The 144,179-nt window shown below is 43.5% G+C and overlaps 2 protein-coding genes and 1 pseudogene across 4 annotated transcripts; 2 read left to right on the top strand and 1 right to left on the bottom strand.

The window, feature by feature from the left end:
* Positions 1–17,489: 17,489 nt before the first annotated feature.
* cldn2 (claudin 2) lies at positions 17,490–21,259 on the top strand. Its single transcript, XM_071337426.1, has 2 exons — positions 17,490–17,611; positions 17,751–21,259. Exon 2 carries the CDS (start codon positions 18,669–18,671, stop codon positions 19,503–19,505), a length of 837 nt encoding a protein of 278 aa, XP_071193527.1. The 5' UTR covers positions 17,490–17,611; positions 17,751–18,668; the 3' UTR covers positions 19,506–21,259.
* A 13,194-nt stretch (positions 21,260–34,453) lies between these two features.
* LOC139538005 (RNA-binding protein 41-like) lies at positions 34,454–39,231 on the bottom strand (annotated as a pseudogene).
* Positions 39,232–39,563: 332 nt separating this feature from the next.
* On the top strand, positions 39,564–141,286 carry LOC139536796 (Krueppel-like factor 8). 3 transcript variants are annotated; one of them, XM_071337424.1, is made up of 7 exons: positions 39,564–39,893; positions 94,891–95,091; positions 114,911–115,201; positions 116,892–117,129; positions 128,581–128,692; positions 134,080–134,222; positions 136,856–141,286. In XM_071337424.1, the coding sequence occupies exons 1-7, from the start codon at positions 39,867–39,869 to the stop codon at positions 137,035–137,037; spliced, it is 1,194 nt and encodes a 397-aa protein (XP_071193525.1). In that variant the 5' UTR covers positions 39,564–39,866; the 3' UTR covers positions 137,038–141,286. The 3 variants fall into 3 exon arrangements, with proteins under 3 accessions (XP_071193525.1, XP_071193524.1, XP_071193526.1); XM_071337423.1 differs by having other exon boundaries at positions 39,565–39,893; positions 114,911–115,222; XM_071337425.1 differs by lacking the exon at positions 39,564–39,893 and adding an exon at positions 94,301–94,476 and having other exon boundaries at positions 114,911–115,222.
* Positions 141,287–144,179: the final 2,893 nt, after the last annotated feature.

Here is a 144,179-nt window from a genome sequence, read left to right as displayed (position 1 = left end):
TAGAGAAACCAAGGCTGTCGAGTCTGCCGATGAGGATGTGGTGATTGACAGAGTCAAAAGCCTTGGCCAGGTCAATGAATACGGCTGCACAGTATTGTTTCCTATCGATGGCGGTTAAGATATCGTTTATGACCTTGAGCGTGGCTGAGGTGCACCCATGACCAGCTCTGAAACCAGATTGCATAGCGGAGAAGGTATGGTGGGATTCGAAATGGTCGGTAATCTGTTTGTTGACTTGGCTTTCGAAGACCTTAGAAAGGCAGGGTAGGATAGATATAGGTTTGTAGCTGTTAGGGTCAAGAGTGTCCCCCCCTTTGAAGAGGGGGATAACCGCAGCTGCTTTCCAATCTTTGGGAATCTCAGACGACACGAAAGAGAGGTTGAAGAGGCTAGTAATAGGGGTGGCCACAATTTCAGCAGATAGTTTTAGAAAGAAAGGGTCCAGATTATCTAGCCCGGCTGATTTGTAAGGGTCCAGATTTTGCAGCTCTTTTAGAACATCAGCTGACTGTATTTGGGAGAAAGAGAAATGGGGAAGGCTTGGGCGAGTAGCAGAGGGGAGGGCAGTGCTGTTGTCCGGGGTAGGGGTAGCCAGGTGGAAAGCATGGCCAGCCGTAGAAAAATGCTTATTGAAATTCTCAATTATAGTGGGTTTGTCGGTGGTGACAGTGTTTCCTATCTTCAGAGCGGTTGGAAGCTGGGAGGAGGTGTTCTTATTCTCCATGGACTTTACGGTGTCCCAGAACTTTTTTGAATTTGTGTTGCAGGAAGCAAATTTCTGCTTGAAAAAGCTAGCCTTGGCTGTTCTAACTGCCTGTGTATATTGGTTTCTGGCTTCCCTGAAAAGTTGCATATCACGGGGGCTGTTCGATGCTAATGCAGAACGCCATAGGATGTTTTTCTGTTGGTTAAGGGCAGTCAGGTCAGGAGAGAACCAAGGGCTATATCTGTTCCTGGTTCTAAATTTCTTGAATGGGGCATGCTTATTCAAGATGGTGAGGAAGGCATTTTTAAAAAATGTCCAGGCATCCTCTACTGACGGGATGAGATCAATATCCTTCCAGGATACCCCGGCCAGGTCGATTAGAAAGGCCTGCTCGCTGAAGTGTTTCAGGGAGCGTTTGACAGTGATGAGTGGAGGTCGTTTGACCGCTGACCCATTACGGATGCAGGCAATGAGGCAGTGATCGCTGAGATCTTGGTTGAAAACAGCAGAGGTGTATTTGGAGGGCAAGTTTGTTAGGATGATATCTATGAGGGTACCCGTGTTTACGGAATTGGGGTGGTACCTGGTAGGTTCATTGATGATTTGTGTGAGATTGAGGGCATCAAGCTTAGATTGTAGGGTGGCTGGGGTGTTGAGCATGTTCAAATTTAGGTCGCCTAGCAGCACGAGCTCTGAAGATAGATGGGGGGCAATCAGTTCACATATAGTGTCCAGAGCACAGCTGGGGGCAGAGGGTGGTCTATAGCAGGCGGCAACGGTGAGAGACTTGTTTTTAGAGAGGTGGATTTTTAAAAGTAGAAGTTCAAATTGTTTGGGAACAGACCTGGATAGTAAAACAGAACTCTGCAGGCAATCTTTGCAGTAGATTGCAACACCGCCCCCTTTGGCCGTTCTATCTTGTCTGAAAATCTTGTAATTGGGGATGAAAATGTCAGAATTTTTGGTGGTCTTTCTAAGCCAGGATTCAGACACGGCTAAAACATCCGGGTTGGCAGAGTGTGCTAAAGCAGTGAACAAAACAAACTTAGGGAGGAGGCTTCTAATGTTAACATGCATGAAGCCAAGGCTATTACGGTTACAGAAGTCATCAAAAGAGAGCGCCTGGGGAATAGGAGTGGAGCTAGGTACTGCAGGGCCTGGATTCACCTCTACATCACCAGAGGAACAGAGGAGGAGTAGGATAAGGGTACGGCTAAAAGCTATGAGAATTGGTCGTCTAGAGCTACTAGAGCAGAGAGTAAAAGGAAGTTTCTGGGGGCGATAAAATAGCTTAAAGGAATAATGTACAGACAAAGGTATGGTAGGATGTGAATACAGTGGAGGTAAACCTAGGTATTGAGTGATGATGAGAGAGATCTTGTCTCTAGAAACATCATTGAAACCAGGTGATGTCATCGCATATGTGGGTGGTGGAACTGAGAGGTTGGATATGGTATAGTGAGCAGGGCTCGAGTCTCTACAGTGAAATAAGCCAATAAACACTAACCAGAACAACAATGGACAAGGCATATTTACATTAAGGAGAGGCATGCTTAATCGAGTGATCAATAAGGGTCCAGTGAGTAGAGGTTGGTTGGGGTCACGGCGATCCAGACAGTAGGCCGGGTAGAGGCTATCGGTAGCAAGATAGCATAGGATGGAGGTCTAATTGTAGATACCTCGTGCGTTTCCGTCGGTAGGTTAGTGGGGTTCCGTGTGGTAGAGGGGATCAATCCAAATTGGCAAAATAGATATAGTGGCCCAAGAAAAAAAAAGAAAAAAAAATAATAATAATAATAATTGTCCGATATGATTATTCAGATAGCAGCCGATAAGACAGCTAACGATTAGCGGGCCCCAGATGAGCGTTCAGGTAACGTCGGGACGGGGGTGCCAGTTGGATAACTCCCTCGGGCAGATAACGTCGGCAGTCAGTCGTGAAGGCCCGGTGGGGCTCCGTATCTGCAGCAACAACAAACAAAAAAAACGGGTCCGGATAGGTGACTGTAGCCCAGGAATGGCTGATGGAGCTCCTCAGCTAGCTCCGGAATAAATTACGTTTGCTCCGGGATCGACGTAAGCCAATAGACACACGGTTTGCAGCTAGCTAGCGTGCAAATAAGCTAGCTAGCTAGCTAGCCTGCGGCTGAAATCCGGTGATGAAGTAGAAGGGAAAAAAATCCGGTGATGTGGTAGTGAAAAAGCAGTCCTATATGCTCTGGGTTGATATCGCACTTGCAGACTGGCAGGTATTGGCCCGAGCTGAAGCTGGCTGGTGTCCGAGTTAAGGGTGAAGACCGCAGCAGTGGCTAACTGACTACTAGCTAGTAGCTAGTTATCTGGCTAGCTTCTGATTGGGGTTACGGTTCTAAAGTATAAAAGAAATAGCAGATCCGTACCACATTGGGTGAGGCGGAATGTATATTCAGTTCCTAAATGGAAAGTGAAATTAAAATATATACGAAATGCATACGAAAAAAAAAACGAGGACTATTTACACGGGACAAGACAAACACACGTCCGACTGCTACGCCATCTTGGAACATTAATGAGGAGGAAGGGATGTCCTGTTGGGGAACAATCAGATGAGATGATTAGTCGATTATCTGGCAAAGCAAGAGACATGGTAAAGATACATTTACGCAATGAGACAACTGTTGATCCTACAGAGAAGCCAGAGATTGTATTTGACATTCTGAAACAGAATTTCAGCGAATTGGCCTATTCATGCATGCCTTTGGCTGATTTTTACAATACTAAACCTGTACCCGGAGAGGCTGTTATGGAGTATTGGGTTCGATTGAACAAGGCCGTAGAGGTCGCTGACGAGGGCCTTAAGAGACAAGGTAAGAAGATTGACAACTCCAACTCAGATGTCGTCAGGATGTTTGTAACATACTGCCCTGACCCCAAATTGGCAGCAGTATTCCAATACAAGTCTGCTGAGAAATGGACTGCTAGTGAAGTACAGGAGAGAATCAATGAACATGAACGCCGCAGGAAGGCCACCATGTGTCAATCTACCGCTGTATCCTCAAAGCAAGTAACAGTACATCCCCAGACAACTCCGTTTGAAGGCGGGGTTAATGCTGGTGCGTGCAGTGACACTTCTCTCACATTAAGCGCCACACAAGATGGGCAGAGTGCAAGTATCGAGAGACTCATTCACCTGCTTGAACGTACCTTAGAGAAGAGCATACCACCCGTGATGGTTTCACAGACACAGGCCAAGGCACCATCTTTCCCCGCCCAACCCTTCAGGCGTAGGGAATGCAGGGTTTGTGGCTCAACAGATCACTCCACTGTGATGCACTGTAGACATGAGAACCTGTGCCTCTGGTGCTTTTCCCCAGATCATTGGAAGTCAAATTGTCCAAAACAGGCGGAACGCTATGCCAATCCCGGTGGTGAGAGACGCCCACCACAGCAGCAGAGAAACTCACCACAGCAGCAACCGTTAAACTGACACACCTACAGGTGAAGGGGGGGAATGTGGGTGTTCAACTGTCTGCCCTCCAGAAAGAATTTGATGATCTCGAGAAAACATATGAGATTTTGTGCTCTGATGCGAAAGAAGGAAAGAAAATTGTTATGTTAGGTTCACAAGAGGTTGAGGCTTTTTCAGATTTGTTTTACACCTCTGTGTCTGTACATGGGAAAGTGCAGCTTAAGGGCATGCTTGACACTGGGTCTATGGCCTGTACATTGAGTGAACATGTGGAGCAGATGCTTTTGGAAGCAGGTGCCCTTCCTCAGCATTATCAGCCTCCTACAGAGTTAGTGTTAGTGGGGCGTGGGGGGAAGAAGACCTCAGTGTTTCTATGACTTGGAGATGCAAATCAATGGGATTGATGTTAAAGTTCCCACCCTAGTTGTTCCTGGACAGCGTGATGATCTCATTACTGGGTTCGAATGTCATTAAGCATCTATTGCATAAGATGAAGGGCACTGACGAATACTGGAAGCTCGTCAACAACATGGATGGCCCTGCTCACCAGAGGGTGAGTCACAAGATGGAAGGGACAGCAAGTTGATGGCAAGATTGGGACAGTGAGGCTCACACAATCTGTGACTCTTTCGCCCAAGACTGAACACTTAGTTTGGGGTAAACTTCCTAAAAATGTGGCATTGTCTCCAGGCAGCATCCAGGATGCAACAATCTTTCAGGGCCTTCATGAAGTGAGGAAAACCCCAATGGAACAGAAGCAGGATGACAATGGCTGCCACAACCTGAAACAAAGACTGTCTGATCTAGAATTAGGAGACATTGATGGATGCCAGGTGACTGACCAGTGGAAGGAGAAGCTTGTGAATACCATCACAAAAGACATCTTCTCAAGACATAATCTGGACTGCGGAGAAGCCAGGGGTTATTTATGTTCACCGTATCCACCTAGTTGAATACAGACCCTTCCGGCTACCATACAGAAGAGTTACACCTGCTCATTACCAGAAGCTGAGGAAGGTATTGACAGATATGGAGGAAGTAGGTCCTATATGCAAGTCGGTTAGTGAGTATGCCTCCCCTTTAGTCATGGTATGGAAGAAAGATGGGAGTCTGAGGTTATGCACTGACTTCAGGTGGATGAATGCACGAACGGTGAAGAACGCTCATTCCCTTCCTCATCAAACAGATTGCCTCGCAGCCCTTGGTTGCAGTGCATTTTTCAGCACCATGGACTTGACCTCAGGATTTTATAACATTCCAGTTCATGAAGAGGACAAGAAGTACACAGCCTTTACCACACCGAGGGGACTTTATGAGTACAATCGCATGCCACAAGGTCTGTGTAACAGCCCGGCCTCTTTCATGAGAATGATAAGTATATCTGGGGACCTAAATTTCAAAAATCTCCTTTGTTACCTAGATGAGTTGTTGGTCTTTGCACCCACCGAGGAACAGGCTCTACAGCGACTTGAAGTTGTGTTTAGCCGTCTAAGAGCCAACAATCTTAAAATAGCACCCAAGAAATGCCACTTCCTACGAAGACCAGTGAAATTCCTCAGACATATCATTAAAGAGGACGGTGTGTCAGTGGATCCTGAGAAGGTGGAGGCCATTGCCAAGATGAGCCAAGCTCAGCTGATGGAGGCAGACAGATGCACTTCCTCTGATTGGAGGCTGAAATCCTTCTCGGGTATGGTATTATATTACCAGAACTTCATTCCTGACTGTTTCGCCATAGCCAGACCTTTGTTTGGACTCACTGGGGGTCAAAAGAGAATAGGAAGAGATGGGAAGAAGATCAACAGTGGGATTTTCCGGAAGCTGACACTATCGGATTAGACTGAGTGTGTCGTTGCATTCCAGATGCTGAAGGATGCTCTTTTGAATTGTGTTGTGCTAGCTCACCCTGATTTTGAGAGGCTGTTCATTCTCTTCACTGATGCTTCTTTGGATGGTCTCGGGGCTGTGCTTTGTCGAGTGCCTGAAGGTGAAGATAAAGCAAGGCCCATAGCATTCGTGAGCAAGACCCTGAGTAAGTTGCAGAGAAGGTATCCGGCACACAGACTTGAATTTGTAGCACTGAAATGAGCGTGTGTGAGAAATTCTGTCACTGGCTTAAGGGGCACGAGTTCACTGTCTGGACAGATAGTAACCCGTTAACGTACATCATGACAAAACCCAAGCTGGACGCTTGCGAACAAAGATGGGTTGCCAAGCTGGCACTGTACAACTTTGATTTGATGCGTATCCCAGGCAGCAAGAATACAGTAGCAGATACACTGAGCCGCGACCCCTTCGCAGTGACTGTCGCGCAGAGACTGATGAGGGAGTCCTACCTAGCGCTTCTGTCTGAGGCTGTTGGGACGTTGAATGATGATGTCCAAGATGCCTTCCGTTGGGCTTCTTATCCCCAGGAGATAACTTCCTTGACCACTGCTGAAGTGAAGGCCATATGTCAGCTCCATATCGACTGGGAATGTTCGACGGAGATGCAAGCCATCCAGCTTGGTTCCAACACCCAACAGCTGCTTTCACCTGGTATTGACACTTTGCCTGAACTCTCGCACGAGGAACTTCAAGATCTCCAGCTGCAAGACTCTGTGACTTCTTCCAAGGTCATCCCTTTCGTCTTCGATAAGAAACGGCCCATCAGACGAGATCGATACAATGTTTCTTCTAAAGTGTTGTTGCTGATGAAACAGTGGGACCGCTTGATCCTAAGAGAGGGAGTTCTGTATCGTGTCATTGAGAGTCACACAAACCGGAGAAAGTCTTGCCAGAAAAATGTCTTGCCAGAGGTGTTGAGACTCAAAGCGATGACCTTGCAGGACCAAGGCCAAGCTAGAACTCTAGCCCTGGCCAGACAGAGGTTTTTCTGGCCTGCAATGGAGAGAGACATCAAGGAGTATGTGCGCTGCTGCCAGAGATGCGTTCTAGTAAAGACTCCAGAGCCAGCGGCTAGAGCCCCGTTAGAGAGCATCAAAACTTGCTCTCCCATGGAGTTGGTGTGTTTGGATTTTTGAACAGTGGAAGACAGTAAGAAGAACTCAGTTGATGTTCTGGTGGTGGCTGACCACTTCACTAAACTTGCCCATGCATGGCCATGCAGAAACCAGACAGGCAAGCAAGTAGCTCGTACACTGTGGGATCATGTCTTCTGTGTCTACGGATTTGCTTCAAGGATCCATACTGATCAGGGCGCGAATTTCGAGAGTGAGCTAATAGCAGAACTGCTTAGGCTCTCCGGTGTCCAAAAGTTCAAGAACCACGGCATATCACCCAATGGGGAATGGAGAAACTGAACACTTCAACAGAACTTTAGAACATGCTCAGGAGTCTGCCCTTGAAATCCAAAGAACATTGGCCTGAACAAATCCAGTCATTGACATTTGCCTACAATGCCTCTGTTCTCGAGACTACGGGCTATTCTTTCTCATGTTTGGTAGGGTCCCTCGGCTACCAGTGGATGTGATGTTCCGCAATGTTTTGGACAACTCCAGTGTTGTGGACTGCAACAAGTATGTCGAGACTCTGATCACTGGGCTGAAGGAAGCTATGAGTGTTGCCCAAAGGCACACTGACAAGCAACAGAGACGACAAGGTCGGGAGTATGACAAGCAGGTTAAAGGCATCAGTTTCTCCATGGGTGATCGTGTCCTCATTGCCAACAAGGGTGAAACGGGCCACCGCAAGTTGGCTGACAAGTGGAACCCCGAGATTTTCACAGTGACTTCAGGCAATCCACAAACTCACACGTACATAATCCAAGACCGTTACGGCAGAGAGAAAGTGGTTCACAGGAATCTACTGCTGCAGGTGAATATCCTGCCATTTGAAATTGATGATTCAGTGCACTTCAATGACAGTGATGCTGCAGGACCTTCAATCAATGTAGATGCAGGAGAGGCCACCCACTCCGGCGATGGACTGGACAGGGAAGACATGGAGAACTCTGGGGAGGAAAGTGCATCTTGGGTGACGGAGGATTCAAGCGATTACTCTGGACATCAGATGGCAAGTCAGAACCAGAAGAACCTCGCCTGCCTGAGGAAAATGACCTGGGAAGCACCTCTGAGATCCTGGAGCTGATTCCTTCAAACACTCCTCTGACCAATGATCCAAGGCCAGAGCCACTGTTAGTCACCATGGCCCCTAGCCCAGTGGCAGGTCGCACAAGGGCGGGGAGGGTAGTTAAACCAGTCAAGAGACTAATTGAGTTAATCCACCAGAAGGTGCAAGTTTAACATAGTACAGATATAATTTTGTACAGAATGACAGTTTTTTTTTATGCTAAGGTAGGTATAGTGTAAGAGGCACTATGCATCTAGGGGCAGTTGAAGGCCTGACCAACTTTCACTTGCCCTGAACCCTATGATTAGCTTTGAGCTGAATCCAGAATTATGCCTTGAGCTTGGTAGGTTATTTTGTTTAGTTTTACATGGTTGGTGAAATTCAGGAGGGGTGAATGCAACAGTTGTCAAAGTACTTTGTGAATTTCACCAGGTTCATATATTAATATGCCATGTTGATTTGTTATTATGCATGCCTGCATCCTGGGAGTAGGGGAGTGTGTACTTACGTTTTGCCCTGCGTGCTCGTGCTCAAATCATTTTGATGCACTATGAGAGGTAGGCCCGCGTTTTCTGTCGTCTTCAGAAAAGTTTGATTCTTTTAGGCACAAACTCATGCACACAGTGTTTTGTTCATGAATAATGTTGTATATTTAGAGGTTACTCATAAGTGGATGGTATTGTTAAGATGCACTTGTAATTGTACTTTTTAGGATGATATCAACATTGTGAATTCAACATGTGGTTAATAGCTAGCTAAGGTATTAGCAGGCTATTGTATGTGTGAACGATGGCTAGCTCCTCGAATGATCCCAGTCCCTTGTATTGTGCATCTGTTGTAGAAAGAGGCGACGATTCGCAGAACATATGTGCTCTACAAATGTTTTATTTTCTTTTGGATGCAGGTATGTGGTTTTATCTATGTAAATATGTTATGTGTTGATGCATAATAAGGAGAGGCTGTACTCGCTTTTGTTCTCTAAAAATCCTTTTGAAGCACCATGAGAGAAAGATGCAACGATTCGCAGAACATATGTGCTCTACAAATGTTTTATTTTCTTTTGGATGCAGATGCAGAGTGAATTCTGATTCATTAAAACAACCTGATCTCCAAAGTCCACGTCTATAGTCTCAGTTAACCACACACAACGCAGAGTTACAGCGGTGCAGTACAGCACCGGTTACACTTGCTCTGAAAGAAAGCTCAGCCGTTTTGGCAATGCAAGAAAACGAGACGTGAGCCAATCCTGTGAAAGGGAATGACAAGGCACGCAAAGCCATGACTGGGCTAAGCTGGTCAGTGTTTTTCCGTCTTCATGAATATATTGTGCAATTGATCAAGTCACCACACAAGGACTTCAAAGTGTCAACTCGTGACCAACTTTTCCTCTGCCTGTTGAAGCTACGCCAGAATCCACCCTTAACCCTGCTGTGCCAAATCTTAAACTTGGGACACACTAACGTTACTATACGGGACATGTTTTTGAGATGGCTTATCTTGATGTATGCTAAAATAAACTTCCTGATTCACTGGCCTGACAGGGAATACATTTCATGTACTGTACCACCAAAGATGAAAGCAACATTTCCTCATCTTACATCCTTTGTTGACTATTTTGAAATTCACATTGAACAAAAAAAAAGCTAATGAACTTTCCATGTCCCAAATACATTTTCTATAGGGCAAAATCATATTCAAACTACAGGAAATGGACAACAGTAAGGTAATTCATAGCTTGTAGTCCTGCTGGCATTCCTGACAAAAGGTCCCCAAATAGAAATAAAGAGAGTTCAAGTAACAGACACATCTCAACATCAACTGTTCAGAGGAGACTGCTTGAATCAGGCCTCATGGTCCAATTGTTGCAAAGAAACCAATACTAAAGGAAACCAATAAGAAGAGACTTGCTTGGGCCAAGAAACATGAGCAATGGACATTAGACCGGTGGAAATATGTCCTGTGGTCTGATGAGTACAAATTTGAGATTTTTGCTTCCAAAAAAACGTCTGAGACACAGAGTAGCTGAACGGCTGATCTCCGCATGTGTGGTTCCCACCGTGAAGCATGGAGGAGGAGGTGTTATGGTGTGGGGGTGCTTTGCTGGTGACACTGTCTATGATTTATTTAGAATTCAAGGCACACTTAACCAGCATGGCTACCACAGCATTCTGCAGCGATACTCCATTCCATCTGGTTTGCGCTTAGTGGGACTATCATTTGTTTTTCAACAGGACAATGACACAAACCACACATTCAGGCTGTGTAAGGGCTATTTGACCAAGAAGGAGTGATGTAGTGCTGCATCAGATGACCTGGCCTCCGCAATCACCCGAACTCAACCCAATTGAGATGGTTTGGGATGAGTTGGACCACAGAGCGAAGGAAAAGCAGCCAACAAGTGCTGAGCATATGCTCAGCAAATCTCAAATATAAAATATATTTTGATTTGTTTAACACTTTTTTGGTTACTACATGATTCCATATGTGTTATTTCATAGTTTTGATCTCTTCACTATTATTCTACAATGTAGATAATAGTAAAAAAAATAAGAAAAACCTGAGAATAAGTAGGTGTCCAAACTTTTGACTGGTACTGTATATATTTAAATATAGCACCAGGAATGGCCATTTACTACCTGGAGATTCTATCAAGAAGGAGTAGATGTCCAGATGATAAATCTCTGGCCACTGTGTAGGGTCATTGCTCCAGTTTGAAGGAGGGAGACTGAAGGGGCATGAGGGAAGACGGATCAATCTTAACTTTTCTGTGTAACGCAAACGCTCGAGGGTGGGCAGCGTTGCAAAGTAGATGCTCGACATGTCTGTTGCACATCCAATATTAGATTTATATGTTTGACCTAATAAAATCCTGCAATCTTGCATTTCTTTTCCTTCCAAAAGGAGCGGGATCGTTAGGTATAACAAAGTACCCGTATGTACCGGTCATGAGAATGCATTCATTTGATCTATTAATCCATCAATGATTTGGTCATTTATTAGATATAGTAAAACCAACTGTTATAAATGCAGTGTTAATCTTATGTCTTATTCAAACTCATTTTGCAAGCTTATGATATTTGCCCTTACTCATATTACTTGTCTTATCCCAAAATAGATTTACTCCAATATCTACATTGTATTTAAAATGACACGTAGACAAACAAATTGACACATCTTGATTTTCGTACGCGGTTTTACAGAAATGTTAGCGGAAATGACCATTTCTGAAATCAGCAGATTTTTCACTTATTTAAGTTAACTTCAACCCTGTTACTTTATTTGCCAGCTAGGCACTTACTATAGTCATTTATTTATTTCACTTAAAATAGCCTTGCAGTCCATTTTTGGGGTATTTTTTAAAACCAGTTTCCATCTCTGTACAAAAGGCATGGTCTTCAAACTATGGAAGATGGCAAAACACCAGGATAGTGAAAAGCCCTTGGGATGGGGGTAACCCTGTGGTAAAGTCTACGGACAGGTGAGACCAGGGGCGGCTGGGGATGGGCAGAGGTTAGAGCAACCCAGCCGGTCGCTGTTGCTTTGGGCACGGATGGAGCAGGTCATAACGAAGGATCTCATATCCACCAGAATATCCGCATCAGGAAGTCCAGTGTCTGATTAACTCCTGGATGCCCAGTTAATTTAGAGGAGATTCTTGGATCCCGGGCCTTGTGTGAAGTTAAACCTGTTAAAAAAACAGAGCCCACCTAGCCTGGCGAGCATTCAACCTCTTGGCTTCTTGAATGGAGACCAAGTTCTTATGGTCCGTTCAGATCACAAAAGGATGAGGTGCCCCCTCCAACCAGCGTCTCCACCCGTCAAGGGCCCACTTAAATGCCAAAAGCTCCCGGGTTGCCTACATTGTAGTTGCGTTCCGGTGGCGAGATTTTCCTGTGGGCTCAGACGTGTGCGTCATAGCTGCCTGGGCTCCTCAATGCTGTGCTCGGGAGGCTTGGGTTGCTCCGGAAACTGGGATACGGGGGTGGTGTCAAAAAGGCGCTGTCTCACATGTTCTTGGATGCAGTTGTTAATCCTGGTGGCCAGCGTTATCAGGGACTCGAGGTCCTCTCCCAGTTCCTGAGTGGCCAGTTCATCCTTGATGGAGTTAGACAGACCCTGGTGGAAAGCGGTGACAAGTGCCTCAGTAATCCACTCACGGCGGCGAGGGTGCGGAACTCAATGGCGAAGTCAGCCACTGGTCTGGCCCCTTGGCGGAGATTGAACAGTCGGCTTGCCGCTTCTCGTCCGCCAACTGGGTGGTTGAAGACTCGTCGCAGATCGGCAGTGAAATCTAATATGGAGCTGCAGGATGGTGGCTGCTGTTCCCACACCGTCGTTGCCCACGCCAGGGCCTTGCCCGAGAGTAGAGGAGATGATGTAGGCGATCATGGCCCGATCGGTGTGGAACGAGGAGGACTGTAGCTCGAACACCAGAGAGCACTGAGTGAGGAACCCCTTGCATTCTCCTGGGTGGCCGTCATACCGCTTGGGGGCTGGGATCTTGGGTTCCCGGTGCAGGTTCCCTGGAGGAACTATGGCGACATCTTTAGCACTGGGCGATGAAACTTGGGCATTGGCTCCTCCTGGGTTAGGGTTGGGCCGTGGTTGGAGGGAATCGGTAAGTGCCCAGAGGGTCTCTGATATTTGGGAGAGTTGTTCTTGCTGCCGCCCCAGCAGTGCTCCCTGTTGGGTTAAAGCATTCTGGATCTGGGTGATCTCTGCTGGGTCCATGTTGAGGTAGAACCTTGCTGTGATGTGGTGAGGTTGGACCCAGGTGCAAAGAAGAGACCAGATGAGGAATAAGTGGTTAAGGATAAACACAATACTTTACTGAGAACCGGTAGCCGCAGGATGACAGTACACTTGGAAAACAACAAACACTAAGTCTCAAAAACTCACTCAGGAAACAAACGCACCTCTTTTAACAGGGAAATCATAATGAGTAAATAGGACACACCTGAGGGTCGTTAATGTCTCTAGGACAGTCTCTGTCGCCCTCTGGTGACAGGTGGAACCATGACAGATGTTTTATGTTATTACTGAAGGCTTTCTTGTCTAAGGATGTCCAATGCACTTACTTTTTACCTCAAGCCTTTTAATCTTCAGATGTCATTTGAATGTGACTGTTTTGTTATGTTACTGAAGTCTGTCTTGTATAAAGATGTCCAATGCACTTTCTTTAAAGGGCTTGTGTCTCCTAATGCACATGAGGCGAGTCTGTCAGGATGGGGTATTTGAAATTCAAAAACTGGAACAAACCACATGTTCCACTGAATATTGTTAAATATTGTATGTATGTTAAATATTGTAATATTGTGAGTAGTTTTCTTATAAGCACATGAACTGAGCAGGGCTTTTGTTTACACTTTGTATATTTCCATGTTGAAAAAAACATTCACAATTTATTTGAATAGTTCCATTTGATTTATACAAAGATGGTCAAACTATCTGTTGATATGCAACTGCTTGCTAGATTTACGGTAAGGGTTAAGTTTAGGATATGGGCAGGGTTGCACATTTTGGGGAATATTCAGAGGTGGAAACTTTCCGTGGGAATTAACGGGAATATATGGGAATTAACAGAAATATATGCAAATTAATATTAACACCATTTAAATGTAGATGTTTTTTGCATTGGATATATTTACCATATCATATGGAGACAGAAACATAAACATTTGACCTTATCATAAGTAATTGCACATTTTTAAATCTTTCCAATAGAAAAACAACAATTTAGTTACGAATTGAACGTTAATTAAATGAGTTGACTCTTCACATAGGATTATTTCACTGAACAACAAAATAAAGGGAATATTGAATGATCCCTAATGATCCATCGTATCTCCCAAAAACCTTTCCAACATACATCTGTAAAATGATAGTCTAGAAACTAAACTATTTGCCAGGATTGCCAACAATTTTTCACCCCTTATATTGGTCAGCCTGTTGTGTGCTTTGGTGTGTGTGTTCCCAAACAAGGACCAGTTGCGCTCTGAGGTGGCTGATGTTGGTGGGATTTGGAGGATGATGGAGGCAACAGGGGAAAGAGCCTCAGATCCACAAAGTCCCTTCCACCAGGTGGCTGATGAGATATGTTGGCACAACTGCCATATTGCATCTCCATCCCAAAGCCCTTGCTTGGAAGTGTACTTCGCCAGACTGCCAAGAACCTTGCCTAGTGGTTAGAGCGTTGGACTAGTAACCGAAAGGTTGCAAGATCGAATCCCCGAGCTGACAAGGTACAAATCTGTCGTTCTGCCCCTGAACAAGGCAGTTAACCCACTGTTCCTAGGCCGTCATTGAAAATAAGAATTTGTTCTTAACTGACTTTCCTAGTTAAATAAAGGTAATAAATAAATGAATCCAGGCCAAGGTGGCAAGACATGGTAGTGATGACACAATAGGCCTTGTTGATCTCTGCACCAGACAGGATGCTCTTGCCAGCATACTTGGGGTTCAAAATGTACGCTGCGGCGTGTATGGGATTCAGGCAGAAGTCTTCATGCTTTTTGATGTATTTCAGAACTGCAGTTTCCTCTGCTTGGAGCAACAGTGAAGTGGGCAGGACAGTACGGATCTGCAAGCAGAGTCTGAACATCAGACAGGATGGCATTGTCTCCCTCAATCTGTGCAATGGCTACTGCTATAGGTTTCAGGAGTTTCAGGCTGCTTACCACTCTCTCCCAAAATACATAATCCAGGAGGATCCTCTTGATGGGACTGTCCATATTGGCAGACTGTGATATGGCCATTTCTTGGAGAGACTCCCTCCCCTCCAGGAGACTGTCAAACATGATGACAACACCACCCCAATGTGTGTTGCTGGGCAGCTTCAATGTAGATTGCTGCTATAACTTGATGACCCTTCACATACCTAACCATTTCCTTGGCTCTCTTATAGAGTGTATCTATTGTTTTCAGTGCCATGATGTCATTGAGGAGCAGATTCAATGCATGAGCAGCACAGCCAATGGGTGTAATGTGAGGGTAGGACTCCTCCACTTTAGACCAAGCAGCCTTCATGTTCACAGCATTGTCTGTCACCAGTGCAAATACCTTCTGTGGTCCAAGGTCATTGATCACTGCCTTCAGCTCATCTGCAATGTAGAGACCGGTGTTTCTGTTGTCCCTTGTGTCTGTGCTCTTGTAGAATACTGGTTGAGGGGTGGAGATGATGTAGTTAATTATTCCTTGCCCTCGAACATTCAACCACCCATCAGAGATGATTGCAATACAGTCTGCTTTCTCTATGATTTACTTGACCTTCACTTGAACTCTGTTGAACTCTGCATCCAGCAAAAGAGTAGATAAAGCATGTCTGGTTGGAGGGGTGTATGCTGGGTGAGGAACATTCAGAAATCACACACTGCCTGTGAGCATCAGAGGTGAACCAGTTGCATACACAGCTCAAGCAAGACATTCATCAGCATTTCTCTGACTACGTTCCTCCATTGAGTCAAAAAAACTTCTGATTCCAGGAGAACCATGAGCTGTTGCTATCGATAAGGTGTCTGATTCATAATTTTCACCTCGAATAGAAGTAGAGGGACTTTTGTCAGAGGTTGCTTGTTGTGAGCGCTGAGGAAACTTTATGCACTTTGTCAGATGATTCTGCATATTTGTTGCATTCTTCACATATGATTTGGCACAGTATTAGCAAATGTACACAGCTTTTCCTTCTACATTAGCCGCAGTGAAATGCCTCCACAAATCAGATAGTGCCCGTGGCATTTGCCTGTAAAGATTAGAATTTATTTTGTAAAGAAATAACAAATACAATTTCATGTAAATAAAAAATATATATAAAATATATTCACCCCACCCAGTATTGTAATCAAAACTTACCAGAAAGCATGTAGTCCTTGGCTCAGACCGTGTAGTAGTGTGGGCTCAATAGCATTTCATTAGTGTGCAAGATCTTGAGAATCAGCTGTACATGTGATGGAATAGTGTACTGCACATGTGATGGAAGAATGCACTGTGCATGCAGAGGGTTGCAATTCCATTGAATTGGGGATAGTTTAACCAAAATATGCCACAATACCTAGAATTGCCTTATGTGTATTCCACAAAAAAGGCTCACTGTTATAAACAAACTTTTTTGATGAATTTAAGCAAAATTCCCAAAATTCCCGGGCATTTTCCCATGCAAAATTTCCGGAATAATTATGGAAATTTACCGGAAAGTTTCCGACCCTTTGCAACCCTAGATATGGGTTAAGTTTAGGGTAAGCGTTAAATTTAGAGTTAGGATAAGGGTTGGGGTTAGGGTTAATGGATGGTTAGTTGAAATGTTGACAGTTATTGAACATCTACAAACCATCTTCTTGGGAGACTATTCAAATGAAGTGATACCAAAGAAATGTTAGTTGTCCAAAATGCATTATGTTTGTTACAGGATATTTTGTATAATATCCAGTGCACTTTATTTTACCTGTAGAAGACTACAACACATTTTTTGTTAATTTTTTTTACCTTCAATTTCACTCAAGGCAGCCGGCTGTAATGAAGCCTCACTGACGCAATCCAAAATCGTCCCCTAAACCCAATCCACTTCTGGAGATCTTCTGGAGAGAGAATTTGATTGGTATACACAATATGGTGTAAATTCTACCTAGTGGGGCAAGGTCAAGCTATACCAGTTGATGCACCTGTCAATTCCTCTCAGATCTCCACAAGTGCATAGGACATAGGGTTTAGGGGATGATTTTTGATTGGGCCACTTATCTTGGATGTAAAAAACATTTAGACAAAATCTTTCACAGTTAAACAATTATTTAATAGTACAGCTGCTTGGAATTGTTGAATGGATAGCATGTGCTATAATCCTTTTCTACCCTTATTGTAATGTTGTATACTAAATGCTTTGCTTTGAAATTTCTGTCTGCAGACTTTTGAATGGTAGACCTAGTGTAAAAATCACACTCTGTGTTACATACACTATATATACAAAAGTATGTGGACACCCCTTCAAATTAGTGGATTCGGCTATTTCAGCCACACCCGATGCTGACAGATGTATAAAATCAAAGCACACATCCATGCAATCTCCATAGACAAACATTGGCAGTAGAATGGCCAGAAGGCCCATTCATTCTAATTCTATGGTTGGTACAGTATGCCCATATAGACTGCTCTTAATAATCATGTAGTGTTTCTGGTGCATTTGGACCTTGGACCTCTCCCTCCCTCCACTGAAAGAGTGGCTGGATTACAAGCTAATCCCATTATGCTGTTGGTGACATGTGAGCACAGATGAATACAGATTAGGAGCAAAGCGTCAGGTTTCATACACATCGAGGCCTAGTATGAACACACACTTGTCTGTCTCCATTAAGGAATAGCATTACCATCTCTCAGCCAGACGCAGGGGTTTTGTGACGGTACGTGTGTGTGTGTGTGATGTTGTTTCATTTAATAATGTAACATTACAGCTATGGGATTTGGTTTAGGGTTTTAGTTTTCAATATTGCTCAATTTGATCTCCCTTTCTTAAAATGTGTTTCCCTCGTTTACCCTCAGTTCCATAGAAGTGTTTGGCGACGATACAGGAGAGATGCTGCTCTCTTTAGCCTGGCCTGTCCATCAGCTGGCCTTGTTGTAGCCTGAACCGTGTGCCAAAGGTCTGTTTTGGGAAAGAGATGACTGATTGCTGAATGAATGTTTAACCCACCGTGCCAATGGGGATGCCAGTGTCTGTGTACATGGAGAGGTGAAGGACCTGATAGGTTAGTGTGATGGTGGGTTCACAAACACAACGAGAGAGGCGCAATATGCTGAGCAGTAGAGAGTGGAGGAAAGAGAGAGGGGAAAAAAGTCAGGATTGAGACTGTAGAGTAGAACAAGAATTGAGAGAGAACGTCATTGAGAGAGAGAGAACATCATTGAGAGAGAGAGAACATCATTGAGAGAGAGAGAACATCATTGAGAGAGAGAGAACATCATTGAGAGAGAGAGAACATCATTGAGAGAGTGAACATCATTCGTCAGCTGTTGTGTTGTTCTTTCCTGACAAAGTGGCCAGAATTCTTATCACAGTCGTAGCAAGCTAGTGTAACACTCCATCTGGAGAGTTTGAAGAGTGGCTACCGAGTGTTATGGTGAGGAACATGGATTCAATCAAGTTACCAGTCAGTCGGTAGGGTCAGTCTTTGCTAACCAGTGTGTCAGAGAGAGAGAGACTGGGTGTGCGTAAGGAGTTCCCACAGGATTTGAACTGGTTCTATGGCAAGTTACAGTCAAAGAGAGAGCAGCGAGCTTAGAGGATTGTAACAGGCAACAGTACCGTAATAGCAATCGTGTTTGTAGCAGAAGTGAGTGTAGTGTTTGTGTTAGTGTGGGGAAGGAGGACCAGTGAGAGTGTATGAGTTAAAAGGATGGAGAGCTGGAGTTAACTGAAACAGCAGCAAGAGGGTCTATCATTATCATCATCAGTCCACCATGGCGTCAGCTGCTCTAGAACTGATGGGCTTCTTCATGGGTCTGCTAGGCATGCTGGGTACCCTGGTGTCCACAGTGCTTCCCTACTGGCGGACATCTCCCCACATCGGGCCCAACATCGTCACTGCCGTGACCAATATGAAGGGCCTCTGGATGGAGTGTGTCTACCAGAGCACCGGAACCTTTCAGTGTGAGACCTACAACTCCATGCTGGCCTTACCCTCAGACCTCCAGGCCTCCCGGGCCCTGATGGTGGTCTCCGTGGTCTTGTCCGTCCTGGCCATCGCCATCTCCACCGTGGGCATGCAGTGTACCATCTGCATGGAGGGCTCCGCGGCTAAAGGCCGAGTGGCCGGTACTGGGGGAGGCCTCTTCCTCACCGCGGGGTTCCTGGCTCTGATCCCAGTGTCGTGGACCACCCACGAGGTTGTCCAGACCTTCTACCAAGCCAACCTGCACAGCAGCCTGAAGTACGAGCTGGGGGAATGTCTGTACGTGGGGCTGGCCGCCGCCCTGCTCTCCATGCTGGGCGGGGGGCTGCTGTGTGTCTCCTGCTGTGAGAAGGCGGATGGGGGGCGCCGTGGAGGGAGGAGGCACGGCGGAGGGTACCCCTACCCAGCCCCGGGCATGGGGGTAGCCACTGGGAGGGCCAGGACCAGCTCACAGACCTATAGGAACCCAACGCTACAGATGGGGGTGAACGCTGCCACCAAGGCAGCGACCCTGGCAAGGAGTCACACCAGCACTACTACCCAGTCCAGCACCCCCGCCCAGGGGGCCAAGAAAGACCAACGCCGCAACCCTGCGGTGGGCTACGATGTCACCGGGTACGTCTGATCGTGTCCAGGCCAATGTTAACATTCACACACACATCACGCTGTCTCTTCTATACAGTATGTGGTGCAGAGAATGACCACCCTGACAACGTGCTAAGGTAACTGAATGTGTTATCTTTCACAATTAACTGATCAGGGGACTTTTAGTGCCACACTACTGTATAGGAAGACTTTTGCTCCTCACAATGGAAATCAGAGAGACTTGTAGTGCCTGACCATGCATACAGCACTGTAGTGACCGAACGGAGTATATTTTATAGATCTTTTGGTAGATTTACTATTGAAAATGGATTTATTGCAGTAACATCTGTCTTGACGTGATTACTCGGAAGTGTTCGCCACATCTGGCGATAAGGGCTCTTGGAAGTCAACAGACACTCAGTAATCACACACAGCTAATGTATATGTGGAACCAGGTTGTAGTTACATTTCTCATCTTGGAAATGAATGGGTTTTGACATGAATTCGCCGTTGTTTCCAAGAAGCCACTGTCTCTGTTTTAGTTTAAATATATTTTTTTCAATTGCAATGCTGTGCCAGCCTCTTCAGTAAAGTCCACTGGGTCACCAACAACGATACTGTATCACTCAACCAAATAGTTTTTTTAGGACACACTTTCTTTTATGCCTTTTCACCCTAGAGTCGATGTCCGCGGCCACGCGGGAAATCGAAAATGGGCATAATAAAAAAAATCCCCGTCAAAATCCGTCTGTTTAAGCTAGAGGTATCTGCGTGGACTGCGTGTCAAACAAGCGCATCCCGCCGATGTCGACCGTCTACATCTGCAGCGGAAGGTGGCCTGAACTACAGCGGTGGTTGTCCAGACCATGAGACATCCCGAAAATCAGTGTTCTAACGAAAACATATCTAGTGACTCTCACAAACACGATGGTGTTCTCCGGTTTAGCTCTTACAACCCCCACAAGCGCCTTGGGACTTGTCTGAAGTCGGTACCACCAATCTGCCGACGTCTGTTTGTAACGTCCCAACAGTTTGGGCTGCACACTAATATGACCCCTCTATTTTTTTTGCTCTACGACACCCACAAGCCTCGTCTGAAGGTAGCCCGGTACCAGTTTAAAAAATGTATGGAAGTATGTAATGGTAGCTTAGTGCCCCAGAAAATTTGTTAAATATTGCAAAAAAATATACGTATGTACAATCATTTCCTGATCTATCTTATATCTCTCAGATACAGGACAGACACTATAAAACAAACGTCCTTTTGATATTTTTTTTCTGTTTTTCCATGTATGAATCTGTTATTCAATGCGTTTCTATGGGCTAATAGCAGCAAAGCCAAATTCAATGTTTCATAAAAAAATATATAAAATAAATATGTTATTATACCTAGAATTCAAAATCAAATAGCTAAATGATCCATGGTATGACCATCTTAAAGCAATTCCGTATGTTAGCTTAGTAGAACCCCCCCCCCTAGACTCTTGTGAATTAAAATCATTGACAAATGTTCATTATCAATTACTATGTTAGCTAATCTCCTCTACATGTTCCTTTTGATTGATAATCATTCATGTGAAAGTTGAAATGCTTTCTTCTGTTTTGCAGAATGTTTCATGTGATTTAACACTACTGATTGTTTTGTTGTTTCATAGTTTTTTCATATTAAGACCTGTTTACAAATAATTGCAACACTTTCTCAACAGAACTTCTATTTTCCAAAGATATTTTGCAGTCAAAATAGTAAAGAAAAAAGCAAGTGATTTAACTAAATAAAATATATTTTGATCTTCATTAGAACCGTCAGTCATTTTCTGTTTATTACAGATGAAGCCCACGGACGGCTTATTACCCTGAATGTTATCTACTGCATCTCTGTTGTAGAGGGAACCTTATGTCCCATCCCATTCCAAAACAGATGAGCCATGAACGATGATGAAAGACAAACAAGAAGGAAAGATGGGCGCAAATAAACCCAAAACAAGCAACAAAGACAAACTCCCCTCTCATCGATCGGGAGGTTGTGATTTGACAGAAGATTTGAAAACAGGTCACTTTGGCTGTTGTCCACAGGAATACAGTAGACAGACAAGACTGCTGTTTCCTTGTATTGGTGGGGAAGCAACGTGACCGTCTGTGGGGTTTAATGACCCCTAAAACGACCTCTAAAAAGACTGCTGTAAACTGCCAACCCTGGACTTTAACCTTGATTGAGCAGTATTGTGCACGGTTTAACACACACTTCTGCTGGTGGGAAAAACAAACACAACCTAACACACATTCTCTCCATACATACAGTATGTATTTCAGTTTATTCCCGCTCCATTCAAACTGTGTCCCTGGGACTGGTAGTTGATCATCCCACTTGATCATTTTGTGTACAAACTTCACTTAAATCCCGGGGTGGAACACCAAGCTTATCTTTTCACTGAGTTTTAAAAATGGCCTACCAGTCAGGACTACTAGTCATATATGTACCTTATAATTTCAACATGAGAATAAAACAGTTCCTTGCTCTGTGGAGAGAAGAATACCATGGAAAGATCGCCTCTACAACTCTCTCAAGTGGCTACTCTGCCCTCTGCAGTTCCAAAACAGGTTCCAAAGGCAGATTATGGCAAACAGGAAAGTGAGTGCAAGCCAAAACCACTCATAATGAGCAATGAGGTACAGGGACATCTAGTGACCCACCAGAGGAATGACACTCACTCAGAATGAGCAGTGGGGTATAGGAACATCTGGTGACCCACCAGAGGAATGACACTCACTCAGAATGAGCAGTGGGGTATAGGAACATCTGGTGACCCACCAGAGGAATGACACCCACTCAGAATGAAACCCGACCAATAGTGAAAGAGAACTCATGTTGGGTTCATATAACTCCCATTTCAAACACAGCCAAAGCGATCACACATAAAAACCACAAACATCCAGGACAAAAATACAAATAAATCCACATTTGTTTTTATTGATCTTCATACAACAAATTGCACAATGGCCAGAAATGTCAAACCTCAGTCATTGAGCTGCGGAGTACCTAACACTCTCCTCCTTTGACAACATCAGTTGTCTGTCTCTTATTAACGACTCAGCCCTTGTTGAGGCTGTAGAGTCTGGGGTCAGTCTAGTACTGGGGTCAGAGATCACTACATCCTCTTTTTCTCCTCCTCCCTTTTCGGTTGATGCTCAGTCGCCGCTCTTGGCCAAACTCAATCACCAGAGATGTCCCTAGCAACCAGTACCCATTCACTATCTCCAGGACTCTCTGGGATGTTTCAATATTTTATACCCCATAGAGAACCTATTAAATGACTATTTAGTTAATTATTATTACTATTAAATAAGCATTCTAATTCCTAATTCTATGGTTATACCACTATAAGATATGACATAACATGGCTAATGTTAGCTGGGTTAGGGTTAAGTTTAGGAGTTAGGTTAAAGGGTTAAGGCTAAGCAGTTGCAAAGTAGCAAAAAAAATTGTAAGTAGTTGAAAAACGGCTAATTAGCTAATATGCTAAAGCTGTCCGTGATGAGATTCGAACTCGCAACCTTTGGGTTGCCAGACGTTCATGGTATACGCCCACCCTGACCAACCACCCTCCTTTCGTTTTTGCTTTAAGTAACCATCTGTCTTATGTAACCATACCAAACGTAACATATCACACTCATTTGAGTGTCCTGGGTTTACATTTACTATGTTACGTCTAGTCTATGAGACCAGGCTGATATATCAGACATGTAAAATCCATTTGGGTTCCTGGATCCTTACACAGTATTATAAGGCTTTGTTGAGACAATGACTTATCAATGACCCAAGCCCAGCTCATTTAATCCCTACCATTGTGACGCTGAGTTATCATAATGCTTTAGCAAATGTACATTATACCCGGGGCGTAGACACAATGTAAGTAACCTAATTTATGTCCCTCTAACTGCCCTGAATGCCCCTGCTGATCCTACAGCTATTGTAGGATCCAGGCTGTATCACATCCGGCCGTGATTGGGAGTCCCATAGGGCGGCGCACAATTGGCCGAGCATCATCCGTGTTTGACTGGGGTAGGCCGTCATTGTAAATAAGAATTTGTTCTTAACTGACTTGCCTAGTTAAATAAAAAAATATTGTATGCAGTAATCATGTGCCTATGAACCAGATTTACTATACTGTTAGCATTGAGGCGGTGTGCCCTAGCAGGAAGTCCACTGTGTGCAGCTCACCCTGCATAAACATAAACATAAATAACATGAGAATATCGACCTCTGCTACGCTTCCCAGTAAAGCAATGAAAACAATCAAGCATCCCAGAATAGAAGTAGCCTACGTTAACATATGTAGCTTAAGAAACAAGGTTCATCAAATGAATAATTTGCTAGTAACAGATGGCATTCATAATCTGTCTATCTCTGAAACTCACCTAGATAATATCTTTGATGATACAGTGGTAGTAATACAATGTTATAACATTTACAGATAAGACAGAAATGTCAATGGTGGAGGTGTGGCTGTTTATATTCAGAACCACATTCCTGTAAAGCTTAGAGAAGTGCTCATGTTAAATACTGTTGAAGTAATGTGGCTACAGGTTCATCTGCCTCAACTAAAGCCCATTCTGGTGGGAAGCTGCTATAGACCACCAAGTGATAACAGTCAGTATCAGGATAATGTTAAATACTGTTGAAGTAATATGGCCACAGGTTCATCTGCCTCACCTAAAGCCCATTCTGGTGGGAAGCTGCTACAGACCACCAAGTGATAACAGTCAGTATCAGGATAATGTTAAATACTGTTGAAGTAATATGGCCACAGGTTCATCTGCCTCACCTAAAGCCCATTCTGGTGGGAAGCTGCTACAGACCACCAAGTGATAACAGTCAGTATCAGGATAATGTTAAATACTGTTGAAGTAATATGGCCACAGGTTCATCTGCCTCACCTAAAGCCCATTCTGGTGGGAAGCTGCTACAGACCACCAAATGATAACAGTCAGTATCTGGATAATATGTGTGAAATGCTTGATAATGTATGTGATAGCAACAGAGAGGTATATTTTCTGGGTGATTTAAATATTGACTGGCTCTCATCAAGCTGCCCACTCAAGAAAAAGTTTCAAACTGTAACCAGTGCCTGCAACCTGGTTCAGGTTATCAGTCAACCTACCAAGGTAGTTACAAACAGCACAGGAATGAAATCATCAACATGTATTGATCACATCTTTACTAATGCTGCAGAAATGCGCTTTAAAGCAGTATCCAAATCCATCGGATGTAGTGATCACAATATAGTAGCCATATCTAGGAAAACCAAAGTTCCAAAGGCTGGGCCTAATATAGTGTATAAGAGGTCATACAATAAGTTTTGTAGTGATTCCTATGTTCTTGATGTAAATAATATTTGTTGGTCCGTGGTGTGTAATGAGGAGCAACCAGACGCTTCACTTGACACATTTATGAAATGACTTATCTCAGTTACTAATAAGCATGCACCCATTAATAAAATGACTGTAAAAACTGTTACATCCCTGTGGATTTTTATGGAAAGTGGGAGACCTAGTCAGTTGTACAACTGAATGTCTTCAACTGAAATGTGTCTTCCACATTCAACCCAACCCCTCTGAATCAGAGAGGTGCGGGGGGAGGCTTCCTTAAATCGACATCCACGTCTTCGGTGCTCGGGGAACAGTGGATTAACTGCCTTGCTCAGGGACAGAAAGACAGATTTTTACCTTGTCAGCTTGGAGATTCGATCCAGCAACCTTTCGGTTACTGGCCAAATGCTCTGACCACTAAGCTGGTTGAGACGGATGAGGCAGAAGGATGAAACAAAGATAAATGACAAAGAATGATAGTAAAAAAGCTTTGGAGCACCTTCAATGACATTTTGGGGAAATTCATTGAATCAGATGGCTCATTCATCACAAAACCCACAGATATTGCCAACTACTTTAATTATATTTTCATTGGCAAGATTAGCAAATTTAGGCATGACATGCCAGCAACAAACACTGACAAGTATATCTGACCAAATTATGAAAGAATTCCGTAAAGTGAGTGTGGAAGAGGTGAAAAAATGATTGTTGTCTATCAACAATAACAATGCCACCGGGCTCAGACAACTTGTATGGAAAAATACTGAGGATAATAGCAGACAATATTGCCACTCCTATTTGCCATATTTCCAATTTAAGCCTACTACTTGAAAGTGTGTGCCCCCAAGCCCGGAGGGAAACAAAAGTAATTCCGCTATCTAAGAGTAGTAAAGCCCCCTACACTGGCTCAGCCTGTTACCAACCCTTAGTAAACTTTTGGAAAAAATTGTGTTTGACCAGAAACAACGCTATTTTACTGAGTAAAGCCAGTGTGTCTATGTATGTGGACGACTCAACACTAGGAGTCATCCACAACACTAGGAGATGATTATGGACTACAGGAAAATGAGGACCGAGCACGCCCCCATTCTCATCAACGGGGCTGCAGTGGAGCAGGTTGAGAGCTTCAAGTTCCTTGGTGTCCACATTACCAACAAACTACCATGGTCCAAGCACACCAAGACAGTCATGAAGAGAGCACAACAAAACCTATTCCCCTCGGGAGACTGAAAAGATTTGGCATGGGTCCTCAGATCCTCAAAAGGTTCTACAGCTGCACCATCGAGAGCATCCTGACTGGTTGCATCACTGTCTGGTACGGCAACTGCTCGGCCTCTGACCGCAAGGCACTACAGAGGGTAGTGCGTACGGCCCAGTACATCACTGGGGCTAAGCTGCCTGCCATCCAGGACCTCTACACCAGGCGGTGTCAGAGGAAGGCCCTAAAAATGGTCAAGGAAGCCAGTCATAGATTGTTCTCTCTGCTACCGCACGACAAGCGGTACCGGAGCGCCAAGTCTAGGCCCAAGAGGCATCTAAACAGCTTCTACCCCCAAGCCATAAGACTCCTGAACATCTAATCAAATGGCTACACAGACTATTTGCATTTCCCCCCTCTTTTACACCGCTGCTACTCTCTGTTGTTATCATCTATGCATAGTCACTTTAATAACTCTACCTACATGTACATATTACCTCAACTAACCGGTGCTCCCGCAAATAGACTCTGTACCGGTACACCCCTGTATATAGTCTCGCTATTGTTATTTTACTGCTGCTCTTTAATTACTTGTTACTTTTATTTCTTATTCTTATCCGTATTTTCTTAATCTGCATTGTTGGTTAGGGGCTCGTAAGTAAGCATTTCACTAAGGTCTACATCTGTTTTATTCGGCGCAAATTTGATATGATTTATACACGTCAGCTACTACAGCGACTGAAAAGACTGCAACACTTAACAAAGAGTTGAAGTTAGTTTCAGAGTGGGTGGCAAGTTGGGTCTAAATATTTCTAAAACTAAAAGCATTGTATATGGGACAAATCATTCACTAAACCCTAAACCTAAACTAAATCTTGTAATAAATAATGTGGAAATTGAGCAATTTGAGGTGACTAAACTGCTTGGAGTAACCCTGGATTGTAAACTTTAATGATCAAAACATATTGATACAACAGTAGCTAAGGTGGGGAGAAGTCTGTCCATAATAAAGCGCTGCTCTACCTTCTTAACAGCAATATCAACAAGGCAGGTCCTGCAGGCCCTAGTTTTGTCGCACCTGGACTACTGTTTAGTGGTGTGGTCAGGTGCCACAAAAAGGGACCCAGGAAAATTGAACAGGACAGCACGCTGGCCTTGGATGTACACAGACAGCTCACATCAGTAATATGCATGTCAATCTCTCCTGGCTTAAAGTGGAGGAGAGATTGACTTCATCACTACTTGTATTTGTGAGAGGTATTGACATTATGAATGCACCGAGCTGTCTGTTTGAACTACTGGCGCACAGCTCGGACACCCATGCATACCCCACAAGACATGCCACAAAAGGTCAGACTATGGGAGGCGCACAGTACTACATAGAGCCATGACTACATGGAACTCTATTCCACATCAAGTAAGTGATGCAAGCAGTAAAATTTGATTTAAAACAAATAAAAATACACCTTATGGAAGAGCGAGAACTGTGAAGCAACACAAACATAGGGACAGACACATGCATACACACACAAGCTAACATACGCACTATACAGACGTACACATCGATTTTGTGTTGTAGATATGTGAAAGTGATGGAGTATGGGCCTGAGGGCACACAGTGTGTTGTGAAATCTGTGAATGTGTTGTAATGTTTTTAAAATTGTATAAACTGCCTTAAATGTTGCTGGACCCCAGGAAGAGTAGTGGGGATCTATAAAATTTTTAAATACAAATCCTCTACCTATCTCCGTATCCTGCCTTCGCCGCACCACACAGGCTACCGATTTACTGACTCACGTTGATCCTCTTTGGAGCTGCCAATCGCTTGAGTCCCGCTCTGTCCTGAGCCTGTGATTGTGGCTGATTGGTCAGAGTACTTGATCCGGCCTCTCAATCCTGCTATGCCCTCCTACGAATCATTAAACAGGCAAAGCATTAATACAGGACTAAGATCAAATCCTACTACACCGGCTGTGACACTCATCGGATGTGGCAGGGCTTGCAAATTATCACGGAATACAAAGGTAAACCCGGCCATGAGCTCCACAGTGACACGGGCGTACCTGACAAGCTAAATGCCTTCTACGCTCGCTTCGAGCAACACTGAACCATGTGTGAGAGCACCAGCTGTCCCGGACGACTGTATGATCATGCTCTCCGTAGCTGATATGAGTAAGACCTTTAAAAACGGGTTAACATTCACAAGGCCGCAGGGCCAGACGGATTACCAGGACGTGTATTCAGAGCATTCGCTGACCAGCTGGCAAGTGTCTTCACTGACATTTTCAACCTTCCCCTAACCCAGTTTGTAATGACTATATGTTTTAAGCAGACCATCATAGTTACTTTGCCCAAGAACGCCAAGGTAACCGGTCTAAATGACTATCGCCACGTAGCACTCACATCTGTAGCCATGAAATGCATTGAAAGGCTGGTCATGGCTCACATCAACACCATCATCCCAGACAACCTGGACCTCTACATTGCCCTTTCACACCTGGACAAAAGGAACACCTACGTGAGAATGCTGTTCATTGACTACAGCTCAGCGTTCAACACCACAGTTCCCTCAAAGCTCAACACTAAGCTAAGGTCCCTGGGACTAAACACCTCCCTCTGCAACTGGCTCCTGGACTTCCTGACGCGCCGCCCTCAGGTGATAAGGGTAGGTAACAACATATTCGCCACGCTGACCCTCAACACAGGTGCCCCTCAGGGGTGCGTGCTTAGTCCCCTCCTATATTCCCTGTTCACCCACGACTGCGTGGCGGCGCACAACTCCAACACCATTATTAAGTTTGCCAGGACAACAACCTCTCCCTCAACGTCAGTAAGACAAAGGAGCTGATTGTGGACTACAGGTAACGAAGGTTCGAGCACGTCCCCATTCACATTGACGGGGCTGTAGTGGAGCCGGGTCAAAAGCTTCAAGTTCCTCGTTCCACAACACTAAGGATATATCATGGTCCAAACACACCAACAGTTGTGAAGAGGGCACGACAACGCCTTTTCCCCAAAGAAAAAAATTGGCATGGGCCCTCAGATCCTCATAAAGTTATACAGCTGCTTTATCGAGAGCATTTTGACTGGTTGCATCACCGCATGGTATGGCAACTGCTTGACATCTGACCGCAAGGTCCTCAGGACCTCTATAACAGGCAGTGTCAGAGGAAGGCCCAAAAAACTGTCCTCTCTGCTACCGCACGGCAAGTGGTACCGATGCACCAAGTCTGAACCTACATGACCCTGACCTGCTTCTACCACCAAGCCATAAGACCGCTAAATAGCTACCCAGACTACCTGCATTGACACTTTTTTGCACCAACTCTCTTGCATTGACTATACACACACTCACTGGACTCTACTCACAGTCACACATACTTACACTGACACCCAAACTACATACGCCCACACACACACACAACATGCACACACATGCATACTGACACCACAAACACTTTCACACTCACCACATACGCTGCTGCTGTTTATCTATCCTGTTGCCTAGTCACTTTACCCCTACCTATATGTACAGCACATACAGTTGAAGTCGGAAGTTTCCCTGATACTTCAATAAGGAAATATGTCGATGTCCACTCTTGCTAGAACACCCTACATTCATCGTCTACTTTCCTTTTCTTTGAAATCTTTGAAGAACACATTTTTTAGCGATTTATATATATATATATATATACAGTGGGGAGAACAAGTATTTGATACACTGCCGATTTTGCAGGTTTTCCTACTTACAAAGCATGTAGAGGTCTGTAATTTTTATCATAGGTACACTTCAACTGTGAGAGACGGAATTTAAAACAAAAATCCAGAAAATCACATTGTATGATTTTTAAGTAATTAATTCGCATTTTATTGCATGACATAAGTATTTGATCACCTACCAACCAGTAAGAATTCCGGCTCTCACAGACCTGTTAGTTTTTCTTTAAGAAGCCCTCCTGTTCTCCACTCATTACCTGTATTAACTGCACCTGTTTGAACTCGTTACCTGTATAAAAGACACCTGTCCACCCACTCAATCAAACAGACTCCAACCTCTCCACAATGGCCAAGACCAGAGAGCTGTGTAAGGACATCAGGGATAAAATTGTAGACCTGCACAAGGCTGGGATGGGCTACAGGACAATAGGTAAGCAGCTTGGTGAGAAGGCAACAACTGTTGGCGCAATTATTAGAAAATGGAAGAAGTTCAAGATGACGGTCAATCACCCTCGGTCTGGGGCTCCATGCAAGATCTCACCTCGTGGGGCATCAATGATCATGAGGAAGGTGAGGGATCAGCCCAGAACTACACGTCAGGACCTGGTCAATGACCTGAAGAGAGCTGGGACCACAGTCTCAAAGAAAACCATTAGTAACACACTACGCCGTCATGGATTAAAATCCTGCAGCGCACGCAAGGTCCCCCTGCTCAAGCCAGCGCATGTCCAGGCCCGTCTGAAGTTTGCCAATGACCATCTGGATGATCCAGAGGAGGAATTGGAGAAGGTCATGTGGTCTGATGAGACAAAAATAGAGCTTTTTGGTCTAAACTCCACTCGCCGTGTTTGGAGGAAGAAGAAGCATTAGTACAACCCCAAGAACACCATCCTAACCGTGAAGCTTGGAGGTGGAAACATCATTCTTTGGGGATGCTTTTCTGCAAAGGGGACAGGACGACTGCACCGTATTGAGGGGAGGATGGATGGGGCCATGCATCGCGAGATCTTGGCCAACAACCTCCTTCCCTCAGTAAGAGCATTGAAGATAGGTCGTGGCTGGGTCTTCCAGCATGACAACGACCCGAAACACACAGCCAGGGCAACTAAGGAGTGGCTCCGTAAGAAGCATCTCAAGGTCCTGGAGTGGCCTAGCCAGTCTCCAGACCTGAACCCAATAGAAAATCTTTGGAGGGAGCTGAAAGTCCGTATTGCCCAGCGACAGCCCCGAAACCTGAAGGATCTGGAGAAGGTCTGTATGGAGGAGTGGGCCAAAATCCCTGCTGCAGTGTGTGCAAACCTGGTCAAGAACTACAGGAAACGTATGATCTCTGTAATTGCAAACAAAGGTTTCTGTACCAAATATTAAGTTCTGCTTTTCTGATGTATCAAATACTTATGTCATGCAATAAAATGCAAATGAATTACTTAAAAATCATACAATCAGATTTTCTGGATTTTTGTTTTAGATTCCGTCTCTCACAGTTGAAGTGTACCTGTGATAAAAATTACAGACCTCTACATGCTTTGTAAGTAGGAAAACCTGCAAAATCGGCAGTGTATCAAATACTTGTTCTCCCCACTGTATATATATATATATATATATATACAGTTGAAGTCAGACGTTTACATACACTTAGGTTGGAGTCATTAAACTTGTTTTTCAACCACTCCACAAATTTAATAACAAACTATAGTTTTGGCAAGTCGGTTAGGACATCTAATTTGTGCATGACACAAGTCATTTTTCCAACAATTGTTTACAGACAGATTATTTCACTTATAATTCACTGTATCACAATTCCAGTGGGTCAGAAGTTTACATACAAAGTTGACTGTGCCTTTAAACAGCTTGGAAAATTCCAGAAAATGATGTCATGGCTTTAGAAGCTTCTGATAGGCTAATTGACATCATTTGAGTCAATTGGAGGTGTACCTGTGATGTATTTCAAGGCCTACCTTCAAACGCAGTGCCTCTTTGCTTGACATCATGGGGAAATCAAAAGAAATCAGCCAAGACCTCCAAAAAAAATGGTAGACCTCCACAAGTCTGGTTCATCCTTGGGAGCAATTTACAAACGCCTGAAGGTACCACGTTCATCTGTACAAACAATAGTACGCAAGTATAAACACCATGGGACCACACAGTCATCATACCGCACAGGAAGGAGACGCGTTCTGTCTCCTAGAGATGCACGTACTTTGGTGCGAAAAGTGAAAATCAATCCCAGAACAACAGCAGAGGACCTTGTGAAGATGCTGGAGGAAACAGGTACAAAAGTATCTATATCCACAGTAAAACGAGTGCTATATCGACATAACCTCAAAGGCCGCTCAGCAAGGAAGAAGACACTGCTCCAAAACCGCCATAAAAAACCCAGACTACGTTTTTGCAACTGCACATGGGGACAAAGATTGTACTTTCTGGAGAAATGTCCTCTGGTCTGATGAAACAAAAATAGAACTATTTGTCCATAATGACCATCGGTATGTTTGGAGGAAAAAGGGGGAGGCTTGCAAGCCGAAGAACACCATCCCAACCGTGAAGCACGGGTGTGGCAGCATCATGTTGTGGGGGTGCTTTGCTGCAGGAGGGACTGGTGCACTTCACAAAATAGATGGCATCATGAGGGAGAATTATGTGGATATATTGAAACAACATCTCAAGACATCAGTCAGGAATTTAAAGCTTGGTCGCAAATGGGTCTTCCAAATAGGCAATGACCCAAAGCATACTTCCAAAGTTGTGGCAAAATGGCTTAAGGACAACAAAGTCATGGTATTGGAGTGGCCATAACAAAGCCCTGACCTCAACCTATAGAAAATGTGTGGGCAGAACTGAAAAAGCGTGTGCGAGCAAGGAGGCCTACAAACTTGACTCAGTTACACCAGCTCTGTCAGGAGGAATGGGACAAAATTCACCCAATTTATTGTGGGAAGCTTGTGGAAAGCTACCCGAAAGGTTTGACCCAAATTAAACAATTTAAAGGCAATGCTACCAAACACTAAATGAGTGTATGTAAACTTCTGACCCACTGGGAATGTGATGAAAGAATTAAAAGCTGAAATAAATCATTCTCTCTATTATTATTCTGACATTTCACATTCTTAAAATAAAGTAGTGATCCTAACTGACCTAAGACAGGGAATTTTTACTTGGATTAAATGTCAGGAATTGTGAAAAACTGAGTTTAAATGTATTTGGCTCAGGTGTATGTAAATTTCCGACTTCAACTGTAGCTACCTCAATTACCTCGTACCCCTGCACATCAACTCAGTACCGGTACTCCCTGTATATAGCCACTGTCTATTTATTCCTCGTATCACTATTTTTTTTATTTTAAATCTTATATTTAACTCTGCATTGTTGGAAATTGACCCGTAAATAAGCATTTCACTTTTAGTCTACACGTGTTGTCAGCGAAGCATGTGACAAATAAAAATGTGATTTGATTTGATCAATGACAGATTTACAGTCAGGCTGGACTTATGATTGGTCAGTGCTTTTCCATGAGCTATGTGATTGGTCAAACTCAGTTTAAGGTCTGGGCTGAGGTAGAGATGAGTCACCTGTGGTTTTCAGTTCAGAATTCTCTGATACAGTCCGTTTTCTCTCATCACTAGGGCCATCTCTGTATAGCATTGGTATCCAGGTCGGTCACGGTCGACCGCAAACTTCTTTCTAGTAGACCACATAAAAGTTTTCAAAATGTATGCACTAAAAATATAGATTTTGGCAATTCACAGCGTTACCATCGAGTCTGCTTAAAAATTAATGAGGTCCACAGTTCTGAAGCACAGTATGCTTTGCTTACAGGTTAGCTTCTTTCTCAAATATTATTGCAATATTTAAAAACTGCTTGATTGACATAAAATTGGACCAACCCCCGGCACTACAGTGGCTACATTTGTTTTCCAAACTGTCGCTACCATAGCAACCGTCTGCAGTTAGTACATTTACATTTCCATGCTTGCCAGACCTGAAACACAATATTTTTTGTTGTTCCAATGGTAGTTGTTTTTTTACTACTTTTCTCCTATGAAGTTGCAGTTACATTTTTAATATGAGTGCTGGACCAAGCAGCGAGAAACCAAAAACCACTTTCACAGTGAGATAATTTTTTCACCACAACATATTCAAAATGTGTGTGACTGATTTCCCATTCAAACGTAGCTTTTGATAAGAAGGGAAATGTCGAGAGGCATTTCAAAACTGTTCACAAGAAATATGAAAGTGACTTTCCAGCTAAAAGTGAACTACGTAAGAGAAAAGTAAGAGTTGAAGTCTCAACTAGCTGTCCAACAATCGATCTTTACAAGGCCCAGCTCAAAATCAAAGGCAGCCACGATTTCATAATCCCGGGTGAGTTGCATACTAGCAAAGCACACGAAACCGTTCCAGGATGGAGAAATAGTAAAAGAGGCCTTTTTAGAGGTGTTCAAAAATAAATCAGAAATCATTTCCACTATTAAGGATGTTCACCTATCCAGAAATACTGTGAAATGATGGGTGAGGATTTGAGGGAGCATCTTAAAAAAGACATAAATGAGTATAAATGTTCTTTTCACTTCAATTTGACGAGTCGACAGACGTGATCAACACATCTCAGTTGTGCATTTTCATCAGAATGGTGTTTGAAGATATGACTGCCAAAAAGGAACTGCTCACAATCATATCACTGAAAGGAAAAACTCGAGGGGAGGACATTTTTGTGGCATTCAAGGACTTTTTTAATAGCAATCAGTTACCCATTTACAAACTACAGATGGAGCATCAGCCATGACTGGCTGCATCAATGGGTTTATTGCCCTTTGCAAAAGTGATGACTTTCCAGACTTCCTAAATTATCACTTCATAATCCATCAACAAGCCTTGTGTTGTAAAATGCTGAATATGAAAGATGTCATGGATATCGCGCTCAAAATCGTGAATTTGATTCAGGCCAGAAGTCTGCAGATCTCTTCAGGTCTCAACTGGAAGAAAGTGAAGCTGAACACAGACCTCTTGCAACACACGGATGTAAGGTGGCTTAGTAGAGGTACATTCCTGCAGAGATTTAGGGATCTGTTATTTGAAATCAAGGAGTTTCTGGCCTCATAAGATGCCGAATATGAGCAGTTGGAAGACAAAGTGTGGCTGTTAGATTTATCTTTTTTGACCGATGTAACTTTTCGGCTGAATGAACTCAATTTAAAGGTGCAAGGAAAATACAAAAATATTGTTGAAATGATTAGCTATGTGACAGCTTTTAAGCAAACATTCAAATTGCTGTCCTCACACTTGCAGCGACATGAACTGAGGAATTTCAAAAATATGTCAATATGTCAACTCGAGTCAGGGAAAGGCATCTGCACTTTGTGACTGGTCGAGACTTTGACCGACGCTTTCAAGACTTTGCGATCCTGGAACCTGTGGCAACATTTATGTGCTTTCTGTTTGGTGTGGAAGTTGATGTTGATGAAATTGCAACACAAATTGCATCGTTGTTTCACATGGAGACATCAGCTGTCAAGAGTGAAATTTTGACTCTGCAAAGCGACCTCTATATCAAATCGAGGGCATTGGGGGAACACTTTTGGAACCTTATCGTGGAGGAAAAATATCCAAAGATGAGAAAAGTTGCCATGTACTTGACAGCATTTAAAAAAAATAGATATATCTACCTTTGCGAGTCAGCATTTTAAGACATGAAGATCATCAAGTCAAAATAGCGGTCCACTCTAACAGATGATCACCTGGACACCTGCTTGAGGCTAGCAATCAGTAGCTACAACCCAGACCATGCTAAGCTAGCTGATAGCATTCAGTGCAAACCATCCAATCAATAAGGTAGACCGCGTTAGGAAGCAGGGTGGAAAAAGTAGATCCTATGTAACTAAAGTCTGGGCACCCCTGCTGTACAGAGTCCAGGAGGTCTGAGGAGGATGCCCCCTGCTGGTCAGCCAGGGTATCTTCCTCTAAGGGAAAATACAAAAAACGTGAGCAGGTAAGTGTTAGTACTCCATGACAGTTTGTAGCCTACTTACTAGGTAGTTACAGGGTAATTTAAAAACTAAAAATATTGCAACAATAATAACAATATTACACATCAATACAGGGTAATTGCTTACTGTCAGATTTCAATATGGCAAATGACTAACAGGATGATGGACAGCTGAATTCCTTTATTTCTTTTAAACATTTGACTTTATATTTTCAATACATGACAGCCACCAACAACACAAAACATTCAACATATACACAAAATACACACACAAAAAACACAGTGATGCCAAGGTCATTAAAAATAAAACATATTAGATAAGAAAATATTGTCATTATATTTTCCGGCTCAAGCCCAGCACCCAACTCCTATTGTGTCTTTTCAAGGAATTTCAAAGACACTTCCAACACACATAGGACTTGTTCAAACGCCTCCAAAACTAATTTTCGTTCTAACTCCTTTGTAACCTTTGTAACCTCTTGGTCTATGGGAGTTGCAGTGTGAATGGCCAGACACTTAGCATATATAACATCATCCCACCTTGGTGATAGAGTGCAGTGAGGAAGCCCTGGTGGTCATTACCATGGAACAGGGCTTTCTCGACCTCCATCTCTCTGCGGGACAGGGCTCGGCTGGCTGAGAAGCAATGTGGATTGACATGAGCTCTGCCCGAGCCGCCATCTTGTCCTGGATCACCTGCAGACGCTGCTGCCGCACCCCGGGGGCACACACACCCATCCCATGACCCTGTAGGGCAGAACACACAACGTGGCTGCCTGAAGCACACACCCCACAGCCCTGAAGCACACACACAACACAGCTGCCTACTTGACCATGTTGTTCAATGAGTCCAACCGGTAATACAGGTGGAATAATAATAGCATCCTTTTATCAGTGAGTATTGAAGTAAATAGAGTTGAGGAAAGTTACACCCTGATCTCTTCCAGTTTGGATGGATGCCTGAGTCAAATAATCAATATCAGGCTACACCACCAGGATGTTTTTCATGTCTGACAACACACCCATAGTTGATCAGTCAATATCACTAACATTTTGACAATGTTTGGTTTAAATACAGGCTCTGTATTCCTTCTCAGGAGGTGTAATTGATAACCACAACCACACACATTGTCTCTATACATTAAACATCTCGTCGTTACATCCAGCAGCTGGCAAAAACAGTGGGCAAAACTGGTTAAAAGGACATTATTACAACCTGGTTGTAGACATCATTTCAACCAGTTTGCCCACTGTCTGGGAAGCAACAATCACCTTCTCTTCACAATTTTTTACCTATTCTTCCTTCTATGCGGCTGTCCAAATGTACTGTCCCCTGGTAGTAAATGGCATAAATTATATAAATAAATAACATTCACCTTCTCAGTGTTTTAAGGCTGGTCTCTGGGGAACCACAGTTCTATCTCCAGGTCTGAGAGCCCCAACTCCCTAAGACTGGCCAGCTCCCTCCCCCCGCTCTGGTGAGCCTGGAACTGGGATATACTCCTCACCCAGGTAGCCTGCTCCCCAAAGGCTTGTACAGCGCCACAGGTGCAAAACACTTCCTCTTGGCAACACATCTGGGACAACACACGAGAGGTCTAAAACTCTAGTCTCTCTGAATGTGGTCTGAAAGTACATAATGACATTTAGCAGTAATACTTAATAATTTAGTTATTATGCCTAGATCATTTCAGGTAAAACTCAAGAGTCAATCAGGTAAAACACGAGAGTTTAGGAATTCTTATCTTATTCTCTGACTTTCAGACATTGCTTAATTAACGGGTTAAGTTAAATTGACGAGTTCATGTGTCTAGACGTTGACAAATCATTGGCTGGCTGGCTGTCCTTAGGTGAACCTGTACTGGAATGCACAGCGGAATGTAGACCCTCCCCTGAGGTCAGTTCAGACATATACGAATATGTAAATAGTGTGGCTGTTGCAACTTGCTATTGTAATGCTGTAGAAGAAAATAAACAGTTGGATGAGGTGAGATTCTCCCTTACTATGTAAAGCACTTTGAGCTTTAAGTTGGTTAAAAAAAAGCGCTATAGAAATCCAAATCAAATTATTATTATTTAGTAGGAGTGTAGGCTATTGTATGTAAACTGTGTGGTTGATGCTATTGTAATGTTGTGTGTGTGTGTGTGTGTGTGTAGGCTCACCTGTCTATGTTGAAGTCCGTGTCTAGCTGCTGTAGGAGGAGACTGTGGAGCGGTCTCTGTCCCGTTCCTCACACAAGGTCTTACTGTAACTAACTAACTAACTAACACACACACACACACACACACACACACACACACACACACACACACACACACACACACACACACACACACACACACACACACACACACACACAGAGTATATGCGTTGGTGTCATACACATTACTCTATACATTTTCATTAAATATACAACTGTTTTTAGCAAACGATTTTAACGGTGCAGCTATCACTGGAGTAGCTGACGTTGGCTAGCTAACGTTAGTGCATCGCATTCCAGCTACACAATGTTAGTAATGCAGGTGACAGACAGCTTTTGGCAACACGATTATATAAACACTTCATATATGCATGCATATTATACAGCAAAATGAGGCCAATAAAACCGTAGTAAATCAATGTAATGTGAGCTTGTTAGCAGAGAATGTTGTTTACCGTCGCATGTTTCCGTTTTGTTCTCCTGTAGGAGGAGTTTGGGACGCAGCGCGGAATTTTGGGAAATGTAGTGAAATTGTGCTAGCTCAATTTCACAGACTCCCAGAGGGAATGATTGTTTAATCTATAATAATAGCCTTTTAAGGGAGTTAATGGAAGAGCATTTGAGGACAGAAGCCATTCCCACATAGCTGTGCCTTAGGTTTAGTGTAGAAAGTCTACAAAGGTAGGTTAAGCCAGATCCTGAAATGTTTCAATTTGTTGCACTAAAAGGAAAAACCTTGGATCAGTTATGTATTGTCAGCATTGATAGTAATATAATTGTAATAGCATTTAGCTGTTTAGCTGAAACCATAGACTATGTGGTTGAAACATCTCTGTTGGATCAACACTCAGATCAAATCAAATTGTACTGGTCACATACGCAAATTTAGCAGATTTATTGGGGATGTAGTGAAATGCTCGTTGATAGTTGTGAAGTGATAATTCACCTTAATGTCAAATTTTCCTTATTCATCTTATGGATACCTATAAAGTAGAAGATGAATAGGCTATACAATATTGGAGGACACCTTTTTAAAACATTTTCTAGAGTTGTGAAAGAGCTCCCAGAATTTATATATTTTTTAGGAAAAGATGTCAATTTTTCACATTTGTTTTCATACTCGTCAATATCTTCTACTATAGATAATATTGGCACTGTACTGATCATAAATGTACAGTAGTAATTTGGGCACCTACGCTATCCCTTCCCAAAAATATTTTTTAGGAACCACACCCTTCCGACGTCATGACAGAGACCACACCCTTGCTACGTCATGACAGAGGGTGTGGTCGAAAGCCATCCTACCCTCCCCTTACACCAGCATAAACAGAATATTCCGAATGTAATAACACATTAATGTCTTTTGGGACCGGTCTTTCTTGAATTGCATTGAATACATGTTCCAAGTTAGTTGCAATATTCAGCTGTGACATATCAATTTGCCTCATAGACATCCACTACAACTTACTTTACATCATTAGGTTGACATGGATGTGTGTGTGCCTTTACAGGATCTATGACGGCGAAATGCATGCACATTTAGTGTGTGGTTTTCGGGGATAGTTTGGCGTTGCTGCAAGCTCGGGTAGGTCTGGTCTGTGGCTGGCTGCTCAGTTTCTGATTGACAGGGTTGAGGGGTGGAGACGCAGGGTGGGGTCACAAGCAGGGAGAGGCGGAGGAGAAACGAAGAGAGAGCGCCCAACCCTGTACACGGCAACAACACACCGAGAGAGAGAGAGACTTTACTGGTGAAGAAAGAGGAATAGTCGACGCCGTGGATATGATCTAAAAGAATATCCGAAGAGGCAAACAATATAACTTTCTCCCAAATAGCAAATTGATTCAAAAGGTGGAAAACTGCCAAAAAGATTACTATTATTCAAATTCACCCCACCCGATCAACCCCCCCCCCCCCACTGCACCCTAGCTACCGAGATGCACACGGAGACTCGAAGCAAGAAAGTAAGTCTGTCTTGACCATTATTGACTTTGCCCTGTCCAGCAAACTGCTATCGGCCGATATTTAAATGAGTTTACATTGTCAGTTTAACATGTGCCAATTTAAAGACAATTGGAGAGTGTCTGACAAAGGGGAAGGCATATGTAAGAAGCTTGACTGTTACATTCAGTTAGCTAGCTAGTTGACCAACTACTAGGCAACGGTACTGATAATAATAGCATGTTAGCTAGCTAGGTGACTGACGCAGGCTACTGAGAACTAGAGGTGGAGAGTCGAATCGATTCATCGACTCCCAGTTGTGTGTCAAGCTTCGATTTAGCTAGGAATCGACTCATAAGATTCAGTATTTTTGCAACGGAGGAGACTGTTGCCGTAGGCTACTTCCGAGAACACAAACTCTCGCATCTTCCACAGCAAAGAAAGAGGTTCGATAGCTCCGACAATCGACCGCAGACAGTGCTGTTGCCTCTCCCTCACTGTCTCTTAAACACTGTTCTCTCCTCTGTAAACGTTAACAATTTAACGTGCATGCAAATGGAAGGAACTGGAACGTGTTAACTATATATTCCTTCTCGGGTAACTGTCTCTCTCATCCCCTCTCTCTGTGCGAGCTTTGGGGTACAGTTTTTTTTAAAAAGTGCGCTGTGATCTATGTGAGCTAGTGAGGCAGGAAGGAAACACAGGAACTGCAGCTAGTACATAGAGATGGATAGAGATCTCTAGATGGATATAACCTCTTTTAGCATGGGCATTGCCATTGAGGGTTTCCATCATGAACTGGGTGGGGATTCCTATGGGTTGGGAGAGATCAGCAAATGATCATAGCATTGTCTTCTTCAAATTGGGTTGACTATGGCTTTAAGCTATATCACTGTCATCTAGTGGTCACAATAGATGAATGACACAAGATTTGGTTGAGGACTCCAGCACTGCAGGTGGTGGTAAATGACCAATATTAGCTTTATGCTTTTTTCAAACACAAAATAAGAAAATTGACTTATTTTAAAATGGAGATGGCCTCAATGGTGCTGCCCATGCCACCACAGCTGCCATAATGGCACAGATACAAAGATTAGAACTCTATCTATCTCTATAAGCTAGTAGGACACAGTCTGAGTTCCTTAAAGGGACAGTAGCACTCACTCATCTCCCAACCCTGGGAACGAGCCAGGTGTAGGCCTACTGCCTCGAGCGACACTGTACACGCATCCGGCCTGCCGCATCTCGTGCACAGAACTTTACATGATTTGGAAGCCTGCTGTACATATTTTGGTACAGCCGTCAGGTACAGTAGCAAAGGGTCAGAGTGCAAGACAAGTATTCAGGCTCAACCAGGGACAGGAAAGAACCCATCCTTCAAGCTTGTCTGGGGTGTAAAGACTTTTCATCATTCACAAGATCGTTATCCTTCAACCGCAATATCAATGAAGGTTTCATTATGCATCATACATTAAACAGATGGCCTACTGATCTATCATCATGTTGACACAAATGATGCATTATGTCTGAGATACCTCCACGCTACTTTTGGCCTCAGTTATTGTTTTTCTCTGAGTGTGACACAAATCCATTTCTTATCATGTCTGTAGTCTGTGTAGTTGCCTCATTATGATGATTGACAGTTTCATGCTGTAATGAAACATGAATCGGATGTCGTCACTCGTCACTGCTACACAAGAGACACAGAGCACACTCCTTTTCCTGTATGTGTGTGTGCAAGTGTGCGTCTTTGTGTGTGCGTGTGTGTCTTTGTGTGTGTGCTCGTCTGCGGGTATTCTCTCTGTGTGCGAGTTTGGCTTGTATACGCCTCTGTCTCTGTGTGCATGGCATGGATTAGGCCAGCTCTGAAGGTGTAATCTATACGCAGGGCCTATAACACATTCCTATGCAGGACAGCAGCAGCCTCAGCAGGCCTAATGGTGGTGACCACTGAGTTTTGTGGAGGGAGAGGCCCAGTCATTTGGAGGCCAGTAGTGTCTGTAGCCGACCAATCAGCCTGTTACCAACCCTTAGTAAACTTCTGTAAAAAATTGTGTTTGACCAGATACAATGCTATTTCACAGTAAACAAATTGACAACAGAATTTCAGCATGCTTATAGGGAAGGACACTCAACAAGCACAGCACTTACTTGATTGGCTGAGAGAAATTTATGATAAAATGGTTGTGGGGGCTGTTTTGTTAGACTTCAGTGAGGCTTTTGGCATTATCGATCATAGTCTGCTGCTGGAAAAACGTACAGTTGAAGTCGGAAGTTTACATATACTTAGGTTGGAGTCATTAACTTGTTTTTCAACCAATCCACACATTTCTTGTTAACAAACTATAGTTTTGGCAAGTCGGTTAGGACATCTACTTTGTGCATAACGCAAGTAATTCTTCCAACAATTGTTTACAGACAGATTATTTCACTTATAATTCACTGTATCACAATTCCAGTGGGTCAGAAGTTTACATAGACTAAGTTGACTGTGCCTTTAAACAGCTTGAAAATTCCAGAAAATGGTGTAATGGCTTTAGAAGCTTCTGATAAGCTAATTGACATCATTTGAGTCAATTGGAGGTATACCTGTGGATGTATTTCAAGGCCTACCTTCAAACTCAGTGCCTCTTTGCTTGACATCATGGGAAAACCAAAAGAAAGTTGTAGACCTCCACAAGTCTGGTTCATCCTTCGGAGCAATATCCAAATGCCAGAAGGTACCACGTTCATCTGTACAAACAATAGTATGCAAGTATAAACACCACGGACCATGCAGCCGTCATACCGCTCAGGAAGGAGACGCGTTCTGTCTCCTAGAGATGAACGTACTTTGGTGCGAAAAGTGCAAATCAATCCCAGTACAACAGCAAAGGACCTTGTGAAGATGCTGGAGGAAACAGATACAAAAGTATCTATATCCACAGTAAAACGAGTCCTATATTGACATAACCTGAAAGGCCACTCAGCAAGGAAAAAGCCACTGCTCCAAAACCGCCATAAAAAACCCAGACTATGGTTTGCAACTGCACATGGGTACAAAGATTGTACTTTTTGGAGACATGTCCTCTGGTCTGATGAAATAAAAATAGAACTGTTTGGCCATCGTTATGTTTGGAGGAAAAAGGGGGAGGCTTGCAAGCCGAAGAACACCATCCCAACCGTGAAGCAAGAGGGCGGCAGCATCATGTTGTGGGGGTGCTTTGCTGCAGGAGGGACTGGTGCACTTCACAAAATTGATGGCATCATGAGGGATCATCAGTCAGGAAGTTAAAGCAAATGTGTCTTCCAAATGGACAATGACCCCAAGCAAAGTTGTGGGAAAATGGCTTAAGGACAACAAAGTCAAGATCTTGGAGTGGCCATCACAAAGCCCTGACCTCAATCCCATAGAAAATGTGTGGGCAGAACTGAAAAAGCGTGTGTAAGCAAGGAGACCTACAAACCTGACTCAGTTACTGCAGCTCTGTCAGGAGGAATGGGCCAAAATTCACCCAACTTATTGTGGGAAGCTTGTGGAAAGCTACCTGAAACATTTGTTAAACGATTGTTAAACCAAGTTAAACAATTTAAAGGCAATGCTACCAAATACTAATTGAGTGTATGTAAACTTCTGAACCACTGGGAATGTGATGAAAGAAATAAAAGCTGAAATAAATCATTCTCTACTGTTTTTCTGACATTTCACATTCTTAAAATAAAGTGATGATCCTAACTGACCTAAGAAAGGGAATTTTTACTAGGATTAAATGTCGGGAATTGTGAAAATGGAGTTTAAATGTATTTGGCTCAGGTGTATGTAAACTTCCGACTTCAACTGTATGTGTTATGGTTTTACACCCCCTACAATAATGTGGATAAAGAGTTACTTGTCTAACAGGACACAGAGGGTGTTCTTTAATGGAATCCTCTAAAATATAATCCAGTTAGCATCAGGAATTCCCCAGGGTAGCTGTTTAGGCCCTTTGCTTTTTTCAATTTTTACTAACGACATGCCACTGGCTTAGTTGCATGTAAAGCCAGAGTGTCTATGTATGTGGATGACTCAACACTATACATGTCAGCTACTACAGCGACTGAAATGACTGCAACACTCAAAGAGCTGCAGTTAGTTTCAGAGTGGGTGGCAAGGAATAAGTTAGCACTAAATATTTCTAAAACTAAAAGCATTGTATTTGGAACAAAACACTCACTAAACCCTAAACCTCAACTAAATCTTGTAATAAATAATGTGGAAGTTGAGCAAGTTGAACTAAACTGCTTGGAGTAACCCTGGATTGTAAACTGTCATGGTCGAAACATATTGATACAACAGTAGCTAAGGTGGGGAGAAGTCTATCCATAATAAAGCGATGCTCTGCCTTCTTAACAACATTATCGACAAGGCAGGTCTGACAGGCCCTAGTTTTGTTGCACCATGACTACTGTTTAGTCATGTGGTTAGGTGCCACAAAAAAGAACTTAGGAAAATTGCAGTTGGCTCAGAACAGGGCAGCACGGCTGGCCCTTGGATGTACACAGAGAGCTAATATTAATAATATGCATGTCAATCTTTCCTGGCTAAAAGTGGAGGAGAGATTGACTTCATCACTATTTTTATTTATGAGAGGTATTGACATGTTGAATGCACCGAGTTGTCTGTCTAAACTACTGGCACACAGCTCGGACACCCATGCATACCCCACAAGACATGCCTCGAGGTCTCTTCACAGTTCCCAAGTCCAGAACAGACTATGGGAGGCACACAGTGCTACATAGAGCCATGGCTACATGGAACTCTATTCCACATCAAGTAACTGAAGCAAGCATTAAAATTTGATTAAAAAAACACCTTATGGAATAGTGGGGACTGTGATGCAACACAAACATTGGCACAGACACATGCATACACACATACGATAACATACATAATAACATACGCACTATACATACACACGGTGTAGTACTGTAGATATGCGGTAGTGGTGGAGTAGGGGCTTGAGGACACACAGTGTGTTGTGAAATCTGTGAATGTATTGTAATGTTTTTATAATTGTATAAACTGCCTTAATTTTGCTGGACCCCAGGAAGAATAGCTGCTGCTTTGGAAGCAGCTAATGGTGCTCCATAATAAATACAAATACAAACCTAGGCCTGAACCTGACCGTTTTGCATTCAAGCATGCCAAATTGTCACATTTCTAAATAAAACGTTGACAAGTTGACTAAGGCAGAAACAGACTGGCACCCAGGCTAGGAGCATTGGCCCCTTTCTGGGTTCAGCTTGTTTGAGACAGAAGTGGCCCTGTACTATTACAGGGTTGTAGCATGTGGTGCATGATATTTGAGGGAGAGGGGATTCATTGGTGAGAGTGTCACAACAGGGGGTAAAGAGAGGTGAGGTGACCCTGATTTGGCAGACTGGGGGCATTAGCTGACTTTGTGGGGCAGCCAGTCACGGGGGTATGAGCTGGGTGGGGAGACAGGGTGGATGGTGTCACAGTCACAGGGGTATTAGTTTGGAAGGAAGGGAAGGACAGTTGAGTGGGGTTGGGGTGGATAGGTTAACCTCTTATGGCTGATATCGGCTAAGATCACGTTAACGGGATCAATATGACAACAGCCAGTGAAAGTGCAGGGCGCCGAATTCAAAACAACAAATCTCATAATTAAAATTCCTCAACCATACAAGTATTTTACACCATTTTAAAGATAAACTTGTTGTTAATCCCACCACAGTGTCCGATTTCAAAAAGGCTTTACGACGAAAGCACACCAAACGATTATGTTAGGTCTGCACCTACTCACAGAAAAACACAGCCATTTTTCCAGCCAAAGAGAGGAGTCACAAAAAGCAGAAATAGAGATAAAATTAATCCCTAACCTTTGATGATCTTCATCAGATGACAATCATAGGACTTCATGTTACACAATATATGTATGTTCGATAAAGTGCATATTTATATCTAAACATCTCAGTTTACATTGGCGTATTACGTTCAGTAATGTTTTGCTTCCAAAACATCCGGTGATTTTGCAGAGAGCCACATCAATTTACAGAAATAGTCATCATAAATGTTGATGAAAATGGAATTAAAGATTTACTTCTCCTTAATGCAACCGCTGTGTCAGATTTCAAAAAAACTTTACAGAAAAAGCAAACCATGCAATAATCTGAGTACAGCGCTCAGACACAAAACCAAGCCATACAGATATCCGCCATGTTGTGGAGTCAACAGAAGCCAGAAATAGCATTATAAATATTCACTTACCTTTGATGATCTTCATCAGAATGCACTCCCAGGAATCCCAGTTCCACGATAAATGTTTGATTTGTTCGATAAAGTACGTCATTTATGTCCAAATACTTCCTTTTTGTTCGCACGTTTAGCCCAGTAATCCAAATTCATGAGGCGCGAGCAGACAAAGTCCAAAAGTTCCGTTACAGTCCGTAGAAACATGTCAAACGATGTATAGAATCAATCTTTAGGATGTTTTTATCATAAATCTTCAATAATGTTTCAACCGAAGAATTCCTTTGTCTTCAGAAATGCAATGGAACGCAAGCTAACTCTCACGTGAACGAGCGTGCTTAGCTCATGGCACTCTGCCAGACCCCTGACTCAAAGAGCCCTCATTCCCCCCTCCTTCACAGTAGAAGCATCAAACAAGGTTCTAAAGACTGTTGACATCTAGTGGAAGCCTTAGTAAGTGCAATATGACCAATATCCCACTGTATATTCGATAGGCGATGAGTTGAAAAACTACAAACCTCAGATTTCCCACTTCCTGGTTGGATTCTTTCTCAGGTTTTTGCCTGCCATATGAGTTCTGTTATACTCACAGACATCATTCAAACAGTTTTAGAAACTTCAGAGTGTTTTCTATCCAAATATACTAGTAATATGCATACCATAGCTTCTGGGACTGAGTAGCAGGCAGTTTACTCTGGGCACCTTATTCATCCAAGCTACTCAATACTGCCCCCAGCCATAAGGGAATTCGTTTGGAAGGACAGGAGTGGTAGGGTTGAGGTGGTGTCATAAGGGTATTAGTTTGGAAGGACAGCAGTGGTAGGGTTGGGGTGGTGTCATAAGGGTATTAGTTTTGGAGGACAGGAGAGGTGGGGCGATGGTAAGGGGGGTGTCAAGCGTGTCACTAGGGCAGGCACAATTACAGTATAGGCCTAACTGTGTAATGGACAGTTATGGCTGAAGACCTTTATGAACATAAAATAATCGTCATAACTGTAATTTTCCACATTTTGTTTTACGTTACAGCCTTAATCTGAAATTGATTAAATACATTTTTCCCCTCATCAATCTAAACACAATACCTGATAATGACAAAGTGAAAACAGGTTTTTCGAAAGTTTAGCAAAAAACAAAAACAGAAATACCTTATTTACATAAGTATTCAGACCCTTTGCTATGAGCTCAGATGCATCCTGTTTCCATTGATCATCCATGATGATTCTACAACTTGATTGGAGTCCACTTGTGGTAAATGCAATTGATTGGACATTATTTGTTGTTTCTCATGGTCTGAGAGTCTTTAGGTGCCTTTTGGCAAACTCCAAGCGGCTGTCATTTGCCTAACTACATTTAAACTTTTAGTGGCCTTTTAAGCATTCTAGTACAGTTAAATAGTTAAAACACACACATGCACGCAGCGGTCTAAGACACTGCATCTCAGTGCAAGAGGTGTCACTACAGTCCCTGGTTCAAATCCAGGCTGTATTACATCCGGCCGTGATGGGAGTCCCATAGGGCGGCGCGCAATTGGCCCAGCATCGTCTGGGTTTGGCCGGGTTAGGCCATCATTGTAAATAAGAATTTGTTCATAACTGACTTGCCTAGGTTTATAAAGGTTACACACACACACACACCACACTGACTAAATTTTGTTGGCATTTACGTATGTCCCCATTACCAGTAAAACAATCAAAACCTATTTCTTTCACTTACTTTCTGTGCTGTTTCGTTGTTCAATCGTTTCATTCTCAACCAGAATTTCATCATACATGTCAAGCAGTGAAGTTTCAGCTCTGTCTGTCAGTGGCCTCTTCCTCGGTGCGCACTGTCACTGTGTCCGTTTCCATCTTGTCCAGCTGTGTATGTAACATTTCACGTAAACCCTGTTTCTTGTCTGCATCGAAGTAGCGGTCCTTGTACATAGCATCGAGCATTGTTCACAGCCTGTGTCGCCAGTTTTGTTGAGCAGGTGTTTCAATGCCATGACAGAGGGTTTCACGTCTGCTGCAGGCGCAGTTGATGAGCTTATTTCTCGAGTCAGTTGTTCGAATTGAGCTTGCTAGTGTGTTCATGTTTCAAACATGTTTTCAAATGCCATTGAAATGGCAGCAGCGGTATGACAACCAGCATATTCATGAGCATGCAATACGACTTTCCTCAGTACGAAATTCTTGACGACCCACTGTGCTGTCAGACTCAGCATGCTCATGGGGCTGATATTGCTGTTCCAAATGTCAGTCGTGAAGCTAATAGCAGTGACGCTATTACTGTGTAACTCCGGTAGGGCAACATGTGAAAAATAGCGCACTTGGTAACGTGTACCGGTGCTCGACCAGTTGCCGAAAGCCAACGTCTCCCATGACAGAGAACGGTTGATTGTCAAGGGAAATTAATTCCATTATCTTGGCGTTAATGGATTTCACCTTTGAGTTGTCTCGCTGAAATGTTCTTACTCTTTTCAAATGACTGCTCGACTTGTTGACTATATATCGTGCATCCCTAGCTGTAACGTAACAAAATGTGGAAAAGGTCAAGGGGTCTGAATACTTCCGAATGCGCACGGTATATTGGGAATGGTTTATTCAAGTTAATTAATTCTAAACTATTTGATTATTTTAACAATATTGAATGTATATGTATTGTTTTGTTATTTTGGCTATAGGCTTTTATTAGGTAAGAAGGCTAATTAGAAGGCTCTTTTTCTCAAAGCAATTTGAGTGACTCAACGCATTGTGAAAATAAAATTATTTTTCTTAATTCGTAGCATAGTTTCCTTTTATCCAAATATCGAATAGACATACAGACAAATTAATTAATGCAGGGAAGGGGAATAGTAATAATAGCCTAATTATAATGCTAATAAAGTTATTTTTATATGGCGGGTTACGGATTGGCTCTCGGAACAATTCTATGTGGTATATCAGCTTAGCACCCATCCCCCACCCCAACGTCTTACATGCTGGCCAGACCGGACACGTCGCGTGCGCGAGCGTCGCAAAATAAATTTAGAAATCCAGTTATTCAATTATTGCACCCACACTGCTCGCGCGCGCCAATGAGCGTCTGCGATGCCAAGGGCTAAAATAGAGCTCCTTTCTATTTCTGACACAGTCCTGCCTCTCCCATCTCCTCATTGGTTTATAGAAGCAGGTACCCACGTGCCATCTCCTCATTGGTTATACCCACGTGGGTGATTGAAAGACGAACTGTTTTGCCGGTCGTCGTGGTAATACTATGAAAGTTTAGATGCCAATCACCATATATCTGCCAAAATAAAGGAAACCCCAACATCAATTATCTTAAAAGGGTGTTGGGCCACCACCAGCTTCCAGAACAGCTTGAATGCGCCTTGGCATAGATTTTACATGTGGACCTAAACCATGCCAGGAAAATGCACCCTGCACCATAACATTTACTTTGTATACAGTGGCAAGAAAAAGTATGTGAATCCTTTGGAATTTTTTTTGGACCGCAGTTGTTTCTTCCGTGGTGTCCTCCAATGAACACCATTCTTGTTCAGTGTTTTACGTATCGCAGACTCGTCAACAGAGATGTTAGCATGTTCCAGAGATTTCTGTAAGTCTTTAGCTGACACTCTAGGATTCTTCTTAATCTCATTGAGCGTTCTATGCTGTGCTCTTGCAGTCATCTTTGCAGGACGGCCACTCCTAGGGAGAGTAGCAACAGTGCTGAACTTTCTCCATTTATAGACAATTTTCTTACAGTGGGCTGATGAACATCAAGGCTTTTAGAGATACTTTTTTTAACCCTTTCCAGCTTTATGCAAGTCAGCAATTCTTAATCTTAGGTCTTCTGAGATCTCTTTTCGAGGTTCACATCAGGCAATCCTTCTTGCGAATAGCAAACTCAAATTTAAGTTAAAAAAAAAAGCTATAATATTTTTTGGGGGGCAAGGCAGCTCTAACCAACAGTCTCGTCTCATTGATTGGACTCCAGTTAGCTTTTGGAGAATTCAGGTCATTAGGTCATTAGCCTAGGGGTTCACATACTTTTTCCAACCTACACCTTCAATGTTTAAATGATGTATTCAATATAGACAAGAAAAATACAATAATGTGTGTGTTATTAGTTGAAGCACACTATGTTTGTCTATTGTTGTGACTTAGATGAAGATCAGATTAAATGTGGTGATCAATTTATGCACACTGTGCATAAACACTGTATGTGTTTATTTATTTTGGCAGTTACCGGTATGCCTACAGTCAGGAAGGCTGCAGTTTGGGCAGCATGCGGATCAAATATACAGCTTTTTGCATTGTGGCCATTAATATATAGTCCGTAGAAGGGTATTGGAACCTCTTACCCTGTCAATTTGATTGTTGAACTCATGGGTACACTAGCAATGGATGCCAGTCCTGTCTTGAATGTGAAGTGCCATCTATAGGTTATATTTCTATGGTTGGTTGCAAGTGTCATTTTGCAAGTTTCAAAATACAATTGTGGGAAAAACGTACAGTTTGGAAATCAATTGAAACAATGTTTTCAAAATGTTTCGCAAACAGCAGCACTGTTTTTCAAAGTAGCGCATCTGCCGTCACCATGAGTAGCTTACATCCTCATCAAAAGGTGAGTCAGAATAAAAAAAAAACAAAGGTAAAAACTGGGCCTATGATTTCTTAATCGGGAGCCCCCCCCCCCACATTTTGGACTAGAATGAGGCTCTCTATTGTTCCTGCAGTGAGGATTCAACATCTTCATCAAATGTTTTCCTCATTTATCTGCAGATAATCACCAAAAAGCAGGAGTAGCCTGCCAGTATGCAAATTAGGTAGCCAAATGAACAGCTCTTTCACCAATGCAATTCGGTTCCTGATCCGTTCAAAAAGGAGCCGTTCGTTCCCGAACAACTCATCACTGATTGAGTCACTTTAGCGTTCACTGGCAAGTCTCGGCATAAGAAAATGCAAACGACGAGATCTTGGTTTACTTGTCCCCGTGCGAAACCATGGGCGTACTGTATAACTACGTTGTATGATTTCTGAATGGCAAAGGGATGTAGGAGATTGACTTTATCCAGTCAGTTCAACAGCTTTTATAAACTATTCAACACTTGCTGTTCGGTCGTCCAGTCAAGGCACAGTGAATAGCCTATGCCGCCCGACTCTGTGGCAGGCAATATGAAAGTTGAAACGCATAAAATAAAATGTATGAGTGTGCCACAAAACAATTAAGCCAAATAAACTCATCGTCACCACTTACATGGTCAAATCAAAAGTTTATTTGAGGTAGTATGTACATGAATGTATAGTTAAAGTGACTATGCATATATGATAAACAGAGAGTAGCAGCAGCGTAAAAAGAGGGGTTGGGGGGGCACACAATGCAAATAGTCCGGGTAGCCATTTGATTACCTGTTCAGGAGCCTTATGGCTTGGGGGTAAAAACTGTTGAGAAGCCTTTTTGTTCTAGACTTGGCACTCCGGTACCGCTTGCCATGCTGTAGTAGAGAGAACAGTCTATGACTGGGGTGCCTGGGGTCTTTGACAATTTTTAGGGCCTTCCTCTGACACCGCCTGCTATAAAGGTCCTGGATGGCAGGAAGCTTGGCCCCAGTGATGTACTGGGCCATACGCACTACCCTCTAGTGCCTTGCGGTCAGAGGCCGAGCAATTGCCGTACCAGGCAGTGATGCAACCAGTCTGGATGCTCTCGATGTTGCAGCTGTAGAACCTTTTGAGGATCTGAGGACCCATGCCAATTTTTTTTTGTTTCCTGGGGCGGAATAGGCTTTGTCGTGCCCTCTTCACGACTGTCTTGGTGTGTTTGGACCATTCTAGTTTGTTGTTGATGTGGACACCGAGGAACTTGAAGCTCTCAACCTGCTCCACTACAGCGCCGTCGATGAGAATGGGGGCGTGGTCGGTCCTCGTTTTCCTGTAGTCCACAATCATCTCCTTATTCTTGGCTATATTGAGGGATAGGTTGTTATTCAGGCACCACACGGCCAGGTCTATGAACCTCCTCCCTATAGACTGTCTCGTCGGTACGTGTACATTCACTTACAGGATACGATGAAGAAGCATCATGCTCTCTCCCTCTTTCGTGAAAATAAATTTGACTGCAACCAACCACACTGCACAAAATAACACCGGTACCGAGAGGCGGGACAGACTGTAGACTGACAAACCAGCAGTGTTTCCATGTCATAGCTGGCTTTGTGACTGACAGGCGCCTGTCCTATCAATAGATCACTAGAAGATGCATATCGTTCATTCGAGCGGGAGAAGGCTATACAGACTTTTCTGACTAGCGAATTGAAACTTTTAAATGGGGGGGGGGGGAGCCTGAATTGGGGAAAGTAGCCGGCCGACAATGACTCTTATCGGCTGTTTAGGCACCTAGGAAAAACACTGATGGGGGCAGGGTTATAGGGACGAGGCTGACTGTGAGGAGAAGCAGTCAAGCAGAGGTGCTGTCAGAGACAACAGGCACACTACCCTTCTCGCTCTTATTTCTGCCCCTCCCTCAACCAGCCTCCCCCTGCCCAACATGGAGAGGAGTTCTGGCTGGAGAATAACTCCCCAACACTCTCGCCTGCTATAACAAGGATCAGCTAGCTGCTATACCCTAACCCTGCAGCCACCATGCTAGGAATGCATACTCCAGTACTCTGTCTCATTGGCTACATCCCAAATGGCACCCTTTTCCCTCTATGGTGCACAACTTTTGACCTGGGCCCTGGTCGAAAGTAGTGCACCACAAATCAAATTGTATTTGTCACATGGGGAATAGGTTACCATTTGGAATGCATCCTCTGTCTCTCTGTGAAGGCGTGAAGACGAGACACGGGTATTCTCTCACTTCTACCTTTTCTTCCAGGAGTGCCAGGACTCAGTTCATATGCGTGTCAACCTGCTGACTGACGCTGGTTTCAGCTGAAGCAGCTCCTCTCAGAGAAGGTTCATTCTGGACTCTATGCAGTGTGAGGTGGCGGGAGCCGCAGAATAAAGGACGGAAAAGAGAGGGGGACAGAGGAAGGGCGGGAAAGAGAGAGGGAACAGGGAATGTAATGGTGTCATTTCTGTCAGGGGTACACACGCTAGCATGCACACACACAGACTGATGTGTGTGTGAAGAGTGGGGTTGGTGGATTCTCATGTCTGATAAGGATAGAGAGAGTGAGCTACACCTGTCTTTTTATGGTGGACTAACACTCAGTGATAAAACACTAAAGGGTTCTACGACCAGGGTATGCGTCCCAAATTTCCCCCTATTACCTTTAATGCACTACTTTTGACCTGCTCCCTATACTATACTATGACCGGTACTACAAAAGTGGCTCGCCAATCCTTCAGAACTAACGTGCTCCGGGTAGGCTAACTCCACTATCCTGCATTGAGAACTAACCTGCTCCAGGGCAGGCTAACTCCACTATCCTGCATTCAGAACTAACCTGCTCCAGGGCAGACTAACTCTACTATCCTGCATTCAGAATTAACCTGCTCCAGGGCAGGCTAACTCGGATAATTCCACTATCCTGCATTCAGAACTAACCTGCTCCAGGGCAGGCTAACTCAGGGATAACTCCACTATCCTGCAGTCAGAACTAACCTGCTCCAGGGCAGGCTAACTCCACTCAGGAGTTATCCCCTTCATTTGAGGAAGATGACTGATTTGATATTTAATTAATCAAATGTTTATTTGTGTGTAAAAAAAAAAAAGAGCCATGTTAAAATACCTATCACGTTCCACATTTAGTAATGACAGAATGCATTTGTTAGGAGTGGGGGAAAAGGTGCTTGTACACACCAAAGCACACCCTAGTAGGGTGCCATTTGGAGTGCATGCATCCCTCATCCATCCTCCCTCACCTCATCCTACTCATCATCTACAGTGCATTCGGAAACTGTTCAGACCCCTTGACTTTGTCCACATTTTGTTATGTTACAGCCTTATTCTAAAATGTATTATAGTTTTTTCCCCCCCTCATCAATCTACACACAATACCCCAAAGACAGGTTCATATCATATTTACATAAGTATTCAGACCCTTTACTCAGTACTTTGTTGAAGCACCTTTGGAAGCGATTACAGCCTCGAGTCTGCTTGGGTATGACGCTACAAGCTTGGCACACCTGTATTTGGGGAGTTTCTCCCATTCTTTTCTGCAGATCCTCTCAAGCTCTGTCAGGTTGGATGGCGAGCGTCGCTGCACAGCTATTTTCAGGTCTCTTCAGAGATGTTAGATCGGGTTCAAGTCCGGGTTCTGGCTGGGCAAATCAAAGACATTCAAAGACTGCGTTGTCTTGGCTGTGTGCTTAGGGGCGTTGTCCTGTTGGAAGGTGAACTTTCGCCCCAGTCTAAGATCCTGAGCGCTCTGGAGCAAGTTTTCATCAAGGATCTCTCTGTACTTTGCTCAGTTCATCTTTCCTTCGATCCTGACTAGTCTCCCAGTCCCTGCTGCTGAAAAGCATCCCTACAGCATGATGCTGCCACCACCATGCTTCACCATAGAAATGGTGCCACGTTTCCTCCAGAAGTGACACTTGGCATTCAGGCCAAAGAGTTCAGTCTTGGTTTCATCAGACCTGAAAATCTTGTTTTTCATGGTCTGAGAGTCCTTTAGCTGCCTTTTGGCAAACTCCAAGCGGGCTGTCATGTGCCTTTTAGTGGCTTCCATCTGGCCACTATACCATAAATGCCAGATTGGAGGAGTGCTGCAGAAATGGTTGTCCTTCTCCACAAAGAGCTCTGTCAGAGTGACCATCGAGTTCTTGGTCACCTCCCTGACCAAGGCCCTTCTCTCCCGATTTCTCAGTTTGGCCGGGCGGCCAGCTCAAGGAAGAGTCTTGGTGGTTCCACACTTCTTCCATTTAAGAATGGTGGAGGCCACTGTGTTCTTGGGGACTTTCAATGCTTCCCCAGATCTGTGCCTACGGACAATTCCTTCGACCTCATGGCTTGGTTTTTGCTCTGACAGGCACGGTCAACTGTGGGACCTTATATAGACAGGTGTGCGCCTTTCCAAATCATGTCAAATCAATTGAATTTACAACAGGTGGACTCGAATCAAGTTGTAGAACCGTCTCAAGGATGATCAATGGAAACAGGATGCACCTGAGCTCAATTTAGATTCTTATAGCAAAGAGTCTGAGTTTACATACACTTAGGTTGTAGTCATTAAAACTTGTTTTTCAACCACTCCACAAATTTCTTGTTAACAAACTATAGTTTTGGCAAGTCAGTTAGGACATCTACTTTGTGCATGACACAAGTCTTTTTCCAACTATTGTTTACAGACAGATTATTTCACTGTATCACAATTCCAGTGGGTCAGAAGTTTACATACACTAAGTTGACTGTGCCTTTAAACAGCTTGGAAAATTCCAGAAAATTATGTCATGGCTTTAGAAGCTTCTGATAGGCTAATTGACATCATTTGAGTCAATTGGAGGTGTACTTGTGGATGTATTTCAAGGCCTACCTTCAAACGCAGTGCCTCTGCTTGACATCATGGGCTGCTTGACATCATGGGAAAATCAAAAGAAATCAGCCAAGACCTCAGAAAAGAAAGTTGTAGACCTCCACAAGTCTGGTTCATCCTTCGGAGCAATTTCCAAATGCCAGAAGGTACCACGTTCATCTGTACAAACAATAGTATGCAAGTATAAACACCACGGACCATGCAGCCGTCATACCGCTCAGGAAGGAGACGCGTTCTGTCTCCTAGAGATGAACGTACTTTGGTGCGAAAAGTGCAAATCAATCCCAGTACAACAGCAAAGGACCTTGTGAAGATGCTGGAGGAAACAGATACAAAAGTATCTATATCCACAGTAAAACGAGTCCTATATTGACATAACCTGAAAGGCCACTCAGCAAGGAAAAAGCCACTGCTCCAAAACCGCCATAAAAAACCCAGACTATGGTTTGCAACTGCACATGGGGACAAAGATCGTACTTTTTGGAGAAATGTCCTCTGGTCTGATGAAATAAAAATAGAACTGTTTGGCCATCGTTATGTTTGGAGGAAAAAGGGGGAGGCTTGCAAGTCGAAGAACACCATCCCAACCGTGAAGCATGGGGGTGGCAGCATCATGTTGTGGGGGTGCTTTGCTGCAGGAGGGACTGGTGCACTTCACAAAATAGATGGCATCGTGAGGGTGGAAAATTATGTGGATATTTTGAAGCAACATCTCAAGACATCAGTCAGGAAGTTAAAGCTTGGTCGCAAATCGGTCTTCCAAATGGACAATGACCCCAAGCATACCCTCAATGTTGTGGGAAAATGGCTTAAGGACAACAAAGTCAAGGTATTGGAGTGGCCATCACAAAGCCCTGACCTCAACCCTATAGAAAATTTGTGGGCAGAACTGAAAAAGCGTGTGCGAGCAAGGAGGCCTACAAACCTGACTCAGTTACACCAGCTCTGTCAGGAGGAATGGGCCAAAATTCACCCAACTTCTTGTGGGAAGCTTGTGGAAGGCTACTCGAAAGGTTTGACCCAAGTTAAACAATTTAAAAAGGCAATGCTACCAAATACTAATTGAGTGTATGTAAACTTCTGACCCACTGGGAATGTGATGAAAGAAATAAAAGCTGAAATAAATAATTCTCTCACTATTATTCTGACATTCACATGAAGGGGTGTGAATACTTTCCAAATGCACTGTCGATGTTACCTCAGAACCAAAAGCAGAAGCATTCGCATAATATTTTGGTTATCGATTGCATAGATAAGGACAATGGATGTGTAGCTAGAATACACGGTGTATGTCATTTTACAGGAAGCCTGTTTGAAGGTGGTAAGGTGAGGTTATAGCAAGAACACATCTCATTGTGGCTTAATGAGGGTCTCCCTCTTGTTCACTCATTTTCTCTCTAATTCACTCATTCTCTAAATTTCAATTCAAAGGGCTTTATTGGCATGGGAAACACATGTTACGTTTCCAACGCAAGTGAAGTGGATAATAAACAAAATTGAAAAAAAAGGGAAAAAAAGAACCGTAAACATTAAACTCACAAAATTTCATAGAAACATTTGGAATAGAAAGGAATATAAACTTTTGAAATGTCATATGGCTCTCGCTCTCTCTCCTCCTTTGCCCTGAGTGCTCTCCTGAAACTCTCCTATTCCTCTAGCGCTTTTTGTGACTCCAGTAAGATTAGAGCCCAGTTTGGCTCCATCTGGGCCTGTCTGGCACATAGAACCACTGTTCCACGATTCAGGTGTATTGAAACAGAATGTTTCCTACGTCTTAGAACTAGGGCTGCTTCAAAGAGAAGGGTGGCAGCAGAGACACACTCACACTGCAGATGTTATCAGCCGGGGGAAGGTTTACTTAGTGGGAGCCGCTAGTTGGAGGATTCTGAGGAACGTGTGTGTGTGTGTTATGGGTCTTTGTGTGTGTCTTGGGGAAAGGAGGAGCAATCGGCTGGGTGAGAGGATGAAGGCAGACTGCAGGCGGAGGGGAGCTGGGAACTGCGAGGGAGGGAGTCAGTCTGGGGTGGGTTTAGTAGGATAGGAGGGGGCTGCCTGGCTAGCTGGCTGTGTGGTTTAGCTTGGAGAAAAGGAACTGCGTTTTTTTTTTTTCTGTTGGAGAGGGTGGGGATGAAGGCTGTTTTGGAGAGACGAGAAGGGGAGAACAGCTCTTGTATCTGAGTGCCTCTGGTAGGTGTGTGTGTGGGGGGGGGGGCGGGATATTGTCCATGTCTTTCCAGATTAGGGCTGATGTGACGGAGTGACCCCCTACCATCGCACCACAATCATTAACCAGCAAAATAATTCTGTCCCCATAGCAACCCCTGCAGCTCTGCCAAGCTGAAAAGCGAGAGGAGGAGGAGGTGGGGTGGGAAGGGTGTGTCAATGTGTATGAGAGAGAGAATTTACTAAAAAAAATCTGCGCAAACTAGAATGCTATTTGGCCCTAAACAGAGAGTACACAGTGGCAGAATACCTGACCAACATGACTGACTCAAAATTTAAGGAAATCTTTGACTATGTACAGACTCAGTGAGTTTAGCCTAGCTATTGAGAAAGGCCGCCGTTGGCAGACCTGACTCTCAAGAGAAGACCGGCTATGTGCACACTGCCCACAAAATGGAGTGGAAACTGAGCTGCACGTCCTAACCTCCTGCCAAATGTATGACCATATTAGAGAGACACATTTCCCTCACATTACACAGGCCCACAATAAACTCCCATGTCTATTGGGTGGAATAACTGTGTGCAATCACAGCAGCAAGATTTGTGACCTGTTGCCACAAGAAAAGGGCGACCAGTGAAGCACAAACACCATTGTAAATACAACCTATATTTATGTTTGTTTATTTTCCCTTTTGTACTCTTAACTATTTACACATCGTTACAACGCATGACATTTGAAACATCTTTATTCTTTTGGAACTTTTATGAGTCATTTTTACTGTGAATTTGTATTGTTTATTTCACTTTTGTTTATCTATTTAACTTGCTTTGGCAATGGAGGGAGAGAGAGAGTGAGAGAGCACCAACATGTAAAGTTCATAGGAGAATGTCAAATTGGGTGTCAAATGAAAGATGAGCATCTATATTTTTGAGAAATGAAGGCATGTGTCATTTTTTTCAATTATTTTCCGTCCCAAAAATGTTGAATAAGTACAGGCTTTGATACCTTGTCAAACAAATGGAAAAGGGGTCTTATGAAACATCTACCAGAAAAAGTCTTAACAGGAATTAGACATGCTTTAAAACACAATACTGCTGTAGTTAAGACCCTGCCAACCAATACCAACACTTTTACTTCGTTTTGGAGAAATGACTCTGCCTTCTGTATGTTTAAGAAACATTGCTTTATGCCTTGATATTATGTTACCAAAAACCCACATATCTTGAAGATATTCCTCATGAGGGAGGATAATGAAAGTGCACAGCATTAACTGTAAACTGAATTTAAGTAAAGATACACCTATCAATTAGTTAGTGTTTTATCGATATCCATTTTGTTTATGAATTATTAAGTGATTCAAATTCTGTTATCAAATTGTACAGTACATAACAGTAGAGTCCAGTACAGTAGAGTATAATAGAGAATCTAGAATCAAGTTTGGACAGCACAGTTTTTTGTGTAGTACAGATCAGGGACACATGATGAAATTCCGTTACCGCAATTCCGTTACCTGGTGTAAATCCACTTCATTTACTCTAGTTCAATAACCAAAAGAGATTTTTTTTCAAAGTCAATGTGTCATGCCATAGCTGACACCCCATTCTGTCTGCATATATCGTTGAATCTTAATTCGGATCAGATATTGAAGAGATTTTAGAAAACGTGCACAGTTTTTCCAGTAAATGTGTTTTTGTAAAAATGTTCAGTGTAAATTGTTAAAAGTTGTCATTGTGCGAAGAGTTGTCTGGTTTGTTAAACTTTGAAATAAATAGTTTTTGTTTGGCATACATTTTAAGTGAAAAATCTGTTACTGTGGAATTCCTCAGAGCTGAGGTGTTAGGAACATTTGACACGTGTGTCTGTGACTGTATAGTGAACATGTTGTTCTCCTTCTAAGAGGGTCTTCACACTTACTAGACTTTTCGCAAAAAAAACCTTGGCTACGTATACTGCAATACAAACTTGTGAACTTGTCACGTCTCGACAGCTACCTCCGGAGATAGCGTATAACACTTGCCCGACAGTTGCCGCCCTCTAAGCAGGGCAGTGTAAAGAGAATTGTCTCGTTGAGCCAACACTTTTACAGTAACAATTGCAACAGCAATGCTTTTGAAACAGCTGAAATGTACAGACATTTTCCTTATGGTTTTAGACTTGTTTTATTGATTTTTGTACCAGAAATTATAGTAACAACAGCCATTACATTCTGAAATTGTCGCCATAACTTTTAGTCTCAAGTGTTGATTTTTTTGTTGTTGCTTGACTGCACTAAGGGAGGTCCAAGGCAAGAAGCATCTCCCCTGGGAATGATCAAAGTTTTCAGTTGTAATTTGCTTTTACCTCATATATAACGACTTCCATGATATTGATAAAATGAAGCCTGGTTAGTTCCAAGCTAATTTTAATATGGTAGCTAGTGTAAGCCTAAGCGCTCCTATCTAGCTATGGTTCAGCTAAACGTCAGCATTCAGCTACAGCCAGTACGTTTATGTGAGGACTCAAACTGGTTTTGTTTAGCCATCTAGCTAACGTTACCTAGCTGTGTAGCTTATATTATAATATGATTAACGTTCATTTTTTTTATATGCTAACGTTACTTGATCACGAAGCATGTTGTTGTTAGTTAGCTAGCAGGAGTTAGCTGTGTATTGTCAGCTTATTCATTATAATATGTTTTAGAAAAGAAATGAAACCTGCCACAGAGCACTCAGGACCTCAGATTGGAGCGAAGGTCCACCTTCCAAAAGGACAACGACACTAAGCACACAGCCAAGACAACACAGGAGTGGCTTCGGGACAAGTCTCAATGTCCCTGAGTGGCCCAGCCAGAGCCCGGACTTTAACCCGATTGAACATCTCTGGAGAGACCTGAAAATACATGTGCAGTGACGCTCCCCATTCAACCTGACAGAGCTTGAGAGGAGAAGAATGGGAGAAACTCCCCATATACAGGTGTGCCAAGCTTGTAGCGTCATACCCAGGAAGACTCAAGGTTGTAATTGCTGCCAAAGGAGTAAAGGGTCTGAATACTTATGTACGGTGGCTTGCGAAATTATTCGCCCCCCTTGGCATTTTTCCTATTTTGTTGCCTTAGAACCTGGAATTAAAATTGATTTTGGGGGGGGGGGGGTTGTATCATTGGATTTACACAACATGCCTACCACTTTGAAGATGCAAAATATTTTTTGTGTGAAACAAAAAAGAAATAAGACAAAAAAAACAGAACTTGAGCATGCATAACTATTCACCCCCCCAAAGTCAATACTTTGTAGAGCCACCTTTTGCAGCAATTACAGCCGCAAGTCTCTTGGCGTATGTCTCTATAAACTTGGCACATCTAGCCACTGGGATTTTGCCCATTCTTCAAGGCAAAACTGCTCGAGCTCCTTCAAGTTGGATGGGTTCCGCTGGTGTACAGCAATCTTTAAGTCATACCACAGATTCTCAATTGGATTGAGGTCTGGGCTTTGACTAGGCCGTTCCAAGCCATTTAAATATTTCCCCTTAAACCACTCAAATGTTTTTTTAGCAGTATGCTTAGGGCCATTGTCCTGCTGGAGGTGAATCTCCGTCCCAGTCTCAAATCTCTGGAAGACACAAACAGGTTTCCCTCAAGAATTTCCCTGTATTTAGCGCCATCCTTCATTTCTTCAATTCTAACCAGTTTCCCAGTCCCTGCCGATGGAAAAACATCCCCACAGCATGATGCTGCCACCACCATGCTTCACTGTGGGGAGGGTGTTCTCGGGGTGATGAGAGGTGTTGGGTTTGTGCCAGACATAACGTTTTCCTTAATGGCCAAAAAGCTACATTTTAGTCTCATCTGAGCAGAGTACCTTCTTCCATATGTTTGGGGAGTTTCCCACATGCCTTTTGGCGAACACAAAACGTGTTTGCTTATTATTTTCTTTAAGCAATGGCTTTTTTCTGACCACTCTTCCTTAAAGCCCAGCTCTGTGGAGTGTACGGCTTAAAGTGGTCCCATGGACAGATACGCCAATCTCCGCTGTGGAGCTTTGCAGCTCCTTCAGTTTTATCTTTGGTCTCTTTGTTGCCTCTTATTAATTCCCTCCTTGCCTTTGTCTATGAGTTTTGGTGTGCGGCCCTCTCTTGGCAGGTTTGTTGTGGTGCCATATTCTTTCCATTTTTTTAATAATGGATTTAATGGTGCTCCGTGGGATGTTAAAAGTTTCGGATATTTTTTTATAACCCAACCCTGATCTGTACTTCTCCACAACTTTATCCCTGACCTGTTTAGGAGAGCTCCTTGGTCTTCATGGTGCCACTTGCTTGGTGGTGCCCCTTGCTTAGTGGTGTTGCAGACTCTGGGGCCTGTCAGAACAGGTGTGTGTATATATACTGAGATCATGTGACACTTAGATTGCACACATGTGGACTTTATTTAACTTATTATGTGACTCCTGAAGGTAATTGATTGCACCATCTTATTTAGGGGCTTCATAGCAAAGGGGGTGAATACATATGCCCCTTTTCTTTTTTCACTTCACCAATTTTGACTTGTGTATGTCCATTACATGAAATCCAAATAAAAATCTATTTAAATTACAGGTTGTAATGCAACAAAATAGGAAAAATGACAATGGGGATGAATACTTTTGCAAGGAAATGTAAATGTGGTATTTCCATTTTTTTTTTTTATGTACATTTGTAAAAATGTCTACAAACCTGTTTTTGCATTTTCACTATGATGTATTGTGTGTAGATTGATGAGAATTTAAAAAAGAAGATTAAGGATCAAGGCTGTAACGTAACAAAATGTGTAAAAAGTGAATGGGTCTGAATACTTTCTGAATGCGCTGTATATCACTGTAGATCAAAAAGAAGGGCCTAATAAATATGTTTTCAAGCATTGATAAATCCTATAATAATAGAATAGATACATGTTGAATAGTGACCCTGGCCTGCCTTCTTCAGTGTGCAGTACAGATGAGCTGTCTTTTGGAGAAGTAGCAGTCATTAGGCCAAACTCCTTCCTTCCTGTGTCTAATATGGTGTCAATCAGCCATCAAGTGCATCCCAAAGGGTACTCTATTCCCTATATAGTTCACTACTTTCAACCAGGACTCTATGGGCACTACATAGGGAATAGGATGCCATTTTCAGATACAGCTGTGTGACTGTCTTCTGGTTGTTGAGAGAGAACCCCCCCCCCCCCCCTCCTAGATAAACATTGCTACCAGGGAACAAGCTATTTTATAGTTCTGAGAACTGTTTGCCATTTCTTTCTCTCACTCTGCCTCTCTCGGTCTCTCCTCTCTTTCTTTTTCACACTCTCTCTCTCTCTCTTTAAGTGTGCGGGTGAGTCAGTTAGGAAGAGTTTGGGAGGCAGGCAGGTAGATTGGAATTCAAACTCCAATTCTTGAATTGAATGTCCTCTTCAAATGGATCCCAATCCCAGTTAGTGTTTATGTGGGGTGGGCAATGTGTGTGTTTCTGTCTGTGTGGACAAGAGAGTATTGTGCACAGTGTGCAGTGCCTCTTTAGGGCGTGTCGGAAGCGGTGGCCAGCCTTGCGTCAGCAGGGTGTGGTAAGATAAGACCCAGCCTCTCCTCCCTTCTCCTCTCCTGCTGTGAGCTGCATTGCCAACCAGGGAGGGAGACACTCCCGTGTGTGTGTGTGTGTGTGTGTGTGTGTGTGTGTGTGTGTGTGTGTGTGTGTGTGTGTGTGTGTGTGTGTGTGTGTGTGTGTGTGTGTGTGTGTGTGTGTGTGTGTGTGTGTGTGTGTGTGTGTGTGTGTGTGTGTGTGTGTGTGTGTGTGTGTGTGTGTGTGTGTGTGTGTGTGTGTGTGTGTGTGTGCACATAGACTCCTTCATTTTTTGACCAAGCCTGCTAAAGCCTTAAAACAATTAAATAGTAGTGTTTGTGTCTTTCATTTGGTATCTGTGTGACACAGTCAATAAATGCCTTTTTGAGGGTACAGAGGAAGACCACACTTTGACTTTTCGTCTCTTACCCACTTTCCTTTATCTCTCCATCCCTATTCTCTCCTTCTTCCTGATAGACAAAATCACAATAACAAGTCAGTGTGACAACATGTTGCATAACCCACAGCAGTTCACCTTTGATCCCAGCCTGTCAGTGAACACCACTCCTTTGTTGTTCTGCTCCTGCTCCTGCTCCTCCTCATCCTGGGAGAGAGGTGGACAGTAACCCAGTCTTAGGCTCTGGCTTGAGTAAGGGGTTATCTCAGTACCCAGCTTCATTCTCAGTTTCAGACCCTATCCTATACCCCAGCTCCAGCACCAAATTTCAGGGGGATGAAGGGGAGCTATGTAAGGGGCACCCAGGCTTGGGTAGAGCTTTCAGGGACTCCCTGTACCCTTTTTAAAGGGAAACCACACCCGCTGATTTGTCCTAGTTTTTTGTCTTCCTCCTCAAGAAAAGTTGCCGGCCATGACAGAAGCCAAATGTTAGATGGCTTGGGGGGTGTGGCATGATGTGGGGGTGTGTCCTTGTCACCACCAAGACACAGCCATCTGTCAGAACCTTGCTGCAGCTGTTTCCCCCCACTCAATCGCAACAAACAAACCTCCTGCAGGTTGAGTTCAATATCTACAGTGCCTTCAGAAAGTATTCACCCTTGACTTTTTCCACATTTTGTTGTGTTACAGCCTGAATTTAAAATGGATTAGATATATATGTTTTGTCACTGACCTACACACAATACCCCATAATGTAGTGGTCTTGTGTTTTTTGACATTTTCACAAATTAATAAAAAAATGAAAAGCTGAAATGTCTTGAGTCGATAAGTATTCAACCCCTTTGTTATGGCAAGCCTAAATAAGTTCAGGGGTAAAACTTTGGTTAACAAGTCACATAATACGTTTCATAGACTCATTGTATGTGCAATTATAGTGTTTACCATTGATATTTTGAATGACTACCTGATCTCTGTACCCCACACATAAAAGGATCTGTAAGGTCCCTCAGTCAAGCAGTGAATTTCAAACACTGATTCAACCACAAAGACCAGGGATGTTTTTTAATGCCTCGCAAAGAAGGGTACCTTTTTGGTAGATAAAAAACAAAACAGACATTGAATATCCCTTTTGAGCATGGTGAAGTTATTAATTACATTTTGGAAGGTGTATCAATACACCCAGTCACCACAAATATACAACATTGTAATTACTCCACAATACTAACCTAATTGACAGAGTGAAAAGAAGGAAGCCTCTACAGATTAAACATATTCAAAAACGTGCATGCTGTTTGCAACAAGGCACTAAAGTAATATTGCAAAAAAAATGTGACAATGCAATTAACTTTTTGCCCTGAATACAAAGTGTTATGTCTGGGGCAAATCCAATACAACACATTTACTGACTACCATTCTCCATATTTTCAAGCATAGTGGTGGCTGCATCATGTTATGGGTATGCTTGTAATCGTTCAAGACTGAAGAAAAGGAATGGAGCTAAGCATAGGCAAAAATCTGGTTCAAAATCTGGTTAACCTGGTTCAGTCTGCTTTCCACAAGACACTAAAACACAAGGCCAAATCTACACTGAAGTTGCTTACTAAGAAGATAGTAAATGTTCCTGAGTGGCTGAGTTAAAGTTTTGATTTAAATCTACTTGAAAATCTATGGCAAGACATGGAAATGGTTGTATAGCAATGGTAAACGACCAATTTGACTGCTTGAAGAATTCTGAAAAGAATAATGGGCAAATGTTGTACAGTCCAGTTGTGGAAAGCTCTTCGAGATCTACCCAGAAATATTGTACTTGCAGCCAAAGGTGATTCTACAAAGTATTGACTCAAGGGTGTGAATAGTTATTTAAATTAGATATTTCTAAAAACATTTTTTTCACTTTGTCATTATCGGGTATTGTGTTCAGATAGGTGAGAAGAAACATCTATTTAATCAAATCAAATTTATTTATATAGCCCTTCGTACATCAGCTGATATATCAAAGTGCTGTACAGAAACCCAGCCTAAAACTCCAAACAGCAAGCAATGCAGGTGTAGAAGCATGGTGGCTAGCAAAAACTCCCATGACAGTCCAGAACCTAGGAAGAAACCTAGAGAGGAACCAGGTTATGAGGGGTGGCCAGTCCTCTTCTGGCTGTGCCGGGTGGAGATTATAACAGAACGTGGCCAAGATGTTCAAATGTTCATAAATGACCAGCATGGTCAAATAATAATAATCACAGTAGTTGTCAAGGGTGCAGCACCTCAGGAGTAAATGTCAGTTGGCTTTTCATAGCCGATCATTAAGAATGTCTCTACCGCTCCTGCGGTCTCTAGAGAGTTGAAAACAGCAGGTCTGGGACAGGTAGCACGTCCGGTGCTAATCCATTTTTTAAAATCCATTTTGAATTCTGGCTGTAATGCAACAATGTAGAATACGTACTTTCTGAAGGCAATGTATGGTGAGATGCCAGAGGAAGCTTTTATTTATTCATGGGAAACCCATTGAGACCAGGGTCTCGTTTAAAAGGGTGCCATGATCACAGCAACACAATATGAAACAAAACAGCAATCAAATAACAGCAAATTACCTTTGAGGCTTTATATAAGGGGCACCGGTTAGTCGAGGTAATTGAGGTAATATATATATATAGGTAGGATGGTCAGTTTTTTTGGCAGCATGAGTGAAGGATGCTTTGTTGTGAATTAGGACGCCAATTCTAGATTTAACTTTGGATTGGAGATGTTTGATGTGAGTCTGGAAGGAGAGTTTACAGTCTAACCAGAAACCTAGGTATTTGTAGTTGTCCACAAATTCTAAGTCAGAACCGTCCAGAGTAGTGATGCTGGACAGGCGGGCAGGTGCAGGCAGCGATCGGTTGAAGAGCATGCATTTAGTTTTACTTGTATTTAAGAGCAGTTGGAGGCCACAGAAGGAGAGTTGTATGGCATTGAAGCTCGTCTAGGGGGGTTGTTAACACAGTGTCCATAGAAGGGCCAGAAGTATACAGAATGGTGTCGTCTGCATAGAGGTGGATCAGAGACTCACCAGCAGCAAGCGCGACATCATTGATGTATACAGAGAAGAGAGTCGGCTCAAGAATTGAACCCTGTGGCACCACCATAGACTGCCAGAGGCCCGGACAACAGGCCCTCCGATTTGACACACTGAATTCTGTCAGAGAAGTAGAAGGAGTTAATGATGGTGTTGAAGTCATACTTGGCCGTGCAGTCATGAGTGAAGAGGGTGTACAGGAGGGGACTGAGCACGCACCTATGAGGGGCCCCCCCGTGTTGAGGATCAGCGTAGCGAATATGTTGTTACCTACCCTTATCACCTGGCGGCGGCCCGTCAGGAAGTCCAGGATCCAGTTGCAGAGGGAGGTGTTTAGTCCCAGGGACCTTAGCTTATTGATGAGCTTTGAGGGCACTGTGGTGTTGAACGCTGAGCTGTAGTCAATGAATATCATTCTCACAGGTGTTCCTTTTGCCAGGGGTGAAAGGGCAGTGTAATAGAGTGCAATAGAGATTGCATCATCTGTGGATCTGTTGGGGTGGTATGCAAATTGGAGTGGGTCTAGGGTTTCCGGGATAATGGTGTTGATGTGAGGCATGACCAGCGTTTCAAAGCACTTCATGGCTACAGACGTGAGTGCTTCGGGTCGGTAGTCATTTGGGCAGGTTACCTTCGTGTTCGTGGGCACAGGGTGGTATGCTTGAAACATGTTGGTATTAGACTCGGACAGGGAGAGGTTGAAAATGTCAGTGAAGGCACTTTCCAGTTGGTCAGCGCATGCTCGGAGTACATGTCCTGGTAATTCATCTGGCCCTGCGGCCTTGTGAACGTTGACCTGTTTAAAGGTCTTACTCACATCGGCTGCGGAGAGCGTGATCACACAGTTGTCCTGAACAGCTGATGCCCTCATGCATGTTCCAGTGTTACTTGCCTCGAAGCGAGCATTGAAGGCATTTAGCTCATCTGGTAGGCTTGTGTCGGCTGTGCTTCCCTTTGGAATAATAGTTTGCAAACCCTGCCACATCCGACGACCGTCGGAACCGGTTTAATACGTTTTGATCTTAGTCCAGTATTGACGCTTTGCCTGTTTGATGGTTCATCAGAGGACATAGCGGGATTTCTTATGTATGGTAGGTATGGTTATGTTATGGTGTTCTCCTCAATGCCATCGGAAGAATCCCGGAACATATTCCAGCCTGTGCTTGCAAAATTGTCCTGTAGCTTAGCATCTGCTTCATCTGACCACTTTTTTTATTGACCGAGTCACTGGTGCTTCCTGCTTAAATTTTTGCTTGTAAGCAGGAATCAGGAGGATAGAATTATGGTCAGATTTTCCAAATGGAGGGCGAGGGAGAGCTTTGTATGCGTCTCTGTGTGTGGAGTAAAGGTGGTCTAGAGATTTTTCCCCCCCTCTGGTTGCACATTTAACATGCTGGTAGAAATGAGGTAAAACGGTTTTGAGTTTCCCGGCATTAAAGTCCCCGGGCTACTGGGAGCGCTGCCTCTGGATGAGAGTTTTCCTGTTTGCTTATGGCTGTATACAGCTCATTGAGTGCGGTCCTAGTGCCAGCATCGGTCTGTGGTGGTATGTAGACAGCTACGAAAAATACAGATAGTGTGGTGTACAGCTTATCATGAGATACTCTACCTCAGGTGAGCAAAACTTTGAGACTTCCTTAGATATCTGTGCACCAGCTGTTGTTTACAAATATACCTAGACTGCCACCTCTTGTCTTACCAGAGACTCCTGTTCTATCCTGCCGACACAGTGTATAACCCACCAGCTGTATGTTATTCATGTCGTCGTTCAACCACGACTCGGTGAAACATAAGATATTACTTAGAGTTTTTAATGTCCCGTTGGTAGGATATACAGTTGAAGTCAGAAGTTTACATACACCTTAGCCAAATACATTTAAACTCAGTTTTTCACAATTCCTGACATTTAATTCTAGTAAAATTCCCTGTCTTAGGTCAGTTAGGATCACCACTTTATTTTAAGAATGTGAAATGTCAGAATAAAAGTAGAGAGAATTATTTATTTCAGCTTTTATTTCTTTCATCACATTCCCAGTGGGTCAGAAGTTTACATACACTCAATAAGTATTTGTTAGCATTGCCTTTAAATTGTTTAACTTGGGTCAAACTTTTCGGGTAGCCTTCCACAAGCTTCCCACAATAAGTTGGGGGAATTTTGGCCCATTCCTCCTGACAGAGCTGGTGTAACTGAGTCAGGTTTGTAGGCCTCCTTGCTCGCACACGCTTTTTCAGTTCTGCCCACAAATGTTCTATAGTATTGAGGTCTGGGCTTTGATGGCCACTCCAATACCATGACTTTGTTGTCCTTAAGCCTTTTTGCCACAACTTTGAAAGTATGCTTGGGGTCATTGTCCATTTGGAAGACCCATTTGCGACCAAGCTTTAACTTCCTGACCGATGTCTTGAGATGTTGCTTCAATATACCCACATAATTTTCCTACCTCATGATGCCATCTATTTTGTGAAGTGCACCAGTCCCTCCTGCAGCAAAGCACCCCCACAACATGATGCTGCCACCTCCATGCTTCATTGTTGGGATGGTGGTCTTCTGCTTGCAAGCCTCCCCCTTTTTCCTCCAAACATAACGATGGTCATTATGGCCAAACAGTTCTATTTTTGTATCATCAGACCAGAGGACATTTCTCCAAAAAGTACGATCTTTGTCCCCATGTGTAGTTGCAAACCGTAGTCTGGCTTTTTTATGGCGGTTTTGGAGCAGTGGCTTCTTCCTTGCTGAGTGGCCTTTCAGGTTATGTCGATATAGGACTCGTTTTACTGTGGATTTAGATACTTTTGTACCTGTTTCCTACAGCATCTTCACAAGGTCCTTTAATGTTGTTCTGGGATTGATTTGCACTTTTCGTACCAAAGTACGTTCATCTCTAGGAGACAGAACGCGTCTCCTTCCTGAGCGGTATGATGACTGCGTGGTCCCATGGTGTTTACACTTGCGTACTATTGTTTGGTATCTGTCCATTCAGAGACATCAGTATCAAGTCTGTCTGTCAGAGTCCCAGGTCTCTCTCCATTCAGGGACATCAGTGTCAAGCCCGTCTGTCAGTCTGGACTTCATCATCATCTTGCAAGTCTCCATGTGCTGGCTGCATATATGTTTATGTGAACACACAGTCACTGTTTTATTACCAATGGCAGTTAGGACAGGTGATATCTGACACACAGTCACTGTTCTGATACCAATGGCAGTTAGGACAGGAGATATCTGACACACAGTCACTGTTCTATTCCCAATGGCAGTTAGGACATCTGACACACAGTCACGTTTCTATTCCCAATGGAAGTTAGGACAGGAGATATTTGACACACAGTCACTGTTCTATTCCCAATGGAAGTTAGGATAGTACCTGTTTGTGTGTCAGATATCACCTATGTCAAAGTTTAAAAAATAAAGTCAGACTAAACCTTCCTAATTCCGATCTCCCCATCGACGACCGTTGGTGAGCAGGCAAGAGGTGAGCCTGGAGGTGAGTTCTTTGCCAGAGCCCTGTTGATGGGCATAGCAGCGTAGATCAACTCCTGGCACCTCAAAAAAGATACTGGTCTGTCACTCACACAAACGCCACTGATTACATTAACAATGGTGGTTATGATTAGCCTTCAGATATTATAAAATATGAAGTGAAATAGAATGGTGAACCCAGGGATCAGGCTGGTTCCACCAGGCTAGGTTATGCCCTGGACATTATATGGTGAACCCAGGGATCAGGCTGGTTCCACCAGGCTAGGTTATGCCCTGGACATTATATGGTGAAGGGAAGTGAAAACTCATCAATCTCTCGCTGTAATTTCAATGAGAGCTTGGTTGAAAATCTGCCACCTCAGAAAAAATTCAAACAGGAAGTGGAACTTCTCAGGTTTTTGCCTGCCATATGAGTTCTGTTATACTCACAGACATAATTCAAACAGTTTTAGAAACGTCAGAGTGTTTTCTATCCATATGCATATATTAGCAACTGGGACTGAGGAGCAGGCAGTTTACTATGGGCACCTCTGGGCACCTTTCATCCAAGCTACTCAATACTGCCGCTGCAGCCATAAGAAGTTAAAAGTAATTTCCTCACCATCTTAAATATGCCCCTTTCAAAAAATGTAGAACCAGGAACAGATATAGCCCTTAGTTCAATCCAGACCTGACTGCCCCCTACCTTGGCTCCTTGCTGCACTCGCATAACAGGTGGTCAGCCTGCCACGCAGTCTCCTCGTGGAGTGCAATGTAATCGGCCATAATCGGCATACAAAAAGGCCAATTACCGATTTTGTTATGAAAACTTGAAATCGGCCCTAATTAATCGGCCATTTTTATTAATCGGTCAACCTCTAATCACAAGGGTACTTGTGTCGCATGACACACTTGTATTCTGAGGTCTTGCCTGACAAGCTGTGAAAACTGCAAGTGAACAGTGAATGAAATTATTTTTGGAAGTCCCTATTCCATTGCAATCACATTGCTGGACAGGTTATGATAGCCACCTTTGCTCCTTCTGGTAGGTCCCGGCATCCATTCATGACAAGGAATCAGTCTGGCACCCAACTGTGCACTTTAATCTCGTTTGGAAGCTAATTCTATGCTTTACAGATGTAGACTGACTGACTCCAGAATGGATTAGATTCAGGCCAGTGACACCATTACAGTATGCAACCAACTGTGACATGTTTTGCTATGGCCCTGGGTTGGTTTTGAGTTCGTTGTTGCTAGTTAGTACATTGTTGTAGTCAGACATGAGTTAGCTAGTACCACCATAGCTGCATCTAATATTTACTTGTGCCCTAGACATGGGTTGAACCTCAGACTATTGTGACTGTTTAGTCTAAATTACACCAATTTAGAGTGGCATGAATATACGATGACATTGGTAAAGTAGGCAAATAATTAGAAGGAAACAAATTTGCCATATTATGATGTTGTAAAATTACCTTAAGAGAGATGGCAATGTTGCAATTACTGTTACTAGTCAAATAGCTAGCAATGCTAATGTTAGCAAGGTAAAATACAGTGGTCCCCTCAGTCTTAGTTAGCTGGCTAAAGTTATACTGCATCTAAAGTCAGTCTGGCGACATCACAATCATGCCGAAATGTTTTATTACTAAGGTTTTATTACTAATTATTTGCTTTCTTTTGACTTGTTATCGTGTTTCCAAGCCAAATCCGAGTTGTATTGAGGTAGGCTAACGTTAACCAGCGAGCTAGTTAGGTAGCTAGCTAGCTAACGCCAGTTATGCTAGGAATGATAGTGATAATGATTATCAAAATATACATAACCAGCAGTCTATGGTTTGGCTGCTGGTATACTCACCACCACTGGGGACCAATGAAATCCAACCACCGATTCCACAAGATCGGGACCTTCGGCAGGGCATGCAAACCATAGTTGGTCAATCCGTATAGCTAGGACTATTCAGTCTCCAACAACCGTGACCTTTTGAACTCGCTGGGGGGGCAATAAAACAACGGAACCCCATTTAATGAAGGGAAGTGGAGTGGGTGGAGGGGCGATTTGCACGTGGAGCTTGGCAAAAGGGGGCATGATTTGTTGACATAATTGTATAATCTAAACCCAACCTTAATTTACTCATTGTGACGCACTGAGGTTCCATACTCCGTTTTGGACGAGACTGACTTCATGACCAACATGATCCAAAATCACACTTTGTAGGCAATGTTTACACCAGAATAAATGTTTCTGTATCATATCGATGCCACATAGGCCGTTTTTAAAAGGGATTCGTTGGTTTTAGGGGCAGTCGCTCTTTAAGAACCACTGCCAAAGCCAGGCAGAGAGCGATAGACAGGGGGAAAGAGTGAGAGAGGGAGGGACAGGGTGGAACCCGGGAGAGGGTGGGACAGGGTGGGTCCGGGAGAGGGAGTGACTGAGGGAGGCAGAGAGGAGGATACACATGTAAGGGCACATCTGTGTGGGGTTGGCTTGGGGGGTGGGGGATGGGGGAGCAGCAGAGAGGAAAAAAAGAGAGAGAGAGAGACAAATGTATGACCATATTAGAGAGAGAGCGAGGTTAGTGACACACAGCGGAGGAGGCAGTCAGTGACGCAGTGGTGCTCTCTTTCTATCCTGTCCCATTGCTCTCTCCTTCTTGCTGCACACCCTCTCTCGCTCTCTCTCTCTCTCTCTCTCTCTCTCTCTCTCTCTCTCTCTCTCTCCCTTCTGTCGCTCTGTGTGTTAGTGCAGTTGGCCATATGCAGGACAGAGGGGCAGGGAGGGAACAAGGGAGGGATGGCGTTGGCTGGTACAGAACACTGTGTGCCCCAGGGCTGCCCTTACAACACACACACTGCCCTGACATACAAAATTAAAATGTAGATAGTGCCTTCAGAAAGTATTCATACCCCTTGACTTAATTCCACATTTTGTTGTTTTTTATTTATTTATTTTACCTTTATTTAACTAGGCAAGTCAGTTAATAACAAATTCCTATTTTCAATGACAGCCTAGGAACAGCCTAGGAACATTCTGCCCCTTATTTAGGGGCAGAATGACAGATTTTTACCTTGTCAGCTCGGGGATTCGATCTAGTAACCTTTCGGTTACTGGCCCAACGCTCTAACCACTAGGCTACCTGCCGCCTCGTATATACAGTGCCTCCAGAAAGTATTCATACACCTTGACTTATTCTACATTGTGTTGTGTTACAGCCTGAATTCAAAATGGATTTACACACTAACCCATAATGAAAACATTTTTGTCAATACATGTTAGAATCCATTTTGGCAGCGATTACAGCTCTGAGTCTCTCTGAGTAAGTCTCTAAGAGCTTTGCACACCTGGAATGTACAATATTTGCACATTATTATAAAAATAATTCTTCAAGCTCTGTCAGGTTGGTCATTGCTCATTGCTGGAAAGCCATTTTCAAGTCTTGCCATTGATTTTCGAGACAATTTAAGTCAAAACTCAAACTAGGCCACTCAGGAACATTCATTGCCGTCTTTGTAAGCAACTCCAGTGTATATTTGGCCTTGTGTTTTAGGTTAGTTTCCGTCTGGAAGGTGAATTTGTCTCCCAGTGTCTGGATGTTGCCTGTACTTAGCTCCATTCATTTTCTTTTTATCAACATGAAAACCCTAGACCTTGCCAATGACAAGCACACCCATAACATGATGCAGACACCACCATGCTTGAAGAGTGGTACTCGGTGGTGTGTTGAATTTGCCCCGAACATAACGCTTTGTATTCAGGACATCAATTGAATTTCTTTGCCACATTTTTGGCAGTTTTACTTTAGTGCCTTGTTGCACACATGATGCATGTTTTGGAATATTTTATTCTGTACATGCTTCCTTCTTTTCACTCTGTCATTTAGGTTAGTGTTGTGGAGTAACTACAATGTTGTTGATCCATCCTCGGTTTTCTCCTATCACAGCCATTAAACAATATAACTATTTTAAAGTCACCATTGGCCTCATGTTGAAATCCCTTAGCAGTTTCCTTCCTCTCCGGCAACTGGGTTAGGAAGGATGCCTCTATCTTTATAGTGACTGGGTGTCTTGATACACCTTCCAACGTGTAATTAATAACTTCACCATGCTCGAAGGGATATTCAATGTCTGCTTTTTTTAGTTGATCTACCAATAGGTGTCCTTCTTTGCGAGGCATTAGAAAACTTGCCTGGTCTTTGTGGTGGAATCTGTGTTTTGAAATTCACTGCTTGACTGAGGGACATTACAGATAATTGTATGTGTGGGGTACAGAGATGAGGCAGTCATTCCAACATTATGTTAAACGCTATTATTGCACACAGAGTGAGTCCATGCATTTTATTATGTGACTTGTCAAGCACATTTTTACTCCTGAACTTAGTTAGGCTTGCCATAACAAAGAGGTTGAATACTTATTAAAAACATAATTCTACTTTGACATTATGGGGTGTTGTGTGTAGGCCAGTCACTTTGACATTATAGGGTATATTGTGTGTAGGCCAGTCACTTTGACATTATGGGGTATTGTGTCTAGGCCAGTCACTTTGACATTATGGGGTGTTGTGTGTAGGACAGTCACTTTGACATTATGGGGTGTTGTGTATAGGCCAGTCACTTTGACATTCTGGGGTGTTGTGTGTAGGCCAGTCATTTTGACATTATGGGGTGTTGTGTGTAGGACAGTCACTTTGACATTATGGGGTGTTGTGTGTAGGCCAGTCACTTTGACATTCTGGGGTGTTGTGTGTAGGCCAGTCACTTTGACATTCTGGGGTGTTGTGTGTAGGCCAGTCACTTTGACATTTTGGGGTGTTGTGTGTAGGCCAGTCACTTTGACATTCTGGGGTGTTGTGTGTAGGCCAGTCATTTTGACATTTTGGGGTGTTGTGTGTAGGCCAGTCACTTTGACATTATGGGGTGTTGTGTGTAGGCCAGTCACTTTGACATTATGGGGTGTTGTGTGTAGGCCTGTGGCGCTAAATCTAAATTTAATACATTTTTAAATTCAGGATGTAACACAACAACATTTGGAAAATGTCAAGGGTTGTGAATACTTTCTGAAGGCACTGTATTTAAAACGACACACACACACACACACACACACACACACACACACACACACACACACACAGGCACACGTTCATACACACACATATAGGCACATGGGCATGCAGACCCACACAGACACACTCATTGTAAACACTACATGTGCACACAGATACAGAGACACACAATGCACCTCCTCCGTAAACAGATGATGGTTAAACACGCTCAAACACACACTTCTATACTGAACAAAAATAGAAACGCAACATAGAAAAGAGATTTGAAAAAAATTAAGTAGACCTTATTCTATGGATTTCACATGACTGGGAATACAGATATGCATCTGTTAGTAACAGATACCTTTGGATCAGAAACGTGGATCAGAAAACGTGGATCAGAAAACCAGTCAGTATCTGGTGTGACCGCCTCATGCAGCGCGACACATCTCCTTTGCATAGAGTTGATTGTGGCCTGTGGAATGTTGTCCCCCTCCTCTTCAAAGGCTGTGTGAAGTTACTGGGTATTGGTGGGAACTGGAACATGCTGTCATACATGTTGATCCAGAGCATCCCAAACATGCTCAATGGGTGACATGTCTGGTGAGTATTCAGGCCATGGAAGGACTGGGACATTTTCAGCTTCCAGGAATTGTGTACTGATCCTTGCGACTTGGGGCTGTGCATTATCATGCTGAAACATGAGGTGATGGCAGCGGATAAATGGCAGGACAATGGGCCTCAGGATCTCGTCATGGTATCTCTGTGCATTCACATTGCCGTCGATAAAATGCAATTGTGTTCGTTGTCCGTAGCTTATGTCTGCCCATACCATAACCCCACCGCCACCATGGGGCACTCTGTTCACAATGTTGACATCAGCATACCGCTCGCCCACACGACACCATACACTTGGTCTGGGATCTGAGGCCGTTTGAACGTACTGACAAATTTTCTAAAGCGACTGCGTATGATAGAGAAATTAACATTCAATTCTCTGCCAACAGCTCTGGTGGACATTCCTGCAGTCAGCATGCCGACTCCGTGCTCCCTCAACTTGAGACATCCGTGTCATTGTGCTGCGTGACAAAACTGCACATTTTAGAGTGCCCCGCACAAGGTGCACCTATGTAGTGATCATGCTGTTTAATCCGCTTCTGGATAAGCCACACCTGTCAGCTGGATGGATTGTCTTGGCAAAGGAGAACTGCTCACGAACAGGCATGTAAACACATTTGTGCGTATGGAAAATATCTGGCCTCTTTCTATTTCAGCTCATGAAAGATGGGACCAACACTTGATATGTTGCATTTCTATTTGTGTTCGGTGTCTATGTTGAGGGACTGTATGTAGTGAGAAGTAGCCACCTGGTACTTACTGCTGGGTCTCAGCTAGTTTTCCTGGATATAATGTGTATCATGTACTGTGTGTTCTACTACTATGCTAAACTGAGCCATGGCTGGGACATGTTGGGGCTAGGGCAGGGGCTGGCAGGGCTGGGGCAATTGGTAATTGGCTGGGGCTGGTGGAGTTGACACATATATTGTACAGACTGGTGGATAGAGGGGGATCTGAGGAGGTTGGAGGTCCATGATATCCGTAGGAAGAGAGGGAGGGCTCAGACATGAAGAATTGTGTGAAAAACTATCAGCAGTCAGACGTTACAGCGTGTGGTCTGAAGGGGTCACGCCTGCGTGCTTGCGCGTGTACTGTCCTCTCTCCAGTCACATCCCTCCCCCCTGGACACAGTTATAGAGAGGGAGCTTTATTGCCCCGCCCCGCCCCACCCCTTCTCCCCCCCCCCCCATGTCAAGCCTCCTGTTACTGAGGCTGCACACCTCGCCCCCCTTCTGACCCCACTCCTACTCCACCTTGCGAGAGAGGGAGAGAGCCTGACTTTTTCTGCCCAAAAAATGTGATAAATTTTTTTTTGCAAAGACCTTCACTCCAAATCAAAATTACAAACCTAGAACCTTAATTTTTGACAGAATTTCCTGGAAGGATTCTTACTACCAAGGACTATCCTGAAAAAAATGTCTAGCAAACCAAAATGTATTCATTTTTTTCTTTTTTTTTACCTTTATTTAACTAGGCAAGTCAGTTAAGAACAAATTCTTATTTACAATGACGGCCTACAAACCAAAACCTGCAGAACAAGCACAGCAGAGACTTGGAAATACCATTCAACCCAAAACTGAGAGAGTAATGTTCAGTCTAAAGCTACTTCTGAAGCCAAAAAGTAAAATACATTACAATTACATTACAGAGACAGGAATATATATATACAGTGGGGAGAACAAGTATTTGATACACTGCCGATTTTGCAGGTTTTCCTACTTACAAAGCATGTAGAGGTCTGTCATTTTTTATCATAGGTACACTTCAACTGTGAGAGACGGAATCTAAAACAAAAATCCAGAAAATCACATTGTATGATTTTTAAGTAATTTGCATTTTATTGCATGACATAAGTATTTGATACATCAGAAAAGCAGAACTTAATATTTGGTACAGAAACCTTTGTTTGCAATTACAGAGATCATACGTTTCCTGTAGTTCTTGACCAGGTTTGCACACACTGCAGCAGGGATTTTGGCCCACTCCTCCATACAGACCTTCTCCAGATCCTTCAGGTTTCGGGGCTGTCGCTGGGCAATACGGACTTTCAGCTCCCTCCAAAGATTTTCTATTGGGTTCAGGTCTGGAGACTGGCTAGGCCACTCCAGGACCTTGAGATGCTTCTTATGGAGCCACTCCTTAGTTGCCCTGGCTGTGTGTTTCGGGTCGTTGTCATGCTGGAAGACCCAGCCATGACCCATCTTCAATGCTCTTACTGAGGGAAGGAGGTTGTTGGCCAAGATCACGCGATACATGGCCCCATCCATCCTCCCCTCAATACGGTGCAGTCGTACCTGTCCCCTTTGCAGAAAAGCATCCCCAAAGAATGATGTTTCCACCTCCATGCTTCACGGTTGGGATGGTGTTCTTGGGGTTGTACTCATCCTTCTTCTTCCTCCAAATACGGCGAGTGGAGTTTAGACCAAAAAGCTCTATTTTTGTCTCATCAGACCACATGACCTTCTCCCATTCCTCCTCTGGATCATCCAGATGGTCATTGGCAAACTTCAGGCGGGCCTGGACATGCGCTGGCTTGAGCAGGGGGACCTTGCGTGCGCTGCAGGATTTTAATCCATGACGGCGTAGTGTGTTACTAATGGTTTTCTTTGAGACTGTGGTCCCAGCTCTCTTCAGGTCATTGACCAGGTCCTGCCGTGTAGTTCTGGGCTGATCCCTCACCTTCCTCATGATCATTGATGCCCCACGAGGTGAGATCTTGCATGGAGCTCCAGACCGAGGGTGATTGACCGTCATCTTGAACTTCTTCCATTTTCTAATAATTGCGCCAACAGTTGTTGCCTTCTCACCAAGCTGCCTGCCTATTGTCCTGTAGCCCATCCCAGCCTTGTGCAGGTCTACAATTTTATCCCTGATGTACTTACACAGCTCTCTGGTCTTGGCCATTGTGGAGAGGTTGGAGTCTGTTTGATTGAGTGTGTGGACAGGTGTCTTTTATACTGGTAACGAGTTCAAACAGGTGCAGTTAATACAGGTAATGAGTGGAGAACAGGAGGGCTTCTTAAAGAAAAACAGATCTGTGAGAGCTGGAATTCTTACTGGTTGGTAGGTGATCAAATACTTATGTCATGCAATACATTGCAAATTAATTACTTAAAAATCATACAATGTGATTTTCTGGATTTTTGGCGGAGGCGGAGGTAGCGGTCCTGCTGCTGGGTTGTTGCCCTCCTACGGCCTCCTCCACGTCTCCTGATGTACTGGCCTGTCTCCTGGTAGCGCCTCCATGCTCTGGACACTACGCTGACAGACACAGGAAACCTTCTTGCCACAGCTCGCATTGATGTGCCATCCTGGATGAGCTGCACTACCTGAGCCACTTGTGTGGGTTGTAGACTCCGTCTCATGCTACCACTAGAGTGAAAGCACCGCCATTATTCAAAAGTGACCAAAACATCAGCCAGGAAGCATAGGAACTGAGAAGTGGTCTGTGGTCACCACCTGCAGAACCACTCCTTTATTGGGGGTGTCTTGCTAATTGCCTATAATTTCCACCTTTTGTCTATTCCATTTGCACAACAGCATGTGAAATGTATTGTCAATCAGTGTTGCTTCCTAAGTGGACAGTTTGATTTCACAGAAGTGTGATTGACTTGGAGTTATATTGTGTTGTTTAAGTGTTCCCTTTATTTTTTGGAGCAGTGTATATATATGTATGTATATATATATATGTGTGTGTGTGTATATATATGTGTGTGTATGTGTATATATATATATATATTCCTGTCTCTGGCATTGCTCATTTCTGATATTTCTTAATTTTATATGTGTATATATACACACACACATACACACACACACACACACTACAGGACAAAATACAAACCCTCCAAACCAAAAAGGTCTGTGTTGTTGATGTTATCCTAAGTGAAATTATAAAATATACAGACCACAAATTCTAATTGAATCTTTAACATCATCCTCAGCCCCAGCCCCATGCCCTAGCCATGTAGAGGGAGGCAAGAGGGGTGGGTGGTGAGTGTACTCCAGCCTTACAGTTACAGTGATTGTGTAACGGATCTCTGTGAACCTCACAGCCTCCTCTCTCTCCTACTAGCTCTCTGTTCCCTCTCCTCTCTCTCCTACTACCCCTCTAGCTCTCTGTTCCCTCTCCTCTCTCTCCTACTACCCCTCTAGCTCTCTGTTCCCTGTTCCCTCTCCTCTCTCTCCTACTACCCCTCTAGCTCTCTGTTCCCTCTCCACTCTCTCCTACTACCCTTCTAGCTCTCTGTTCCCTCTCCTCTCTCTCCTACTACCCCTCTAGCTCTCTGTTCTCCTCTCCTCTCTCATACCTGTACAATATCTTATTTTTCTCATCATCTCCTGTGGCCACTCCACTCTCCTCTTTCCTCGCCCTTCTCTCATCTCATCCTTCCTCCCCTCCCTTTTCTCCTCTCCACCCCCTCTTCTCCTCTCACCCAGTGCTCCTAGGTGTCATACGGAGGAAAAGCAAACAGTGGTAGAGCTTTTGAGCCTAGTAGAACATAAGACTAGAGCCTAGAAACCTCCCTCCCTCCCTCATCCGCCTGCAGAACCTAAGACTAGAGCCTAGAAAACTCCCTCCCTCATCCGCCTGCAAAACCTAAGACTAGAGCCTAGAAACCTCCCTCCCTCATCCGCCTGCAGAACCTAAGACTAGTGCCTAGAAACCTCCCTCCCTCATCCGCCTGCAGAACCTAAGACTAGAGCCTAGAAACCTCCCTCCCTCATCCACCTGCAGAACCTAAGACTAGAGCCTAGAAACCTCCCTCCCTCATCCGCCTGCAGAATCTAAGACTAGGGCCTAGAAACCTCCCTCCCTCATCCGCCTGCAGAACATAAGACTAGAGCCTAGAAACCTCCCTCCCTCATCCGCCTGCAGAACATAAGACTAGAGCCTAGAAACCTCCCTCCCTCATCCGCCTGCAGAACCTAAGACTAGAGCCTAGAAACCTCCCTCCCTCATCCGCCTGCATGGTAAACAGGACGTTTTCTCTCTTACGTGGAAGTGTGTTGATCAGCTACTCTCCACCAGAGGAAGACTGTGTGTGTGTGTGTGTGTGTGTGTGTGTGTGTGTGTGTGTGTGTGTGTGTGTGTGTGTGTGTGTGTGTGTGTGTGTGTGTGTGTGTGTGTGTGTGTGTGTGTGTGTGTGTGTGTGTGTGTGTGTGTGTGTGTGTGTGTGTGTGTGTGTGTGTGTGTGTGTGTGTGTGTGTGTGTGTGTGTGTGTGTGTGTGTGTGTCCAGAGTGCCCACTACAATTATGCTCCTTATTCATTATGACTGTTAAGCAGAAGACACCGAGGTCAGAGTGGCAGACTTCATAGCAGCCACTGAGAGGCAGCACTGAAACTGGAGGAGAGGGGGCAAGGCCAGGTCACTGTGTTTGCTGTATATGCGGTGTAATTTGTGTGTGTGCGTGCGTGCGAGACAGAGCGTTTTATTATGTGTCTGTCTGTGTTCTCTTCCCCTCAGTCGCCTCTTGGCTGTGGTCTTCTATTTGTGTCAGCCGTGTCATCTGTGAGCCATAAACTGTCTTACTTCATACTGAACCAACATGAAGTCCGCGGTACAGTTACAGTAGACAGAACGTACTGTCACTTCCTTCAGTCTGGATCTATCCCATTTTCCTCACCTCATAGTCAATGGCAATTTTTTATATTTTGTTTTTTTATTCCACCTTTATTTAACCAAGTAGGCCAGTTGAGAACAAGTTCTCATTTACAAGTGCGACCTGGCCAAGATAAAGCAAAGCAGTGCGACAAAAACAACAACACAGAGTTACACATGGGATAAACAGACGTACAGTCAATAACACAATAGAAAAATATATGTACAGTGTGTGCAAATGTAGTAAGATTAGGAGGCAATAAATAGGCCATAGTGGCGAAATAATTACAATTTAGCAAATAAACACTGGAGTGATAGATGTGCAGATGATGATGTGCAAGTAGAGATAATGGGGTGCAAATGAGCAAGAAGATAAATAGCAATATGGGGAGGAGGTAGTTGAGTGGGCTATTTACAGATGGACTGTGCAGGTACAGTGATCTGTGAGCTGCTCTGACAGCTGGTGCTTAAGTTAGAGAGGGAGATATAAGACTCCAGCTTCAGTGATTTTTGCAATTCGTTCCAGTCATTGGCAGCAGAGAACTGGAAGGAAAGGCGGCCAAAGGAAGTGTTGGCTTTGGGGATGACCAGTGAGATATACCTGCTGGAGCGCTTCCTACGGGTGGGTGTTGCTATGGTGACCAGTGAGCTGAGATAAGGCAGGGCTTTACCTAGCAAAGACTTATAGATGACCTGGAGCCAGTGGGTTTGGTGACAAATATGTAGCGAGAGCATACAAGTCGCAGTGAGAGCATACAGGTCGCAGTGGTGGGTAGTATACGGGGCTTTGGTGACAAAACAGATGGCACTGTGATGGGCCTTTTGTCACTGTGTGCTGTTAAAGCCACAATGGTCCCAGAGACTCCTGTGTCCAATTTTGTGTCTGTGGGATACAGGCGTGTGTGTTCCAGACGACAGGCCACACTGTGCCCATGTGTGGTACCCACAGGGAGGGACACAGCCAGGCAGCCACGAGGTGTGGTGACAGGGGAGGAGAGGAGGGAAGAGCACTGACCCAAATAGTCACTCTGTTCCCCCCTCTCGCTCTCTGTCACACACGGTCTTCCCCTCTCTCACTCGTCACGCTCTCTCTTTTTCTTCATGTTTTTGTCTGCCCCTCATTCCCTCCCTCTATCCCACCCTTGCTGTCCCTCTCACTCCCGATCCTGTTTCTGTTCCCCTTCCCTCTATCCCACCCTCTTTCTCTCCCCATGCTCTCTTCACCCTTCTGCCTTCTACTTTCTCTTCCCACTCCCTCTCTCTTCCCTCCCTCCCCCCTTCTCTCCCTCCCTTCCCCTCTCTCTCTGTAATTTCCTGTAGTGGGAAAAACAGGGCTGGGGTCACACCCCCCCTCCCTCTCTCTGTAACTTCCTGTAGTGGGACAAGCAGGGCTGGGGTCCCACCCACCCGGGGTTCCACCCACCCCACCCTCTCTTCCCTCCTCCTCTCTCTAACTTCCTGTAGTGGGAAAAACAGGGCTGGGGTCCCACCCTGGGGTCCCACCCACCCCACCCTCTCCTCCCTCCCCCCCTCTCTCTGTAACTTCCTGTAGTGGGATAAACAGGGCTGGGGTCACACCCACCACACCCTCTCCTCCCTCCCCCTCTCTCTCTGTAACTTCCTGTAGTGGGACAAGCAGGGCTGGGGTCCCACCCACCCCACCCTCTCCTCCCTCCCCCTCTCTCTCTGTAACTTCCTGTAGTGGGATAAACAGGGCTGGGGTCACACCCACCCCACCCTCTCCTCCCTCCCCCCCTCTCTCTGTAACTTCCTGTAGTGGGACAAGCAGGGCTGGGGTCCCACTGGGGTCCCACCCACCCCACCCTCTCCTCCCTCCCCCCCTCTCTCTGTAACTTCCTGTAGTGGGACAAGCAGGGCTGGGGTCCCACCCACCCCACCCTCTCCTCCCTCCCCCTCTCTCTCTGTAACTTCCTGTAGTGGGACAAGCAGGGCTGGGGTCCCACCCACCCCACCCTCTTTATTCCTGGAACTCCCCACAGTGTGAGGTCCCAGGTGAGGGGAGACACAAGCATACCCCACATACTCTTAGCCCCTATGTCTCTCTCTTTCTCTCTGACACATGCATACAAACAGTCCCCCAAGCCCCTTGCCCCCTCAGCTGGCATCTCAGCTCTCTCTTTTCAAAGCGCTGGGTGAACACAGGAAGTAGCCTAGTACAGATAGAGAGAAAGGGGGAGAATCTCAATTGCATACTCATTGCGTCCTCTTCCTCGCCTCTTTCTCAAAACCCATTGGAGGAGAAGGTCAGAAGGGAGGGACCGCTGGCTTTCTCATCCAATGAGTTTTGAGAAGGAGGCAAGGAGAGAGGAGTATGCCATTGAGATTCTCCCAGTGGAAGAGAAGGGAGGAAGAGAGGAAGCTAGCCTAGTTAGCCATCCTGAGCCTGTAGCCTTCCTGACTGACTCTTTGTGGATCTACTTCTCTCTGTCTGTCGTGGTTAGCTAGCTAGTCAGAGGTGTCGCATCACATTGAGCTCACTGCTTACTTTTGTGGCTATAGAGGGGTCTCTGTTCTTCTACAATGGGCATTGGGAGAGGACAGCATGTGGGGAGGGGTGTGTGTGGTGGGGGGATGGGGTGTGTGTGTGTGTGTGGTGTGTGTGTGTGAGAGTGGAGCCACACCTAGGCTGATTGGGGGACCACACCTCTGTGAGGAATCTGCTGCAGCTGGGTCACATGTCTGCCCCTCCTCCCTCCTTCCCCACCCCCACACCTAAACAGTTCCATATTGCAGCCAATTCTTTCTTTCTCTCTCAATTCAATTCAATGGGCTTTATTGGCATTGGAAACATGTTGACATTAGGTTGTATTTACAATGGTGTTTGTTCTTCACTGGTTGCCCTTTTCTTGTGGCAACAGGTCACACATCTTGCTGCTGTGATGGCACACTGTGGTATTTCACCGAATTGATATGGGAGTTTATCAAGATTGGATTTGTTTTCAAATTCAGGTCTGTGTAATCTGAGGGAAATATGCTACAGAGCCGTCAAAGTATTCACACCCCTGGACTTTATCCCCATTTGTTGTGACTAAATGGGATTAAAAGGTGTCATTTCTTGCTAGTGATCGGCACAAAATACTCTTGATGTCAAAGTGGGGGGAAAAACACTCATATACAGTATCATGATTAGATAAGTATTCAACCCCCTGAGTCAATACACGTTAGAATCACATTTGGCAGCGATTACAGCTGTGAGTCTTTCTGGGTAAGTCTCTAAGAGTGTTCCACACCTGGATTGGGCGACATATGCCCATTTTATTATTTTCAAAATTCTTCTTCAAGCACTGTCAAATTGTTTGTTGATCATTGCTAGATTCTTCTAAGCTAACATATGGGATTGTATTGAGATGGTCACATATTTAACCCCTTATTTTTGTGAGAATCATCTACCTCCATACTTCCATTCATTTGTATGGGTTAGCTTCCGATGAGTCCCATGACACTTGTGGGGGTCGTAGAGCAAAACGGAGAACACCATCTGTTTGTGAGAGTCTCCCCTTTACACAGTGGGGTCATGTTGGTTTGTAGCCCAAACGGTTTGGACGCTACAGAAGTTTGTACATCAGCGTTACCAAATTCAGACCAGTCTCGTGGGGCTTGTGGGGGTCGTAGAGCAAAACGGAGACCACCATCGTGTTTATGAGAGTCTCCCCTTTACACGGCGGGGTCATATATTTTCCCGGGCGTCTCGTGGTCTGGCGAACACCGCTACGGCTCGGCCACCTTCCACCGCAGATGCGGAAGGCCGACGTAGGCGGATGCAGCCGAAACAAAAAAAATATGTATCTCTAATTTAAACTGACATTTTGATGGGGATTGTTTTATTATGTTTCTCAGATAAACGCACGGGTGTGTCAATAGACTCTTAAGACTCTTAACTGTAGGCTATACGATTTTAAAGCCACAGCCTTTTTTTCGTTTAAGAAGTGTGGACTGTGTGGCCGAATCATGCTTTCTGATGTAGTACCCTATTTTGCATCATTTTATTTACATATGTAAATGAGCTATTTAGGCTATATAATTTTAGCAGTTTAATTCAATGTACTTTAGGGAAAGCTTCCCCTAGCCGGGCGGAAGTGCCACCTATGTATTGTAACATCTCATGGGGATTCGGTAAGAATGATGCACGCCGTTGCATGGTCTGTTAATTCATCTTAGCAGAAACTAAAAGTGATTTCTGGCATTCTGAGTACCGTGGGTGGACGCCCTAATCAGGTTACACACCCAATGCATATGAATCCAGTACATTTCTTAAATGTCCGGTTAAATGAAAATGGTGCCGGACACACATATCCGTCCCCACAGTTTCCTAAGGAAACCCTGATGTGTGTGCATGTTATGTGTGTGTGTGTGTGTTGGAGTGTCAGTGAGTGTGTAGAGTCCTGTAGGTGTGCATAGAGACGAGGCAAAACATTTTTTAAATACATGCGTCAACTCAGTCCACGTAGCCATTCTGTTAGCTATTTAAATAGTCTCATGACTTGGGGATAGAGGCTGTTCAGGAGCCTATTGGTGTCAGACTTCATGCACTGGTACCGCTTGCCGTGCGGAAGCAAAGAGAACAGTCTCCTTTCACACCGCCTGATATAGAGGTCCTGGATGGCAGGGAGCTCGGCCCTAGTGACGTATTGGGGTGTCCGCACCACCCTCTGTAGCGCCATGCGATCGAGGGTGGTGCTGTTGACATACCAAGCATAGAGTGAGTCCAGGTAATTATTTTGTGACTTTTTTTTTTTTTTTTTTTACTCTTGAACTTATTTAGGCTTGCCATAACAAAGGTGTTGACGTTTCAGCCTTTCATTTTTGCTTCATTTGTACACATTTCTAAAAACATAATTCCACTTTGACATTATGGGGTATTGTGTGTAGGCCAGTGACAAAAATCTCAATTTAATCAATTTTAGGTTGTAACTCAACAAAATGTGGAAAAAGTCAAGGGGTGTGAATACTTTCTGAAGGCCCTGTATGTGTCTCTAATATGGTCATACATTTGGCAGGAGGTTAGGAAGTGCACCTCAGTCTTCTATCGAGAACCAGGTCTGCCTACGGCAGCCTCTCTCAATAGCAAGGCTATGCTCACTGAGTCTGTACATAGTCAAAGCGTTCCTTCATTTTGGTGAAGGACAGAGGGGGGCGTGACTTAAAAAATGGCAGAGTAATAACAAAAATAGAAAATCATGAGCAGTCAAATGAATGCTTTAGTGAATCTAGTGTTAACAGAGAGTACACAGTGGCAGAATACCACTGTGACTGACCATTTGCTAAATAAGTCTATATTACATACTGCTGTTAGAATTGTAATATCATAAACAGAACTGGAGTTACAACCAGTTTTAAGAGGGCATGTCATTTTTTAAAAAGGTTTTCCCCCATTGCCCCTCCTCCTCCCGACAGTGGAAGGTGCCCGTGCCCAGTTGATAATCACCCTGATAATTGCCTCAACTGAACATAAACTATACCCAAACTAATTTCACACACATAACAGATGAAATAAATGGAGTCGAGTATGATTGGGGAGAATGGGTGAGTTGATGAGCGAGGGGAAGCGAACGATGCATAATTATGTAATCACCAGTTGTGAATGAAGAACAGGGCTGCCCATTAAATTTTATTGATACTGTATGTTCTAATTGTAATCTCAAAATGGTATGTACCCTATATCAATCCACGCGCCACTGTAGCAGTCGACTCAGTCGACTCCTACGCAGTGAGAGTGTCAAAAAATGTACAATGGCAAAAAGACCGAGACGAATGGATGCTACAACATCCGACTGAAAACAACTCAGGTGGTGGGGAAGAAATGAATCATGACATCTCTGATGATTATCCTTCTGATTCCGGGCCTCCGTCTGAGCCTATACATGGCGAGGCCTAAGCGTTAAACAGCCAGAGCGGTGCTCACTGAGCAGTTGCCCGCGCCACCACCAAAGGAAACGTTGAGCATTAGAAAGGGATGGCACCGTTTGGGTAGAATAAGCCGGTGACGATGCTACGGGCCGATTTATCAGCACTAAATGTCATCACTGAGCGAGCAGGCGCTATACATCTCCGGCTAAAATCAATATCGGCAACACACTCGTTGTTTACGTGGCATGGACGCACAGCCCACTTTACTGTGGCGGAGGTGCACAGGGAGCAAGGAGACACTGCCTGTTGATGACCTGGAAGCTGCCTGTTGATGACCTGGAAGCGTTCATTTCATTCCTGTATGTGCGTGGAGCATTCGGCGGAACGCGCGTGTGTACGGAGAGCTTCTGCTCAGACGTGTGTGTGTGTGTGTGTGTGTGTGTGTGTGTGTGTGGGATACCATTCTTTGGAAAAACCATGTCACGGAATCGTTCCAGAGAGATCATGCCTTACCTCCATTTTGATGACAGAGAAACGAGAACATGACGCCTGGAAACATACACATTTGCCATGGAATCCGACGTTTGGAACAAGTGCAGACAATATTTGACTGCTGTCATATCGACACTTTTTTACATTCATTACAATGCCATTATTGGTTTTGTGCAGATCTTCACTATTTCTCAAGCATACTTGTCACTACTGACAAGTTTTCTTATTGCTCACCGTGCGTCTGTGGAATGGGGAATTTTATTTAGTCGTTATAAATAGAAGCTTTTTCCGTGTTTTAACACACATGCTTTCTGTTTCATAGTTGTAACAAAGGCATCCCACAAAAAGAATGTATTGAACACTTGAATTTTGGTGTTTTTTGTTTTTGACATATATCCGACAGTAACATAAACTAATGAACATGCTATTGTATATTTTGTATATTTGAAATCAATTGTATATATTGTATATTTGAAATCAAATTAAAATCGTATTCTAATGTTAATCGTATTCTAACCTTCATAAACAACCAAATTATAATTTTTTTGCGATAGCATATATGATATATATATATATTAATAACACTGTTAAAATGTTGCTGTCTAAATGACTGCTTGTTAGATTGAAGGGGGGTTCCTTGTGGCCCAGCAGTTCTTGTGTTAAGGGACAAATAGCATTCCAGTTTGCTTAGTTTTTTCAAATGGGTCAAGTAATTATCTTTTTGTTTTCTCATGATTTGGTTAGGTGTAATTGTGTTACTGTCCTGGGGCTCTGTGGGGTGTGTTTGTGTTTGTTAACCTGATGAGGACAGGGGGTGCTGTTTTCACTTTGGGGGAAAATCGTACCCAATTTAAACGGCCTCGTACTCAATTCTTGCTCGTACAATATGCATATTATTATTACTATTTGATAGAAAACACTCTCTAGTTTCTAAAACCGTTTGAATTTTATCTGTGGGTAAAACAGAACTCATTTGGCAGCACACTTTGTGACCAGGAAGTGGAAAGTCTGAAATCTATGTTCTGTTCAATGATATGGCATGATACGTATGACTATACGTGCACGTCATACACCTTCCACTAGATGTCAAGAGGAAGTGAGAGGAGAAATGAGTTGATTATCTTGTTCTGAGGTGGAATACATCCTCTTGGAACAACGTGTCCCCCATTTTCTGTTTTCTGCAAGGCGCGTGCAGGGACCTGTTATTGCCTTCTGAAAAGCTGTCGTTATGGGCGAATACTATCTCCTGCGTTGATTTTATTTGAAACATGTCACAATATCATCGTAAAGTATGTTTTTTCAATATAGTTTTATTAGATATTTGAAATTTTTCCGGGACGTTAGACGTGTTGCTTTGTCTGCATACAGTGGGGAGAACAAGTATTTGATACACTGCCGATTTTGCAGGTTTTCCTACTTACAAAGCATGTAGAGGTCTGTAATTTTTATCATAGGTACACTTCAACTATGAGAGACGGAATCTAAAACAAAAATCCAGAAAATCACATTGTATGATTTTTAAGTAATTAATTTGCATTTTATTGCATGACATAAGTATTTGATACATCAGAAAAGCAGAACTTAATATTTGGTACAGAAACCTTTGTTTGCAATTACAGAGATCATACGTTTCCTGTAGTTCTTGACTAGGTTTGCACACACTGCAGCAGGGATTTTGGCCCACTCCTCCCTACAGATCTTCTCCAGATCCTTCAGGTTTCGGGGCTGTCGCTGGGCAATACGGACTTTCAGCTCCCTCCAAAGATTTTCTATTGGGTTCAGGTCTGGAGACTGGCTAGGCCACTCCAGGACCTTGAGATGCTTCTTACGGAGCCACTCCTTAGTTGCCATGGCTGTGTGCTTCGTGTCGTTGTCATGCTGGAAGACCCAGCCACGACCCATCTTCAATGCTCTTACTGAGGGAAGGAGGTTGTTGGCCAAGATCTCGCGATACATGGCCCCATCCATCCTCCCCTCAATACGTGCAGTCGTCCTGTCCCCTTTGCAGAAAAGCATCCCCAAAGAATGATGTTTCCACCTCCATGCTTCACGGTTGGGATGGTGTTCTTGGGGTTGTACTCATCCTTCTTCTTCCTCCAAACACGGCGAGTGGAGTTAGACCAAAAAGCTCTATTTTTGTCTCATCAGACCACATGACCTTCTCCCATTCCTCCTCTGGATCATCCAGATGGTCATTGGCAAACTTCAGACAGGCCTGGACATGCACTGGCTTAAGCAGGGGGACCTTGCGTCCGCTGCAGGATTTTAATCCATGACGGCGTAGTGTGTTACTAATGGTTTTCTTTGAGACTGTGGTCCCAGCTCTCTTCAGGTCATTGACCAGGTCCTGCCGTGTAGTTCTGGGCTGATCCCTCACCTTCCTCATGATCATTGATGCCCCACGAGGTGAAATCTTGCATGGAGCCCCAGACCGAGGGTGATTGACCGTCATCTTGAACTTCTTCCATTTTCTAATAATTGCGCCAACAGTTGTTTCCTTCTCACCAAGCTGCTTGCCTATTGTCCTGTAGCCCATCCCAGCCTTGTGCAGGTCTACAATTTTATCCCTGATGTCCTTACACAGCTCTCTGGTCTTGGCCATTGTGGAGAGGTTGGAATCTGTTTGATTGAGTGTGTGGACAGGTGTCTTTTATACAGGTAACGAGTTCAAACAGGTGCAGTTAATACAGGTAATGAGTGGAGAACAGGAGGGCTTCTTAAAGAAAAACTAACAGGTCTGTGAGAGACGGAATTCTTACTGGTTGGTAGGTGATCAAATACTTATGTCATGCAATAAAATGCAAATTAATTATTTAAAAATCATACAATGTGATTTTCTGGATTTTTGTTTTAGATTCCGTCTCTCACAGTTGAAGTGTACCTATGATAAAAATTACAGACCTCTACATGCTTTGTAAGTAGGAAAACCTGCAAAATCGGCAGTGTATCAAATACTTGTTCTCCCCACTGTATGTTCAGGAAGGATAGCTTCGCGCCACTTGGCCAGTGTGCTTGCTAATTCAAGAGGGAAAAACGAAGTTCTGATACCAAACAAAGACGGTTCTGGACAAAGGACCCCTTGTACAACATTCTGATGGAAAATCACCAAAGGTAGAACCCATTTTGGGATGCAATTTCATATATCTGTCGAACTGTACTATTATTTTTGCGTTCAGGTTTTGGGCTTTCACTTACCATAACTAAGCCTTATGTCGTAATGAAGATATTTTTAGAATTCTAACACTGCGATTGCATTAAGAACTAATGAATCTATCGTTTCCTATACAACATGTATTTTTTTGTAATGTTTATGAATAGCTATTTGGTCAGAATAGGTGAGAGTCTAATAGAAATATCTGCACATTCTGGGAAAAATATGCTACGTTAGCATATTGTGTAACCACTGATTTCAGCTCTAAATATGCACATTTTCGAACAAAACATAAGTGTATGTATAACCTGATGTTATAGGACTGTCATCTGAGGAAGGTTTATGAAGGTTAGTGAAATTTAATATCTTTTGCTGGTTTATTCGCTAACGCTAACGTGCCTATTGCTATCGCTAACGTGCCTTGATAAATGAATGCGGTAGTGTGGTAGGCTATTGTAGTAAGCTAATATAATGCTATATTGTATTTTCGCTGTAAAACACTTAAAAAATCGGAAATATTGGCTGGATTCACAAGATGTTTGTCTTTAATTTGCTTTACACCATCGATTTTTCAGAAATGTTTTATGATGAGTATATAGCTATTTCACGTTGGTCTCTATAATTACTCTGGCTGCTTCGGTGCTATTTTTGACGGTAGCTGTGATGTTAGCTGCATTGTAAAACTGATTTATACCTCAAATATGCACATTTTTCGAACAAAACATAGATTTATTGTGTAACATGTTATAGGACTGTCATCTGATGAAGTTGTTTCTTGGTTAGTTTGGTTGGTTCTAGGTTAGTTAGGTTGGCTTTGTGCATGCTACCTGTGCTGTGAAAAATGTCTGTCCTTTTTTGTATTTGGTGGTGAGCTAACATAAATATACGTGGTGTTTTCGCTGTAAAACATTTTAAAAATCGGACATGTTGGCTGGATTCACAAGATGTGTATCTTTCATTTGCTGTATTGGACTTGTTAATGTGTGAAAGTTAAATATTTCGGAAAAATATTTTTTGAATTTCGCGCTCTGGCTTTTCAGTGGAATGTGGGAGGAGTTCCGCTAGCGGAACACCAGAGTCAGACAGGTTAACAGAGCCCCAGGACCAGCTGGCTGAGGGGACTCTTCTCTAGGTTCATCTCTCTGTAGGTGATGGCTTTGTTATGGAAGGTTTGGGAATCGCTTGCTTTTAGGTGGTTGTAGAATTTAATGTCTCTTTCCTGGATTTTGATCATTAGCGGGTATGGTCTTTAATTCTGCTCTGCATGCATTATTTGGTGTTTTACGTTGTACACAGACGATGCTTTTGCAGAGTTCTGCATGCAGAGTCTCAATTCAGTGTTTGTCCCCAATACTTAAATCAGTTATAGAACCCACTGCTCTAGATGTCAGGTCTCGGGTCCACTCACCAACCAAGAATTCACAAAATGGGCCAAACACCCAAATGAGACTATGCATTTAAAAAAATATATAGATATTTCACCTTTATTTAACCAGGTAGGCCAGTTGAGAACAAGTTCTCATTTACAACTGCGACCTGGCCAAGATAAAGCAAAGCAGTGCGACAAAAACAACAACACAGAGTTACACATAAACAAACGTACAGTCAATAACACAATAGAAAAAATATGTGTACAGTGTGTGCAAATGTAGTAAGATTAGGGAGGTTAGGCAATAAATAGACCATAGTGGCGAAATAATTACAATTTAGCATTAACATTGGAGTGATAGATGTGCAGATGATGATGTGCAAGTAGAAATACTGGGGTGCAAACGAGCAAGAAGATAAATAACAATATGGGGATGAGGTAGTTGGATGGGCTATTTACAGATGGGCTGTGTACAGGTACAGTGATCGGTAAGCTGCTCTGACAAGTGATGCTTAAAGTTAGTGAAGGAGATATAAGTCTCCAGCTTGCAGCTTTGCAGTTCGTTCCAGTCATTGGCAGCAGAGAACTGGAAGGAAAGGCGGCCAAAGGAGGTGTTGGCTTTGGGGATGACCAGTGAAATATACCTGCTGGAGCGCTTGCTACAAGTGGGTGTTGCTATGGTGACCAGTGAGCTGAGATAAGGCGGAGCTTTACCTAGCAAAGACTTACTGGAGCCAGATGACCTGGAGCCAGTGGGTTTGGCGACGAGTATGAAGCGAGGGCCAGCCGACGAGAGCATACAGGTCGCAGTGGTGGGTAGTATATGAGGCTTTGGTGACAAAACGGATGGCACTGTGATCGACTGCATCCAATTTGCTGAGTAGAGTGTTGGAGGCTATTTTCTAAATGACATCGCATGCAGAATTCTTCAAAAACAACCTTCATGTACAAAGCATAACCCCATGCAGTACATGCGGAACAGAATTAGGACTATGCCCGCTAATGATCAAAATCTAGAAAAGAGCTGTTTTTAAGTGCTACAACCACCTGAAAGGAAGCGATGCCCACACATTTCACCACAAATCCCTCACCTACAGAGAGATGAACCTAGAGAAGAGCCCCCTCAGCAAGCTGTTTCTGGTGCTCTGTTCACAAACAGACCCCGCAGAGCCCCGGGACAGCAACACAACCAAATCACGAGAAAGCAAAGAGATAACTATTTGACACACTGGAAAGAATCAACCAAAAAAACGGAGCAAATTGGAATGTTATCTGTCCCTAAACAGAGAGTACACAGTTTCAGAATAGCTGACCACTGTGACGGACCCGAAATGAAGGAAATCCTTGACTATGTACAGATTCCGTGACCATGGTCTTGCTGTTTGAGAGAGATCGCCATAGAGAGAAGACGGGCTATGTGCCCTCTGCCCGCAAAATGAGGTGGAATCTGAGCTGCAATTCCCGACATCCTGCCAAATGTATGACCATATTAGAGAGACATATTTCCCACAGATCATACCCACAAAGAATTAGAAAACAAATCAGACATTGATAAACTCCCGTATCTGTCAGGCGAAATACAGCAATGTGCCGTCACAGCAGCAGGATTTGTGACCCGCTGCTATGGAAACAGGGCAACCGGTGGAGCACGAACATTGTAAATACAACCCATATTTATCTGTTTACTGATCTTCCTCTACTATTTCCTATTACAATTATTTGCACATTGTTAAAAACACTGCACAGTTGATAATAGTTTTCTGGTTTCTCCTCACTTTTCTTTATTGTTTATTTCACTTGCTTTGGCAGTGTAATCCAACGTTTCCCGTGTCAGTAAAGCCCCTTTGAATTGAATTGAAAGAGTGTGTGCGTCTAGATTGTGTGCGTGTCTTTCTCTCTCTCTCCACTCCCCTCTGCTTCCAGAGAAGGGTGTGACTGCCTACCAGCGAGAGAGGAGGGGACACAATACTTCAGTTGAGCAGCTTCTCTGTTTCTCTTTCGCTCTCATTCCCTCACTGGCAGGGCTAGGATTAGGCTTTCTCTCTCTCTCTCTCGCTCTCTCTACGTCTATGTCTCTTCTCTTTTCCTCTCGCATAGGCCTACCCTTTATTGTATCTCTATGATTTTGTCTTTCTGCGTAGCACAGTTTCAGAGTAGTGGGCCTACCGTTTGAGAAGAGGGTAATGCTGGTTGCATTTCTGTGTCATTTCCTATTTTCTTACCTGTCTCTACTCCTCCTACCCCTCCCCCCGTTCTCACCTCTCCTCTCTTATGGCTCTGTTATCTTTCTCTTTGCCTCTCTCGACCTCTATCTCACCTCTCCACTCCACTTCTCCCTCTCTCTCACCCAACTCCTCCTCCTCTCATCTCTCTGCATTGTATGTCAGGGTATGTAACAGTTGGCTAGCGTGTCCTTTCTCCCTGTGTAGCTGCAGTCTTACCCGTCCCCCTGTACAGATGACTGTGCCCCTCTCTTTCTCTCTCTCGCCGTTCTCTATATGTGTCTAACATGTCATCTCTTCCAGTGTAACTGTTTCTCTTCTCCGTATGTGCTGCTGCTGGCTAACACTCCTCTCTCTCCCTCTCCTCTGCAGTGCCAGTCGAGTCCTAAGAAGGCCAGCAGTGGTGCCAGCTCCCAGTCCCAACCACATCCCAAGGAGCCCCGAACCAAGAAGGAGCCCCAACCCAAGGTTCCCAAGAAGGAACCCAAGACAGAGCCCCAGACCCAGGTGGAAGAAGAAGAAGACATGCCCTCGGTACACATCAAACCAGAACCAGAAGAGGTGGAGTGCACGGTGAGAGAAGGATAGGAATGGGTGAATGAGTTTGGGTAGAGGGACAGTGAGAGGGGGTTAGAGGGGTTGGGTGGTGGAGACTAGAGAGACACAGAGAAACAGGTCTGAATGGTTGTAGGTGGGTAGGTGTAGAGAGAGGCTGAAAAGAAATGGAGACCGGGTCTGTCTCTGGACTGTTAGAGAGGGTGGAGGAAAAGGTGGGGTGGTGATGACTGGCTGGAGAGGAAAGAGTGAGAGAGAGAGAGAGAGAAGGGTGGAGAGGGTGTGGACCGTTAGATAAGAAGAGTGAGGGCGGGGGAGGTTGGTGAAGTGAGGGAGCGAGATGGAGGAGGGGACCTGCAGAGTGGGTGGGGTTCGTTGGGTTAGGACTGTGCAAACTAAGTTACAGAAAATTCGGGAATAAAATGTTTGGTGTAGGACAGATTATTTGGAATAGGGAATCGTGGCAGCTTTAAATCAAATCAAATCAAAGTTTATTTGTCGCGTGCACTGAATACAACAGGTGTAGACCTTACAGTGAAATGCTTACTTATAGGCCCTAACCAACAGTGCAATTTTTAAGTAAAAAATAGGTATTAGGTGAACAATAGATAAGTAAGGAAATAAAAACAACAGTAAAAAGACTGTGAAAAGTAACAGTAGCGAGGCTACATACAGACACCGGTTAGTCGGGCTGATTGAGGTAGTATGTACATGAATGTATAGTTAAAGTGACTAAGCATATATGGTAAACAGAGAGTAGCAACAGTGTACTTTATAGGAGAGTGGGTGGGGTTATAGGCCTAAGTTACGTTTGTATGTGCAACGCCTTGAATGTAGAGAGAGAGGGGGAGTTGGGTAAGCAATACAAAGTTACAGAGCATCTCGAGAGAAATGTGTTGCGTAGAATAGATGCTCTGTCGTGTGAAATAGGTAATCATGTTGGCTCTATAGGCCTGTGTTACATTTCTATGTGGTACGTTGGGAATGGAGAAAGGGAGGGAGAGTTGGAGGGAGGGGGATGGGTGGATGGGCTGATGGGGCGGGGGCTGGGTGGGCCACCATTACATAAGTGCTCTTTAGAGAGGGGTGTGGTTGGGTTGTCGTGTGTGTGTGTGTGTTTGTGCCCGCACCCTTGTTTGTGTTTGCCCACGCATACATGTTTGCCCATGCCTGTGAGTGTGTGCACGTCTGTGTGTGTTGACCACCACTCGTGAGCCGCCCAGTAAAGATTACTACAAGCTTCATGCCGTTGATCTATGGGTGGGTGGAGGGGCATTTCTGGAGCAGCGGACACTTTTTGGTAACATGATACCCTCGCCGGTCCCACTCCCATTCACAAGGGGGCGATAGCAAAGTTTTTTATGTTTTGTGTTGTATTGGTTTTGCCCCAAACATGACACTTTGTATTCAGGACAGAACGTTAATTGCTTTGCCACAGTTTTTGCAGTATTACTTTATTGCCTTGTTGCAAACAGGATGCATGTTTTGGAATATTTTTATTCTGTACAAGCTTCCTTCTTTTCACTCCTTTTCTGTACAGGTTTCCTTCCTCTCCGGCAACTGAGTTAGAAAGTAGTGACTGGGTGTATTGATACACCATCCAAGTGTAATTAATAACTTCACCATGCTCAAAGGGATATTCAATGTGTTTTTTTTTACCCATTTACCAATAGGCATTGGAAAACCTCCCTGGTCTTTGCGGTTGAATCTGTGTTTGAAATTCACTGCCTGACTGAGGGACCTTACAGATAATTGTATGTGTGGGGGTACAGAGATGAGGCAGTCATTCAAAAATCATGTCAAACACTATTATTGCATACAGAGTGAGTCCATGCAACTTATTATATGACTTGGGCTTGTCATGACAAAGGGGTAGAATACTTGTTGACTCACAACATTTCAGCTTTTCATTTTAAATTAATTTGTCAAAGGACATTTTTGGGCGATTTTTGTTAGACACGTTCTGATTCAATTCAAAATTGGTTTTTTCCCCATTTCGTGCCTACTGAACACAACCCTGGACCCTGCCAGACTGTCTCACTAGTAACAGCCAGAGCCAGAGGTAATACTAGACTGAACAAGTAAGTAAGTGGGAGATGGATAGAGACTAAGAGGAGAGAGAGGGGGAAAGGAAGTAAGGGATGGACAGAGTGAGAGGGAGAGAGAGAACTAGAGGATTTGTGTCCCCCCCCAGCATTAGATTCACTCTCAAGGGAGCCTGGTGTAAGTCTCTGATTTGTCTCGCTCTTTCATCTCACACACACTCACTCGCTCAATGTTGGGTCAGTCGCGGTGGTCAGGTATTCTGCCACTGTGTACTCTCTGTTTAGGGACAAATAGCATTCCAGTTTGCTCTGTTGTTTGGTTAATTATTTTCAATGTGTCAAGTAATTTGATGATTTGGGTGTGTCTAATTGTGTTGCTGTCCTGGGGCTCAACGGGGTCTCTTTGTGTTTGTGAACAGAGCCCCAGGACCAGCTTGCAGAGGGGACTCGTCTCTAGGTTAATCTCTCCGTAGGTGATGGCTTTGATATGGGAAGTTTGGGAATCATTTCCTTTTAGGTGGTTGTAGAATTTAACGGCTCTTTCCTGGATTTTGATCATTAGCGGGTATGGTCCTTATTCTGCTCTGCATGCATTATTTGGTGTTTTACGCTGATACACGGCGGATGTTTTTGCAGAATTCTGCATGCATAGTCTCAATTTGGTGTTTGTCCTATTTTGTGAATTCTTTGTTGGTGAGCGGACCCCAGACCTCACAACCACGAAGGGCAAGTTGTTGAATTTTACGGAATGTTCCTTTTTGTAGCATCGAAGGCCCTTCTTGCTTTGTCTCTCAGATCGTTCACAGCTTTGTGGAAGTTGCCTGTGGTTCTGTTTAGGCTGAGGTAGGTATAATTTGTTGTGTGCTCTAGGGCTATGGTGTCTAGATGGAATTTGTGTTTCTGGCAACTGGACCTTTTTTGGAACACCATTCTTTTTTTGTATTACTGAGATTCACTGTCAGGGCCCAGGTCTGACAGATCTGTGCAGAAGATCTAGGTTCTGCTGTAGGCCCTCCTTGGTTGGGGCCAGAAGCACCAGATCATCAGTAGACATTTGACTTCAGATTCTAGTAAGCTGAGTATGGGTGCTACAGACTCTTCTAGTGGCCTCGCCAATGTACAGTTCAATATGTTTGCATCGCATTTTCAACTCTACTGTCACAAACTGTAAATGTGTCTACTCTGGTATTGGCACGTGCACCTTTGCCAACAGCTCACAGATGCAGTGCAGGTAGGCTGTGTGGGTAGCCTATTCTACACGATGGGATTAGTATGGATAAGGCTGAAAATATGTGTATTGGTCAAAAGGTAGCGATCATCATGTCAGCAGAATAAGACCCTTGATGTTTATTGAAAGGAGCATCCAGCTCATCACCGTGCACTTTCACCACCCTGTGAAGTCCATCATAGTTTATTTCATCTGTAGCCTCATAAACTGCGTGCTTTCCCGAGTCGCCACACACCATATCTTCGCCGAATCCATGTTGACTTCAATATGATGGTTATTATATCAAGATCTGTGCATAAAGGCATTTCCACCGCCATTTTGCACATAATACATTTTACCGGCACTGTTTCCATCACAGCTGTCGTTTTTTTTGTACGGTTTGACTTTACTCGCAGAAAAAGTGTGGATGAAAATGTGGTTAGTGTCATGGAAAGAGCAGGTGTCCTTAATGTTTTGTACAGTCAGTGTATATGTTGAAGAGGGTGGGGCTCAAGCTGCATCTCTCTCTCTCTCTCTCGCCTAGGCCCCTAATATCGAGGGAGGCTTCCGTTCTCTGGTAGCCATGGCAACGGGGCTCTGGCGGGAGTTGGAAAGACTGTGTGATGTAGTCTGCTTGCCCACACCCCTCCCTACCCCCTCCTACACCTCTTCACTGCTACCCCACCCCCTCCCTTGCAACCCTCCGCACAACACACCACTACAGCCAAAGGCGCACGCAAACACAAATACACACAGTTAAACTGACACACACACAAAAATAAATACCTGCTAGCAATACATTTGGATACTCTCTCTCTCTCTCGCAATCTCTGGCTCTCTCTCACACACACACACACACACACACACACACACACACACACACACACACACGGTTTTCCGTTAAAATAATAAGAACATTTAACATAAAATTCCATGTCAAATCCTATTGCATGGTATGACCGTTAAGGTGCAATGAAGTTCTACCACAGTCATACAATAGGTGGCAGCATCTGGAATCCGCTTCGGGCAGGTGAAATGTTGTACCGAAGACTACCGTTAACTCACAACAAAAAAGATACCTAGCCAAGTGATTTCAGTTCTTCTCCCGACATTCTCTCGGTTTCGCTCCAAGCGCTCCCTCTATACACAGGCATGCTGTTCACCCAAGCTCCCATTAGGCCTACGGAAATGACTGAAAATCTAACTGATGGGATACACACAAAAAACTGTTGACAAGCTACATTCCTCTGCCAAATCACGCCGACTTTATCACAAATTCAAAATGGACAGGTCGATTAAAGTAGGGAAGTATGTGTTTCAACCACGAGTTGTAGTTTTGGAATAATAACTGTGTCTCGTCTCTTTTAGGGTTTTTTGCTAACTGCAATTTTTTAAATATTTTTTTATTTAACTTTTATAAGCAAGTCAGTTAAGAACAAATTTTTATTTACAATGACGGCCTACTCCAGCCAAACCCTAACCCGGACGATGCTGGGCCAATTGTGCTCCCAATCACGGCCTGTTGTGATACAGCCTGGAATCCAACCAGGGTCTGTAGTGACCCCTCTAGCACGGAGATGCAGTGCCTTAGACCGCTGCGCCACTTGGGAGTGGCATTTAGAATAGGTTAAGAATAGGTTAAAACCCCCATAAACCTAGGTAGGTTCCAGACTGAAATATGCAACAAAGACATCGTTTTTATGAAGGCAAATTGCGTATTCGTATGAATTAATCTCGGTGCCTACTTTGTTTCATTATTAACAAAAGCCTGCCCACCAATTTCCTTTTATGAAAAATATAATCCCTTTATGATGATGATCGGGACTTAGTGGTAGTTTTGTGATAACTGCATTGTGATTTTCCTTTAGTTTTAACATTAAGGATTTAATTTTGTTTAAACGTTTGTCTAACACACACACAGATTACTGTAGTATCGCTAGGATGCCGCTAGCTCTATTTTCTGTCCCTGTTCACCCACAGTCAGTCATGGTGTTGTTGTCCAGGGCGAGTTAGTTCTCCTGACTCAGAGACAACAGTAACTCCACTTTGGGGTGTGTGTGCTTGTGTCAAGTTGTGTTGTGTTATTGTTTGTAATAACCAGTCGTCATCAAGACTTTATATTGATGTGTTTGTTGTTCGGGTTTGACTGACGGCTCTTTATTGTGTGTGTTCGTGTCATGCACTTAGATTCTGTGTATTCAACTGTTGTAACCACAATCAACTGTGGGCTCCACCCTGCTTTAAAGCACAGGTTTGTGTGTGTGTGTGTGTGTGTGTGTGTGTGTGTGTGTGTGTGTGTGTGTGTGTGTGTGTGTGTGTGTGTGTGTGTGTGTGTGTGTGTGTGTGTGTGTGTGTGTGTGTGTGTGTGTGTGTGTGTGTGTGTGTGTGTGTGTGTGTGTGTGTGTGTGTGTGTGTGTGTGTTAAAGCCCTGCACGGGAATGCATTTTAAGGCCTACCCATGTCCGAGACGTTCAGGCCCTACCCGATTTGCTTCTGCCAAATTTAAGGCGAACCCAAAATAACTTCCTCCTGTAGTATCCATTAGCTGCTTGTCTGGCTTTCGCTCCCTGCGCTGCATGCGCTCTATGCATGGCTCTGCTTGTGTGAATATCCATAGCAACGCCTCTGCTTTCTTCACTCTAAAGTCTGACAAAACTCAAGGAACATTATTATTTTGGGGAAAAGAATCTCTGCTGTGGACTCTGATAATATTCAGGTCATGTTTTTGACGAGGTTGAAGCACTTCTGATACCATGATATATACTACGCAGCAGATCACAAGCAAATGTCTTTGCTTCAAAATGTTAATGATCAATTTAGTGATAGCCGAGTCCTACCCATACCCTAGTTATTGATGAAAAAATAGGCCTAGGCCGTTTGTGCTCGGGCCAGGTAGCAGAGGTTGTGTGTGTGAACTGGTTGCACAAGTGTAGTGTTTGTAACGCAAGATGGAGGAGAGACTGTCTCTTGTCAGAGATCGCATTCATTTTAGGAGATTGCAAAATATTACCTTTTTATTCAAGACAGGAGAAACATATTGTTTCAGGTGATTAAAAAAAAACATATTTTGTTTAGTTTCCTCTTTCCTAGCAAGTCAAGCTAGCTTTCACATAGCAGCCAAAGTTAGCTAGCTAACTCATAGCATCCAACGTTAGCTAGCTTACTCATAGCAGCCAACGTTAGCTAGCTTACACATAGCAGCCAACGTTAGCTAGCTTACACATAGCAGCCAACGTTAGCTAGCTTAAACATAGCAGCCAACGTTAGCTAGCTTACCCATAGCAGCCAAAGTTAGCTAGCTTACCCATAGCAGCCAAAGTTAGCTAGCTTACCCATAGCAGCCAAAGTTAGCTAGCTAGCTAACTAAAAGCTAGGTAGAAGATACTATAGCAACACAAACGTCATTATCATCAACTATTCGTAGGCTACAGTCATATAATATAACTGGCTTGACATCCAATGTTTTATTATTTAACATTATTGTGAAAATAGTACTCATTTATACAGGGTATGTACAGTCATGAAAATTGTGGAAAAGTCATGGATATTTAAGCGTTTTGGAAAATTATCAAATCCGAAAAGTTTTAGAAAAGTAATGGAAATTAAATAAATGATTTATGTTAATGTAATTTATTTAGACACAATTTAAAAATATTTGATAAATTTAACAAAAATCAACATATCAGCCAGGATGGTAATGACACTAGCACATCTGTGTTTGTATGCATCACCTGCATAGCGCGAGACGAGTGAGCCGTAACTCAAGGAGAGGGAGAGACAGTTGGACATTGCAGCAGCAGGTAGGCATAGCCTATAAAATATGATAGAGAACAAATGAACTAGGTAGCCAATTAAAAACATATCTTGTACCCTCTAGTTAACTGTTAAGCTATTATTAGCTTGTATTAATGTTTTCGTCATGTCCCGAAATATCTTCCACCGACACTCGCAAATGACTTTTTTCAACGATTCATATGACTAATTTAAACTATTATTTTTGACAAAACAAAAGATTCACTTCTCCATTGTATTAGTTGGAATCGGTTCAATCGCGGTGAATCGAATCATATGAATCAAAATAATAATTTGTAAATCATGAACATTCATTTTAGATGTAGCCTTCCTTTTGGATAGTGTGGCTTCAAAACGTGTTTTGTAGATAGTACTTCCAGTTGATTTGGCCATTCAATGTATAAGACATTGCAACTCAATACATACTAGTCAGCCTGCATACTAGTCAATACATCTAAGGTAGCTAAGATAAACATGACTAAACTAGAAAAGGTACATTTCCTGAAAATGTGTGGGCTTGCTTCAGCTGAATAAAATGACTTGTAGCCTACCATAGCCATTTGATCTTTGAGATATTGAATGAGCTAATTATTTCAAAAGGCATAAAACGTATTTGGTTGTGATGTCGCAATGTTTTACATCAAGCGTGGAGGCTTTTATTCCAGTCCCCCTCTAAAAAAATACATTTTAGAAATGAGCTGCTCAAGTGGACCTTGATAAAACTCTGTCTGTTGTGTTTGAGCAGGGCTTGATGAAAAGCCTGCACACCCAGTATTTCTCCAGACTGAGGGTTGACCATGTGTTTTATACAGTTGCCTAACAGGTGTTCAATACTGATCAAAAATATAAATGCAACATGTGAAGTGTTGGTCCCATGTTTCATGAGCTGACATAAAAGATCCTAGAAAAAACTTATTTTTCTAAAATGTTTTGCACAAACTTGTTTGCATCTCTGTTAGTTTTGCACAAACTTGTTTGCAACACACCTGACAGGTGTGGCATATCAAGATGCTGATTAAACAGCATGATCATTACACAGGTGCACCTTGTGCTGAGAACAATTAAAGGCCACTATAAAATGTGCAGTTTTGTCACAGATGTCTCAAGTTTTGAGGGAGCTTGCAATTGGCATGCTGACTGCAGGAATATCCACCAGAGCTGTTGCCAGAGATTTGAATGTTAATTTCCCTTCCATAAGCTGCCTCCAACATCGTTTTAGACAATTTGGCAGTACGTCCACACAACCGCAGACCATGTGTATGGTGTCGTGCCCCATGGAGTGCCCCATGGCGGCGGTGCGGTTATGGTATGGGCAGGCATAAACTACGGACAGTGAATACAATTGCATTTTATCAATGGCAATTTGAATGCACAGAGATACTGTAACGAGATCCTGAGGCCCATTGTAGTGCCATTCATCCACCGCCATCACCTCATGTTTCAGCATGATAATGCACGGCCCCTTTGTCGCAAGGATCTGTACACAATTCCCAAAGCTGAAAATGTCCAGCCATTGACGAGGAGTGGGACAACATTCCACAGGCCACAATCAACAGCCTGATCAACTCTATGCGAAGGAGATGTTGTGCTGCTTGAGGCAAATGGTGGTCACACCAGATACTGACTGGTTTTCTGATCCACCTCTACCTTTTTTTTAAGGTAAAGTATCTGTGACCAACAGATGCATATTTGTGTTCCCAGTCATGCATATCATTGCACACCATGTGTTTGAGTAAAATCAACTATATATGTAGGCTACTGAGCTTGTTTGACGCTTTAAGCACACTGTGATAAAATTATTAAGATACACAAATTACAGGGCCTCCCGGGTGGCGCAGTGGTGTAGGGCACTGCATCGCAGCGCTAGCTGTGCCACCAGAGATTCTGGGTTCGCGCCCAGGCTCTGTCGCAGCCGGGCGCGACCGGGAGGTCCGTGGGGCGACGCACAATTGGCCTAGCGTCGTCCGGGTTAGGGAGGGTTTGGCCGGTAGGGATATCCTTGTCCCATTGTGCACCAGCGACTCCTGTGGCGGGCCGGGCGCAGTACGCGCTAACCAAGGTTGCCAGGTGCTGGCTTCCGGGTTGGATGTGCGCTGTGTTAAGAAGCAGTGCGGCTTGGTTGGATTGTGTTTCGGAGGACGCATGGCTTTCGACCTTCGTCTCTCCCGAGCCCGTACGGGAGTTGTAGCGATGAGACAAGATAGTAATTACTAACAATTGGATACCACAAAATTGGGGAGAAAAAGGGGGTAAAATAAAAAATAAGATACACAAATTACTCGAAGGAGCCTAACGAGAAGAAAAAAACCTGTTGCCGAACCAAGGCTGCTGGCCTTCATAAATTCTGTCATTACGCTCCCGATTTTGGCAGTAATAGGCTACACCAGGGTCGGCAATCTTTTCCATTTGGAGTGCCAATTTATCTTACCATTTCTACAGATCTGCGTGCCAGTTATGCTTTTCATATGCACATTTTTGTGGAGCAGTTTCATTTCTTTTATAATAGTCTTTGCATCTCAAACTCGTTGTCGTGATTAATAAAAAGTATATCTAAATGAAAATGAGTCAAATTTCTATTGTCATAGCCAACCATGTAAAAATAGCCTACATAAAGGCAACAAATAAAAACATTGCAGCCTGCAGGTAGAAAATATCCTGATCAAAATAAATCACATTTGCTATGCATGGACTGTCTGCTATCTGTCTGCCAACTATCAGCTTGGTCCAGCCTGAAGTTGGTGCTGACAAACTTTGTATCAAATATTTTGGACCCTCAGAGTTTCAGAGTGAGCTCCGGACAGACAGGTGTAGGCTATTTGCACAAGGGAAAATAAGTAATCAGGTAGTCCTATTTTCCGCCAGATCAGAGCATGACCATTTTTCCCTTTCTATGGAAAGGAAGAGAGCTGGACATATTTTTCAAATAGGCTACATTGAGGAACGATTGTCATTCTCAATGTATGTAAAAACAGACTTTGTTTACTTGCATTTTGAGGTGAAGAAAACATTTCTTTGCGAAGCTCGACATTTGTGGTGGTGAGTTAAGACAGTCAGAAGTACTATCAGATTCCCAAATGGGCACATTTATATGCTTACATTTGCACGCAGGCTAGGTAGCCCATAGGCCTACAGTTGAAGTCGGAAGTTTACATACACCTTAGCCAAATACATTAAAAGTACATTATCAGTTTTTCACAATTCCTGACATTTAATCCTAGTAAAGATTCCCTGTCTTAGGTCAGTTAGGATCACCACTTTTATTTTAAGAATGTGAAATGTCAGAATAAAAGTAGAGAGAGTAATTTATTTCAGCATTTATTTCTTTCATCACATTCCCAGTGGGTCAGAAGTTTACATACACTCAATTAGTATTTGGTAGCATTGCCTTTAAATTGTTTAACTTGGGTCAAATGTTTTGGGTAGCCTTCCACAAGCTTTCCACAATAAGTTGGGTGAATTTTGGCCCATGTAACTGAGCCAGGTTGGTAGGCCTCCTTGCTCGCACACACTTTTTCAGTTCTGCCCACAAACTTTCTATAGGATTGAGGTCAGGGCTTTGTGATGGTCACTCCAATACCTTTACTTTGTTGTCCTTAAGCCATTTTGCCACAACTTTGGAAGTATGCTTGGGGTCATTGTCCATTTGGAAGATCCATTTGTAACCAAGCTTTAACTTCCTGACTGATGTCTTGAGATGTTGCTTCAATATATCCACATAATTTTCCTCCCTCATGATGCCATCTATTTTGTGAAGTGCACCAGTCCCTCTTGCAGCAAAGCACCCCCACAACATGATGCTGCCACCCCCGTGCTTCATGTTTGAGATGGTGTTCTTCGGCTTGCAATCCTCCCCCTTTTTCCTCCAAACATAACGATGGCCAAACAGTTCTATTTCTGTTTCATCAGCCCAGAGGACATTTCTCCAAAAAGTACGATCTTTGTCCCCATGTGCAGTTGCAAACCGTATTCTGGCTTTTTTCATGGCGGTTTTGGAGCAGTGGCTTCTTCCTTGCTGAGCTGCCTTTCAGGTTATGTCAATATAGGACTCGTTTTACTGTGGATATAGATACTTTTGTACCTGTTTCCTCCAGCATCTTCACAAGGTCCTTTGCTGTTCTGGGAATGATTTGCTCATTTCGCACCAAAGTATGTTCATCTCTAGGAGACAAAACGTGTCTTCTTCCTAAGCGGTATGACGGCTGCGTGTTCCCCGTGTTTATACTTCCGTACTATTGTTTGTACAGATGAACGTGGTACCTTCAGGCATTTGGAAATTGCTCCCAAGGATGAACCAGACTTGTGGAGGTCTACAATTTTTGTGGAGGTCTTGGCTGATTCTTCTAATGGTGTCAAGCAAGGAGGCACTGAGTTTGAAGGTAGGCCTTGAAATACATCCACAGGTACACCTCCAATTGACTCAAATTATGTCAATTAGCCTTTCAGAAGCTTCTAAAGCCATGACATCATTTTCTGGAATTTTCCAAGCTGTTTAAAGGCACAGTCAACTTAGTGTATGTAAACTTCTGTCCCACTGGAATTGTGATACAGTGAAGTATAAGTGAAATAATCTGTCTGTAAACAATTGTTGGAAAAATTACTTGTGTCATGCACAAAGTAGATGTCCTAACCGACTTGCCAAAACTATAGTTTGTTAACAAGAAATTTGTGGAGTGGTTGAAAAACTAGTTTTAATGACTCCATCCTTGTGTATGTAAACTTCCGACTTCGACTGTGTATACTTCTATGCATAGTCAGGTGCTCGTCCTTGTCAGAGTTGTCCACTCTGACAATGAGAACTGTAAAATACTGTAATAATAATAATATATTGAATGCATTAACAGAAATTACGGTAACAATACAAAACAATGAAGGTTAGAAATTCTGTGAATTAACGGTGAATGTAATACTGGTGATACTGGTGTGTGTCCGCAATGTATTAGTCCACTGAGAAATGCATCAATCAAAATGTGCCATAACCATTTAGTTTTTTGCAACTGCAAAAAAAAAAGATCAGTTGACCAACAGCCTATCGATCAAACAATTGACCAGTTGACTTAATGTGGTCAGCCCTAACATACAGTACCAGTTAAAAGTTTGGACACACCTACTCATTCCAGGGTTTTTCTTTATTTTAACTATTTTCTACATTGTAGAATAATAGTGAAGACATCAAAACTATGAAATAGCACATATGGAATCATGTAGTAACCAACAAAGTATTAAACATATCAAAGTATATTTTATATTTGAGATTGTTCAAAGTAGCCACCCTTTGCCTTGATGATAGCTTTGCACACTCTTGGCAGTCTGTCATCCAGCTTCATGAGGTAGTCACCTGGAATGCATTTCAATTAACAGATGAGCCTTGCTAAAAGTTAATTTGTGGAATTTCTTTCCTTTATGCATTTGAGCCAATCAGCTGTGTTGTGACAAGGTAGGGTTGTTATACAGAAGATAGCTCTATCTGGTAAAAGACCAAGTCCATATTATGGCAAGAACAGCTCAAATAAGCAAAGAGAAACGACAGTCCATCATTACTTTAAGACATGAAGGTCAGCCAATCCGGAAGGAGTATTTGAAAGTTTCTTCAAGTACAGTCGCAAAAACCATCAAGCGCTATGATGAAATTGGCTCTCATGAGGACCGCCACAGGAAAGGAAGACCCAGAATTACCTCTGCTGCAGAGGATACTTTAATTAGAGTTACCAGCCTCAGAAATTGAAGCCCAAATAAATGCTTCAGAGTTCAGGTAATAGACACATCTCAACATCAACTGTTCAGAGGAGACTGCGTGAATCAGGCCTTCATGGCCGAATTGCTGCAAAGAAACCGCTACTAAAGGACACCAATAATAAGAGGAGACTTGCTTGAGCCAAGAAACACGAGCAATGGACATTAGACCAGTGGAAATCTGTCTTGGTCTGATGAGTCCAAATTTGAGATTTTTGGTTCCAACTGCCGTGTCTTTGTAAGACGCAGAGTAGGTGACTGGATGATCTCCGCATGTGTGGTTCCCACCGCGAAGCATGGAGGAGGTGGTGTGATGTTGTGGTGGTGCTTTGCTGGTGACACTGTCTGTGATTTATTTAGAATTCACGGCACACTTAACCAGCATGGCTACCACAGCATTCTGCAGCGATACGCCATCCCATCCCATTTTCAACAGGACAATGACCCAACACACCTTCAGGCTGTGTAAGGGCTATTTGACCAAGAAGGAGAGTGATGGAGTGCTGCATCAGATGACCTGGCTTCCATAATCACCCGACCTCAACCCAATTGAGATGGTTTGGGATGAGTTGGACCGCAGAGTGAAGAAAAAACAGCCAACAAGTGCTCAGCATATGTGGGAACTCCTTCAAGACTGTTGGAAAAGCATTCCAGGTGAAGCTGGTTGAGAGAATGCCAAGAGTGTGCAAAGCTGTCATACTTGAGTAAAAGTAAAGATGCCTTTATAGAAAATACCTCAAGTAAATTCACCCAGTTAGAAACTACTTTAGTGAATGTCTAAAATTATCTGGTTTAAAATGTACTTAATTACAGTGTTGGAAAAAGTTAAACATTTTCTTACATAAGTAAAAATTAAATGCTATACATCAAATTCCTTATATTAAGCAAACCGTCTGGCTCATATTTCTTGTACTTTTAATTTACGGACAGACAAGGCCATTCTCCAACACTCAGACAATTTTACAAACACAGTATTTGTGTTTAGTGAGTACGCCAGATCGGAGACAGTAAAGCTGATAACGCATTATATTGATAGGTGCGTGAATTGGCTCATATTGCTATCCTGCCTGAGCTTTCCAAATGTAACTAATTTTGGGTTTCAGAGAAAAAGGAATGTAGTAGAGTAAAAGTTGTCCAAAATAGTAAAGTGAAGTACAGATTCTCCAAAAACGACTTAAGTAGTATTTCAAAGTAGTTTTACTCTCTCTCTCACACCACTGCTATCTAGTTGTCTAGGTAGTACTATAGCTGGAACACAACATTGTTGACTCCATCATCATATGGACCTTAACCAGGGCGTATGACCGTACTCTAGTATCTATTTCTCTCTCTCCTCTCTTCTCTCTATCTGGCTGTGAGTAGAAATCCATTAACCCTTTGAACTCTTGGCTCTATTAAGATTCACCTCAGGCTTTAGGCATGACCTTCAGGGCCATGGCAGAGAGCTATTGACTGGAGACAGATAAGCCTGGAGAGAGTGAGGGGTAGGAAGGGAGAGGGAGAGAGAGAGAGAAAGAGAGGGTCACAGAAATTGGGAGAGGTACCGTTTGCACTTGCACTCACACTCTCCCCCTGCCTCCTTTTCTCTACTCTCTCTCTCTCTCCTCCTGCCTCCTTTTCTCTACTTTCTCTTTCTCCCCCTGCCTCCTTTTCTCTACTCTCTCTCTCTCTCTCTCCTCCTGCCTCCTTTTCTCTACTTTCTCTCTTTCCTCATGCTTCCTTTTCTCTACTCTCTCTCTCTCTCCTCCTGCCTCCTTTTCTCTACTTTCTCTTTCTCCCCCTGCCTCCTTTTCTCTACTCTCTCTCTCTCTCTCTCTCCTCCTGCCTCCTTTTCTCTACTTTCTCTCTTTCCTCATGCTTCCTTTTCTCTACTCTCTCTCTCTACGCTCTCTCTTTCTCCTTCTGTCTTCTCTTCTCTCTCTCTCTTTCTCCTGCCTCCTTTCTCTACTCTCTCTCTCCCCCTCCCTCCTTTTCTCTCTCTCTCTCTCTCCTGCCTCCTTTTCTCTACTTTCTCTCTTTCCTCATGCTTCCTTTTATCTACTCTCTCTCTCTACGCTCTCTCTTTCTCCTTCTGTCTTCTCTCTCTCTCTCTCTTTCTCCTGCCTCCTTTCTCTACTCTCTCTCTCCCCCTGCCTCCTTTTCTCTACTCTCTCTCTCTCCTCCTGCCTCCTTTTCTCTACTTTCTCTCTTTCCTCATGCTTCCTTTTCTCTACTCTCTCTCTCTCTACGCTCTCTCTTTCTCCTTCTGTCTTCTCTTCTCTTCTCTCTCTCTCTCTCTCTTTCTCCTGCCTCCTTTTCTCTACTCTCTCTCCTCCTGCCTCCTTTTCTCTACTTTCTCTCTCTCCCCCTGCCTCCTTTTCTCTACTACTCGCTCTCTCCTCCTGCCTCCTTTTCTCTACTACTCTCTCTCTCTCTCCTCCTGCCTCCTTTTCTCTACTCTCTCTCTCTCTCTCCTCCTGCCTCCTTTTCTCTACTTTCTCTCTTTCCTCATGCTTCCTTTTCTCGACTCTCTCTCTACGCTCTCTCTTTCTCCTTCTGTCTTCTCTTCTCTCTCTCTCTCATTCTCCTGCCTCCTTTTCTCTACTCTCTCTCTCTACGCTCACACACACACACACACACACACACACACACACACACACACACACACACACACAGAGAGACAAAGCATTGTTTCTCTCACCTCGTGACCTATTGATTTCCTCCTTTAGAATAACTTAGTGACTTAGTCAGAGCCTATTGGAGTTCAATTGAGTTGACTGCCAGAGCTATAGGTTCCCTCTCAGCTCTCCATTGCCATAACCAACAATGCAACATCAACACCAGCATTGCAGTGCAGTAGCATGAATGAATACTTTATTGTACCATAGGGAAATGTGTCTGGCAACAATACAGGCTATTCCTGGCATACATAACACATCACAAGACATACACCCGTGCATAGCAAGCCATTCACGTTTAAATGGCATCAACTACTCTGCATCTGGTGACCCATTTATATGGCAGAGTTGTTGAATTAAAAGTGAGAGTAAACACCCCTCTCGTCTCTTGCCAACCTTCCAGGGTGTCTGACACAGTTCTGCCACCGGTATTGTTCTCTCGGTTACTTCCTTCATTTAACGTGTCGCCGTCGTCTTTACCCAATCACTTTGTTAATGGGCCCATACATTCTCTCTCTCTCTCTCTCTCTTCATCCCGTAAGTCTCCTCTCCATCTCTCTCAATCTCTTTCTCTCCTCCCTTTCTCTCTCTGTGGTGATAGTGGGTGGCTGCGGTGCAGGTCTGGAGGCTTAGCTTTTATAGACGTGGAACGAGATAGATCGAGGTCTATATATAAAGCAGCGCTGGGAGGGTAGCCTACGAGGATAGAGAGGGAGGCGGATCACTCCGAGACCGTGCAGGGAGAGAGATGGAGGCTGCAGGGAAAGGATAGATGCTTAGCTCAAAGTACAAGGATATAGAGGCAGAGGCTGATGATGGGGGGTCAAGCTGTTAGTCGTTGCCTAGAGAATACAGGGTTAGAGACTGATAGAAAGTCACTCGGTATAGAGTACAGAGAGATACTCAGGATCTCTGAGTGTTCAGTGGTGTAGTAGTAAAAGTAGGCGCAGAGAACACTTCAACGCTGCCCTCCACGTCTTTGTTCTTACAGGAGACCTCTCTTCTCTGCCACGCTGACACAGTACTTCTCCCATTCGCTAGGCCTTTTGCTAATACGCTACAGCCTCAGGATCTCAATGGCGTCGTCTTCTCTTTGAGACCAAGCCTTCGCTCTGGCACAGACGTCAATTCGACGTCTGTTCAACGTCGTTTCAATGAAATAACGTGGAAGCAACGTTGATTCAACCAGTGTGATCCCAGCGGTTTGCTTGAATTAGATGTTATAACCTATCGTTGCCTAACTACTGACGCCACTGTCTGTGTGTGAGGTGGCCAACTTTATCTCTCAGTGTTTGTGAGCTCTCCACTGCTCATACAGTCACTGGGTTTGTCCAAAATGTCACCCTATTTCCTATATGCTGCACTACTTTACACCAGAGCCCTGTGCACTATATAGGGCCTGAAAACTCAACTCTGGCCCTCGGAGCAAGTTTCACTGCTTTTATAAATGGTTTCTTCTAATCAGGCACTTATTTAGACACCAGGTGGGTGTAATTCATTATCAGGTAGAACAGAAAACCAGCAGGCTTCGGGACCTCGTAGGGTAAAAGTTGAATACCCCTGAAATAGGGAATAGGGTGCCATTTGTTAGTGTGTAGTAGGAACGGGGTGAGTGTAATTTTTATCTGATTTTCAGGAGCATTGTTTTAAATGTTTTAGCTGAGAATAGTGGGTGTGTATTTGTATTTATTATGGATACCCATTAGCTGCTGCCAAGACTCTTCCTGGGGTCCGGCAAAATTAAGTCAGTTATATAATTTAAAAAACATTACAATACATTCATAACACATTTCACAACACATGAAGTGTGTGCCCTCAAACCACTACTCTACTACCACATATCTACAACACAAAATCCATGTGTACGTGTGTGTATAGTGCGTATTTTATCGTGTGTTTGTATGCATGTGTCTGTGCCTGCTAGTGTTGCTTTACAGTCCTCGCTGTTCCATAAGTTGTATTGTTATCTGTTTTTTAAATCTGATTCTACTGCTTGCATCAGTTACTTGATGTGGAATAGAGTACCATGTAGTCATGGATCTATGTAGTACTGTGTGCCTCACATAGGTATGTTCTGGACTTGGGGACTGTGAAGAGACCTCTGGTGGCATGTCTTGTGAGGTATGCATGGGTGTCTGAGCTGTGTGCGAGTAGTTTAAACAGACAGCTCGGTACATTCAGCGTGTCAACACTTCTTCAAAAACAAGTAGTGATGAAGTCAATCTCTCCACTTTGAGCCAGGAGAGATTGACATGTATGTGTCTCAATACGCTTCCAAATGTAAACCATTGGGAAGAGGATATGGGAGAGAGATGGCTAGAAAGAAAGCGAGAGAAGGTGATCTGGAGGGAAGGTGTGGGGGACAAACAGACTAGCATGACAGGATGAGGTGAAAGCAGAGACGGGGAGGGAAAGAGGAGGAGAGGGAGGAAGGGAGTGGAAGCAGAGACAGGGAGGGAAAGAGGAGGAGAGGGAGGAAGGGAGTGGAAGCAGAGACATGGAGGGAAAGAGGAGGAGTGTGAGGAAGGGAGTGGAAGCAGAGACCGGGAGGGAAAGAGGAGGAGAGGGAGTGGAAGCAGAGACAGGGAGGGAAAGAGGAGGAGAGGGAGGAAGGGAGTGGAAGCAGAGATGGGGAGGGAAAGAGGAGGAGAGGGAGGAAGGGAGTGGAAGCAGCGACAGGGAGGGAAAGAGGAGGAGAGGGAGGAAGGGAGTGGAAGCAGAGACAGGGAGGGAAAGAGGAGGAGAGGGAGGAAGGGAGTGGAAGAAGAGACAGGGAGGGAAAGAGGAGGAGAGGGAGGAAGGGAGTGGAAGCAGAGACAGGGAGGGAGAGGGAGGAAGGGAGTGGAAGCAGAGACAGGGAGGGAAAGAGGAGGAGAGGGAAGAAGGGAGTGGAAGCAGAGACAGGGAGGGAAAGAGGAGGAGAGGGAGGAAGGGAGTGGAAGCAGAGACATGCAGGGAAAGAGGAGGAGAGGGAGGAAGGGAGTTGAAGCAGAGACGGGGAGGGAAAGAGGAGGAGAGGGAGGAAGGGAGTGGAAGCAGAGACAGGGAGGGAAAGAGGAGGAGAGGGAGGAAGGGAGTGGAAGCAGAGACAGGGAGGGAAAGAGGAGGAGAGGGAGGAAGGGAGTGGAAGCAGAGACAGGGAGGGAAAGAGGAGGAGAGGGAGGAAGGGAGTGGGTGGGCGTGAAGATGGAATGAAGGGAAAAAATTGTCAGCTGATACCTCCCAGTTTCCATGGCAACCGGAGGCCTTTCCCACCCACTCTCCTTTTTCTCGCACTCTCTCACTCTGCCACCCTTGCTCTCTCTCTCTACCACCCTCGCTCTCTAACACTCTGCCACCCTCTCTCCTTCTCTCTCTCTCTCTCTCTCTCTCTCTCTCTCTCTCTCTCTCTCTCTCTCTCTCTCTCTCTCTCCCCCTCCCTCCCTCCCCTTTTCCCAACAACATGTATCCTAACCTCTATGTTATGTACACCGACTGACCTCCTTCCCTCTCTGGGTCCACCTGTGTCCACTCTGTAAGTGTGGTTATGTAGGCTAGGAGAGTTTGAGTAGTGGGTTTAGCCCATTGTCCCGCTAGCCATCTCTCACTGAATACTGAACCACACAACCCAAAAGCAGGAATTGTGTGTTTGTCTTGAAATGACTTCAGTACTGATGAACTCAATAATACCCATCATTCACCTCACATGCACTGAGGCTCAGTGTCTGTGTACAGTCACTACCGAACCCCTTCCTTTTCTTGTGCGTGTGTGCATGCTGGCGGTTGTGTGTCAGCGTGGGCGAGTGTAGGTATGTGCATGCCTGCCCCCCTGGGCTGGGCGTATGCCTGAGCACTGGGTAGTGCTCTGCTCCAACCTGGATAGGGATGTTGTGTACTGTTCTATGCTTAGTGCTCTCTGCTCTGTATGCTGTCGCTGGGTGCACTCTGTGCCTCAGTGCAGGGCTTGGCCAGGGCTAGGCAGGGCAGGGCAGCTCTCTCCTGGCAGTGTGCCATCTATTAGGCCTGCTGCTCTGCTCTCCACCTCCCAGCTCCACCTCTCCCTCTCAGCTCCCAGGGCCCCACACAGCAGCCATTGTTCCCCTACCCTGCTTTGCTCTGCTCTGTTTGTGCAGCCAGAGAGTACAGCTGAGCTGAGCCAAGGGGAGAACAGGGTCTGGGTGCCAGGTCTGTGTGTGTGTGTAGTGTGTGGCATGTGGAGGGAAATCATGTGCTGATCATCTCTCTCTCTCTTCTTTCCTTTCCTTCTTTCTCTTCCTTTTTCCGCCCTATTCATCTCACTTCTTTCTCCGTGACTTCTTCTTAATATCTCTGTTTCTCTCCTCTGTTTCTCTCCAACCCTCCCTCACTCCCATCCCCTCCCTCTCCTTCCTCTCTCTCGCCTCCTCTTCCATCTCTCTGTCGAGCAGGCTGAAGTGGGTGAGGAGTGTCCCCAGCCGACAGACCTGAAGATCAAGACAGAGAAGACCCAGCCTGAGTCTCCCCCTCCCCTCTGCACAGCCACAGACATGACCATAGACACAACCACAACGGACACGCAAGATGACTCCTCCCGCCCCCCAGAGGACCAGACGGAACCTGTCGACCTGTCACTTGGCAAGCCACGCCCCTCCCTGCCCGTTTCTACACCGTCCAACACAGCCAACCCCGCCCCCAGCTCCGTGGCGCCGCCCACGCTGTCGGCAAACCACATCCCTACGGTAACCATTCTAGACACCATGGTAACCACGCCAGTTATTAAGCCAGTCGGCTCGTTAGCTAGCTCCTCTTTTGGAATGATGGGTAGTAGTGTCTGTTGGCTGAAAAGTGAAATCACTCACACATATTAGGGCCTGCCAAAAATGTAGAAGTCAGATTCCTATGCCTTATGTAGTAACTGTTAGTTTACAATGTTTTAATTTTGAGCGGCTTTGTCTTTTCAGTTTAACAGTTGTTTTTATGTATCTATTTAACCTTTATTTAACCAGGCAAGTCAGTTAAGAACAAATTCTTATTTACAATGACGGCCTACCTAATACTTACATGCTCTTTATTTTCTTGTCAGCTTAGCTGTTGACTCAATGTGTGTGTCCAAAATGGCACCCTATTTGCCTTTCTGGCCAAAAGTAGTGCACTTTATCGGGGTTTCCCAAACTTTTTCACTCAGGCCCCCCTTTCAGCATTGAAAGGGGGGCCCCCACCCCACGCGTGCCATGTCTGTTTCTATGGGGACAAGCACTATTCACACCCCTCTTGTTGGTGGAGAGAACATTTTGCTGGTTTAAAGCTTAATTCCTACAATTCTACACATTATTCTACACAATTATTACCTTTCAATCTGGCATGAACACAACCAGTCATGATATTTGAATCCGATTGTCGTCTAGTCCAAAATAATTCCAACATCCAAAACTGCATGTGTACCCGTGCCATTTGATGAATGGAAATCGACGTCTGTTACAAAACACCATAGTGTGCCTAGTGACATTCAGCGATTGCTATTGATTAGGCCTGCATTAGTAGCCTGAAGTTGGAATACCTAAAATGGGTCTGAAATAGGATTCCTGGTAGCCAGTGATGTAGTGTTAAAAAAAAAAAAATGGTGGGTAAACTCTGGTTGCCGGTCACGGTGATATAAATAACGCTCCCTATGCTTTCGATGAATTCAACAACAACAATGTGTGTAAACGCCGTTAACTTGCATTTACCCTCCACCGGCTGACTGACAAAAGCAAACGATGATGAATCAACAGATTAATGGAATACATTGGAATAAAGTTTATTTTTATTTTTATTAAGGACACGTGGCGGAAATGAGGAAGTACAAAAGAGAATCGATGCGTAAAGAAGCTAAGCTGAGTCCGAAATTCAGGCCTACCGGATGGGCAGCACAGCCACCTAGAAATAAATGGTTTAAACCATGACATGGGGGGGGGGGTTAGTTTCATTTGGAAGATTTTATTTTCATATTTACCACTGTAAAACATATTTACCACTGCATTTTAAACAAATAGTAGAATGGTTAAATTAGCATTATTTAGAGACCCCACCAAAGTTTGACTTTTGTTGGATATAGGGGAGCTGAGCCACCCTGGCTCCCCTGTAATTCGCAACATGGAGTGACTCAAACACTACAACAAAAAGTCGTGGGCAAAAATTTCGAGATAAAGAAAATGTTTGCCGACATGGGCTAGTTGATCTGGACATTTCTGACTGGACATTTCTGACAAGTTATAAATGGCTCTCTGAGGTATGTAATGACTGACATGACAAGAGGGAAACTGAAGATGTACTACCCAGTTTGGGAAACACTGCTCTATATAGGGAATCTGGTGCCATTTCAGACAGTACTGCTCCCCTCCCTGTATACCCACCTTAACCCCTGCTCTCCTCCATCCCTCCCTCCTCCAGATGCTCTCTCCCGGGTCCATCCTAGCATCCACCCAGGGGGCAGGCGGTCAGCAGATCCTGCATGTCATCCACACCATCCCGTCGGTCAACATGCCCAGTAAGATGGGCCAGCTGCAGACCATCCCCGTGGTGGTCCAGTCTCTGCCCTTGGTCTACACCACCATGCCCACGGACGGGGTGGCCACCGCTGCCATCACAGTGCCCCTCATCGGGAGCGACGGGCGCTCGGAGGGATCCGGTGAGTCCGAGGGAAAGGGAGGGAAGGATATGTTGCGTTTTGTTGAGATGAAGCTGTTCCCTGTATAGTGCAGGATACTCTTATCTCGAGCATAGAAATGAGGAGGCGGAAACAATTACAATATGAACGTCGTAAGTACAACCTTCTAAAATAAGTGTTGAAATTAAAAGCTTCAGTTAGAGAAATTCTAATTGAGTTCTCTCTGGTCACGTCCTCTTCTTCTCTTCTCTGATGTTGATCTATTATATTGACAAAATAGCCGAGTTGACTAACAATGGGAATACATGTCGTCAATGATTGAAGGCAGGCGAGATCAGGTGGGACCATTCTAGCCAATGAGAGGGCAGATACACGTGTGAACAATAGGCCCAACTAAGACGTTTTTCTTAAAGTTGCCAAAATGCCACATGCATCCACATACAGTGCATTCAGAAAGTATTCAGACCCCTTGACTTTTTCCCCATTTTGTTACGTTACAGCCTTATTCTAAAATGGATTAAATATTTTTTTAAAGGTCTCATCAATCTACACACAATACCCCATAATGCCAAAGCGAATTTTTTTTTTTTTTTTACATTTTTGCAAATAAAAAATAAATAAAAAACAGATACCTTGTTTGCATAAGTATTCAGACCCTTCGCTATGAGACTTGAAATTGAGCTCAGGTGCATCCTGTTTCCATTGATCATCCTTGAGATGTCTCTACAACATGATTGGAGTCCACCTGTGGTAAATGAATTTGATTGGACATGATTTGGAAAGGCACACACCTGTCTATATAAGGTCCCACAGTTGACAGTGCATGTCAGAGCAAAAACCAAGCCATGAGGTCAAAGGAATTGTCCGTAGCGCTCCGAGACAGGATTGTGTCGAGGCACAGATCTGGGGAAGGGTACCAAAAAATGTCTGCAGCATTGAAGGTCCCCAAGAACACAGTGGCCTCCACCAAGACTCTTCCTAGAGCTGGTCTCCTGGCCAAACTGAGCAAGATGGGCCTTGGTCAGGGATTTGACCAAGAGTTTCTCTGTGGAGCTGGGAGAACCTTCCAGAAGGACAACCAACACTGAAGCACTCCACCAATCAGGCTTTTATATTAGAGTGGCCAGACGGAAGCCACTCTTCAGTAAAAGGCACATGACAGCCCACTTGGAGTTTGCCAAAAGACACCTAAAGGACTCTCGGACCATGAGAAACAAGATTCTCTGGTCTGATGAAACCAAGATTGAACTCTTTGGCCTGAATGCCAAGCGTCACGTCTGGAGGAAACCTTGCACTGTCCCTACAGTAAAGCATGGTGGTGGCAGCATCATGCCTTGGGGATGTTTTTCAGCGGCAGGGACTGGGAGACTAGTCAGGACCGAGGGAAAGATGAACAGAGCAAAGTACAGAGAGATCCTTGATGGAAACCTGCTCCAGAGTGCTCAGGACCTCATACTAGGGCGAAGGTTCACTTTCCAACAGCACAACGACCCTAAGCACAAAACCAAGACAACGCAGGAGTGACTTCGGGACAAGTCTCTGAATGTTCTTGAGTGGCCCAGCCAGAAACTGAATTTGAACCCGATCGAACATCTCTGGAGAGACTTGAAAATAGCTGTGCAGCGACGCTCCCCATCCATCCATCCTGACAGAGCTTGAGAGGATCTACAGAGTGGAATGGGAGAAAGTCCCCAAATACAGGTGTGCCAAGCTTGTAGCGTTATACCCAAAGGTGCTTCAACAAAGTACTGAGTAAAGGCTCTGAATACTTATGGAAATGTCATATTTCAGTTTTTTATTTTTAATACATTTGCAAATTGTTCTAAACCTAATTTTGATTTGTCATTATGGGGTACTGTGTATAGATTGATGGGGGGGACAATTGAATCCATTTTAGAATAAGGCTGTAAAGTAATTTATTTTGGAAAAAGTCAAGGGGTCTGAATACTTTCTGAATGCACTGTATGTCAGTACATTTGTAACAGCCTAAACCTTACGAAACTTCTATTCGATCAAATAAGCCTCACGTAATTCGACACTCTCTCATAGACCTCCATACAAAAAAATGGCTTATCGCACGCCAGCAGATTTTGGCCAGAGTAAATCCTCTCACTATAACACACGGTTTCTCTCCCTTGCTCTTTATCTTCGTCACTTTATCTCATCATCTCGGTCTCTTGACCTCTTGAACAGTATCCTCCTCGCAAGCAATACGTCTCTCGAGTCTCGCCCATGCTCACTCTCTTTAAACCATACTCACTTATCCACACACACACACACACACACACACACACACACACACACACACACACACACACACAAGCTCTTTCTCTCACTCTATCACAGACACACACACACACACACACACACACACACACACACACACACACACACACACACACAAGCTCTTTCTCTCACTCTATCACAGACACACACACACACACACACACACACAAGCTCTTTCTCTCACTCTATCACAGACACACACACTAGTTGTACGTCACTGTCATGGACTTTCTCATTCTCTCGTTCCCTCTCTTTCAGCCACTGTTTCTCTTTCACCCCCGTCACGCTATCTCACACTGGCACTGCCCCGTATTGTCTTTCTAAGGATCCCTCTTCACACAAAAGTACCCTACTTTTCCCAAACTTTCAGCACACATGTCTTAATACATACAAGAGTGTGCAAAGCTGTCATCAAGGCAAAGGGTGGCTACTTTGAAGAATCTAAAATATGAAATATATAACACTTTTGTATGGTTACTACATGATTCCATATGTGTTATTTCATAGTTTTGATGTCGTCACTATTATTTACAATGTAGAGAATAGTACAAATGAAGAAAAACCGTTGAATTAGTCGGTGTCCAAACTTTTGACTGGTACTGTATGTCAGGTAGACATATATACTTCTCACACACTTTGTTTGTATTGCATATTTGAACTCTTTACCTGAATTTCTTACCGCCTCACGAAATGTGTCCCTACCGAAACAAAAGTTGCAATGAAGGGAGAACCATGCCTAGTATATCTATTACACATTCATTTTTGAACATGTATTTTCATACCAAATTAATAAAATAGTAAAAACATGATTTTTTTTTTATTGAGTTTCATAACCTTTACATTTCATTTAGAGAAATAAAACCTCTATTGTTCTCTGTGAAATGTTCAGTTTTGATTGAATGAATCTGAAACTAAAACTAAAACTTTTTGCGCGGCTGGTCAAGGGGTCGGAACTAATAATTCTACTAATTTGTGCCCTGCAAATTGACAACAACTAAGCCCAAAAAGAAATTGTATTTGAAAATTATATCTTGATTACATTGACACACGATCACATATGTCTATTTGTGGGAATACTTGGAAACAGATTTCCTAAAATAAACAATTTTTTTGCTGAATTCCTGGGGATTTGAGTCTTTTTTGACCAAACACTAAACCCCCCCCCCAAAAAAAACCTTGCTAAAAACTTTAAGCTGCCAAAATAAATCACTTGCGGGCCGGTTTAACTGACTTGCCTAGTTAAATAAATGACATCGAACACCTGGAAACCATGTGTTTGATGTATTTGACAACATTCCACTGATTCCGCTCCAGTCAATACCACAAACCCATTCTCCACAATTAAGGTGCCACCAACCTCCTGTGATGTACATTCCAGCAAACATATATAGGTAACTACCTAAATAAAGGAAACATTTTGTTTAAATGGGGGACACAAAGTATATTCAAAGCAGGTGCTTCCACACAGGTGTGGTTTTCTGAGTTAATTAAGCAATTAACATCCATTTATGCTTAGGGTCATGTATAAAAATGCACAGTTGCCCATTATTTTGGTGACGATGGCTATTCTTTGAAAGAGGGGTCTCAAAGATGCATAGGGGGTTTAAAGTGCGTGTGTGTGTGTGTGTGTCTCACCAGATCTTAATCCAATTGAACACTTATGAGAGATTTTGGAGTGGTGCCTTAGACAGCGTTTTCCATCACCAAAACACCAAATTATGGAATTTCTTGTGGAAGAATGGTGTCGCATCTAGGGCTGTTGCGGTGACTGTATTACTGCCACATCGGCGGTCATGAGTCATGAAGGCAGTCAAATTCCACGTGACTGTTTAGTCACAATAATTAGGCTTCTCCAAGCTCTGATGCTGCTGATGGTCATTAGTAGCCTACCAAACTTGCTAACTGCCTGGTACTCAGCACTCTCTTGTCCCTCTAATCACTCTGGCATCAAAGCAAATGTTATCGAAAATCTAATCAAACACTTCATGAGAGCCCATGAGCTCATGTTGCGCAACAGTTCTATAGGCTATGCAATTGCGTGAGAAAACAGAGTGATGGCCTCTACTAAAAATAGGAGGATCAGCTTTCTATATATTTATTTCTCAACTTTCCTAATATTAAGCACATTGCTTCACTTTACGACAGGAGTATGAAAATGAAAATAAACCACATGAAAAGCATCCTTGATTCGCTATTTAAGTGCATAGATGACATGTATTTTTTCCGCTGCCCCTGTTTCAATACAGGTACATGATAATGGTCCATTCTAAATGATAACAAATGTCACACATATATTATTTTGTACATGTAAAGACAAGATTCAATCAAGAACAGTCTGATGGGTGACGATATTAGCCTATCACTTGTGAATTATATATTATCACTTGTGAATGATGCCAAGAATAAGAAACAATGCCTTTTTTTTGCAACTTAGTGGCACACCTCATGTAGCCTAGCCCATAGGCCTATATGTTGTAATAAGGTTTGTATCACAGCTAAAGTGGCCAAATAACTTCTTTAAAATTAAGCACATTAATCTGCTTTACAGAAGGAGTGTAGAGCCAAACTGGCATATATAAGCAGCGTGTGAGTTTCAAGTTTGGGGAAGATAATTTTCACCATAAAAATGCACCTTTATAGTAAAAGCATTACATGCATAATTGCATTTGTGGTCACTTTTGAATAGAGGTCGACTGATTTATGATTTTTCAACACCGATACCGATTATTAGAGAACCACAAAAAGCCTATACTGATTAATTGGCCGTTTTTTATATACAGTGGGGAGAACAAGTATTTGATACACTGCCGATTTTGCAGGTTTTCCTACTTACAAAGCATGTGGAGGTCTGTAATTTTTATCATAGGTACACTTCAACTGTGAGAGACAGAATCTAAAACAAAAATCCAGAAAATCACATTGTATGATTTTTAAGTAATTAATTTGCATTTTATTGCATGACATAAGTATTTGATACATCAGAAAAGCAGACCTTAATATTTGGTACAGAAACCTTTGTTTGCAATTACAGAGATCATACGTTTCCTGTAGTTCTTGACCAGGTTTGCACACACTGCAGCAGGGATTTTGGCCCACTCCTCCATACAGACCTTCTCTAGATCCTTCAGGTTTCGGGGCTGTCGCTGGGCAATACGGACTTTCAGCTCCCTCCAAAGATTTTCTATTGGGTTCAGGTCTGGAGACTGGCTAGGCCACTCCAGGACCTTGAGATGCTTCTTACGGAGCCACTCCTTAGTTGCCCTGGCTGTGTGTTTCGGGTTGTTGTCATGCTGGAAGACTCAGCCACGACCCATCTTCAATGCTCTTACTGAGGGAAGGAGGTTGTTGGCCAAGATCTCGCGATACATGGCCCCATCCATCCTCCCCTCAATACGGTGAAGTCGCCCTGTCCCCTTTGCAGAAAAGCATCCCCAAAGAATGATGTTTCCACCTCCATGCTTCACGGTTGGGATGTTGTTCTTGGTTGTCCTCATCCTTCTTCTTCCTCCAAACACGGCGAGTGGATTTTAGACCAAAAGGCTCTATTTTTGTCTCATCAGACCACATGACCTTCTCCCATTCCTCCTCTGGATCATCCAGATGGTCATTGGCAAACTTCAGACAGGCCTGGACATGCGCTGGCTTGAGCAGGGGGACCTTGCGTGCGCTGCAGGATTTTAATCTGTGACGGCGTAGTGTGTTACTAATGGTTTTCTTTGAGACTGTGGTCCCAGCTCTCTTCAGGTCATTGACCAGGTCCTGCCGGGTAGTTCTGGGCTGATCCCTCACCTTCCTCATGATCATTGATGCCCCACGAGGTGAGATCTTGCATGGAGCCCCAGACCGAGGGTGATTGACCGTCATCTTCAACTTCTTCCATTTTCTAATAATTGCGCCAACAGTTGTTGCCTTCTCCCCAAGCTGCTTGCCTATTGTCCTGTTGCCCATCCCAGCCTTGTGCAGGTCTACAATTTAACCCTGATGTCCTTACACAGCTCTCTGGTCTTGGCCATTGTGGAGAGGTTGGAGTCTGTTTGATTGAGTGTGTGGACAGGTGTCTTTTATACAGGTAACGAGTTCAAACAGGTGCAGTTAATACAGGTAATGAGTGGAGAACAGGAGGGCTTCTTAAAGAAAAACTAACAGGTCTGTGAGAGCCGGAATTCTTACTGGTTGGTAGGTGATCAAATACTTATGTCATGCAATAAAATGCAAATTAATTACTTAAAAATCATACAATGTGATTTTCTGGATTTTTGTTTTAGATTCCGTCTCTCACAGTTGAAGTGTACCTATGATAAAAATTACAGACCTCTACATGCTTTGTAAGTAGGAAAACCTGCAAAATCGGCAGTGTATCAAATACTTGTTCTCCCCACTGTATATATATATTTGTAATAATGACAATTACAACAATGTTGTGTATTTATTTTAAGAAAGGCATTGATGTTTATGCTTAGGTACATTTGTGAAATGATTGTGCTTTTTCGCGAATGCGCTTTTGTTAAATCATCACCAGTTTTGCGATGTTGAAGTAGGCTGTGATTCGATGATAAATTAACAGGCACCGCATTGATTATATGCAACGCAGGACAAGCTAGTTAACCTAGTACTATCATCAACCATGTGTAGTTAACCAGTGATTGTTAACATTGATTGTTTTTTATGAGATAAGTTTAACTTCTAACGAGTCAGAAACCCGGATCCGGGAGCACCCCCCACCCCCCACCAGTAAAAAAGCTGAATAGCATAGCTAGCATAGCGTCACAAGTAAATAGTAGCATCTAAATATCATTCAATCACAAGTCCAAGATACCAGATGAAAGATCCACTTCTTGTGAATCCAGCAATCATTTCTGATTTTTAAAATGTTTTACAGGGAAGACACAATATGTAAATCTATTAGCTAACCACGTTAGCAAAAGACACCATTTTTCTTTGTCCACCATTTTTTCTCTCCACCAGTAGCTATCACCAATTCGGCCAAATAAAGATATTGATAGCCACTAACCAAGAAAAAACCTCATCAGATGACAGTCTGATAACATATTTATTGTATAGGATAGTTTTTGTTAGAAAAATGTGCATATTTCTGGTAGAAATCATAGTTTACAATTGCACCCACCATCACAACTCGACTAGAATAAATACAGAGAGCAACGTGTATTACCAATTTACTCATCATAAAACATTTCATAAAAATAGACAAAGCATAGCAATGGAAAGACACAGATCTTGTGAATTCAGACAATATTTCAGATTTTCTAAGCGTTTTACAGCGAAAACACAATAAATCGTTATATTAGCATACCACATGTGCAAACGTTACCCCAGCATGAATCAAAGGCAAGGGGAGCGATAACGTTATGATCACCAAAATATATAAATTTTTTCACTAACCTTCTCAGAATTCTTCCGATGACACTCCTGTAACATCATATTACAAAATACATATAGAGTTTGTTCGAAAATGTGCATATTTAGCCACAAAAAAACGTGGTTATACAATGAGAATACTAGCAAAACTGCCCTGAAAATGTCGGGCGCTATATTTGAGAGTGATCTAGTCTAATCGATAGCTAATCATAAACTTGACTAAAAAATACAGGGTTGACAGGAATCGAAAGACAAATTAGTTCTTAATGCAATCGCTGACTTACATTTGTAAAATTATCCTTACTGTGCAATACCGGGTCCGCCAAGCGAAGCTACACATAACAAAATGGCGACATATGCGTTTAAAGATTTTCAACAGAACAGCGATTTATCATCATAAATAGTTCTTACTGTGAGCTGTTCTTCCATCAGTATCTTGGGCAATGTATCCTTTCTTGGGTCTAATCTTCTTTTGGTCGAAAGCTGTCCTCTTGTCCGTCGAAATGCCCACTAACGTTCGACCGGGACCCCGAAACGTGCCCGGTGCTTCAATGTGCATCACAAAGCAATGCCTCAAAATCGCACTAAACGGATATAAATTGCTATAAAACGGTTTAAATTAACTACCTTATGATGTTTTTAACACCTATAACGAGTAAAAACATGACCGGCGATATATAAGTGGCTAAACCAACGCTTGGAAAGAGAGAGAGTCCGACGTCCATCTTGCGTGAGGCGCAGCAGGAAAAGAACGGTACATCCGGTCTTTTCTGTTTTATACTGGCCCTGATTGCGCAATCGACTCCATTCAAATTGTCACCTCTTACTGACATCTAGAGGAAGGCATGGGCAGTGTTTGTATCCTCATAGGATTTACAGGGACTTTAAAACTGACCTGGGACCAGAGGCCAAAATGTCTGAAATCTCACTCCATATCAGGAAAAGTGCTGTAGAATGAGTTCTGTTTCACTCAGAGACATAATTCAAACGGCTATAGAAACTAGAGAGTGTTTTCTATCCAATAATAACTATAATATGCATATTGTACGAGCAAGAATTGAGTATGAGGCAGTTTAATTTGGAGACGATAAATGCTAATGTTGAAACAGCACCCCCTATATTGAGAAAAGGTTAATGCTAGCTAGCAACTTACCATGGCTCCTTGTAGCCACAAGGTCCTTTTGACGCTGCACTCGCGTAACAGGTGGTCAGCCTGCCACGCAGTTTCCTCGTGGATTGCAATGTAATCGGCCATAATCGGCGTCCAAAATGGCCGATTACGATTGTTATGAAAACTTGAAATCGGCCCTAATTAATTGGCCATGCCGATTTAATCGGTCGACCTCTACTTTTGATAATGGTGTTTTCCGCTAATGGAACATTTGTGCTTATAGCCTACTACCATGTGCGCATTGCTGCGCTTATAATGTGAAGAAATAGCCTAATAGTTTATAAAAAATGTAAGCTAAACGTTACGATCTGTTGCGTCAGCTACAGTGCGTAAAAAAGCATTTTTTATTGTTGCTAGTGGTTGTATTAATTTGGGATCTCTCGCATCCCACAACTGTCCCAGACTATGTTTGGAATATTTATTTCTCTCACAGAATAGAATAGGTTGACCTTTGTACTATGGGGTAGTAGATTGTCATGGGCTAGTGCTTTTGCTGTTCGTTCGGCTTTTTTCAAATCATTAGTCTGAATATGCAATTCTGTTCTTCTGAAATAGACTACATTTTCTTGGTATCATGCTCCTTTAGACCTGTTTAAAATAAATAATGGATTTATTGTGAAAGCGTTGGCTATATTACATGGATTTATTGTGAAAGCGTTGGCTATATTACATGGATTTATTAGACTTTTAATTAAAAATGTAGCTGTTCCAAAGGTCTGCATCGGTGGCTTGTGGGATATGTGTGTAAGCCCGGAGATGCTTAATGTGTTTATGTTAATTAACGGTCAATTACCGTAAGACCGACAGTTATTTGCTTGACAATCGCCGGCTGATGAAATCTCGTGACCGCCACAGCCCTAGTCGCATCCCTCCAACGGAATGCCAGACACTTGTAGAATCTATGCCAAGGCGCATTCAAGCTGTTCTGTCAGCTCGTGATGGCCCAATGCCCTATTAAGACACTTTATGTTGGTGTGTCCTTTCTTTTAGCAGTTACCTGTATTTTAGTCCCAAAACCGTACTTTACATATTTCTTGATAAATTAGATGTTCGGTAGTGACATTTAAAAAAATAAATCCATGAAGATTTACCAACTTGCTCACCATTTTCTCCAAAATGTTTGCAGACCGACTACTCACCATGAGGCCATGCTGGAGAGGGGTGCAATCCCTTGCCATGTCTGTTTCTATGGGGACAAGCACTGTTCATGACACAAACTGTTCACACCCCCTCTTGTTTGGCGGAGAGATAATTTTGCAGGTTTTAAAGCATATTTTCTTGCAATTCTATACATTTTGCTATGTCTAACGTGTATTCATGTGAATATTTCCAAATTGCACCTTGTGCGTTATACTATTACAACTTTCAAGAGTAAGTTGAAAGCCGGACTGAGTTCCTTACATGAAATAAATGTTTTGTGGGGGGGGCCTCTTTGAATGTAATAATAGAAGAACTCAACATGTTCTATTGAAATAATAGTGTTAAAAAATATATATTTACATTTACATTTAAGTCATTTAGCAGACGCTCTTATCCAGAGCGACTTACAAATTGGAAAGTTCATACATATTCATCCTGGTCCCCCCGTGGGGAATGAACCCACAACCCTGGCGTTGCAAGCGCCATGCTCTACCAACTGAGCCACACGGGACCTATATATAGACTCCACCCATTTCCCAAATTGTAAGGTCCAATTTCCAGATTAAGCCTACTGTAGTCTTGGAATAAGAAGCTTTTTCCTTAGATAATGTCCATTGAACATGCTTTTTAGTCTAGGACTAGGCTTAAACTCTATCCAGAAAACTGTCCCTAGGACTTGTAAACTGTCAACATGAACATTCTGTAAGTAGAAAACGCATGTAGTTGAGTGTGTTGATACAGAGTGTACATGAGTAGGTGCAGATTTGACTTAAAAAGAGTTGCTACACTACACTTATAACTATGTTGTTGTGTAACAGGAGTGACACACAGAGCTCTGAGTAGAGCGAGTGGGAGGGTGGAGCATGGGAGAGAGGGTGGTGCATGGGAGAGAGGGTGGAGCATGGGAGAGAGGGTGGAGCATGGGAGAGAGGGTGGAGTATGGGAGAGAGGGGTGGAGTACGGAGGGAGTACGGAGGGAGGTACTTTTAGAAGGGGGAAGAGTTCTAGAAGAGAGGAGATGGGTCGTTTTGCCTTTGAATAAGGTGGGTTTCAGGGGTATTAGGGTTAACAGGTGGTGGGTTGTCCCAACATACAAAGGACAGTTATTTACTCCCAACCCCATCATCACAAACAACCCTCACCCCCACTCATCCCACATTCTGACCCAGTAAAGCAGAAAGGGAGAGGAGGGGGTGGGGTGAGGGAGGGGGGTTCACAAATACAATCAGCAGCCTCCGCAGCACAGCCAACCATACCGAAGTATAATGAGGAATTCTCTCACACCCAAATAGAAATTCAAATGAGCTCAGCTGGGATGCCTTGACTTACCTTTTGTGTTGCCAAGTACTGTGTGTTAATGTTGGATTTAAGTTGCTAACCCCTGTTGTCTATCTCTATTTATACCCATCTTTCTTCCTCTCTCTCTTTCTTCCCTCTCTCTTCATCTTCTCCATCTCTCTCCCTCCCCCCTTTCTCCATCTACCCTTTTCTCCCTACAGTGCGTATCAAGCCTGGCTCGGCGTCCCCAGTGGAGTACCAGAGTGACAGTGATGTAGAGAGTGGGACAGAGTCCGGTTCAGCATCCTTCAGTACACCGGGACTGGACACAGGGTGAGTGTCAGATAATGGAAGGTGGTGGTATAGGCCTGGACACAGGGTTGTGGTGTAGGGGTGGTGTAGGACTCAGCTTCCTTCTTTGGACACAGGGTGAGTGTTAAGGCTTCCGCATGCTTCCCAGCCAAAAGAGTTCGGAACAGTTTGCGCATATATTATGACAACATTTTGTGACGTTTTGGTTCATTTTGGACTTCGGCAAGGGTTTTTTCAGCTGTTCGGGCACACCGTCTACGCCCCCTTGTTGGCGATTGGTCAACAATATGGATTCTCCAATGAAGTGCCTGTTGTCATGCAACAAGAGACTTGTCCTCATGCAAATTTTTTCACTTGAGAAATACTGCACCAAACATCTTAGTCAGATGCAAAATTGCGCAACTAAGATCTCCTCGGCAAAAATGTATGACAGATTTCTTGAGTTATCATAGATGAATCTGACTACTGGCTACGGCGTCTCAAAATGGACAAACATTTTTTTTCAAGCGAAGGTCTTTTAAGGGAACGAGCTCGGCAAACGCCAGCCGAACTGAAGCAGGCTGACGCCTTCAGAGGATGGAGGCTGGGTGATACATTGCTTTTTCTCATCAATATACGATAACAATACTTATTTCAGAAGATATCTTGCATGATTTGTGGGTAGTTGAGTAGTCCTGTTATACAGTGCCTTCAGAAAGTATTCATACCCCTTATTCAATTTTTTTGTGTGTTACAGCCTGAATTCAAAATGGATTAAATAGATTTTTTTTCTCACCCATCTACACGCAATACCCCATAGTGACAAAGCGAAAACATCTTTGTAGAAATGTTTTGAAAATGAAATACAGGGCCTCCCGAGTGGCGCAGCATCGCAGTGTTCGAGGCGTCACTACAGACACGGGTTCGATCCCAGGCATGTGCCTTTTTCTCAGGGGTGGCTTCCGTCGGGCCACTCTCCCATAAAACCCAATTTGGTGAAGTGCTATAGAGACTGTTGTCCTGATGGCAGGTTCTCCCATCTCAGCCAAGGAACTCTGTAGTTCTGTCAGAGTGGTCATTGGGTTCTTGGTCACCACCTCTTGCCCGGTTGTTCAGTTTGGTCGGACAGCCAGCTCTAGGCAGTCTGGGTAGTTCCATATTTTTTCCATTTCCCAATGGTGGATGACACTGTGCTCTTGGAAACTTTCAACACTCCCTCGATTTTTTTTAAAATTTGACCTTAACTAGGCAAGTCAGTTAAGAACAAATTCTTATTTTCAATGACGGCCTAGGAACTGCCTTGTTCAGGGGCAGAACAACAGATTTTTACCTTGTCAGCTCGGGGATTCGATCTTGCAACCTTTCGGTTCCTAGTCCAACGCTCTTACCAATCGGCTACCTGCCGCCTCATCACAATTGTATCTCAAGAGATCTATGGACAGTTCCTTGGACATCATGTTATAGTTTCTACTCTGACATGCACTGTCAACTGTGGGACCTTTTTATAGACCGCTGTGTTTCTTTCTAAATCATGTTCTAACAATTGAATTGGCCACAGGACTCCAATCTCAAGGATGATCAAAGGAAATTGGATGCACCTGAGCTCAATTTGGAGTGTGTGAATACTTATGTAAATGAGACATTTTTGTGTTTCATTTTCAGTGAATAAAAAAGAAATGTAAAAGCATGTCTTCACTACGGGGTATTGGCAGGTTCTCCCATAAGGGAAAAAATCCATTTAATCCATTTGAATTCAGGATGTAACACAACAAAATGTGTAATAAGTCAAGGGGTACGAACACTTTCTGAAGGCACTGTAGGAATAGAGTGATACAGGAAGAGTGTTCTGCAGGACTGGGGTTGAGTGTATTAGAGGAAAGTGATATAGGGTGAATTTGCCCCTTCACTGGGGGTTTGACTGTGGTGAGCTGGGCCCGTCCCTCCTCTCCTCTCTCTGGCATTAATTACATTACTGCAGCACTGCTCTTCTCCAGACCCTTACATAACCCCTGAACACTGGAGGAGAGGCAGTGTGTATGTGGCACACAATGTGTAGTGAGGCAGCAACCGGGAGAGACAGAATGTATTAATGTGTATCTCTATTTGGTAGGAGGATGCAGCAAGCTCAACACCCCAAGGCGTAGCTTTGCGTGTGTGTCAGAGCTTGCTGCACTCTAACTGAAATGCAGGGTGTGTGCTTGGAGAGTTCACTTAGCTGACGTGTGTTTGTGTGTTTGCGTGTGTGTCAGAGCTTGCTGCACTCTATCGAACTGAAATGCAGGGTGTGTGCTTGGAGAGTTCACTTAGCTGACGTGTGTTTTGTGTGTTTGCGTGTGTGTCAGAGCTCGCTGCACTCTATCGAACTGAAATGCAGGGTGTGTGCTTGGAGAGTTCACTTAGCTGACGTCTGTTTGTGTGTTTGTGTGTGTTGCTGGGCAGGGTTGTCACAGAACTGGGTGTAAACAAGGTTACGTAATGCAGTTTGCCGTCACACCTCCTTATAAACGGTTTGGAGAGAGTGAAAGAGAAGGAGCGGGGTGAGTGAGTGTGTTAGAGGCGGGATGGGGTGAAGAAGGAATACTTTTCTATTCTTTAGTGTTTTTGAGCCAACGGCTGGGCAGAGAGAGAGAGGAAAAGGAGTGAACTAGTTGGCAGGCAGGGTGGAGAAAGGAAAGGCCGGCCGCGAGGAACCCGGAGGATGGGAGGGAGAGGAAGGAAAGGAGGGAAGAGAGAGGAGAGATCAGCATTGAACTGGAAGCTGTCCAGCTGTATGGGTTTTCAACAGTTACTCTCTAGCCCTCTCTGCTGCCTGTGGCCTGTAACTTCACCCAGGGATCATAGAGCACTATTAACTGTGATGAACCTAAACAATAAACTTAATCATCAGTGATTACTAGGAGTGAGGCTCTGTTAGAATCATTTAAATTAACACGGTGTATTTGACTATTCTGTATGTATACTGAACAAAAATATAAATGCAACAATTTCAGAGATTATACTGAGTTACAGTTCATTGAAATAAATCCATTAGGCCATATCTATAGATTTCACATGACTGGGAATACAGATATGCATCTGTTGATCACAGATACTTAAAAACAAAGAAGGTAGGAGCGTGTATCAGAAAACCAGTCAGTATCTGGTGTGACCACCATTTGAGTCATGCGGCATGACACATCTCCTTCGCTTAGAGTTGATCAGGCTGTTGATTGTGACCTGTGGAATGTGGTTCCACTCCTCTTCAATGGCTGTGTGAATTTGCTGGATATTGGCGGGAACTGGAACACGTTGTCATACACGTCGATCCAGAGCATCACAAACATGCTCAATGGGTGACATGTCTGGTGAGTATGCAGGCCATGGAAGAACTGGGACATTTTCAGCTTTGGGAATTGTGTACAGATCCTTGCAACATGGGACTGTGCATTATAATGCTGAAACATGAGGTGATGGCAGCGGATGAATGGCACGACAATGGGCCTCACGATCTCGTCACGGTATCTCTGTGCATTCAAATTGCCATCGATAAAATGCATTTGAGTTTGTTGTCCATAGTTTATGCCTGCACATACCGTAACCCCACCACTACCATGGGGCACTCTGTTCACAATGTTGACATCAGAAAACCGCTTACCCACACAATGCCATACACACTGTCTGCCATCTGCCCGGTACAGTTGAAACCGGGATTCATCCATGAAGAGCACACTTCTCCAGTGTGACAGTGGCCATCGAAGGTGGGGATTTGCCCACTGAAGTCGGTTACGATGCTGAAATGCAGTCAGATTAAGACCCTGGTGAGGACGACGAGCACTCAGATGAGCTTTCCTGAGAGGGTTTCTGGCAGTTTGTGCAGAAATTCTTCAGTTGTGCAAACCCACAGTTTCATCAGCTGTCAGACCATCCCGCAGGTGAAGAAGCCGAATGTGTAGGTCCTGGGCTGCGTAGTTACACGTGTCTGTGGTTGTGAGGCCGGTTGGACGTACTGCCAAATTCTCTAAAATGATGTTAGAGGCTGCTTATGGTGGAGAACAGCTCTGGTGGACATTCCTGCAGTCAACATGCCAATTCCATGCTCCCTCAAAACTTGAGGCAACTGTGTCGTGTGACCAAACTGCACATTTTATCATGGCCTTTTATTGTCCCCCAGCACAATGTGCACCTGTGTAATCGTCATGCTGTTTAATCAGCTTCCTGATATTCCACACCTGTCAGATGGATGGATTATCTTGGCAAAGGCAACGCTTACTAACAGGGATTTAAACACATTTGTGCACAACATTTTTGAGAAATAAGCTTTTTGTTGGAATGGAACATTTCTGGGATCTTTTATTTCAGCTCATGAAAGATGGGACCAACACTTTACATGTTGTGTTTATATTTCTGTTCAGTGTAGTTCCCTCATGTAGCCATGTCCAAATACGTAGGGGCGAATCACAACTTCCCGTTTATATTTCTGTTCAGTGTAGTTCCCCCATGTAGCCATGTTCAAATACATAGGGGCGAATCACAACTTCCCATTTATATTTCTGTTCAGTGTAGTTCCCTCATGCAGCCATGTCCAAATGCGTAGGGGCGAATCACAAGTTCCCATTTATATTTCTGTTCAGTGTAGTTCCCTCATGTAGCCATGTCCAAATACGTAGGGGCGAATCACAACTTCCCATTGACATCAATGCTTGACTAAGTAAATAAAATTGGAAGTTAGGATTCGCCCCCATAGTGTCACCTAATGATGATGCAGCAATGACAAAATAATTTGTAAGACTTCTATTCATCAATCATACAGATCCGTACAATAGAGTGCATTAATAATAAACCCATGGATAGATGTTAATTGTCCAGTCAGCTACACTTGGGCAGTTCCCTATAGGTGTTACATCACAGTCCTTTCCTTCTAGGTTTAGTTCGGGTTTAGACAGTATGGGTGGGGTTGGGGAGGTAAACCTGCATGTCTGCTCATGTAACAGTTACAGTTACAGACCTTTTATCAAGGCCCACATGAAGTATTTCAATATGTTGTACTCCAAGTATTGGATGTCATGTACTTGTCTTTTCTATTGTTTTAGTGACTATTTGTATGTGCATTGTGATTGTGTAAAGGCCCTTACCTGCCCAGAGACTACTGGTGCAAATGAGCTATTTTCTACCCCCAGCACATTTTCATGGAAGTTGCATTACTGTAATATTGGTGTTGGTTAATGTGCACTGTCCCGGTGAAATTCAAACAATGATCCTAATAATATTTCAAATATTATTTGAACCCAGGTCTGAAGAGTTAATATACAGGTAGCTAGCTGCTTTCTCGTAATCCTGCTAATACAGGCGATCTGCTGTGACATTTTGTAATTTCACGAAATACATGACAACATCTCACTCCAGCCTCACCCATATAATGTCTGCTTTCTCTCTCTCTTTGTCACTCTCAGGTCGGGCGTAGACATGGACATGCAGGTGGATCCTGATTCGCCGGATATGAAGAGGAGGCGTGTCCATATGTGTGACTATGATGGCTGTAACAAGGTGTACACCAAGAGCTCACACCTTAAAGCCCACCGCAGGATACACACAGGTAACACCAGTGTTGGGAAAGTAATATATTACTAACCCAAACTTTTTTGGCAAAAGTAACATTACTTTGTGTGGAAAGTAACGAGTTATATTACTTTCCTTTGCTTTCATGGGAAAAAATCCCAATCTCACCGTTTGTTTGACTGTCAGAGGGAGCAAGGCAAGCCGTACGTACTCTACCAAAGATAGGCTACTTACTAACTCAGGTTGGATCACTGGTTTCTCCTTCCGTCTGATAGGCTACTTACTAACTCAGGTTGGATCAGTGGTTTCTCCTTCCGTCTGATAGGCTACTTACTAACTCAGCTTGGATCAGTGGTTTCTCCTTCCGTCTGATAGGCTACTTACTAACTCAGGTTGGATCACTGGTTTCTCCTTCCATCTGATAGGCTACTTACTAACTCAGGTTGGATCACTGGTTTCACCTTCAGTCTGATAGGCTACTTACTAACTCAGGATGGGTCACTGGTTTCTCCTTCCGTCTGATAGGCTACCTACTAACTCAGGTTGGATCACTGGTTTCTCCTTCCGTCTGATAGGCTACCTACTAACTCAGGTTGGATCACTTGTTTCTCTTTCCATCTGATAGGCTACTTACTAACTCAGGATGGGTCACTGGTTTCTCCTTCCATCTGATAGGCTACTTACTAACTCAGGATGGGTCACTGGTTTCTCCTTCCATCTGTGGCGCTGCTTAATTAGCCATACACTGTATACTGTAAGCCAAACATCTGTACAGATTTCCTCTCCTTTAATTGAAAATCTTTCCCTGGAGCCGCCAGTTCTTTCTGTTAGACCTCACATACACAGTCCATAGAGATGTTTAGACATCAGAGGTGCGCCCTCTATACATTTCTATGGACAGCAGCCCGTCATGTCATTTCTCAAAACACCCTTTCTCCGCTCGCTCAAGAACTAAATGAGGAAACAAGTCGAGATCGGATCATGGAAACACACCCGGTGGAGATAAGATTCTGAAAGTAACACACGCGTTGTTTGACAAAGTAACTGTAATAAAAAATAACCCAATTTGATAAAGTAACGCATTACTTTACTCTGTTGCTCATAAAATGTATCAGATTACGTTAGGTGTTAGTTCTGTAACGCGATACCCCCAACACTGGGTAACACACACCCTGACCCGCCCACATACTCATCTATAGCCAATGACTGATCCAGGGCCCGCATTCTGGAGCCTAGTGTTTCCCAACTCCAGTCCTCAAGTACCCCCAACAGTACACATTTTTATTGCAGCACCAGACAAGCACACCTGATTCAACTAATCATCAAGCCCTAAATTAGTTCAATGAGGTATGTTTGACCCAGGCTACACATTTTTTATGCTGTTGGGAGTACTCGACGACTGGAGTTGGGAAACACTGCTGTAGCCAATGAATAGCCACTGCTGTAGCCAACTGCTCTTAAATGCTCGTAAAACTAAGTGCATGCTCTTCAACCGATTGCTGCCCGCACCCGCCTGCCCGACTAGCATCACTACTCTGGACGGTTCTGACTTAGAATATGTGGACAACTACAAATACCTAGGTGTCTGGTTAGACTATAAACTCTCCTTCTAGACTCACATTAAGCATCTCCAATCCAAAATTAAATCTAGAATCAGCTTCCTATTTCGCAACAAAGCCTCCTTCACTCATGCTGCCAAACATACTCTCGTAAAACTGACTATCCTACCGATCCTCAACTTCGGCGATGTCATTTACAAAATAGCCTCCAACACTCTACTCAACAAATTGGATGCAGTCTATCACAGTGCCGTCCGTTTTGTCACCAAAGACCCATATACCACCCACCACTGCGACCTGTATGCCCTCACTACATATCCGTCGCCAAACCCACTGGCTCCAGGTCATCAATAAGTCTTTGCTAGGTAAAGCCCTGCCTTATCTCAGCTCACTGGTCACCATAGCAACACCCACCTGTAACAAGCGCTCCAGCAGGTATATTTCACTGGTCATCCCCAAAGCTAACACCCACTTTGGCCGCCTTTCCTTCCAGTTCTCTGCTGCCAATGACTGGAACGAACTGCAAAAATCACTGAAGCTGGAGTCTTATATCTCCCTCTCTAACTTAAGCATCAGCTGTCAGAGCAGCTTACCGATCGCTGCACCTGTACACAGCCCATCTGTAAATAGCACATCCAACTACCTCATCCCCATATTGTTATTTATCTTTTTGCTCTTTTGCACCCCAGTATCTCTACTTCACATCATCATCTGCACATCTATCACTCCAGTGTTAATGCTAAATTGTAATTATTTCGCCACTATAGCCTATTTTTTGCGTTACCCTCCCTAATCTTGCTACATTTGCACACACTGTACATATATTTTTCTATTGTGTTATTGACTGTACTTTTGTTTATCCCATGTGTAACTCTGTGTTGTTGTTTGTGTCGCACTGCTTTGCTTTATCTTGGCCAGGTTGCAGTTGTAAATGAGAACTTGTTCTCAACTGGCCTACCTGGTGAAATAAAATTTAAAAAATAGGCACGTTGCGTAGATCTATACTATAACTTCTTATCTGAAGATGCCTCATTTTTGCTCAATTACATGCACTGAATGTACTTCCTATTAAACCAATCAACCAACTAACTCTATGTCTTCTTCTCTGTAGGAGAGAAGCCGTACCACTGTACATGGGAGGGCTGTACCTGGAGGTTCGCCCGGTCAGACGAGCTGACACGACACTTCCGTAAACACACGGGCATCAAGCCCTTCCGCTGCACCGACTGTGACCGCTCCTTCTCCCGGTCCGACCACCTAGCCCTGCACCGGAGACGCCACGTCATGATGTGAACCATGACCTCTGGCCCCTGATCTTTAAACCCTTCCCCCTACTACCATCACCCCCCCCCCCCTCCCCCCCTCGGTACTCAAATGAAACTCAGATGGGAGGGGCTAAACCCTGAATTGTCACTTCCTGTTTCTGTCTCTTTTCTCTCCTCGTCCTCTAATTTGAACTGTGGGTCATCATGGAGATCAGGAAATGTAAAGAGGTGGAGAACGCAGATTGCAAAGTAAATGATGAGAGCAGTTCATTGTTGTTATTTGGTTGCCCAGCACCTGAAGGGGGAGTCCACCACTCTTCACAGCCACCCTCACCCCAATGCTTACCTTCTCATCTCTCCCTCACACCCCACTCAGTGTGACCATGGCATGACGCCATCCTCCTCTATGGCTTCCTATCCATCCAGAAGACCGATCAGTGAAGACAAAGCAGTGAAGCCTGACTAGGATACTGCAGAGAGAAAGAGACAGACAGGACTGAGAGAGAGACCGAGAACGGACTTTGAAATGATGCAGGGATACCTACACCACACACTCAGCTCAGAGGAAGAAGATGAGGGAGGAAGAGAACGGAGAGGAGGTGAAGGGGGCGGAGAAGGAAATGTGGCTTTTGTCTTGTTGATTTCAGAGGGGAATATACTGTGGATACGTTTACTGTATTTTCTTTCTCAACTTCTGTGATCCTGCATTGCGTGTGTGTGTGTGCGTGTGTGAGCGTTAGTGAAGTGTGTGCTATTTAAAGACAGTTGAAGATGCATAAAGTCCTCTCCATATTCTTCCCGAGCAGAGTCCACAGCCCCCTCGGGGTGTGTGGGGCAGAACTGTTCTATTCTGTCTAATTCAACCCCCCCCTCCACTCCCCCATCCCCTAAAACAGGGAGCTACAAGACTGTGAATTTTTATTAAGATTCTGTTTTCCTCAGTTTCAATCAGAAATGAAATCATGTTCACTTGCCCCACATTTTTAACTTGTCGGTTCAGTAACAGTATTTGTTGTTTAAAAAAAAAAAAAGGCCTTTTTTTCCTTCTTCTCCTTCCCTCCGTCTCTTTGCCAGTGATTGGCTCTTAACAGAATAACATCCCTTTTTTGTCTATTTCAAATCCTTAGATTGTGTTTGAGGCTGTGAAAGTATAAGAAAATAAGTTTGAGATTACAAATGGAACTCTCGCAGGGATCTAGGGGAGCTTGTGAGTGTGTTTTGTGCGTGTGTATGGACGTGTGTGTGTGTAACAAATAATCAGAACTGATGATTTTAGAAGTGTGTGTTTGGGGCAGCAGAGTGTTACCTCTTGCCCGTCGGAGCCTTAATGAATCAAAGTCAATCTGAGAAACTCTGGTTTTAGAAACGCGCGTTTGTTTTGGTCTTCAGGGTTACCCAGGAAACGGGGTCTTATCGCCCTGACGACAGGTCACGAGGCACTCTCTTTTTTGTTACAAGCATTTCTACCCAGACTCAGATCAGGGCTTTTATTTACAGAGTCACAGAGTAAGATTTCTGATCTAGGATCAGGTCTGCCCTTTCCATATGATCTTATTCATTATGATCTAAAAGGCAACACTGATCCTAGATCAGCAATTGACTGATCTTCACGTCTTAAGCTGGCTGTTTTTAGCTCCTGCTCTCTGGGTTCACTTGATTATGCAACTTCCACAGACCTCGCTCCTTACGCTGTACTGGGGTCAGTGGATAAGTATGTGTTGCTAGTGGAACATACAAAGAGCTCACTCCAAAGTGCTGTTATGGAGTAAGTAGCAACATACATCTTGCTACTGGGACATACACAGATCTTGCTCCTAAGGGCTGTACTGAAGCCAGTGGCTAAGTACGTGTTGCCACTGGAACTCACAGCTCCTGTGATACTAGTGCTGAGTGATTAACTGAAATGTCAGTTATTTAACGTTTTTCAAACAACTAATTGACCAACATCAGTCCAATTATTTAAATTCCATTATGTTCTGTTTTTTTTCAGTGAGCTCATTGCACAGTTTCTGTACAAATAAATCAGATATAGACTGAAATGCTTGGTGTTGGAGGGAGTTGTAGTTTCAACAGGGCCAATATTCTAAATAGTTTAGCTCATAAAACGCGATGAATAACTACAATGACCATCATCCATTGCGCATCTACTTGTCTGGTCTATGTTTTCTTTTACGCCAGCTACGGAAGAGACAGAGCAATGCGTGATCGTGAGAGGATATAGAGAGCATCTGTTGGTTCACAAGGTATCTGTACCTGCAAATACATGATCTAAGTGATTGCTAGTTTGTGTTCAGCAGTCATAAAAGTGTGTTATTTACTTTGAAGAACAACTAAAATAGTGATTTTTGTCAGACAGCGTAGGCAGCAGCTCTATAGAGATGAAATTATGACTTGGAATGCAATACAAATACAAAAGTACAACTCCCTCCTACATCAAACAGTTCAGGCCGTATCAAATAAAACAAATGTAATATACACAACAGCTGAAATATTTGATTAAAGTAAAGTCATGTGAATAAACGATGGTTAATAAGTGATACGCCGTAATGGGCGGTCACTACCACCATGGGACTTGTATGAATTGTTTTGTTCTGTGTTATTACAGCATTCAACCCCATAATGCATAGTGCATTTTAATGTTTTAAAAAATCATCAAAACCGTGATTATAATTGAACCGAAACCGAACCGACCTCAAAAAGTACTAATCGCTCAGCACTACGTGGGACATACATACAGAGAGGGCATACTTGAGGACACGAAAAACAAATTGTTTGGCTCTCTCGCTAGCAGTCGCAGCAGCCGTCATCATTTCAAACGCTAGCTAAATAAAACACGAGCGAATTTAAGATCCCTTTTCTGTTGACAATTTAAAAACAAAATGGCAAATAATGCTTGTCTGACTCTGAGCCCAGCCTTGGTGTGAGTTGAGTTGAGCGCACGCCAGAAGCAGCGAGAGATCTTATTGGTCCACACAGAGCGATGCAATGTTCCTATGAGTTTCTCTCATTCTCTGCTTTCGACTCCTAACAATGATACTAAGCACATCTTTCTAGAAGAGTATATGCATTGGATTGCAACTTGTTTTGTTTTGTAAACTGTTCATATTAGATGTTAAGGACTATGAGAATAATGAAAAAAAGAATAAGAAGTGTACATTCTGTATATAACCAAAAAGCATAATAAATGTAACAGGTGGAGTTCTATTTTTAACACTGACTAGACAATGTGAAAATATCATTTGTATTTTCTTTTCTCCTCTGTTGGATGGATTTACAAATGAAATGTGTATGAAAAGTTAAATTCCTTCTTTACAACAAAAAAAAATCCCCCAAAATCGGTCCCTTTTGTGTTGTGCTCACTGTTGTTGCATGGAGAGTAGCATTTGTTTTTGTGAAGTTGGTGAGCATGTCGGTGTGAACACGGTGCCCTAACCTAACAGTTATGATGACCTGCAACCATATCCTTATCCCAAACGTCACCCTATTCCCTATATATAGTGCATTACCTTAGGGTTCTGGTCAAAAGTAGTGCACTATATAGAGAAAAGGATGCAATTTTTGGACGCACCCCATGCTGAAAAACTGATAATATGTCATATCTGTTGTCATTGGTCAAACCCACCTCACTGCATAGACATGGCAATGCCATATACAATACAAGACACCAACTCATCCATATGAAATAACATAAAATCCTTGTTAACTCCAAATACCACAAAGAAAACCATACAATAATACATCAATACAATACACCACGATAGTGATGCTCTTTCCAAGAACATGCTTCTACGGTTTAGACGTGGCAGCATACGACTGAAGACTTCATGACCCTCTGCTCGTTACTGTACTGTGTCTCAACAAGCACGTTTATCCACTATCAGCTAGTCACCCATCACTTCTACAATACGGCACCACATAATGTAAGGGTTGATTGATTGTGTGTGTGCGTGCGTGTGTGTATTACTGAGCGTGTGTGAGTGTGCTTTTTCTTATCATTAATCAAAACTCTTAAGAAATCATAATTTTAGGTATTTTTTATTGAATGCAGTAATTTATGGGCCAGTACTATATTACTCAGTGCAATGCAGTTATCGTTATAATAATACAAGTCATTAATATTATTTCTTTTGTATTTGTACAGAACAAATGTGTAAAGATCAGTGAGGAAAACGTGAGCTTTTTGATACTGTGAGATGTTGTTTCATTAAGTCAGTTTCCCCCTGTACAGTTGTGATTTACCCCACTCCTTTTATAGAATAAAATGTTTTTGGTTCAGATTGATGATGCAATGTCTTTATTGTTGACTTACATGCTGCCTACACCAGCCACGGGCGTATGTCCGCATGCACCATCTCACACGTTGATTTTGTCCATCTACAAACACACATGAAACATTAATGGACTTGCTATTGCTAGCTAATTTGTCCTGGAAGATAAACATTTGGTTGTTATTTTACCTGAAATGCATAAGGTCCTTTTTTTGCTGGGTCTTTGTATAATTTTGTAGTAGTGTGTGATTGCGGCCCGCAATTCGGGGCGTTCCTGCAGGTGGGCGTTCCTGCGGTAGCACAATTAAACAGGATGTAAACAGCACATTTAAAGTATTCACTCAGTTTAAGTTTATTAATTTCAAATCAAATTTTATTGGTACACATATTTAAACAGCACATTTAATATTTAAACTGCACATTTCAAGCTTTCACTCAGTTTTAAAAAAATTCATATCAAATCTAATTTTGGTCGAATACACAGATTTGCAGATGTTATGGAAAGGTGCAGCTAAATGCTTTTGTTACTAGCTCCAACAGTGCACTAGAATGTCTCGCAAATGCAATACATACATTTTTTTGTATCTTAACAACAAATCAAGAAATAACAATCCAAGTAGATATATTAGTGAGAATATCAATATGCTGTCTGTATAGACAGAATATAATTTGGAAAAGACAATGGTACATACAGTAAATTTTTTATTTAACCTTTATTTAACTGGCTTTGCCTCTCAAGGACATTCAGAGACTCTATTGACAGTTAGGGTTGTGACGGTGACTATATTACTGCCACACCGGCGGTCGCGAGTCATGAAGGCAGTCAAATTCCACATGAGCATTTAGTTAAGGTAATTAGGCTTCTCCATGCTCTGACGCTGCTGCTGGTCATTAGTAGCCTACCAAACTTGTTAACTGCCTGGTACTCAGCTCTCTATTGTTCCTCTAATCACTCTGACATCAATGGAAATGTAATGGGAAATCTAATCAAACACTTCATGAGCTCATGTTGCGCAACGTTTCTATAGGCTATGCATTGCGAGAGAAAACACCGTGATGGCCTCTATTTAAAAGAGGAAGATCCCATCAGCTTTCTATAGGCTGGGACTACTATATTTATTTATCAACTTTCCTAATATTCAGCACATTGCTTCTCTTTACGACAGGAGTATAGCCTACCTGGCTGGCATGAAAATGAACAACGGGAAAAGCGTCCTCCATTCACTATTTAAGTGCATACACTGCATTCGGAAAGTATTCAGAACCCTTGAGTTTTTACGTTACAGCCTTATTCCAAAATGTATTAAATCTACACACAATACTACACCATAATGACAAAGCAAAAACAGGTTTTTATACATTTTTGATCACATTTACATCAGTTCTTTGTTGAAGCACCTTTGGCAGCGGTTACAGCCTCAAGTCTTCTTGGGAATGACGCTACAAGCTTGGCACACCTGTATTTGGGGAGGTTCTCCCATTCTTCTCTGCAGATCCTCTCAAGCTCTGTCAGGTTGGACGGCGAGCGTCGCTGCACAGCTATTTTCAGGTCTCTCCAGAAATGTTCGATCAGATTTTATGTCCGGGCTCTGGTTTTGCATCTCAAGGACTTTCAGAGACTTGTCCTGAAGCCAGTCCTGCGTTGTCTTGGCTGTGTCTTGGCTGTGTGCTTTGGGTCGTTGTCCTGTTGGAAGGTGAACACACCTTCTAATTCCAGGGTTTTTCTTTATTTTTACTATTTTCTACATTGTAGAATAATTGGTGTCAAAATTGATTGACACACTTTATAAAGATGAACAATAATGAGTGTATAAAACTAGAAAAGTACATTTCCTTGAATAAAGTGTGGTGTGAATGCTATCTTGTGAAGCATTGATTGATAGGATAGGATAGCCTTAATTAACATGTAAAAGTTGGTGTGGTGTCTCTAGCTTGAACTGTTCAATACTTACTATTGGTGGCTATTGTATGCAAATTTATGCACATTTATGTAGTTATAGTTCATGCAAGTTTCACAGAATGTTAAGTTAGGATAGCCTGAACATGTGACAGTTGGTTTGGTGCCTATAGCCTGAATGGTTGGAGACTTACTGTTGGTGGGATATTTAATGCAAATGTATAGTTATAGTTGATCAATGTTTTTAAGAATTTGAATTTGGGATAAGAGGAACATGTGAATGTTGGTTTAGTGTCTCTAACTTGAACGGATCAAGAGTTACTGTTGGTGGGTTATTTTATGTTAATTAATTTTTATCATTATAGTTAATTTATATAGTTATAGTTGATAACGTTTTTCATAATTTGAAGTTAGGATAGCCTGAACATGAGACAGTTGGTTTGGTGTCTCTAGCTCGAACGGTTCAAGAGTTACTGTTGGTGAGTTATTTTATGCTAATTTATGCAAATGCATATAGTTATAATTTATAACATTTGAACAAGAATTGAAGTTAGGATAGTCTGAACATGTGAACGTTGGTTTGGTGTCTCTAGCTCGAACGGATCAGGAGTTAATGTTGGTGAGTTGTGTTGTGCTATTTTATTCTAATTCCAATTTTTCATAGTTTATAAAGGATTTTTTGAGAATTTCAAGTTAGGATAGCCTTAGCGTTTCAAAGTTGGACCTGGACCATTTTGAAAGCTACCACTGTATTCCTATTGTTCTCATTCAAACCCATGTTCATTTATGAAACATGTAAATGGTTATGGTTCCAAAAGTATACATAGTATCAGATCACCTTTGACAAGCCATAGAAGTCCGACCAGTCTGAACATCTCAACGTTGGTTTGGTGTAGAGGTCGACCGATTAATCGGAATGGCCGATTAATCGGGGCCGATTTCAAGTTTTCATAACAATCAGAAATCGGTATTTTTGGGCACTGATTTGCCGATTTATTTTATTTA

The sequence above is a fragment of the Salvelinus alpinus genome, chromosome 13, assembly GCF_045679555.1.
Source record: "Salvelinus alpinus chromosome 13, SLU_Salpinus.1, whole genome shotgun sequence".
Lineage (NCBI taxonomy): Eukaryota > Metazoa > Chordata > Actinopteri > Salmoniformes > Salmonidae > Salvelinus > Salvelinus alpinus.
The sequence above is the reverse complement of the archived record's forward strand: the minus strand, read 5'-3'. Positions and strand labels throughout refer to the sequence as shown.

Coding starts and splice junctions, on each gene's coding strand:
- cldn2 (XM_071337426.1), top strand. CDS start 18,669: ATGGCGTCAGCTGCTCTAGAACTGATGGGCTTCTTCATGGGTCTGCTA.
- LOC139536796 (XM_071337423.1), top strand. CDS start 39,867: ATGCACACGGAGACTCGAAGCAAGAAA. Junction 115,223..116,891: donor TAACCATTCTAGACACCATG/GTAACCACGCCA, acceptor TCCCTCCTCCAG/ATGCTCTCTCCCGGGTCCAT. Junction 117,130..128,580: donor CGGGCGCTCGGAGGGATCCG/GTGAGTCCGAGG, acceptor TTCTCCCTACAG/TGCGTATCAAGCCTGGCTCG.